Consider the following 144,179-nt stretch of genomic DNA (forward strand, 5'->3'; position numbering starts at 1 on the left):
AGGACTGCTACACCACATGGACAATGGTTTACATTGTAGTTTACACTCTCCCCCAGTCCACCCAGTGGGCCATGGCAGGACATACAATGTCCAGCATCTGTCCCTGCAGTACTGCCCAGGACAACTCCAAGTCCTGAAAATGCGCCCACATCATATCTCTTCTTCCGTCTCCCTACCCTCAGCAGTTACCATGGCCACTTTCTCCACATCAATGCTGCAATTTCTTCCACTACTAATCACAATATTTCCATAGTAGAATATCAGTAAGTCCACTCTAATCCATACTCTATTCCTCCAGCCTGTGGACCCTAGGATGGTTATGTCCACTCTCCCTCTATATCAAGAGGAGGCTTAGATTCCATATCATGCTGGATGCAATTCTCTTGCTTGCAGTTGTAGGCACTCTTGGCTCCCTGGTGTGGTGGTTGCCCTTCTTCACCTCCCTGTTCCTTGGTCAGGGTAAGTACAATAAACTAGATGGTAGGAGTTGCAAGTCTGCTGAGGCTCAGGGCCCGGCTGTCACATAGACAGTCCAGAGATTCAGTTCTCCTGAGTATACACCAATCCCAGTGCCAACCGCCGGTCCAGTAAAATTAACAGAAGAGGCATGTGTAGAAAGATCATATCTGAGTCCAACTCCGTCACACTCAGGAACACAAACTCTAAAGTAGGATCAACTGACATGGCACTGAACTCCAGAGCCATCTGCCATGACCATAGAACCTGTGGGTCTCTGTAGCCCTCAGGAGAACCAGTACCTGGCCTTCTATCTACTTTGGCTGTTTCTGGGACTGCACTGAGGTGTGTGAAAGTATTATTCCTCTGATGACCCCCCGACTCTTTTTTGGAGACTCATAGCCATATAAACTCATTTGTCTTTTCCATTTCCCCCTTTTATCCGAAGTCATCCAGGTTTTAATCCCCTTTTCAATTGAATCTACTAAGTTATTGTGTCAGTTATTGATTTTCACTTTGTTTAATTGTTTTTATAGATTACAGTTCAATTCTGAAAATCTACACATTTTTACTTATGAATTAACATATTAGTCACAATTTTTAAAGCCAACATCTAGTAAGTCCAGTATCTAGGTTATTTCTGGGTCTGTTTCTAGGTTTCTTTTGGTTCTTTGGTCCTGAATCTTGGACATCCTGATAACCTTTTCCTTTTAATAAAATGTTGGTCACTGTTTATGACAAAATATTCTAGTACTAGGTCAGGGGTTCTTAACTTTTTTTGTTCCACAGACCCCTTTGCCAATCAGGTGAAAACCAGGGGCCCCTTACTAAATCCTCACTATACTGTGTATTATTTAATAACTATATCACACCCACACCAACACATCCCCACAAGAATAATGTTTTTTTGAATTTTCAATTCAAGCTCACTGACCCCCTGAAATCTTTCTTTGGACGCCTTGGGGGTCCATGGGCCCCTGGTTAAGAATCCCTGCTCTAGATGCTGTTATATTTCTCTAAAGAGGAAACAGTTTTATTCTAGGTGGCAGAGAAAATATAGACAGATCATTTAGTTCTTGTTGAGTCTATGTTTCAGACTTTGTGAGGACTGATATTTCTGATTTACCCTTACTTGAATTGAGATAAATATTGGGGATTTCGTCTGAAAGCCTGGGGATTTTACCATGGGCTTCTTTTTTAATGAGAAGAAATTAGTATTTTTGTCTCCATAACACTGTGGGACTTCATAAATCTCTGGCTAACATTTTAGTGTGTGTTTGTGTGTGTGTGTGTGTGCTTAAGTAACTGATTCCTCTTAGTTTCTTGTGTCTTATCTCATATATATATAAATATATATACAACTTTCTTCTCAGGATCTTGTCCTATTGTTGCTATCTTCCTTGGTAGCTTAGACATTGATATATTTTTTTTCTCCCAAGTCTAGTGACATTGCATACACTCTACTCTGCTGCTGTTTTTGTTAGAATCTCTTCCTTATACCAGTAATTGGAAAATTATTGTGCAGAAATTATGATGGTGAATATTTTCTCCATTTTTCTCTCTCTTCAGGGTCTTGGCTCTTCAGATACACTTAAGCAATTTTTTTTGTACTTTTCCAATTATCCCATGTGGGAAGTGTATTAGTAAGCCAAAGGGGTGCTGATGCAAAATACCAGAAATTTGTTGGTTTATATAAAGGGTATTTATTTGGGGTAGGAGCTTACAGATACCAGGCCATAAAGCATAAGTTACTTCCCTCATCTAAGTCTATTTTCACATGTTGAAGCAAGATGTCTGCCAATGTCTGTGAGGATTCAGGCTTCCTGGGTTCCTCTCTTCCCAGGGCTTGCTTCTTTCCAGGTTTAAAGTTCCTCTCTTCCCAGGCATCTAGCTTAAGTCTTCAGCATCAAAGTCCAACATCAAAACTACAACATCATTTGATTTAACTTCTGAATCCAATATAATCTCATATGCCCAGAGGGAAAGACCAATCTACAAACATAATCCAATATTTCTTTTTGGAATTCATTGATAATATCAAGTGCTACAGAGGGTTAAAGTCATACAACTTTCCTCCATCACAGTTGAAAGATGTTTTCATACTATAGTCATTTTGCTGTCTTGATTACCTCAGGTACATACCTGAAGCCAATACAATCTGCCTTTTCATTACAGAGAGAACTTTGAATCGACTCTTAACCATGGTTCCTTCTTTTATCCTTGTAGTGAGGGACAGTGCCATCCTCAACAAATGCCCACAGTTCTATCCAAAAGTTCTCCTCATGAAATTATCTCCCTCTTCTGACTCTTGACTTTAAAGTTCTTGTGTTAATTTTCGAGTTAACATATTCTCAACTATGGTGTTCTAACTTACAATTCATTTTGGAATGAAACATCTTTTTCTCCATCTCAATCAAAACTGAGATAAATTGAGTCCCTTGATAATATCCTGTTCATCTCTTTGAAAATATCCATTCAACTTTTAATTTTTTATCATCCAGAAAGGTATTGGTTTATATCTCTATCTTAATCTGCCTTAACCTAAATCTGCATGGATTTTCTTTTAAACATCATTCTTCCTACTATCAAATACAAAAACAAAAGATGAATAAAGAAGTTTTGCTTACTCTGAGTCATGTTCAACAATACTTAATTTGCTATAAGTTACATATCCATATTAAACCTAACATTAAAAATACTTTCACTGACCTTAGCTTTTTTTTAGTAAGCCTTGCTTCATTTTACATTTTGGTTGGCAAGATATTGCCATCTAAGTTTTGAATCACTAACATATGTTTATCTTTTGTTTTTCATCATTTTTCACCTGTTTGTTGTAAGCTCTAATTCAAGTGTTATATAGTAAACCCTGGATTCTTTTAATACATCTGTATTTTCTCCTTTATTGAAGTCTTTATTAAATAGTTAATACCAGAAGTTCTGAAAGCTTTCTTATCTTAGAGAATTTTTTTACCAGAGTCTCATGGTATAGAGTAATAACTCCACCTTCTCTAAAATGTTTGAAACCTAACTTCCTTCATATCATCTAGTATCTAGGAGATAAAGCAAGATATTTTAAATCATCTATTATATTGCATTCATTTATAGTATTCTCTTAATTGCCAAGCTATAGATTATTTAATAAATATTTATTTTTGCTCATTTCAGTTTCATAGTATATTAAGCATATTATTTGATATAGTCTAACAAGATACTGCAAATTATCTCATCATTCATGTAAGATTCAACTTAAAATCACATTAATTCCAATATTATCAAAAGAAAACATATTGATTTATATTTATAAGAGGACCAGGCACAAATGAGGTATTTATTTTTAATGATTTTCCTGTATTATGTTTTATTTGGGGGGCATATTCTTTCTACAACATAATCATTACTATAATTTAATTTAAAGTTATACAGGAAATTAAATGAAAATCTTTCCAAAATTCAATTTATGTGTGTATAACTTTATTTATAAGCTTCAGAAAAAAGGTACTAGTGTAAACGGTTTTGCAATAAATCTTCATTATCCTTACATATAAACATCACTGCTTAGCTTAGTCAGTTCACTTAGGAGATTTATGATAAATAAGCTCTGTATTTCACACAGGACTAACTGATATGTCTTTCTCTGGATCATTATTTGGATGTGGCCATTATATGTCATGTTCTTATAAACTACTTGTTATTAATATCAACACTGTAAGTATAATGGCCTTATCATACATTTTGCAAATCAGAGAAGTTATTTGTAGGGAATGTAAACCATTACAAATCTTTTACATTGATGGATAATTTATTTTTGGTATATACAGAGGTCTCTGCAGCCTTTTATACTGTCATGAAACTGGAACTATTCAAGAAATATGCATCTGTTGGCTCTGTGTGGTTAATTACATTAATTCCAAAAAGGGGAATGAAACAGAAGGTCTGAGCTGAATAAGATGCATTTAAAGTTCTCATCCAATGTGAAATCTCAGTGGGATTTCAAGTAGTGTGCAATATGGAAGGTCAATGACAAAAATTTCCTAAGTCTTTCTATCTAGGAAACAATCTTCTGCATAATCAATTTCCAAAAATGGCACAAAAAATAAAAGTTGCTTATTGGTAAATTCACTAATTCCAATATACCACTGCTTTCTTATTAAATATTCAAATATTTGTTCATGGAAAATAGATGATATGGGTTGAATGCCACAGAAATTTTATGAACTTTAGTGAATCACTTTAGTTGCTTATTTTTAAATCTGAATTGTCCCTAAGGAATCCAAATTGATACGTTAAAGTGGCATTCACTTTCTTTCCTGACCTTAACTTCTGCTTAAGTGCCATAAAACATCTAAAAGGAAAGAAATGGAACAAAAAGACAGACTTGGGAAAATTAAATAACCATTAACTGAAAAAATTTGAATTTATATATACAGGTGGAGCTATTCAACAATCCTGTATTACTACTAAATCACAGTTTATAGGGTTTCCTATTAAAAATAGTGTTAATGTAAACCATGGTAATTCAAATTTCAATTTCATTATTGATCTTAGTACTCCTTTGCCACCTACAAATAGTTAAGCACTAAAAGTGGGATAGAGTAAAAACATAATAGTTGACAATGGGCAATGCAATCCTAGAATGGATTCCTCATAAAGGAATTTACTATGTTTAAATCAATGAAGAAATAGTGATCACTTCTCATGGTCAACACCATTATTGCTTTTATGTGTTCAAAAATGCTTAGTGAGTTTGTATCATGTGACCAGGAGTTATATCAGCTGGAGCAAACACTGAAACCAAAAACAAAGAAACAATAACAAAAACAACTTAAATGGTTATTGATGGTCCTTACATATTTATTTTTTATTTCCAACTTCACCAATTATTTCCTCTCTCCCATTTCTTCTTTGTAGGTGAAAAGTCATTTTTGGATATGGGGTGGTTAGATGTTTTATAAGAGAGAATACTCAAACATGTAGACAAGCTATCAAAACACTTATTTTGATGTGTTTGCATCCAGTAAAATTTATTACCCTTTCTCAAACGTGTTTGCCCTCTTCTAGCTGCAGCCTTGTTAATTGCTTCCTTCTGTTTATCATCTGCTATGAAACATTGTTTTATGGATTAAATCAGATAAGTTTGGTGCATTCCTTTTTAACTCTCCTTACTTCCTCTTCTACCTCCATACAAATAACAGCTTTCATATCTACTCTTCTCTCAATATCTGACCTTTATATAAAAATAAGAGTCAAGAAGGTAAATGTATGCTATGGCAACAATGATAGAATTCTCAGATTGAGTTTATCTTAAAGTGCAATAGAATCTATTCAGAGCTAGCTCTGGATAAAACTGTGAAGGTGTGCTAAAAGATTGCAATTGAAGACTAAGAGTCACTTTAGGTCATTTTGTGAGAGACATTTTGGAGAAGTCATGCCTGTCACTCCTCAATGGTTCTTGATAAATGACTTCCAATTCCAGTTGTTCTTATCAAGTAATGGAAACTCAAAACATAGATTGGGAAATCTATATGTGATAGGAAAACAGCTGTCTACTGTTACCTGAGACACAGGGCAGTTACTTTAAACACTTAATGCTACAGGATAGCAAGAGGAAATCAGCAAGCTGCTCTTTGTTAGAGCAGAGCTGTGTGCTATTCCAGACATCCACTAGCAAATTGTACCAAGGTCTAGAATCAGGGTAAATGTTTGCTTAATTCTCTATATTGTACAGTCAAACATGTACATTTCACTTCTCATTATTTTGAGGATATCAATATCATAGAGGTAAAGAATGTAGTAAAAATAATTTTATTTGTAAAATATATCTCAAAACTTCTCATTTTGCAAATTAACAACAACAAATATTTTACAGAAAATTTCCTAAATGGATTTCTGGAGTCAGGAACATTACTTAAGGTCTAGAATATCCAATGTTCACCAAAATTAAAAATAACAATGACAATATAAATAGGTGACTTTAAAGCTCTAAGCAGAAATGGAACAAAATAAAGTTGGATATTCAAACAATGGCTAAGGCGAGGGTCTTTCCCCAGGCAGCAGATCTCTAAACCAAAGTGGGGCCCCTTAAACACTCTCCAGCAGTTTAATTTTGTAAGATGATTTTTTTCCCTACAGATTTGGACTTGTTCCTGATGCTGTTATCTGTAAGTTTCATAATAGGGTACAAATTAAATAATCTTCCTGACTTTCAACCTCCTTGATAAAAGGAGATGGCAAAATTGGTAAATTAACTGATCTTTAGCAGCTTGTTCTGTACAAACAGTTGAGTACCTTGTATGCCTTTTCTGAATATAAAATAATGCATGTCCACTTTAGAAAATGTAAAAAATATATAGCAAAGATAAACTCACCACTCCTTGCTAGCTCTCTGACATTTATTCCCTAGTATTTTATCTCTGCATCACACTAATACTACAGTCTTAAACCCTGCTTTATTTACTAAGCATTATATCATGGGAATAGGGCCGTGCAGCTGAAAGAGCATGGATTTTGGAACTGTAAATCCCAAAAGTCGGAATCCCAGCTCTTCCATGTAATTGAATAGGTTGCTTAAACTCTATGAGTCTCAGCTTCTTATTTAGATATTAGCTACCACATAAGGTCATTGAATGAATTAAAGACTGTAAAAAGCCTAAGATAAAGTTTGTTGTAAAATTAATCAGTAACGGTGGTTTATTCCCCTGCTTGCTCTAAAGTTAGCAATGTCAAGACAAGGAAAATATCAGGTAAAACCCTCCATCAATCAACTGGGAACCATACTCAGGTCTTTAATGCATCGAAAGATGACCCTGAGGAGTACACATTGAGTATATGTGTGTGCATGCACCTTCATGGGCATTTCCTTAAATTCCCTGCCAGAGTGGGTACTCCCTGGGGCAAAGACAAGAAAACAAAACAAGTGATGGATGCTTTTGGCAGCAACTGCTAAGGAAAGATGAGGCAGGCTGATGATCACTCTGCAGTCCTGCTCTGCATTTCTGCCACAGGTACAAAGGAGCCACTTTCTGCGTTAGCGTCTGCTGGGCCTCTGGTCCCTTCACAGTCTCTAAGCAGCAGGCATCTGTGTCCTGCAACTTGGAGCTGCTGTGCCAAGCTGGCATGCTGAGATTTAGCAATCTCTAAACCCCAATTTTTCAGCTACATGTGGCTCAGGGAATCTAAGGAGTGCAAGGTAATAAAATCAAGACTCTGCCAACAAAATTACCCCCTTATTCCATGCCATTAAGATAGTTCTACTTTACTCTGCGGGATATAAAGAGGATTTAGTTTAATAAATCCTATTATTTATTACAGCTGCCATTTACAACAGAAACTGTTTCCACCCGCCTGCTTAGAAAAATGGGCAAATTACTAGATCATCACTTATGGTTACAGAAATATCAGTCTCCTAGCTGGCAGTGGACTCCAAGAAGCAGATAAGAAGGCATATGCTGATGGAGACTTAGAAGGCCACAGAATAAGGAACGGCAGCTGCTGACTTTCAAGTATTTACCCTGAAAGTCAAAGAAATGTCAGAAACTTCTAGAAACAGCAATGTGGGCTGCAAATCTGGAAGTGCAGGCTTCCAGGTCTACCCATAAGGAAATTTAACCCCCACAAGTAGCAAATATTTGACCATGATTCACTGACAAGTTAAATTTCCAACTTTCAGATAAAGTTGCTGAAAGCAGTAAGAGTAAATGCACTCCTTTCAAATAAACACAACCATCTCTTTCATTCTTATTCATTATTCAAACGAGTTCAAAATGAAACCTAATGTTTGGATATATTTAAGGTCCCTGACAGTTAAATGCATTTGTAACATTGTTGATAAAGGGGAAATTGCATATTTTAATGCAGTAAAGCAAAGAGAGACCTATATCTCCTGCCATTTTGAAAGGTAACATTTATAATTTTCCCCTTCCAAAGTTATGACTGTTTCAACCCATTAAGTTAAGTTCAAAATAAAACAGACTTTTTAAAAATCACACAAACATTTGAGCATTTGTTTTTTTCATGAAGAATAATAGCCATAATGCCGCAATCTTTCCTGTTGCCTGTGGAGTCTCTCCTGAAATTAATCAAGATTCGAACTCTGGGACGAGATAAAAAATGAAAGCATGTTGTTTTCCAGGACACTGTGGGTTTATATTGACGCAAAAGAAGTTGAATTGGAACACTGGTTTTGTTGTTGTTGCTGTTGTTATTTACCTCCTCTTCTTTTGTAACAGCAATTATCTAGTCCCAGGAAGGATCTTTCAGTTACATAAAATTTTGTTTTATGAAATGTCATGGCTCCGTGCATAATTTTGTCTTGTTCTTCCAACTGATATACACAACTTTCAGAGCTCTAGTATTTGGAAGGCTGGAGGGGCCCAGACTTTGATATAGTGTCTTGTTTTCGTTGTTTTTAAAAGCTTGTGAATTAAACAATAAATTCATAAATTTAAAACAACAACAAAAGAGAATAACAGCCTTTAGTTGGTTTCTAACTTGATCATTCTGATGCATGAATCTTAGCAAAGTAGCTTTTATACATGTGACCAAATAATTTAAAAAATAATTATGTAGCTGCTAATTTTGTCTTTTCTACCCTAGCTTAGCTTTCATTGAAGCCTATGATATATCAATAGGTACTTTGGGATAACATCACTTCTAATATAGTTCTTAGTCAACCTGTGAGTCAGAAGGGACACAGACTTTAACAGGGAACCAGGCCAGTTGCCTAAGGGGTGGAGTTGGGCTTCTTTCTAATCTACCACCTCTGATTGGCATTCGACTTTGGACAAGTGATTAATCCATCAGACCCATCTCTTCTGCTGCTTACATTAGATTGTAGGCAAGGAACATGCTACTTTGAAAATAAAAGTATATAAGCGTTGCTATTTTTCCTGCTAAAAATGTTTAAAGTTTTATAAAATTCATACTAAAGAAATAATAATATAGAAAGGGACAGTCACCTTAATATCACATCCTCTTGAGGTAGTTGCCTCCAACAGTTTTAATGCCTCACTACCTATCTTAATATATTGTCATTTTTATTTCAGTTGCTTTATTGTTTTAAACAAAAATCACTGTGCTGTTTTGAAGGACTCCAGAAAAACATGGCCTTTTTTCTGATCCATTCCTGGCGGTGTTAACCCATTGTAAACAGGACAGTTTGTTGAGGCAGCTACTTCAGTTAAGCTGTAACCCAGCCCACTCAGGACGGGTCTTAATCCTATTACTGGAGTCCTTTATAAATGGAATGAATACAGAGAAATCCATCAAAGCAAGATGATATCAGATATCAGGGAAACCCAGGAGAAGGAAGAGACCAGCAGAGGTAAAAAAAAAAAAAAATCCCCACCTAGTATTCCCAGCCTCCTCCGATTGAGAGCTGTTTAAGGGAGCATCCTGCAGCAAGCTAGCTGTGGACGCAGGGCACCAAGGCCTTAGCTACATTGTGAAGTTACGTGACAACTGGGAACCATTGGGTATGGAGTGACATAGTGAGAGACTTGTCCTTGGTGAAGGGGACCTTGGCTTCTGAGAAGGATTCAGTGTCATTCTCACTTCAGGAACTTTCTACCCAATGACTGTTTAACTTAACTATTCACATCTTTTAGTACCTTGGTAGTATGGAACTACTTCATTATGGATAGTACGCCACAGTTTACTTGAGTACTATGTACTTAACCACAGCTCTACTGTTTCTTATTGTTATAAATAATGCTACAATTAAAATTCTTCTATACAAATCTTTACACACAGACAGAGGCGCACACACGCACACACACATTTTTCCTTAGGAGAATCTCCCAGAAATGACAATTCAGGAATAAAGATATAAGCATTTCAGATTTTAGTAAGTTCTGAAAAGAATCCTGCAAAAATTTACCAACTTACACCAACAGTATGTGAAAGTACTCAGCTCTTGAAACTCTTTCTTTCCTCCTTGAATTTCCTACATTTCTAATTATGGTTTTTGGCACACAAACAGCATGCAATATTTGCTTGAATGAGTTCATGAATGGATTGATATTAAATGAAAAACAGTTTGTTTAAACAGTTACCAATGCATATAGGTATATAGATATGTACATGTATTTTTATAAATGTCATATTATGTGCCTCAGATTCAACAAACATCCCAAATAGATCTATTGAGAAGATTTGAGATTTGAAATTCTCCATGCTTTAGTAAATTGTGATTGTTTAGCTAAATGTAATATGTGGCTTCTGAGCAAAGAGCTCTAACTCATGCGATGCTTTTATTTTTTACATTTTCCAGGATACACACTTTTATATTAAAATCTTGAGATCAATGTAGCATCTCTGTAATAACTTTCATTAGGAGCACTCAACTACACCAAAAATAGATTTTATTATGTCCCTACACTTTGAAATGCAAGCTTTCTCTTTAAACTAATGGACTATTTTCCTAACACTGAAAATATTCCCTGAAAGCAAGTTCAGTTAGAAGCTGCTTCACTAACTCTTTGATGGCAAGAGGTTATAAATGTTTTAAGTTATTATTTTGAGGTAACAGTAACTTGAATATTGGAAGAATTGGATTGAACTTGTAATAGTAACTAATACAGGTGTCCTTCACTTTATGCAAGGGAGCTTTTATTAAACTGTCTTTAAGAAATAAAAAAATTGTATCAAATCATATTTGAATTCTGCAGAGAGGACAGCAAATACTAGATAAAAACATGTTTAAACCAAAGCTGAATATACTTAACAGAACTATTGAAAGATTCTTAGTAAATACATTTTTTATTAACTGGTTTTCCTATATCTATAATTCTACTTTAAGATTTCCAAATTGGCACAAATGAATAGCATTAAATAAATAAATTCAGAACTTAAGTCCAATACCTAATGAAAGCAGCACGGTGATAGCAAACCTGTTAGTTCAGTTGAGCTGGCAAGACACAGGAATGATTCAAAACCCAACAGCCAAGGTTACTCTGAAGCAAGACGTCATAGCGAAGAAGTGGTTCAAATGCAAGTAAAGATTCCAGAGGCAGAGGTCCTGAAGAATCACAGTCATGACAGAAAAGTGTGTGAAGACCCCAATCAGAACAATGTTCTTAAATTAGAAAGAGAACTTGCTTCTCCAGTAAGCTTCTCGAGCTTCCCTTATGAGAGCAGGAAATAATAACTGGCTTCCTAATATGGGTTAAGTGTAGTATAGCAGTTTGTCTAAGCATCGTTCTAGGATCACATTTATAAATACTACCTGGAATAAATTTTAAAAATCCAGGTTTCTAAAACCAAATCAGAGCAATTGAATCAGAAGCTCTTGGAGTTGGGATCTTAGGAATCAGAATTTTAGCAAACATCTTAAGTGGTTCTCAAACACACTGATGTTTCAGAAACACTGACTTGAATGTTCAGAGTTCAAAGTAATGGTATAAAACTTGATGTCTAGCATATCCAAACAAAACTGGTATTTACAATTCAGAGGAAAGCCTTATAGTTTTCTAATATCTGAATATGATAGAAAATGATACCAAAAGGAAGAAACAGAATGGATTCCTTTCTTAACTGCATAATTAAGTGGCAGAATAAAAATAAATGCTTATTTCAAATAAATTTTAAGAATTACCAAATAAGAAACAAGAGAATTATTAAACACTAATAACAGAAGTATCAGTTCCTTCAAAACAAACTTATAGGATCTATATGAAAATCTACCTTGAAATCACTTAGGAGTTTTTAGACCTTTGAGGCAAGATGGGATGGAATTTATTGGAAGAGTATTTTCTAAAGCATCTCTTCACCTACTGTTTTCAGACACAGAATACTCAGATATTAAAATTCTTCCTTCAATTTAATTACCAGTGCCTCTCTCTTGATGAACCTGGTATACATTATATATGAAGGCCAAGGAGGACAAAAGCCAATATTACAATAGACTTGAAGGGAGTAGGTGGTTAAGTGCCTGCTTCGTACATAATGTGGTTCTGGGTCAATCCCTGGTACCTCCCCCCCAAAAAAATTACTAAAGACTTGATTGGGGATTTTACATAAATCATCTTTATGGGGGGAAAAGTGATTCTTTTTAAACCAATCACTCTTAGCACCTAGGATTGACCATATTAATTTCAAGCAGGAAAAAATTGTTATTCAGAAAGCAAACTTTCTTTCCCCTCATTCCACAGCCTTTCCAGAAATTCTGTTTTTTGTTTGTTTATTTTCTCATTTAAAATATCATTTTATGTCCACAATAATTTCCTGGCTCATTCACATTGCATACTGTTGTCTTCAATATATCTTCCAGGAATAATACCCAAGTGTAAAGAGGTGTGTTACCCATGAGTGAATGGATAAGTTACAAAGTCATTCAGATAGTTATAGCTAATATTTACTTTGTTTTATCTATGCTCTAAGCACTATTCAAATTATTTACATGAATAATCTAATTTAATCATCACAACAGTTCAATGAGATATAAGTTTTATCAATTCCTCATTTTTAATAAAAAAGACCAAGGACCAGAGATGAAAAAGTGACTAAAATACAGTATCAGTAAATAGTGGAGCCAGGATTGTTCCCAGAAATCTGGCTCAAGAGCCCAAAACTTGACCCCCATTCCATAGTAGCAGCAGCAAACATAAATATACCTGGTGTCCAAATTAGCACAGATGTCTCCTACAGGGGTTCTTAATTTTTGAAACTATTGCTAAGATTTTAAAAAATGTGTATAGCAGATGTATTCAATAAAAGACCATCCAAAGTGAAGCATGGATTGCATACTGATTCTACCTAGCTCAGCTTCCAGCATCTGTGTGACTTTTACAATGAGAATCAAAGTTCGTACTTACAAACCTGAATCTCTAAAAGATTATACAGTCACTGCTTTAAAATTAAAGTGATAAGTAAAATAAAATGGTTACTTGCTCTGGGCATTGCCAGGAGGGACCCCTTTCTGAGAAGGGATTTTGCAGATGATAAAAATAATTGACTTGCAGGGGCTTTTCATGAAAATGGAACAGTGGGACACACTCTACAGAACTGAACCTAAGCAACATCTGGTGATGAAACAGTTTGGGTCCAGGAGATATAGCTTATCAGACTAGACATACCCTGCTAACCAGTATATAGATAGGTGCTCCCCGTTCTGTAAGACCACCCTATGTGAACTGGAAACTTCATGTCAGCCAATCAGAACATTTCCTCATTTGTTTCCACTATTACTCTATATAAAATTTCCCTTCCCACTCCCTCAGTGGACCTTCCTCCTATTTTTTGAATGGGATGCTTCCCAATTCACCAGCTGCTCAATTAAGCTATGAGATCCTAAACTGCATGAAAAGTTTCCTTTTAACAAAAGGAAGGTTGAAATAGTTTCAGTTTAGACCAATTATTATGTATTTTATTAAATTCTTGGAGAATTGATGATTCAAATGTGGTTTTGGAATAAAGTAGTTTGGTTTCAAATCCAAGGTTAGTCATTTAGTTTCAGGGTAATCTTAGACAAACGGCTCCATTAGTCTCAATCTTCTTATTCTAATCCTACAAATGAAGAAAGCAGACTAATAATTACCCAAAATGAATTTCATGGACAGGCCATATCATAATCCCACGGGAGTGTTTGTTAAAACTACATATATTCAACATTTAGCTCAAAATATGCTAAATCACAATCCCTGAATGGGGGAGTCAAAATATGCATTTTAAATAAACCCTCTAGGTGAAATTGTAAACACAAAATTTTTTTTTAAAGATTTATTTTTTATTTATTACTCTCCCCTCCCCCCCACCCCAGTTGTCTGCTCTCTGTGTCCATTCGCTGTGTGTTCTTCTGTGATGCTTCTATCCTTATCAGCAGCACCGGGAATCTGTGTTTCTTTTTTGTTGCATCATCTTGTTGTGTCAGCTCTCCATGTGTGCAGCACCATTCTTGGGCAGGCTGCACTTTTCTTTCGTGCTGGGTGGCTCTCCTTACGGGGCGCACTCCTTGTGCGTGGGGCTCCCCTACGCGGGAGACACCCCTGCGTGACAGGACACTCCTTGCCCATATCACACTGCACGCAGGCCAGCTCCACATGGGTCAAGGAGGCCCGGGGTTTGAACCTGCAGACCTTCCATGTGGCAGGTGGACGTCCTGTCCATTTGGCCAAGTCCGCTTCCCATAACAAAATTTTTAAGACTACTGCAATAGATGACTATTTTGAGATGACTCAAAAGTTTCTAAGACAAAATTTCCCAATTAATGTAGATAAATTAAAACTTCTTTTGTTCCAAGAAAGAATGAAAGAGAGGGAGAAAGGAAGAAAGTTTGATGATAGGCATAGATATCAATATTATAACATAGGAAATTTGTTCTATTTCTTCAGAGAACCCAAATTGATAAGGTGGGAAGGGGAAGGTTTGGGTTATGTCAGCTTCTGGAGTTGAATTTTACCAGACATTTTTAATTAAAGGTGAAAGTACTGCAGTCTATGGGTCAAAGGCCTAGAAAACTGAAATACATGTAAGGATTTTATACAAAGAAATAGTGTTCTTCCCAGATAGTAGACAAAATAAAAGGGACTAGAAATATAAGATAAGATGATTGGACATATGTCCAATAAAGATTTTAAATTGGAATGGAAAACTGATGACAAGTTTGACATTAATTCCTCTGGTGATTTTAATGATTTTAATAATTTTAATCTGAATAGGATGACTTAGAAATGATTGCGCACAAAAAAAAGACAGGGAAAAATAGTTTTTCTGTTGGCCATAACAGTTGCATAAAATATTTTTACCCTACGAAAGAGCAAACTAGTTCAAGTCATAAAACATATTATTTGATGCAAGCAATGTTATGTGGAATAGAGAAATAGGAGGATAAGAAATGAATGTGAAATTCTTATTAGTGAATGTGAATTTCAATAATTAGAATTAGAATTTTAATTATGTATGAATAATTAAATCCATATTTATTCCCAAGAATTGGTTTTTGATTAAACAATAAAATCCATTAAATATAAAAATCCTTGTTTTGTTTTCCTGCTTTATAATGCTATTTAAGACTCTTCTTTAGTGTAGAGACCCATCAGAAATTTAAATATATTTATCTTGTTTATATATAAGAGGGTATCAGAGAGAAAAAGAAAAACATATATTTTCATATTTTAAACACAACCATTCACAGATTAAATAAATGTCAGGAAAAATTTGACACACAGAGTTTTACAGACACAGAGATTCAAGAGATTGCTGCATGTTCTCTTTCTATTCCCCAAAGCAGGAACATGCTCTCTTCTGTTCTGAGAATCCTCATAGAAAACTCACTTGGGTAAGCAATTCTCATAATAGCTGTTGAAGCTGTGAGCTGAAATTTTATCACTTAGAAATCTATATTTTCTTCTGGTCCAAAAAAGGAATTTTCTTGGAGCCTAAAGTTAACTGAACAATTAAAACTCATTCTTTTTCTGTACCTCTAAGACAAATTCAGGTAGCATGAACTTGGTGGCCACCTGCCCTGTGCTTCCACATGTACACACTTCCTGGCTCTACTCTGGACCTGGAAGACTGACTCCTTCCAGGCTGCATTTCTCAGTCTGCCCTGGGTTTGGCCTGCGGCAGGCCCTGACAGGAAAGCAGGACCTGGAGGAAGGAAGAAGACAATATTCCCCTACCCTCTCCGCCACGGGAAAAACAAGTACTTTCTTTTTGCTTACCTGGCTTAATTTCATCACAAATAATTTATTATAATGTGAAATTATATTGTGGGCCACGAATTGTTAATTGGTACTTTATCTTTTGCCTAGGAATTTTCACTAAAACCACAAGGATGAAGACAACAGGTGAGAAAGCAGACATTCTAATGAGAGGAGCTAGAAACATACTTGCAAGTCTAATTAAAAGGCAGCACAACTAATCCAGTGACCACCACTCCATCCAAGTTACTTAATAGAAGCCTAGAAATTTGAAAATGGGTATTTTGGAAGGAAATGATAAGAAAAGGGAGTGATTTTTTTTATCCTCCTTTCCCTACCAGATAGAGTAGAGGTAGAGTACTCTGAAGTTAGGAGAAACACTGGTGGGAGAGACTACAAAGGAGAGGTTAGTATCTTCCTCCCAGGCTAGAGTATCTTGAAGCTACAGAACTCCTTAACCAGGGTGACGACAGAGAGGAAATGTCAGAGTCTTTGGAGGAACATGACTGGTGTTTCCAGAATTCAAGAGGCATGAACACTGAGACCGAGTCTGTTCCTCGCCTGGAGAAGACACAGTGCTGACTAGAATATGGCATTTCCCTTTTTTAGTCCTAAACACTTATTCCTCTGATCTGGCATAGAAGTCAGCCAGGAGTAAGGAGAAGTTAAAGAAAGAGTGAACAAACAAAGCATGCCCCTTATCAAGCATGTTAAATGTCAATGGGTAGTTAAGAAGAATAAAACCCATGATATTTAAACCACCTAATAAACCAGTTAATGCTATATTTTTAAGTTAATGACTTTGTGTCCTCTATGTTATCAGTAGAAGGCAAGAATTTTTTTTTTTTCCTTCTTTATTCCTATCTCTCCAGTTTTAAAACTTAGCCTAATGCAAGGCTGGTGCTCAAGAAATATTTGAATAATAAAGGATTAACTAAGAATTAAGGGAGGATCTAATGAAGTTTCCAGACCCAGAAAAGAAAAAAATTACACATTGGGCTCAGGTACTTCTTTCCTATGTGTGTTGTTATTAAAAAATAATAATAATTGATTGAAAGGTGAAAATTTCTGTCAATCATGAGTTTTGATAAATCAATGAGGAAGTTTGATTCCTCATCCTACATCCTTATCCACGTGTATATAAATAGACCAAATCTACTGACTTTTTTGTCTTGATTGACTTTTTACAGGACTAATGAAGTATTTTTGTTTAACATTATCATAGCCAAGTGTGCAGTATTTAACAAGATGATTTCAAATGGTATTTACATTTAACAGCACGCGCCCACTTTGCCATATGTTTTCTACCCTTGTCAACTTGTTTATGTGGCATGTTATCTGCAGGCAACAGCTTTGCGCCTCATGGCTGGACTCACACACTGTGAAATAAACAGAATGGAAGGTGCAGGGAAAACACTCACTGAACTCACCTGTACTTAAGGCAGCATTTCACAGTGAGATAAATCTAGGAAAACTTCACAAAGAGACACAGTTCAGCACAGGGTACCTCCAGCTCCCCTTACCTGAGCTGTGATCAGAGGGTATCCAAACCCCAGTGACACCTGGCTGAGGGAAACTTTGGCCATTGCCATTGCTCATTTTTTAATATTCCTGGTATCCTGAAACTCTACTTGCCTTCATGCTTTACAATTTGGAAGTAGAAAATCTCATCAAATGAAAGGCATATGGCCTTTGAGGACATAATAAGGTAAAATTGAAGAAACTTTCCTATGAGGGCAGCTTTTGGGTTAGGTAGAATGGATACCTAGGTACTGTCTAGGATGACAAGGAATTAATTTATTGTGATATTGACTTTGATATTCCTGTTTACATAATCAATATCTTGCTAACTTATTTGAGTTACCAACACAAGTATATGTCTTCTATTAAAAAGAAAAAAAAAATACTAACAACCAAAAAAGTTTCTTTCCTTACAATAAATCAGCAATTTTATATTATTTTGAACTTCTCTTAAAATAACTGCAGGTGTAATGTGAAGTACTCTTTTTGTTACAAAATTTTCCCTACAGTCTGATAAAGAATTTTCTTTTTTTTTCCACGAAGAGGAAGAAGAGCTGGTAGAAGTGGCCGGATATAGACTAAGTAGAGAGAACTAAGTTGACCTCTTTGTACAGGCGTCTATCAGCAGTATTAAGGAACTTTGTTATGCCAAATTATCTGAGAGGACTCCTCTGCCCACAGTGCCAAGACAGCTTTCCCAGTTGTCTAAATAATAAGAAGTCTATTAAAAACTTGGCCAGACTTTTAGTCAGTGTTAGAGGTGCCAGGAGGCAAGAAGTCCTCAGGCATATCAAACCACAAAGATTCCAGGCAGCAAATCAGCCCGAATATGAAAGTCTGAGTACCTCTGCCACTTCTTACATCAAGGCGTTCTCCTTAGGCTGATCTGCCAATAGGTGTTTTGGGTTTCTACTTAGAAAAGAAGGAAATGGATTATGGCCTGGCTCAATCTTCTTGAAGTCATTTTCCTAATGGTTTGTCACACAAGCTTTTGGAAAGAAAGGAGGGCTATGAAAATTTATTTCTGAAGTCTACCAACACAAGCAAAAAATAAGCACCCTTGAACTCCAACATTCTCCAAAATGTTGTTTTTCACTCTTCCATGTGTTGGAAATATACAACATTCTTTTGTCTTCTGAGAATTTTCATGAGATTGTTTATTGTGCATAGGTTTTGCTAACATCCTGAATATAGGCATTCTGGTCAGATGAGAAAACACTGTCCCTAACAAAATTAATGAATATCATTTAATGCATAGAGTTAATCCACTTTAAAGCCAGACCACAGGGGGCAGATGTGACTCAAGCAGTTGGGTGCCCATCTCCCACATGGGGGTCCCTATTTCAGTTCCCAGTGCCTCCTAAGAAGAAACAGACAACTAGCAGGCAAGGATCAGAAAAGGAACAGAAAATACCAAGTAAACAGTTGAGGGAGCCATTTTTGGGGGGAGAGGGAGCCACATTGGATAATAAACAATTTTGAAAATTGGATTATAAACCACTTATTTATTATGAGTTTATCCAGAGTTTCAGGTGGATTACATCGATTAGAAAAACAAATAGCTAATAGCAGTTGCCCAGGAGAACTATCATAACATATTACCATTTTTTCTTTTCTAAAGAAGTTTTAGATTACATAAAAGTTACATAAAAAATGTAGGGGATTCCCATAAAATCCACCCCCCCTCACATTTTCCCTTATTAATAACATCTTTCAGTACTATGGTACATTTGTCACAATTGATAAACAAATATTGAAATATTGCTACTAACCATGGTCTATAGTTTACAATAAGGTTTACACTTTGCACCACATAATTTTATAGGTTTTGATAAAATGAATAATGGCCTGTATCCATCATTGTAATATCATGCAGAAAATTCTGATGTCCCAAAAATGCTCCATGTTACACCTATTATTCCCTCTCCGCTGCCTCAGAACTTCTAGTGACCACTGCCTTTGTATCAATGTTAAAAGTTCTTCCTTTACTAGAATAATAATGTCTACTTTAGTCCGCACTTGTATTCCCCTCTTACATTTGTTCTTTCCTCAGTCTTTAGGATTTGGGGATGATGAAGCCCACTCTGCTTCTGATTGAGAGGGGGCTTACATCCCATTGGGTAGGTGGATGAAACTGTTTTGCTTACAGTTGCAGATATTCTGTGTTTTGGGGGATGGGCATCGTCTGTCATCATACTTTTGTTCATTGTCCTGGGCATGTCTGATGAACTGGAGAGTAGATGTTGCCTGCAACTCTGCTGAAATTCAGAGCTCAACTGGCATATGAATAAACTGAAGATTTAAATCTCTGGGACATATATTTAATAGATATAGTGCTAATTACAGGTTTAAATAAAAGAGCCAGAAGAACAATATATAAGAAAATTATAAATGAGTCTAACTCTGTTACATTGGAGAAATAGGTTACCATATATTCTAAGGTAAGGTTCAATGATGGGGTGTCAGTTTCTTGGGATTGTCTCCCCTATAGTTTCCAGATGTCTCTAGAGCCCTCAGGAACACTCCTGCTTGAGGCATTGTTTGTTGTGACAGTCAGTGAGATTTCTCTGATCATGTATAAGTGTAACCTCCGGAACGACCTCCTGACTCACTTGGAAATCTCTTAGTCATAGAAACTCATTTGCATTTAATATTTCTTCCTTTTGGTCAAGGTCTTTTTCCAAACACACCACTAGTTGGCACTTGGTAATAATCCCTCGGTGCCTGGGGTCTCATCCCTTGGAGTCATGTCCCATGCCAGGTAGAAGTAAATCCATTTATTTGCTGAGTTTGGCTTAAAGAGAAGTCACATTTGAGTAACAAGAAGGTTTTCAGGAGGTAACTCTTAGGCAATATATATTACTAGGCTGTGTCTCAATTTTGTAAGAATAAGGTTCATAAGTACAAGCATTAATATCAAAGATCTGGTGTATTGGTCTGTCCTCCTTTGCTAGGCACTGCCTATATAGTCTAGAAATTCTTGCCACTCTGTTAGAGAATGTAGCAGGACTTCCCAGGATGAGAATTTAATATTTTGTTGGTTTTTGTGTGGGATTCCACCCATTGAGATATCACCCCATGACCACGTGACCACATTCACATTCCACAGAGGCACGCCTTGGGTGCATCTTTCTCCACACATTCCTGCACCACTGACATCCTACACCAGTGATCCTCCCTTGCCATAGTTGTAACTTTTCTGCTACCATACATTTTTAAACAATTGTTTGTCTAAATATTTATCCAACAAATAAGAGTGTCTTCAACAAGATGCCACTACGTACACGACTATTCAGAACTACAGAAAGCACGTTCAAATTAAATATATGGACTGTGAAAGAACACTAAATTGACAGTATGGCTTTAACCCTGTAAAGTAGTTGTTCTACTCACAAAATATGAACTAACTAGTCTAATGGAAGTCATTTTAAATCTCACCATCAAATGACCTGGGTGGATAGAATAGGATGGAAACATTATACATTAGTTTTCTATTGCTGCTGAAACACATTTCCACAAAATTCATGGTTTACCACAATTCAAATTTATTATCTTATTCTTCTGGAGGTCAAAAGTCCAACAGGGGTCTCCCAAAAGTAAAATCCAAATGTCACCAGGGCTGTGTTCCTTCTGGAGGATCTAAGAGGGAATCTATTTCTTCACCATTTCCAGCTTTTATGGACTTCCCACAACATAAATAGAAACAAATAAACAATTTCAAACAAAATGCTCTTTTACATAACTTAGAAAAAGATGAAGGGCTTGATTGAAAAAGAAGCAAAAGATATGGACAGGTATTTGATGTTCACAATAAAAATCACTAATTATGTTTTTCATAATTAAACAGAAAACAGTGAGGCACTTTTTAACTTTCAGAGTAAAAATAATAGAAAGTTTGTCTATATTCAGTGTTGGTGGTAAAGCTATGGATATTCTTATTCTCTGTGGGAATATATATTAGTAAAAATTTTAGCAACATTGTTTAAATTTTAGTACTTTTTAATCGAACAATTCAGTGCTAAGTATTGCCTGTACAGCTCTATTTACAATAGTACTCTAAGGTATACATAGAAGGATTGTTTGTCACAGTTGTTATTGTTTTCATGATCTGGAATTAAGCTAAGCATCTGTTTGGTAAAGCCATTGAGTGCAGAACTACCCAACCCTTAAAAGAGAATTGTATAGACATGAATCTGCTGAATAAACTATATTTCCAAGGTATACTATTACATGATAAAACGACAATGTGCAAAATTGCATGCAAGGTACAATACTACTTATGTAAAAATCAATGTGTGCATCTGTGTGCACTTATGTTCACATGAGTTCACACCACACAGGTGTATGCTTCTGTTCCCTAGACTGATCCACAAAAATATCGACAGTAATTATCTTTGTGAAGGGACTCATGATATGGAGAGGGAGATTTTAGTTTTAGCTTTATATCTTTCTGAATTGTTTATATGTTTTTTCCTTTTCAATATTAGAATTACTTCAATAGTAAAATCTTAGAAAGAAATCAGTATACCAGTGTCTTAATTTCCAGGTTGGCAACTAGAGTTTTCAGAATAAGCAGAGGCTTTATATGGAAACACACACTAAAAAACGTGTGTACAATACACATCAAGAATTATTTCTCTCTGTCACCTGTCTTACAGTGAGGAAGAGAGGGGACAATCATTAGTTAAAGAACAAGTTAAGTTTCTCACCACCTCAGTCAGGATTTTGGTGAGGAAGGATGGAAGGATGAGTGCACCCTACAGGGCCCTGTTCCTGTCTAGTCAGGCTTTTCCTTCAGCTGGCCTCAGAGAATGCGATGCGGCAGCATTAACTGAATATATCTCTTGTTGCCTTGTTTGTCCATTCCGTCATTGGAAACTCTCATTTAAAGTACCACTGCTGGCCCAGAAAGCATCACGTGTGCCAGTCAATTAGGATTTGAAAGTTGATGGACAAGTAACTCACCCATCCTTCTGAAGAATCCAGTTAACACTTAAATTTCAAGAATACCACTTAAACGTATCTTGAATTTACAACATACGTTTTTATGTCTAAGGCTTTGAAGCTTCACTTACTATAGGGGAGTTTCTGGTGAACAAAGAGTTTCTTTACCACGTGGAAATTGTTTACAAATCCTTAGAGTTCAAGAAGAATATTGTCTTAGGAATCCATGGATTCAGGACATTTGCAAATGTGTTTTGCGTTGGGTTTACTGGGAAAAGGACTCTAAAATGTGTTTTTTGTTTTTTTTTTTCACATGGGGGGCTTGTTGGAGTTTGCTTTGAGGAATGATGATTTTAATGAAGTGAGGGAAGCAGCAAGACCAATCCTTCTGGCTGAGGGCAAGTCATGGAGAGATACTTACCTGTGTGTCCTCAGGAATCATCCATCCCAGCTCAGGGAATAAGTGCTTCAGTCCTGAAGGATCAGTGTCATGGCACTCTACAGCATCCTCTACACAGACTGCTTCAGCTAGTGGGGAATATAAATCTCTCTTTCCTTGCATGCTTTCACCTCTCAAGTAAAGCTGCATTCAATATATTTTTATTTCTATTTTGTCTTCCACTTTTTTCTGCCTTCTCTGGTTTTAATTGAGCATTTTATACAATTTCATTTTCTCTCTTCTTACCATATACATTATACTTCTTAAAAAAATAGTGGTTGTTTAGAGTATGCTTTAAAATAGCAATAAATGACTTCTTAGATAGAGCAAGCACCGTGCAACAGCCTATTCCCAATTCCTGCCCCCGACCCTTATAGCATTGTGAACATTCATTTTACGTATCCCTAAACTATAATCATCCAAGATATTATTGTATTATTATTGTAAACAGACTGTTACCTGTTAGATCACGTAACACTAAGAAACAAAGGATATTTTTTATCTTCATTTTTTCTGTCTCAAATACTCTTAGTTTCCTTATGTAGATTTGAGTTTCTGAATTATTTTATTTTTCATTCTTTCTGAAAATTTTCTTTTAACATTTCTCACAAGGCAGTTCTACTGATGACAAACTTTCATAATTGTTTGACCTAGAAAGTCTTTATTTCCCTTTAGAAGGTTAATTTTAGAGGATACAGAATTTTAGGTTGGTGTTTTTGTTTCTTTCAACACATTAAGTATTTATACTGACCACTTCTTGCTTGCATGGTTTCTGAAGAGAAGTCCAATGTACTTCTTATCTCTGTTCCTCTATACGTAAGGTGTTTTTTCCTCTGAATTCTTTCAAGAGTTTCTCTTTGTCTGATTTTCTGCACTTTGTATATGATATACCTATGGTACCAATTTTGTTCTTCTTCCTTGATGGCTTTTAGCTTACTGGATCTGTGGTTTGTTGTCTGTCATTAATTTTGGGAAATTCTCTGCCATCATTTCAACAGTTTCTTCTGTTCCTCTATCCCTTCTCCTACTGATATTCCAATTACATGTATGGTACACTTTTGAAATTGTCCCACAGTTTTTAGATACTTCATTCTTTTTTTCATTTTTTCCCTTGTATTTCAGATATTGGCATATCGCCAAGCTAACATTCTTTAGTAGTATCTAGTTTACTATTGAGTCGTCCAAGACATTATTTTATTTCTGTTACAATACTTTTGGTTTCTAGCATCTCCTCTTGATTCTTTCTTAGAATTTCCATCTCTCTTCTTACATTATCCACCTGTTCTTACATGTTGCTCATTTTTCCTCCTAGAGACTTTAGCACATTAATCATAGTTATTTTAATGTCCCAGTCTGCTAATTCCAAAATCTCTGTCATATCTGTTTGATTCTGATATTTGTTCTGTTCCTTCAGATTGTGTTTCTTGCGTTTAGTATGCCTTATAATTTTTGCGAAAAGACAACCACGATGTACCATGTAAAAGGAACCTATATAAATAGGCCTTCAGTGTGAAGATTTATATTTGGTAGGCTACATTTACTGTTTGCTACAGCTTTAGGTGTCAGAAGCTAAAACTTCCTCTGTGTCTCCCTGATTATTTTTGGATTTCCCTAGAGTCTTCTGAAATAATATCTGAGCCTCGCAGTTCTTTCTGTTGTAATCCCCTGTTATTATACAGGAGTCCTATTGATATGGCGGTAAGGTGCTGGGGAGAGAAAGCCTTCTAAAATCCATGATTTGGTCTCTGTTTTTCAGTGAGCCTGTTCCATGGCGTGTTACCTTCACAAGTGTTTCTCGTCCCACCCCAAGCCCCAAATGAGACAGGTAGGCAATAGTGAGCTGAAGCTGGGTATTTCCTTTACCCCATATCAATTAGGTTCTGGTAAAATAGTTTCTTTTGAGGACAGTCAAAATTTTTTAAGAACAGAAAGAAGACTTCAGGTGCTCTAGGCGTATTTCCAAGTAGTTACATATCCCTTCCCCCTCCTCAAAGTTTGAGGGGATTTTCCTCCAATCTTTACAGTAAAAATGTAATGGAGTTTCAGGAGGCAAAACCCTTGAAAGTGTGGGGGTCCTCCTACAGCTGAGCTTCCCAGGATTTTTAACTTTCTTTCTTTTCTTTCTTTCTTTTTATTATTAGAGAAGTTGTGAGTTTACAAAACAACCGTGCATAGCATACAGGATTTCCATATATCACCCCACCACCAGTACCATGCATTATTGTGAAACATTTGTTACAAATGATGAAAGAATATCATCAATCAATATATTGTTGCTAACTATAGTCTACACTTACTCTTGGTGTATTTTCCCCATAAACTACCCTATTGTTAACACCACGAATTAGTAGTGTATATTTGTTACAGTTCATGAAAGGCTACTCTCCTATTTCTACTGTTAACCACATTCCATCATCTACCACAGGGTTCACTGTGTTACAAGGGCCCATGCATCCAGCAATTTGTCAGCTACAGTTTAAGTGTTCATTCCTATTTACAGGAGCCAGTGGAGAGTTTCTGCTCCTGGACTTCTGCTTCCAGTAAGCTGCAATTTTCTATATCCACCTTTCTCTTCAGATTTTGGGACAGCAGCTTGCCCTGTGATCCCAATTCTCTGACAGATTTAAGAAGACTTGCTGCTTTTCACTTTGTTCAACTTTTTGCTGGTTGTTAGATTGTGAATAACAACATCCAAACTTCTTACACATTAGAGTGAAAACTGAGAATATTTATAGTAATTAAATGAATTTGGCCTTTGGGAATATCTAGCCCTAGAAGTTGAAGGCCATATTTCTGAATGATAGACAAACTGAATGCCGCCCCCTCCCCCTGAAATGTCAAGTGGAAATAAAATGTTGATGAGGAAGAATATTTTTCCTCATTGTTCTCAGGGAATTAACTGGTATCAGACGTTTCCATTTAAGTGAATAATGCTGACAGCAATAGCATTATTATTTAGCAGTAATTAACAATACAATGAGGTATACTGTAGAGGTCAGTTGGATAAGCTATTTTGTCAATCACAAAACACTGCTCTCTTGGAATATTGACTGTTCTTAATAATAATGAATGACCCTGGGAATCAGAATCCTGAGGACTACTCTGAAGTCCTTTGTGTCCACATACAACATAAATATGTAGATTGATGACATTCTGAATATTCCATACACATCACAAACAACATTTAGTCATTTATGACTGAGCACATAGTGTATCGGGTAACATGGAGGAATCTAGGGCAGAGATCTTAATCGAGAGAAAACAAATGAGCTCTAATTTGTGTGTACTTAACAGGGACTTTTTTTTTTCTGAGAATATATTTTTATCTGGATCTTTTACATATACGTAGTATATATATGCATGTGTAAGTATAAGTGGACATACACTCTGAGAATGGAGAATAATTATATTCACAATATATGAAAATTATATTATAAAAGGCACAGGGTACAGGAATTGTAGTCTGGTATTTCAGGTTACAAAGTCTGACTTTCTCACATACAGATTGTGTGAACACAGGCAGCTCTTCATTAGTCCTAAGTTTCAGACTCTTCACAGAAAATGGGAATAAGAATATCTGCTTTGTGTGACTATAGGAAAGATTACCCAGATTTATATACGTCCGGGATCTAATACAGGGCTTGGCACATAGTGGACACACTCAAAAATTTAGCTATTATTAGTAATTAGCATTGGACTTATTGTACTTGTCCTGTCTTCATCCCATACTTTAAAGTCTGATGAGTACTCAGGAGTAAGAGCTCAGCAAGAGTAAAAGAATATAGAGGGAAATTGTCCAGTCTCAGAGAAAAAGAGCAAGATACAATGTTTGCACACATACTTAGTATTATTTCTCATCAATAATATATTTTTACTGATGTTAAGTGCACCATGGACTAAAACCAGTACTACGTACTGATAGAAAATGTAATACGTACTACAATTAGAGTCAACTGATCATCCATCAAGGAATTTCAACCTGTGGTACATGTCTAAAAAATAGCTTCTGGAAAGAAGCTCAGAGGAAATCAAGATATTAACACCAGACTAACACTAAAAGCAACCATAAGGTAGCTATTGGACAAAAATGAAAATGTCATGAATTGATCATAATGATGTTCTTTTCTTTGCTCCTAGCCTTCAGAATGAAGACATTATCCCTCTAAATAGGGGGCATTGAAAATTCTCCCTACCCTCTTGTGGAAACACATACTAAATGGATTCTTTCAATATATAAATAAGTATATTACTTCTAAATATTAAATCAGTTAAAATACAAGGATGTTTATTTTTATATGTTAAGGGAATAGAATAGCTCATTTGAAATAGTTCAATTCCAGTTTTTCAAAACCCTATATTCAATTATTCTACCTCCCTTTCCTGTCCTGGGGAATTGGTGAACGAGAGGCATAGAGAATAACTGCTATATAAGGTGAGGATAACGATAGGAGAGTTGATAAAATTCTTAATTTGTTTCATGTTCCTTGGAGAGGCTGATTTCAGTCATTCATAACAGTTTGTCTACTACTGGGCCAGTTAAGACTCTTGCTTGTAAGCAACAGAAACTAAGCCTGATTTAAACAGAAAAAGACTTAATAGAAAAAAATTCTGGTTAACTCACAGACTCACAAAAAGCCTAAGAAAAACAGGAATATCAGGGCCAGGATCACAGTCAAAAGTAGACCACAGGACCAGTGTGACAAGGACACCCTTTTGTTCATGAGCACAGGACACAGACATACACTAGCAACATCAACCGTACAGTGTGCTGCCTGCTCTCGTGCCCCCAAACCTCTGCCTGTGGAAGCTGGAAGTGTTTTCTACACTTCCATAGCTTCCGAAACAAATTCTTTCCTGTCTCTATCTTTTCGTGTAACCAGTTCCAGATTCAGCTTCTGATAGTCAGAACCTACCTCCCAAGCCTAGGAAAGTGAGGATCCCTGTATTTTTAAGATTTTATAGTAGGAAATGGGCCCTGCTTCTCAACCCAACTTTTATATCAGGAACTTTCCAAATCAAAGACTAATTCAGAAGCCTAAAAAATAAAAAAAAAATGACAAATTTCTACAAGTATGGCCCAAGAAAAAGTATCACTTTCCAAAAGCGCTCCTTTCATGGTAATTACTCTTGTGACTTCAAAGTTAATTTTGTTAAATACCCAACCCTCATGTAAATTACTTTAATCATTAGTATGTTTATGAAAATTAACTGGAATTTATAGACGGGTTTGGTTTCATCAAATTTAAAATTGCTTGTCAAAGGCTACACTTCAAAAGGTTTAAGGCACAGACTGAATTTCTTGAATGCAGTACTAAAGACACTGCACACTCTTTGTGTTTTCCAAGAATATCTATTCACTATTTGTTCAAACTGAATTGATCTAAGTGAAGAACATGAAAATTACCTTATGTTAGTTACACAGAGCAAATTGAAAAGCCAAATGGTACTTCTATCAAATATTATAATGGGACAGTTTCCAATAAAGACTTTTCCATTTGATAAGGCTCATTGGTAACTCAATTCAAAAATTACCTAACAGAATTCAGTTGTGATGCAAGGAATTTAAATGAATTATTTGAGTATGAGCAAAAGAACTTGTACCAAAAAAATGATTCATTACTTTTTGGTGTCTCTCTCAGTAATTTTCTTTACCCATTGCTATTATATTTATGTTATCTGATATAAGACCCCCAAAGAACAGATCAGGAACTAACATCTGATAAGTTTACAGAATCATAGCCACAAGATGAGGATGGGTCAGAGGCAAACAGACTAGAGAACTAGCCTCTTGCTTTCTTGGAGGAGGGGGGAGGGGTAGTAGTCCGTTTTGTAATTTTCTTGTATTTTATCCGTGTCTTAGAGGATGATTCACTTAGAAAGTAAGAATTGTCCCTCCCTTGGATGGTCTGACTGGAGTAGGCAGATTAAGTCTTACATTTTACAGAGAAAAAAGTATCTTTCTCTTAAATTTCTAAGCGTAGCTTTGATTTCTTCTTCATAAGAATGTAACTGCAAGTGGCTTGTGGGGAAAGGTAAGAAGGTAAGCTGCCTTCTGTAGGCAAGAGTCCTATATGAGTTCTTGCAGCTCACCAGAGGGTGGCATCAGGATTAGTAACAAAAGATTCCTAAGACTTGTGGGGTAATTTTATCCAAATGGTATATTGGTGTGTGTGTGCGTGTGTATGTGTGTGTGCATCTGTGTACCTTGTGAGCATAGGACATGAAAGCATGAATATATCTAAGGACAAAGTTATTGTGACAAGACGGGATGGAATTAAGGGAATCCAGATTTTGAATCTAGTGACCTCTAAATCTAGTTTCTTACACCATCAAAACTATTAATAGAACAATGATGCAGAAGACAGGATAGTTACCTTCCATTTAATTTTGATCAATGGAAAATTTAGCAAGCTACTAGTTAAGCAGGCCAACATAAGCATTTAAATGTGCAACTCTTGCCCTAAAAAGATTGATTTCATTTATAAATTTTAAAGCTTCCTAATCAGTAAACCCCCCAGAGGCTTTCTAGCAGAGGCTGGATGGCCATGGTTCTGCATCCTACAAAAGGGATCAGGTTCATGAATTAAAAATGGGTAGCAGTCAGTGGTCTGCAAAATGCCGTCTACGCCAAACGCTCTGTAATTCTAAAATCCAGCTGTTCATAGAACTGTGGTCACACCAAATCGCTGCCAGATGAAACAGATAATGAAGATAAACATCTATGACAGAGCAGAGCCTGAAGTACTGACTTTAAGAATCAATATTTTAGTTACTGAGTGACGGGTGGCCATGGTAATTGCCAGGGAGTTGCTAAGCTCTCCCAGGAAGGTCAACCTGACTTTTATGTATATCTGTTTGGAGACCATCCTAATGTAATTATTGCCAGACTTCCTTCGCAACTTTCTATTTCACTTGAACAAAAAATGCATTGTATCAGTATACATTCAAATCTCTTGCTCAGGAAATTTGGTATGGGGCACTATATTCTGAATTAATCTTATAAATATCGGCACCACCTAATGAACCTAATGCAAAACTATAAGTTCTAAAGGATGGCCTAAGAGCAGAAATAAGATCTATTTCTAAAGCCATACCTTCAGAATCATTATTCTAACATATGTGATGATCATCTTTTGAAGTAAAAGAATAAAATTCCTGCCAATTCATTTCATTCTGCCTCTGATTGTTTTGTTTGTTTGTTTATGTGCTTGTGATTTATCCACAGCTTTTCATTTCTTTTTTGATATTTGATTTAGTTGGAAAGAAGGACTAATGGGTGTTTCAGGTTCTTAATTTCATTGTGAATATTTTTACACCAGGCAGCCACTAAAAAACCATTTTCTTTCAATAGCCATTGCTCTCCAAGATAGCAGTAAGAAATGAGAAACTAACTCATAAGGAAAGGTCATCCATTCTGCCCTCAAACTCCTCCAGAACAGCTTTGATTGCTGATCCAAAACCACGGGTTTCCTGGAAGTAGGAGTTACTTTATACTTGCTTTGATATAGCATTCAAAATCTTTCCAAATTTCGTCTTTGAATCTTAATTTTTAATCTCTTGCTGATGCTTCAAATATTTTTTTTCTGCCTTCATTAGGCAATATTTTCAAACTGCATTTCCCTGTAATTTGTACCTCATTTAACATTATCATTTCAAATTTCTCTGGGATGTGTTAGTTCCAAAGATTTCCCAAAAAATAATGTTGCCACTACTCAGTTAGGGACACAAGTGCTCTTAGCAAAGAGGATGAGAATTACAAGCAACATGAGCTGTGAAATTATGCATAGGTAATATATTAATGTATATATTCATCATATGGAAGAATTCTTCTACTATCTAGTGTTCCCCACTGTTGATAGGAATAAAACCTGAATAGATTTTTTTTTTCTCATAAACAGATTACAAACAAAGGTTTCCCTCGAGCTCTTTCTTTGATAGATTGCATTTAGTTATTGGAGATTGCTTGAACAAAAAGAACGTGCAATTAATTGCCTAATACTTTTTCCTGTATAACTATTTCAATTCTGTGTTTGAAATTGAAATTGCTTCACCTGACTTTAAGACAGGAGTCTAGGAAAATTAAGATAGCCTAAGTCACGTCAAGTTGATTTAATATAATTGGAGGTTAGGCATTAGGCGCAAGGTCAGGAAATTGAATTAATTGGAAATAATTCAGAAATTTGGAATACGTGAGAGCGAAGAACTTAGACACAGTGCTATTGAATATGTTTAGCCTTGAATTTGACATTTATGATAATCAGTAGAGAAATAGATTAGAGGTGGGAAAAGGTAGAGTGGAGAAGATGCATTGTTTTGTCTTCATAAAGATGGCCGATGGGAAGTAGCACTCCAGGCTATCTTGACAGTAAGCCCTATTTAACTGAGGTATCCCTTTGCACCTCCTTTAGGAAACCCACAGAGAGGTACCTGTGGAATGATGCACTTATTATCTGCCCTTTTCTTCTGCACATGCTTCTCTGTCAGTTTTGTGCCTGGGCCTTCTCATTGACTGTCATTTCTCTATGGCATCACTGTCACCTTCTTTTTTATTCAGACTTCAAGTTGCCTAATCAATATCCCTTAATTCTTCTCTACCTCAGGTCCACATACATTTATTGTGAAGAGTAAATGAAATGCTATCATTTAGCAGCAGCAGCAACAAAAAAAAAAGAAGCAAAAACAGCAGCTTCTTATTCCTTTTCCCTTTATAATATTCTTCATATTCTATTTTGAAAAAAAACTAGTATCAATTTAATCTATTAATAAACATAAATGCTGATGTCCAATTAGATTTATCTACTACAGAATTATTTGAGACAATGGGGACTTAAGAGAAGTAGTGGAGGTATACAAAAACAACAAACAGGGAAAAGGACTTGGTCCAGAGATTAGGGCATCAGTCTACCACATGGGAGGTCCGCAGTTCAAACCCCGGGCCTCCTTGACCCGTGTGGAACTGGCACATGCACAGTGCTGATGCATGCAAGGAGTGCCCTGCCATGCAGGGGTGTCCCCCCAATGGGGGAGCCCCATGCTCAGGGAGTGCGCCCCATAAGGAGTGTCGCCCAGCGCAAAAGAAAGTGCAGCCTGCCCAGAAATGGCACCGCAAACACGGAGAGCTGACACAACAAGATGACACAACAAAAAGAGACACAGATTCAGAGGACAGACACCGGCGGGGGGGGGGGGAGGAGAAATAAATAAATAAACAAATCTTTAAAACAACAACAACAACAGCATCCTTTGAGAATATAAATCTAAATATTTGCCTTAGAATTAGCTGTAAAATAAGATATATTTTATATAAAGCAGTATCATATTACGATAGTAAGGCACTTCCCTTGTAGAAATACATTCACACTCATTGTATCCTTATATCCTTTGCTCTTAATTTACCTCTTATACTCTCTTTAATAGTCTCAACTAATATTTGACATTTGCAATTCTTGTTTGCATATTATATGGCATGTAATGGAATAATGGACTAATTTTTAAGAAAACAAAGGAAAAAGATGGAATTCTAGACCAATGGACATAGGAATTAAAGTAGAAATTTTACAACAGTGTTATCGAGTGGATATGATCCACTGTCTATGATCATTTGAGCTCAAATCAGTCCTAGAGCAACTCTACATAAAGAAGCAAATATGGCCCACGCGCAATGCTGATGTGCAAGAAGTGCCACGACACACAGGGCGACACACAGGGGTATCCCCCACAGAGGGGTGCCCCACGCGCAAGGAGTATGACCCTCAAGGAGAGCCACCCCTCGTGAAAAAAACATAGCCTGCCCAGGAGTGGTGCCGCACACACGGAGAACTGAGACAGCAAGATGACGCAAAAAAGAGACACAGATTCCCGGTGCCACTGACAAGAATACAAGCAGACACAGAAGAACACACTGCAAATGAATATATAGAGACATAGAGCAGACAACGGGGGGAAGGGGAGGGAAGGAGAGAGAAATAAATTTGAAAAAAAAAGTTAAAAAAAAGATGCAAATATGATGAAGCTAATCTTTGGCACACATACCTTTCAGTTTAAATGCCTCCTTCCTTCTGTGGTGGCTTCTTCCCCCTAGGTCTAGAAATGTAGTTAAACAGTCCCCTTTAGCATTTCTTTTTATAGGAAACCTTTAAACTAACAACCTGTTTTCCTGAATACCTCAAACTTGAGTTCCCCAAGAGAGAGGTTAACACATGTTTTGACAATTTCTATTATTGGTTGTGACTACTATATAAATCTCTAACATCAGGTCACCATATGAGCTAATGGTGAACTCAGTGACAATGTGATAGATGCTCTCTTTGACACAATTAGTCCATATGCTCTCTTTGACACAATTAGCTGTGGCATGGTGGAGTGCAGATATTGGTGACTGCAGGTAAGGAATCACTGTGAAGGAGGACATTTACAAAGGTAAAGGAGAGAAACAGAAATGTGTAAGGAGTGAATAAAGGGAAATACAAAAAACCAATAAAGTTATGGAGAATGTCTCTACATTGCTTCTTTTTGTATAGTTCCAAGTACTGAGCTATGCAAGTAATATAAGTTATGTAGAATAATAATGGTAAAACCAATTACATTTCACAATACTTCTACTGGCAGACAAAAAAATGTGAAAGCAATATCTTGAGAATACTGGCAGCTTTGGATTGAGAATCAAGCAATAACCAGAATTATTGAAACAGTAAAATATGTTTGTTTGTTTTACAGTTCAAAATTAATAAAGAATTTTTTCTCTGTCTGAAAATATACTGGAGTTAAAATTAAGGACAATTTACTAAAGTGAAAATATCTAAACAACATTCGATAATCAAATCTGGGGGAATATAGTATATTACATTTAAAAGTTTGGAGTAAGGCACTACTTCTGAACAGAGGAGGATAAAAGTAAATATATAATTAAAAATTTAAAAGGGTCTGACTAGATAATCGACACTTATACTAAAATGCAGTTGTTTCCCACATCATAGTTCAAGATTCTTTCCATCACATCATGATTGGAAAATAAGACTGGTATATTAGTCAGCCAGAAGTGTTGCTGATGCAAAGTATCAGAACTTTGTTGGCTTTTATAAAGGGAATTACAGTTACACAGCACTAAAGAGTCCAGCTCCAGGTACCATAAGAGGTACTTTTTTACCCAGTCTGTGGCCATGTGTTGATGAAAGATGGCAGATGATATCTATGAGAGTTCAGCCTTCCTCCTTCCTTTTAAGGCTCCATGGTCCCAGCTTCTTCCAATCTCAGCTATAGGCTGGTTTAGGGTTTGTCTCTCTTCCTTTGGGGCTCATTTCTTTGTGGGCTCACCTGCTGTTTTCGTCACAAGGTCAGCTGTAAACTATTGGCTCATCTCTCTTTCTGGGTCCACAGGATTCTCTGTGTATCTTCTTTGTTTATCTACTTCCATGTGAGAGTCTCTTTTATCAGCCCAAAGGGCCGGGACTCAATGGTGAGTTGCACACTAATGACTTGTTTGAATCAAAGCCCTAATCTTAACACAATTTAATCAGACATCTCAGCTGAATGTAATACAATCAAAAGGTATCAAGCCCAGAGAAACAGACCAGTTTAAAACATAATCAATATCTCTTTTTGAAATCCATAAATAATATCAAACTGCCCCAGCTGGAGAGGAGGTATAAGCTTATGAAAAGTAAATGAGAGCAGCTATGTCTTAATTCCATAGAAAACATTTCTGAATAAGGGTTTATAAAGCAAGAAAGGCTGGGATAGGTTGAAATGGAGAAAAATATGTCCATCCTGACAGGTAGCCACTTGACTATAATTTAAAAATTAAAACTTGAAATTAAAGGAAGGGGGTTACGTAACAAAAATTTTCAAGTAGATAACAATGTTTTTAATCCATGAGGTAATCAAAGAGCTCATGAAAGGCAGGAATCACAATTTCTCTGAAATTTCGAAAAACAGTAGTAAAAAGCTTATGCAGGGAAACCTTTCAAAATGAGGTTGAGTCAAGAGAAGTAATAACTTGTAGGAAATGAGATGTACTCAAAAAATATTTTAAGAAACCTATTATAAAAGAACATAAAAGAGTCTTCCTTAGTAGGCAGATAGGAGAAATAATATTTAGAGAACAAGAAAAAACAATAGAGTCATGCCCCACCATTTTCTCACAGAGAGGATTTAATATCATGTAAATCTAATCTAGCCTAGTGACAACTGCAGCTCCAGAAGAATTCTTATGTAGGGGTTGGGGTTGTGAGAATATGCTTTGCATAGCACAATATAAGATTAATAAAATATCAATTGCTCGTGTATAATGGCCCTCCCTTATTTTGTGCAAGTCACTAAAAATGTTCCAAATAAAAAATCAAGTTAACTTCATTTATTACTGACAGACAGACAAAAATTCCACTGAGGAGAAAGAAAAATGGAAAAATACCACTCCCACCCTAACAGGAAGGAAAAAACAGATAATCAACAAAATTAATTTTTCTTGAACCCGTCAGAGACCTGAAGTCACAAAACAATTAAATAGTTTGAAATCCAAGGAAAGACAGGCACCTGCAGTAGAAGACTGGAGCACTAGCTTCCTTGGGGCAGAGCTTGGGAGGAAGATGGGGTTGTCATGTAAGGGTAAGAAGATTTTAGCTAAAATTTTTAGTGAATTGCTAACACTAAGTGTGATTCAGTGGAAGAGTGAAGGACCCTAGCCACCACGAATCAAGTCCCCAGTCACTCGCAAACTCTTCTCCCCAAACTTCACAGAATTCTTGCTCACTAGAAAGGCTGGGGACTGATGGAAGACTTCCTCATGGTATCACCTGAAGAAGAAGAGCAGACACTGCTTCGGAAAAGGCATGAAGCCTGACCTAGAACAGTCCTCCCTTTGGAACAAAAACCTTAAGCAACCGGGGGAAAGACAGCAAAATCTGACAGCATAGGACATATAGGAAGACCCACTGTAATTGAAGAAATGGCACCAAAAAACAACAACAACAACAACAACTCTATCCCTGGGGGAGAAGCTATAAACTGTTATGGACACAGATGCACTGGGGAAGGGAAGACTGAAAAGCCCCACTCCCAAGGCCCCTATACAAAGACTGCCTAAGACTGAGGATGAAGCAGGACAAACTGACGACTACATCCTTCCCTTCAACCAACAGGCTAGCAAGCATGAACTAACAAGTGTCACTGGAAAGGAGCAAAAATTTGGAGAGAGACACTGTATTAGTCAGCCAAAGGGGTGCTGATGCAAAACACCAGAAAACTGCTGGCCATTATAAAGGGTATTTATTTGGGGTAGGAGCTTACAGACACCAGACCATAAAGCATATATTACTTCCCTCACCAAAGTCTGTTTTCACATGTTGGAGCAAGATGGCTGCTGATGTCTGCAAATGTTCAGTCTTCCTGGGTTCCTCCCTTCCAGGTGCTTGCTTCTCTCTAGATTTAGGGTTTCTCTCTTCCCAGGGCTTGCTTCTTCCTGTGCTCAGGGTTCCTCTCTTCCTAGGACTTGCTTTTCTTTCCTCTGTGTGCTTACTTCCTGGGGCACCAGTTTAAGGTTTCAGCATCAAACTCCAAATTGAAAACTCCAACATCAAAACCCCTCAACTCTGTCCTTTGCCATGCCTTTTATCTATGAGTCCCCCCCACCAAGGGGTAGGAACTCAACACCCTAATGATGTGGCCCAATCAAAGCCCTAATCATAACTTAATCATGCCCAGGTACAGATCAGATTACAAACATAATCCAATATCTTTTTTTTTGGAATTCATAACCATATTAAACTGCTACAGACACCATCTGAGGTACAGGCCCACAGGGAAAGTTGGAAGCTTAGAGAGTACTGTGGGTAGTCACAGCAACAAAAATTTCCAAGAAATATGATAGAGTAAGTTTAGCAAAGTTGCCAGATAAACATTTAATATGCAAAAATAACATTTATTCTATGTATTAACAAAGAACAATTAAAAATTGACATTTTATAAAGTGTACTTTTCTATAGCATCAAGATTTTTTAAATACTTTGGTATAAATCTGAGCTTAACCCTGTGAAACAGTGATGAAAGAAATCAGAGAAGACCTAAACAAATAGAGAGTTATATCTTGTTCATGGTTTGGAAGACTCAATATTGTTAAGAACTCAGTTCTCCACAAACTGATCTATAGATTCCAACATAATCCCAATCAAACTCCCAGTGGAAAATTTTTCTATAGACATTGACAAATTAATTCTATAATTTGTTGAAAAAGAAATTTAGAATTTCTAAAACAAGTTTGAAAGAGAAGAGCAACATCAGAGAACCCACATTACTTGATTTCCAGACTTACTATGAAGCAACACCAGTCAAGAAATTGTAGTATTTTTGGAAGCCCAGACACGTAGATCCAATGGAAGAGAGGAGAGATTCTAGAGAAAATATTAGAGAAAATCATGTTAGGCAACATTAGAAACATTAGAGAAAATCGGTTAGGCAACAATTTCTTTTTTTTTTTTTTTTTAATTTATTTTTATTTTTTTAAAATTTTTTTAATTGATTTTGTAAAAATATTACATTAAAAAAAAATATGAGGACCCATTCAACCCCCCCCCCCCCCCCCAGCAACACTCATTCCCATCATCATGACACATCCATTGCATTTGGTAAGTACATCTCTGGGCACCTCTGCACCTCATGGTCAATGGTCCACATCATGGCCCATACTCTCCCCCATTCCATTCAGTGGGCCCTGTGAGGATTTACAATGTCCGGTGATTGCCCCTGAAGCACCATCCAGGGCAGCTCCAAGTCCCTAAGATGCCTCCACATCTCGTCTCTTCCTGCCATTCCCCATACCCATTAGCCACCATGTCCACTTTTCCCACTCCAATGCCACCTTTTCTCTGTGGACATTGGATTGGTTGTGTCCATTGCACCTCTATGTCAAGAGGAGGCTCAGATTCCACATGGATGCTGGATGCAATCCTCCCGCTTTCAGTTGTAGGCACTCTAGGCTCCATGGTGTGGTGGTTGTCCTTCTTCAACTCCATCTTAGCTGAGTGAGGTGAGTCCAATAAATCAGATTGTAGGTGCTGGAGTCAACAATTTCTTTAGAACAGTAATAGCATGAACCACATAAGAAAAAAAAATATTCTTCAAAAGATATGGTAAGGGAACAACAGAACAAACCAAGAACTGGGAGGAAATATTTGCAAAACCCATCTAGTGTGCAAAAACACATCTAGTCAAAGACTTTTGTCTAACTTATCTAAAAACTCTCAAAAATAAATAATAAGAAAACAAAGAGTCCAATTTAAAACATGACCAAAAGATTTGAACAGATACCTCACCAGGAATATAAATCGATGGCAAATGCACATTGGAAAAACATACCCCCAAAATAAGTTCATTAGGCAAATGCAAATTAAAATCACAATGAGAGTCCCCTTTACACTTACTAGAGTTGCTAAAACAACAACAGCAACAACAAGAAAACAGACAGTACTGTATGCTGTTGAAGATGAGGAGCAACTTAAACAATCATACATTGCTGGTGGGACTGAAGAAGTGAAACATTCAATTTGGAAAACAATTTGCTAGTTTCTTTTAAAGTTAAACATGAATCCTGCCATATGACTCAGCAATCCTACCACTAGGTATTTAGGCAAGAAATGAAAGCTTATGTTCATTATGAACTTTGGTGTAAGTGTTTACAGTTTCATTCATAAATACCGTAAACTAGAAACAACACACATGTCCTTCAACTATGGTTTATCCATACAATATAAACCAACTATGGTTTTCCAACTATGGTTTATCCAACTATGGTTTATCCATACAATGAATTCAACTCAGCAATGAAAAGGCATGAACTATTGATACTCTCAACATACATGAATCTCAAATGCATTAAACTAAGTGAAAAAAGCCAGCTTCAAAGACTATCTACAGTAACCTTATATTTATATGACTTTCTGGAAAAATAAAACTATAAGGACTGAAAACAAATCAGTAGTTATCAAGGGCTGTGGTTGGGGAAGGGGCCTACAAAGGAGTTTTTCCAATGATGAAACTGTTCTATGTATTTATTGTGATGATGGTTTGATAAGTTTACGTCTTTGACAAAACTCATAGAACTGTACACTAAGTAGGGTGTACTAGGCAAGCTTTACCACAATTTAAGAAAAAAAGGCTAAACATAAAAATGCAAAAGAATCAAAGAGGCCATTGGAAGATTAGACAGCCTCTGCTTCAGGATTTTTATGCTTGCACATTAAAAACACAGTTATGAATACTGCACTTCACACAATTTTGCATGTAAATTAGTATTCAAAGCCAAGGAGAAATTACTAGTTAGGACCAACAAATATAGAATTTGGCTGAGTGCATAATTTTATGCCAAAGCCAAACAGCTGAACTAGACACTAGATTTTGCTTAATTCCATAAGATACGCATTTTATAGAAATACCTATTCAAATTAGGAGTGGAAAAGAAAAGACTCTGGAATTAAGCATGGTCCTTGGAGCTTGCCATCATATAGACTGATGAGTCAAATTACTTAGAATTTCTCCTTTCCTGGAAGGAGCACAGGGTTTATATCGGTCTTTACAGTATCAAAGAGGCTTGACACAGAGGAGGATCATTTGTGTAGGGGTCAGGAATGGGGGATGTATGGAAGGAGGGTCCCCTGGGCATACATATATGGCATATAAGTATGTTCAATTGTTCATAGGGCTTTGTCATGGTGGGTGGAAATTCACACAGTAACTGAAAGAATATCAAATTCCCATCCTGGTGAGCTCTGTCACATTCTCTAATGGAACAGAAGAACCCCTGGAACAGGGGCAATGACTAGTGAAGGAGGATGGTCCATTGATGGGCCCTTTTTTTTTTTTTTTTGATGAAGTAAGCAGAAATTTTATTTGCAAGCTCTTCAGAGATTACTACAAACACAAATAAAGTATCCTTTTAAAAAGTGTCCCAAATCAAACTGAAGACACATCAAAATAAAACACTGTGACATTAGGTATTCTTTGAGGCTATAATATTTTCACATTGCTTTGTTTTTAACCATTTATTAAAAACATGAAATAATGTAGTATTTTTTAAAGCACAACCATAAAAGAGAGGAATTTAAGACAAAGATCAAATCTGCTTCATACACAGGATGGGGCAACCTCTTACATAATACATTACTCTTTACAAAAAAAGTTTGTCAGAAACAGCTCCCATGTTTAGTGTTTAAAAACAAAACAATCTTCTCATTAGACAAATCAAGACATTATCTGCTTAGTAAAGCCTATTCTTCCCCTCAGTTTCATAGTTGCTTATATCTTCATTTAGAAATTGAATTTATGAGATGAACACATTTTGTTACAGTGTAAAAATCTTGGGAACAACAAATTACAAATAATCAGTCTTTTAAAACCAAAAATGTTTTTCTTCCTAAAATTTAAACATCCAGTAAAAAAAAACATACTTGGTATTCCAGGTATAGAAACATTGGTAATTCACTTATGAAAGAGATGTGTTCTGGTATATTTGGTGGTAGGAGTTTTCTTTAAGTGTAAAGCACTTCACCAGAAGAACCAAGCCATTATTATTTTAAAAATCTACTCTTTCACCCAGTTTCCTTATTTGAGCAGAAATGCATCGATTCTGTAGAATTTTGGCCGTAGAACCAGGATGCACACAAAGAAGATCTCAAATATCTAAAAGTTGTTTGGCTAGTAAAGTGTTTTCTTGAAACTTGGAGACAGTCATTCATCACTTTGTGCTTCAAGGCATTCCTCAATGAACTTCTTCCCTCAAAGCCTTAGAGCAAAGCACAGGACCTGGGCTCCTGGAAGGGGTTGCTCCCGGCTGGCACACCAACCAGCCATTCTGCATGCAGTACTGTTGGAGCTCTGCCACCACTTGCGACACCTTCATCCTCTCCACATCTTCCTCCAACTTGAGCTGCTCCACCAGGCACTGCAGGGCATTCACGCTGGCCCTGGAAGACATGGCGGCAGTGGCTCGGCACTCCAGCCATTGATGGGCCCTTAATATTGATGACTATACTTATGAATACTTATGAATCTTTACTCTTAAAATTGAAACTTAGCCTATTATAGGGTGCCTAAGAGTTACCTTCTGAGATCCTCCTTGCTGATGAAATGTGACCTCTCTCTAATCCAAACTAAGCATATAAATGCATTACCTTCCCCCAAGCATGGAACACGACTCTAGGGTATCAGCTTCCCTGGTGCTGAGGGATTACTCCCAAGCACCAACTAACAATGCAACTGGAAAAAGACCTTGACAAAAAGAGGGAAAAGGTAAAGACAAATGAGTTTACATGGCTAAGAGACTTCAAAGTGAATTGGGAAGTCATTCCAGAGGTTGCACTTTTGCACATCTCAGTACTATCTCATTGACTGCTAAAGTCAATACTACCTCAAATAGTGGCGCTCAAAAGGGCTCTAGGAACATCCAGATGCATAGGCAGGCAGATAGCCTGGGAGTTTGATGCCTTGCCAGGGGGCCTTATTTTGAAATTTATGCTCCCAAGTGTGACAGAGTTGGATTCTATTGTGATTCCAACTGGTTCTTCTGACCCTTCTATTTGAACCTATAATTAATACTAGGGTTGATAAGTATACGTCCAAGAGACTGAAATCTTTGGGCTGTCATATGCCCTGATTCTCAAAGGAATTGCAACACCTTCTCTCCAGTTCATTAGACTCACCCAGGACAAGTAACAAGGAGATGATGATGGACAATGACTATCCCAAGGAACCAAGAGAGTCTATAAATGAAAGTAAGAGAGTCCTATCCATCTGCCGTATGGAATTGAAGTCCCCTTTCAATTATAGGTGGAGTGGGCATCACCATCGCAGAATCCTCAGGATTGGGGAAAGAACTATGGACTGAAATAGAGTTATTATTATCCTACTATTGATTTTTTGTGATTCTAACAATGGAAGAAATTATATCATTGATGTGGAGTAATGGCCACTGGAAGTTCTGAAAGGAGGGAGAGGGAAAAACATGTGAAATATGGGAGCATTTTGCTATAACCTACAAAATTGTGTGGATAGGAATGTAAACTAAAATATAAACTATAATCCATGCTTAGTGACAATGTTCCAAAATGTTTTCATCGATTGTAATGAATGTACACACTAATGAATGAGGTTGCTAATGTGGGAAAATGTGGGAGATATAGGGAGTGGGGCATATGGAAATTCCCTATATTTTTATGTAACATTTATATAATCTAAATATCTTTAAAAAAATAAAATAAAAATATTTTAAAAAGTAGACAAAAAAAAATAAAGTCTCTACTGATAATTTTAAAAAGAAGTTCTTCACAGAAAAACATCCAAAATTTAAAATAAATATATTCAATTTAAAAGAGAGAATGTCTGGGGAGCAGATATAGAGCCCACAGAATGCAGAAGGTCTTGGGATCACTCCCTGCCCACTGTACCTCCTAAAAAACAAACAAACAAACAAAAAAACCTTTTAAAGTATTTACTCAACTCATTAAATAATTAGAGAATATGTAAGATGATTAAGCTGGTTTCAATAGTATTTGTAGAACAGGGGTGTTTAGACCATCAGGATAGTTACTTAAATAATTGTTAGCATTAGATTATTAGGTTAGATACAAAAGTAAATAATGTCTTACAGCACAATAAAACCATGATCTTTCAGGAAATCTTTCCTACCAAACAGCTATATTTAAGTTAATATGTAACTTCATAGCACCTGGGCTCTCACTGATACTAAGTAGAAAATTTCAAGTTAAAATCAGTCACCAGGGCTGTAACTCAGTACCCTCTTCCTCCCAGCCAGGCCTCAATTTAAGGGTGTCTGATTGGGACAGAATGAATCAATAGCCTCGAAAGGAGAGCAAAGCCATTGAGTTATTTGCCTTTTGGGGACTGCTTTTCCACAAACGGTGGCTTTAAGTGGGAGGTCCTAGACCCCCATTTCCACCCTGACTCAGCCAGTTTCTTCAAGAGTCAATTTCTATATTATTTAGACAATTTTAGGGCTATAAATGTTGATGTGAGAAATTTGGAGCATGGATAAGATCAGTGAGGAAGAAAATGATCCTTGTGATTGTGAAGACTGAGTGAGACACAGAGACACACTCTGCAGGGTGAGTGCGGAGTCCCAATCTAGGGTTCATCTGGTCAAGGGTGGTCTGGATAGCCTCCTTGCAAAGGGACCCTATTCCACATTGGGGACTTATATCTACCTACTAAGGCTAAGAGGTGCCATAGGTTCCCACGAGGGACGTGGCTGGAGATGGACGAAACAAAAGGCTGAGTGAGTGTTGTGCAGTGTTGACACAGGGTGGAAACATGGGAAACACACAAAGTAAGACCCCTTTAGTTTGTATGCTGAAAAACTCCCTGAGCATTCCATGGAGATGTATACAGCATAAAGTTCCAGCCAGGAAAGCTTAGAATGCTTTGTGAATTAGAATGGCCAACTTTTGGTGTGGGTTGGCCCCAGGAGGGCACATTTGACCCCTGGATCATCTGTAAAGTCCACAATGTGGTAACGGGAAAACCAGGGCACCCTAACCAGTTCCCTTACATCAATGCCTGGCAGGACACTGTGAGTCAAAGTCTGCCCTGGGTTGGTAAATGTACTACTAAAGAAGCTAGGATTTGCCTGATACAAAAGCCCAAAGGTGCTGTCCCAGGAACAAGTCCAAACAAGCACCATGCCAAGAGTCCAGAGGAAGTGAGCCCTAAATCTAGTGCTGACCCACTCATTCTAGAAAGGCCAGATGAAAATGAATACCCATCACCTTATTCAATATTTCCTACCATGTCAACGCTGAGGAATGGGGATGGATCAATTTTCCCAAGCAACTCAGTCTCACTCTCCCCACAGTCATCTCTGCCACCATCCTCCCTGAGCAGTGTGACCTTGCTGCCCCCACAGCTGTCTCCACCGCCATCCTCCCTAGCAGCACTACCTTGCACCTGTTCCCACAGCTGCTCCCACAGCCGGTTCTGCAGCCACTTTCGCCAAGCAACAAGGCCCAGCTGCTCCCGTGGCCACTCCTGTAACTCCTCCCACAGCCTCTTTCTCCAAACAATGCAGCCTCTTCACCTCCGCAACTGCTGTCTCTGCCAACCTTGGCCCCTGGCAGCATAGTGCTGACCATCAGTCAGGAAGAAGTCCCTGAAAGATGACAACTCAGACCATGGGAACCCTGGGGACAGGTGGAGCAGGGATAAGGGCCGCCGTTCAGCTACCTCTCTGTGAAGCCTGAGCTCTAATTTATTATGCCGATGGCCAGATTCAAGGAAGAAACTGAACATTTGTGTACCAAGACTTCACTACCACCGATCTTTTTAACTGGAAAAGTCACACCCCACCAAACTTGGAAAAGCCTCAGGCCATGACGGATCTCTTCCAGTCCATTGTACAGACCCACAAACCCACCTGGGCTGAGCTGACTGTAAACAACTCCTCATGACCTTACTCAACTTCAAAGAGAGAACATAAATCACACAAGGGTCTCTAACCTGGCTCAAAGAGCACCCACCTGAGGGAACCCTGGACAGTGACCTATAAGCCTGCACAGTTCCCAGGTGAGGACCCCCAATGGGATCCCAATGACACGAGCAGGCTCAACCGACTAGAAACCTCCCATAGGGCCTTAGCTGAAGGGTTCAGAGCTGGGAGCCAAAAGGCAGTAAACATGGCAAAGACCATCCAAGTCCTACAGACTCTCAATGAAAGTGTATACAAAGTATACAAAGTTCATGTATACACGCCTTTTAACCCAGATACTCCTGAAAGCCAAACAATGGTCAATGCAGCATTTGTTGCCCAATCACAGGCTGACATCTGAAGAGAGCTACAGAAGTTAGATGGGTTCGCTTGTATGAATATTTCCCAGCTCATGGAGGTAGTCACCAAGGATTATATCAACCGCAATGTAGAAACCAAGAAAGAGGAAAACCAGAAAAGCAGAGCATCACAAACTAAACCCTAGGTTCGCAAAAATTCAGAAGGAAAACTTGCAAATCAGTGCATTGGACTTGCGGGAATAGCGGGCTCTGATGAGGACTATTAGGACAGACTGGGCTCCTAATCTCTCAGCCCCGTGTAGCCTATGGCCAGAGTCCAAATTGGGGACCACACCATACAAATGATGGTTGACACTGGGGATCAACACTCTGTAATACCATGCCAGTCAGACCATTATCAAAAAGACAAGCCACTATCATAGGAGCAACTGGTAAAAGTACCCAGAGGCCCTTCCTTCAAGCCAGGACCTGAAACATTGCAGGTAAAGATGTCACTCACGAGTTACTGTATCTCCCAGAATGCCCAGTCTCCCTCCTCAGTCAGGATCTGCTATATAAACTAAAAGCTTAGATTATCTTTGATTCCAAGGGGCAATCCACATTAACACTGGGACCACCAAACCCTCCAAAAATAAGGCAAACCCTCCCTCTGCAGGAGAAATGGAGACTGTTCTGTCTCAGTGAAACTGGCCAATCTACAGCTGCACAGCTCCCCTTTGAAGATGTGGCTGAAGTATGGGCAAAGGGCAACCCAACAGGGATGGCACATGACATTCCTCCAATTATTGTTGAAATAAAGCCCACAGCAAGCCCAGTGAGCATAAGGCAATATCCAGTCCACGTTAAAAACAAGTAAAAGTCCAGTTACATATTCAGAGATTGCTGAATGAAGGTATACTAAAGCCATGCCAGTTTCCATGGAATACTCCTCTCTTCCCAGTTAAAAAGGCTGATGGGATTACTGTCCTATCCAGGACTTGTGAGCAGTCAAATCAGCAGTAGTGACACTACACCTTGTGATCCTCAACCCTTACACTCTCCTCAGCTTGATACCCTCATTAGCAGTTTACTTTTCATGCCTGGATCTTAAAGATGTTTTCTGCATTCAGATAGCACCCCAGAGTCAACCATATTTTGCCTTCATGTGGGACAATCTGAGCTCCAGGGAAAAGCAACAGCTAATTTGGACACTGCTGCCTCAGGGATTAAAAAAATGCACCCACTATTTCTGAACAAGCCCTGTCCAGTGATCTCAAATCCTTTAAACCAGAAAGCCATAATTATTTTCTCTTCCAATATGTAGACGACCTCATCATCCTCAGAAGTTCCACCTACCAAGACTATGATAACAGAACTCACACCCTCTTAAAACATCTGCAACAAAAGGGTTATTGGGTGTCTAAAAGGAAAGCCAAAATCTGTCTACCTCAGGTTAAGTATCTAGGTTATAAAATAGAACAGGGGTTCTGTAAATTAGGACCTGAAAGAAAAGAAGCAATCTGTAGCCTCACTGAGCCCAGAACTTGCCAAAAGTTGTGAGAATTCCTCAGAGCAGCTGTATTCTCCTGCATTTGGATCCCCAATTTTGGGGTCCTCATTGCCCTTTGTATGAAGTCACAAAGTGGGGAGATCATGATCCCCTGCTCTGGGAGAGCCCACAGAAAGACGCTTTCACCACTCTCAAGCAGGTTCTGAAGGAAGCACCAAGCCACAGGCTTCCAGATCTCAGTAAACCATTCTATCTCTACCTCCATAATCACCAAGGCATCACAGTAGGAGTACTCACTCAGTACCTGGGTTCCAGGCAAAGACCTGTAATCTATTTATCCAAACAACTGGACACTGTAGCCCAGGGATGGCCTTCCTTCATGCCTGCAAGCTGTAGCAGCTGCAGCAATGTTAACACTAGAAGCCATGAAATTAACCCTTGAGCAACCTATAGTTGTTCAGGTTCTGCATGCAGTAGTAACAATCTTAGAAGCCAAAGGATCACACTGGCTTACTAACAGCCGCCTGGTTAAATATCAAACCCTATTACGTAAAAACCCATCCATCTAACTGGAACTCATAAAAAACCCTGAATTATGCTACCCTGTTACCTGTCAAGCCAGGGGTTCCAACCCATAACTGCCTGGAGACATTGCAAGAAGTGTATTCCAGCAGGACAGACCTCCAAACCAGTCACTACCAAATCCCACATGGAGTTCTTCATGGATAGGAGTAGCTTTGTTCAGGGCAGTGACCGGTGAGCAGGATATGCTGTGGTGACCTCTGAAACCACAGTGGTGGCCCAGCATTTCCCAGATAACACATCAGCACAAAAAGCCAAACTCATTGCCCTCACCCGAGCCCTACAACTTGTGGCTGGGGCCAAGGTTAACATCTACACTGATTCCAAATATGCCTTCCTTACCCTGCACACTCATGGAGCCTTATTCAAACAAAAAGGACACATTAACTTGGGAGGAAAGGATATTAAATATGGCACACAGCTTCTGGAACTACTAGAGGCAGTTTGGGAGCCGATCAAAGTGGCATGATGCACTGCAAGGAACACCAGACAAGCCACAGCCCCATCACTCAAGGAAATCTGAGGGCAGATGCTGAAGCAAAAAGAGCCACATGGGAGGGATCCCTATTAAGGACCTGGCCACTGCCCTTATTCCCCAACCTTTTAATTATCAGAAACTCCAGTATACACTGCCTGCTCTCATCCCGCAGCCTCTGAATCACGGGAAGCTGCAATATACTCAAGCTGAGAGAGAGTGGATACTCTCTGAGAGCAGGACAGAATGTGCAAATGGGTGGTGGACATCGCCAGATGTCAGAATAGCTGTGCCTCAAATATTAGCTGCAACCATAGTTCAGGACTACCATGAAAACACACACTTTGAAAAAACCCATCTTAAAGAAGTGATAGAAAGATTCTTCTATATCCCAAGTCTAGCCACTATTCACCCATGCTATGTCAGTGGTGTGTGACATGTGCAAAGAATAACCTTCGCCAGGGAGCCCAGGAGTCCAATGAATCAACAATATGCCTCTCGAAGATCTAGTAGTTGATTTCATCAAAATGTCACAATTCAGAGGCTACGAATACCTCCTAGCCCTCATTTGCACCTTTTCCACCTGGGTGGAAGCCTTTCCCACTCGGTCTGAAAAGGCTGAAGAAGTGGCCAAAGTTCTCCTCAGGGAAATCATTACTCAATGTGGGTTACCCCTCTCAATTGTCTTTGACAATGGACCCAACTTCATCTCTGAAATTACTCAAAAGATTGCCAAAACACTACAAATCCAATGGAAACTGCACACTGCTTACTGTCCTCAAAGCTCAGGAAAAGTAGAGTGAATGAACCATACAGTAAAGACTTATATTGCCAAAATTTGCCAAGAAACTGGGCTAACATGGGTGCAAGTATTCCCAAGAACCCTCCTCCAAGTTTGAGCTAGCCCAAGTCAAAAGCTAAGCCTAACCCCTTATGAAATCCTCTTTGGGAGGCTTGCCCCCTTAATTGGAGATATAGAAGGGGATCTCAGAGAAAAAGGAAACCTATCAATAGCTCAGCAAATGATCAGCTTAGGAAAAACCCTACAAAATCTGCAACACTGAGTCCAAGAAAGGGCCTTCATTAGCTTAAGCAGCTCCATACACCTGTACAAGCCAGGAGATGCAGTCTGGGTCAAAGATTGGAAATCATCTCCACTAACACCTTGATGGTGAGGGACCTATCTTGTCATTTTATCCACCCCTACTGGAGTTAAAGTAGCTGAAATCATCCTGTGGATATGCCATAGCTGGGTCAAGAGAGCTCCCCCAGAGTCCTGGACCTGTATTCCAGATACCCACAACTCAACCAAACTCATCTTGTGAAAGAACAAAAAGCTGAACGCTGCTCCGGTCACAACCTGGAAGGTGACTAGTCCATGCACAGCCAAAGGTTAAGGATGGAACACTGAGTTCAGCCACAATCACACCCCAGAAGCTGATTGGACTATGCATAGCCAAAGAATAGGAATCTGGTTTAATCCCAGTTACAATACCCCTTTGGTTATTTTCCCTACTCCTAGCCCTTACCCTCCCCTGGTCCCAAGTTGGCACCACAAAGTGTGAGCCATGTATCCAAGAAGTGTGAATGGGGGCCCATGTCAATACCACATTAATATATCATAGCCATTACACCTGCAAGGGCCATATAACCACCTGCCAGTTTCAGGGAATCTCCCATAGTGTCTAACATATCTGGCCAGATAACCTGCTATGACCCCAAGCCCCCAACAGTCTCCCATAAATGGTAAATAAGAGCATTTAATCAATATGGGGAGCTAATTAACTCCACCCCAGTCACTAGCTGGAGCCAAAGAGTGTCCCTCCTATTTGACACATGGCAGGTTATAGACTCTCGGATACCACGGAACACCGACTGTGGAGGCCTCAGCTGGGATCGGGAATATAATCATAGTAATAAGTATTTGCGCGCTCCAGAAATGGAAAGTGCAGCCCAAGGAGGGGGGGCTTCTGGTGCAAATACATAGGTGCATACTACTGCCCCTACTGGTCCTGTGTCACCTGGGCTATCTGGGACACAGACACAACTAGACAAATAGCTGTTCTCACCAAAGGAAAGGCACCAATTAACTGTCCATGCAGTCAATGTAACTCCTTAAACCTCACTATCCTTAACCCTGAATTCTGGCAGACCCAGGGAGTCAAATGGGCCTCCCCATTGATGGTGAAGGAGTAGACCCAGGGGCCTACACAAGGGTTGGTTATTGGGAACACCCATTCACAATTAAAACCTACTCTGTGTTCCACTCCTTCTATGAAGAAATGGAAAGACACTTTTCCATTCTGTAAGTAGCAAAAAACCTCTTTATAAAGCTAGCTGAGGTAGTAGGGGCAGCCTTAAATGTTCCTCGTGCTATGAATGTGGAGGTACTAATATGGGAGACCAATGGCCCTGGGAAACTAGAGAATACAATTATAGTCAACTATATAATGAAACTGGCCTCCCAGCCGTCCCACGAGATGGTATGTGGCCCTTGCAAACTTCTGTCATAGGAGGACATTGTGCTTCAAGGATGTGCCTAAACTCTTCTATATCTGTTGGAAACCTAACATGTACGGGGGGAAGATTCCAAAATCACACCACCAATACCATGGAGCCCTAGGGAACATGGAATGAATCTGACCTCATTCTCATAAACTGTACTTTCCCCAAATTAATTATACTATGGAATTCCACCTCAAGGGCCCCTTTACTGCCCCAAACAGTCTGTACTGGATTTGTGGGAAAGTTGCATTCAGAGAACTCCCCCAAAATTGGTGTGATACTTGCATGCTTGGTACAATAAAACCCTCCTTCTTTCTCATTCCCTTAGCAGAAGGGAAAGAGCTGAGCCAACCAGTATATCAAAACATAAGAGAAAAAGGGCTGTCATTATCTGGGGAGATGAAGAATGATATCCTGAGCATATAATCCAGTACTATGGGCTAGAAACTTGGGCAGAGGGTGGTATGTGGGGTTATCGAACCCCTATCTATATGCTAAGCCGAATCATCAGCTTACAAGCCATGGTAGAAATAGTAACTAATAAAACTGTCCATGCTCTAAACTTACTAGCCCAACAGCAAACCAAATTCAGAAATTCTATCTATCAAAACCATTTCGTTCTAGACTATCTCCTGGCAGCTGAAGGGGGAGTTTGCAGAAAGTTCAATCTCTCTAATTGCTGCCCTGAACTAAACAGCACTGGAAAGGTTATAAATGAAATTATAAACAAAATGGTAAAAATTGCTCATGTTCCAGGGCAAACCTGGAATGGCTGGAATTTAAGTAATCCCTTTGGAAACTGGCAGTCAATAGCAGAAAATTTCAAGCTTCTAGTGGGAATAATTGCCTTCCTTATAGGAGGATGCACCATGCTTCCTTGCCTCTTCCCTTTTGTCATAAGCAGGATATGCACCCTAATAAATGGTATAGTAAGAACACAGCTGCCCATCTCATGGTTCTATATACATACCAGTCATTCCAGAGAGACTCCGACAATAGTGATGCCGTAGCTTAACAACCTTAAGCAAACATCAAAGGGGGGAAGTAATATGGCCTGTGCATGAATTCAAACTTATCTTATTCTATATCCAAGTATGCCTCGTCCCTGGAAAGCCAATTAAGTGATATAGGTTCTATAGCCTTTGGAGATTCAGGGAGGATGCAGACTGAATGTGCATTAGAATTTATATCCAGATGGAATGTGGGGGATATATTAATTCAAGCTTACCTGGAATGTGGGGGATATGTTCATTCAAGCTTACCTGGAATGTGGGGGATATGTTCATTCAAAACCTATCTGGTACTCAAACAAACACTTAAAACTCTAAGAAACTAACAAAGAAAGTCTTGTTTGCATAAAAATACCATTTGACTCCCTGCTCCTACATCCTCTGTATAAAGGGACACAGAAACCCTATTTCAGGTTCCGCTTTTTGGACAGGAGTCCACTGGGCCTGGACAGTCATAATAAATCTTTCTTCTCAGAGATTTCTCACATCCTGGCCTTCAATACCACGATCACCCAATTTACCTCTGCTGCAATAATATGAAGATTTATACTTTAAAAAAATTTCAGAGTGGGTAAGTTTGTTACTGGCAATGAACTTTCCATGAGAGAATGCCTTCTTACCAGATGATCTTCTGTTGGTCAATATGGATTTAGAATTCCTTCTTTGGAAAGTCTTCTGATCCTGTAGCACATTCTTTTGAATATCCATGATCTGGATTCATCATTCAATAATGTTGAAAAGGGATTTAAGTTTTAGAAAAAACTTAGTCATTTGAAGTTAAATATGGCAAATAGTGGGCCCATTATCTTCCATTGCTTAACAAAAAAGAGTAAAATAGTAGAATAAATAAAATAAAAACATAAAATAACAAGATGGGTTTTATTATTTAGTAATAAATTGAAGCTGATTCTGAAAGGAAAGTTCCCAAAGTATGAGCAAAGGGCAGTTTATTTGAATAAGTATACAACTTGCCCAGTTGACTATTTTGAAAGTCAGCTTTTATTTGTAAGTACATGTCCTGCCTTTCTCATTACTGTGTATCTAAATCCCATACATTACAATTAATTGTGGAGACTTGTGAGGAGGACTTTGTTTTTGACAATAGAAATGCCTTTGACCATTTCAGCTGATTATTAGCCATAACTTCCTTTACACTTTATTTCCCTATAGCCAGTTAGTCTCCATTTTGCATTTATGTACAGTCTCTGCTCAATTACCCATACTAATAGAGGAGAGCAGTGGTGCAGATAATCTCAAACAGTAGATGATGCAAAAGCATTTCACTTTTTGATTCAGAAAGCAGTGTATGGTTTCTTTTGCAGAGTATGTACCTTCATATTTAAAGCATGACTAAAAGTGATGTGTACATTCTCACCAGCATTGCCTGAGTAGTAGGAAGAATTATCCAGGAGCAAGCAGGGGAGTATGGAGCAGCTGGCTCCATGGCTAGTTGTTGATCAGTATCAAAACTGTAAGAATAGTTAAAAATTAGAATTACCTTATGTTGTTTCTTATATTTTGCTTCTGTTTGCCTGGTATCACTACACAGACTACTTTACGTTGTCATTTATGTACATCATATGCTTCATTCTTCTTGGAGTATGCTTTTATTCATTCATTCACCTGTTTATTAATTTATGTGTTCATTCATTCATTTGTTTAATAGTTTTTTTTTATTGTGTATGATCTGGCAATTGTGCCAGGCACTATATATAGAATAATAAGTAAAAATATTCTGATCTCCCCTTGTTACATTCCTCTTCTAAAATAACTCCTCTACCTGAAATTCTTTCACCTTCTGCTTTGGACATTTTGAGGCATCTCTTACTCCTTTTCAGACACTGCTGATTTCCATTTGGTATCCATGTAGTTCTGGAAACCTGGGTCCTCCCTGAGGTCTAGGAATCAGGCATGTGACTCAGACAGGACCATCCATAGTGAATCCCAAGATATCATAATGCAAGTTCAATACTTAAATAGATGTTATAGTAAAACTCTCAGTAAATTACACTTCAGAGTTCAGCCACCTAAATATTCCATTTTCCTTGAAACCTCCTACAAGTAAATCAAAGTGAGAACAATGATTATGACTCTTTATTTTCCTGAAATCAGGAAATTTAGTGTGGTATGTTGGCTTAGATACACCAGAAAAAACAACAACAACACAAGTGTTCTTCATCTTAATCTGCATTCCTGTGGGTGTGAAGCCATGGTATATAAGAGCTTTTAAAGCTGGTATTTTTAGTTGAGGCATGGTCCAACTGAATGAAGATTGTATTACTGAAGGGCCTGATAACAAGAACTCAGGAGTTACAAAAGCCAGAAAGGAGAGAACATCACCATATGAAAGGAAGCTAAGGAAAGCCAAGGAATTAATTCTTAAATCTCTATCCATTCCTGTGGTTGTGAATAGGACCTTATGATGAGGTTACTTCGGTTAAGACGTATTCCAAAAGAATTAGGATGGGTCTTAATCTTATTACTGAAGGCCTTATAGAGAAAGCCACATAGAGAAAAACCATGAGAGAAGAAAGAAGATGGAAGTCAACAGAATCCAGAAAAGAAAGAAGATGCCATCATGCATACTGCCATGTAAAGGAAAAAGCTGAGGACCACAGATTACTGCAGCCTGACCCAGAATGCTAGTCTTCAGGGAGAAAGCTTTGATTTGCTAAGGTCTTAATTTTATATTTCTCCTAGCATCAAAACCATGAGCCAATAAATTTCCATTGTTTAAACTAACCCATTATATGGTATTTCTTTTAACAGCTAGGAAACTAAAGGAAATCCCTAGGATTACCAGAAACCACCACTAAAAATCTATAGACTTTGGGGAGCAAGCATCACTGTGCTAGCATCTTGATTTGGGGTGACTTCTAGCTTCAAAACTGTAAGCCAAATGTATTCCTGTTGTTTTATGCTAAACAATCATTTGGTATTTCTCATAACAGTATGGAAAGTTAATATACCTGGATTCCAAGGCCAAATCCATAACTTAATAGTTCCATGGGTTTTAGCAAGTCACTTAACTTCTCTGAGTCTCATGTTACCCATTAAATAAATAGGGATAATGATGTTGAGCATCTTTTCATGTGTTTTTTAGCCATTTATATTTCTTCTTTGGAAAAGCATTTGCTCAAATCTCTTGCCCAGTTTTTTAAATGGGTTGTTTGTCTTTTTATTTTTGAGGTAGGATTTCTTTATATATGCTAGATATTAGGTTCCTACCAGATATATGGTTACCAAAATTTTTGTCCCATTGAGTAGGCAATCTTTTCACTTTCTTGATAAACTCCTTCAAGGTGCAAAAACTTTTAGTTTTGAGGAGGTCCCATCCATCTATTTTTTTCTTTTGCTGCTCATGTTTTGGGTGTGAAGTTCATGAAGCCATTTCCTATTACAAGTTCCTATAGGTGCTTTTCTATCTTGTCTTCTGAGCTCTTTATGGTCTTGGCTCTTATATTTAGATCTTTAATCCCTCTTGACTTGATTTTTGTATAAGGTGTGGCATGGTATTCCTCTCTCATTCTTTTGCATATGGATATCCAGTTCTCCAAGCACCATTTGTGAAGAGGCCATTGTCTCCCAGTTGAGTGGGCTTGATAGCCTTGTCAAATATTAGATGTCTGTATATGAAAGGATCTATATCAGAACTCTCAATTCAGTTCCATTGATCAGTATGTCTATCCTTGTGCCACACCATGCAGTTTTGAACACTATAGTTTCGTAGTGTGATTTAAAGTCAGGTAGTATGATTCCTCTGATTTCATTTTTCTTTTTCAATATGTCTTTGGCAATTTGAGGCCTCTTTCCCTTCCAAATAAATATCATAATTAGTTTTTCCAGTTCATTAAAAATGCTGTGCTGATTTTTATTGTGATTGCATTAAATCTGTACATCAGTTTGGGTAGGATATACTTCTTAATGTTATTTAGTCTTCCTATCCATGAATAGGGAAATTCTTCCATTTATTTGAGTCTTCTTTGATTTCCTTTGGCAGTGTTGTATAATTTTCTGTATATAAGTCTTTTACATATTGAGCTTAATTTATTCCTCAGTATTTGATTTTTAAATTTACTTTAGTAAATGGCATTTTTTTCTTGATTTCCTCCTTAGATTGCTCATTATTGGTGTACAGAACTGCTACTGATTTTTGCACATTGGTCTTAAAACCTACAATTTTAGTGAACTCATTTATAAGTTCTAGAAGCTTTGCTGTAGATTTCTCAGGGCTTTCTGTGTATAGGATCATGTCATCTGTAAAAATAAAAAGTAAAAAAACCCATTTGAAAAATGGGCAAGAGATTTGAACAGATGCTTCTCAAAAGAAAAAATACAAATGGCTGAAAAAGTACATGAAAAGATGCTCAACAGCACTAGCTATTAGGGAAATGCAAATCAAAACTACAATGAGATACCATCTTACACCCATTAGACTGGTGGCTATTGAATAAATAGAGGACTACAAGTGTTGGAGAGGATGTGGTGGAATGAGAACCCTCATCCACTGCTGGTGGGAATGGAGAAGGATTCAGCCATTGTGGAGGACAGTTTGGCAATTCCTCAAAAAACTCAGCATATAAATGTATTACCTTCACCCCAGTATGGGACATGACTCCTGGGGATGAGTCTTCTTGTGCTGAGGGATTACTACCAAGCTCTGGCTGGTAATGCAACTAGAAAAAGACCTGGAATAAGAGGGGGAAATGGTAAAGACAAATGACTTTATATGGCTAAGAGACTTCAAAATTGAGTTGGGAGGTCATCAGAGGGGTCACGCTTACGCATGTCTCAACAGGCTCTCAGAGACAGTAAAAGTAGATACAACCCCAGGTAATGGTGCTCATGAGGCCTACAGATACACCCAGGTGCTGTGGTCATCACAGATGGCTCTGGAGTTCAGTGCCTTGTCAGTGGGACCTACCTTGGAATTTGTGCTCCTGAGTGTGATGGAGTTGGACTCAGATGTGACTTCTCTACACATGCTTCTGTCACTTTTACTGAACCTGTGATTGGCATTGTGGTTGGTGTATACCCAGGAGACTTGAATCTCAGGACTATCCATGTGCCAGCTGTGCCCTGAGCCTCAGCAGAGTTGCAATACCTACTCTCTGGTTTGTTGGACTTACCCAGGTCAGCTAATAAGGACATGAGGATGGTCAACTACTGCACCAAGGAACTGAGAGAGTCTACAACTGCAAGCAGGAGAATCACATCCATCAGCCATGTGGAATCTAAGTCCCGTCACAATTTAGAGGTGGAGTGGACACAGTCATCACAGGGTCCTCAGGATGGAGTAATAAAATATGGATTAGAGTGGACTTACTGGTATTCTTCTATAGAACTATTGTTTCTTTAGCAATGGAAGAAATTATGTCATTGATGTGGAGACAGTGGCCATGGGAGTTGCTGAAGACAGAGAGAGGGAAAAAGAGGTATGATATGGGGGCATTTTGGAGACTTGGAGTTTAATTTACTATATCATTTCTAAGGGTCAACAATAAGGGGGTTTTAAAGGGGTAAGTGATTTTTCTTTCTAGAGTAATGAAAATGTTCTAAAATTTAATGAAGTGATGACAACACAAGTCTGTGATGAACCTGAGAGCCCCTGAGTGTACACTTTGGAAGGATTGCACAAGGCATGGGACTATAAAACATAGCGAGCCCTGTAGTGGTTGATGGATTGTGATTAACAGTACAAATATGAGAACATTTTTACATAAACTCTAACAAATGTGCAATACTATCTCATGGTCTTAATAATAAGGTGGTTTATGAGAAAATACACATAAAGTAAGGTATAAACTAGAGTTAGTGGTAATATTTGCTATATTCTTTATCAGTTATAACGAAGACTCCACAACAATGCAAAGTGTTTGTGGTAGGATGGTGTATGGGAATCCTGTATGTAATGCATGATTGTTTCATAAACTCACAACATCTTTAATAAAGAAAACATTTATAAAGGAAAAAAAATAGGGATAATACCTAAACTATACCCTTTATTTTGTAAACTGCAAACATCTTAAAATCTTAATTTTTTCTTTCATTCAATAATATTTATTGAACATCTACATACCCCATCAATAAGCAAATCATCAGGTATATACAAATAGATGGTATCAATAAATCCATTAGTAGGGAAACAACAACTAAAGGAAAATTAAAATTCAGAGAGAGATGGCTTTAAAACTTTCTTCACTTGGCATGGTACAGACTGCTAGATAGTGATAAATTTTAAAAATGTTTCTTTTTTTTATGGCGCACACAGCTAGAATACAGTTCCCAAGCTTCACTTGCAGATAGTTGTGATCACATGAATGAACAGTAAGATATGGAAGTATAAGTGTTATGTATTATTCCCAGTCCAAATAAATAATCGGATATGTCTTCTCCAAAAATCTTTCTCCTTTGAACTGTTAAATGAAAATAATAATGAGACTGTAGGAGATGGTGGACTCACAAGTTAGAAGGTACTTGAGCACTTGAATCACTGCTTTAAAGACAGAGTTCACTGTCCTGGTACATCTGCCTCAAATTGTTATGCAAGCAAGGAAAAAGTGATTGTGTTTAAACTATTAAATATTTCTTGTGATGTATTACTTAAGCCAAACCTATCTTAACCAATATACCAGGATGCCATGATCTTTTGATTTTCTTTCTACTCAACTGGCAGTTTCTTCTTTGTCCCTTTTCTGGTTCTTCCTTAAGTTCCTAACCCTTAAATTTCAGAATACCTCTGAGTTCAGTCTTTGAATATGTTGTGTTTTCTATTTATATATTCTTCTTTGGTGATTATAGGACTTTCGATTTTACTCTGAGTGAAAAGCCATCCAATCTCATGGATTGAAATACCATCTCCATGCTGATAATTCTTAAATTTATATCTCTGGCACAGGTCTTTCCCATTGTTATCAGAGCTGATGTCCATGTTCTTGGCTATGTCACATAAAGGAATTTAAGGACACACCATAGGGTAGGCAAGGGAGTAAAGCATTTAAGAAATTAGAAAAGAGATATTATGCAACCTGAGATAAGGGTGCGAGGAAATGCTCCAGGGTGAGATGTGTGCCCCCTCTCTGGGGGCTTCTGGTTTTATTGGTCATCATTGGAGGTTAATGTCTTGCTGATCAGAGTATTTAGGACAAAGAAGGGGAACTTCATTGGGTAGTTTGACTTTCAAGGATTGGTGTCCAGTTGTGACTGGTTTCTGGCTATTACTCTTGAGCACTGCTGGAGTTTGCTGTATGAGGGGCTTTTGAAAATAGGTGGGAAGTGTGTGAATTTCCTGTTTTTCTCCTTTTTTGGGAGGATGGAGTGGATGCTTAAAGCTGCATTACCATAACTTGTTTGCATAAGTCCAGCAGGATACTACTTCAGTTTTTTTCTACTGGGTGGTATTTGTGTGGAGATTTATTAAGTTTTCCTCCTCCAGTCCCTATTCTATCCTGGCTCCCCATGAAGTCCAGACTCAAGTATCTCACATACTTAACATCCGTACTTAAATAATTCTTAGGTATCTCAAAATTGGCATGCTCCAAACTGAGCTTCTTAAACTCTTCTCCAAACCACTTCCTCTCTTGGTCTTTTCATCTCAATTGCTCTTGTCAAAATCTCTTACCATACATGTCAACTCTCAATTATATCCTCAAAGTATAGGCCAAGTTTAACCATATTTATCATTTCCATTACTACTATCTTGGACAAGCCACAATCATCTCATACTGGGTTATTACAGTAGCATACTTAGTAATCTCATAGCTTCAGCCTTTTCTCTCCTACTAACTACAATCAACACAAGAATCAGAAAAGCCATCATCTGCTTTCCATTTAAAATCCACCAATTATTTCTTTTCTTACTCAAAGTAGAAGTCAAAGTCCCATAACAATCTCCACAATTCTATATAACCTGGATCCTTGCAACTTCTTTGACCTTATTCTCTCCTGTTTGTTCCTTACTAACTACAACAGCTTTCCTGGTGTCCTTGTATTTCCTCAAGCATTCCACTCTTGTAACTCAGAGCCTTTGCATTTATTTTTACTTGACCCTGATCTTATTTTACCCAAAATATCCTCATGGCATACTCCCTTACCTTTTTATAAAAAAGCCACCTCCCTAGTAAGACCTTCCCAGACCATCCTGTTTAAAATTGCAACCCTCAAAACATTTTTATTATTCTTCCCTGCATTTCTCTTTGACAATTCTCACTAGCTAGCATTTTATATATTTTATTTACTTTGTCTGTCTCCTCCATTAGAATGTAATTTCTAGGAAGTTTGTATCTGCTTTGTTATGATTGTAACTTCAGAATATAGAATGGTCTCTGATACATAGGAGTAACTCAATAAATATTTGTTGAATACATAAATGACCAAATGACTATATTTTTTATTGGTTTTTGCAAGTAGAGCCTAGCTAGATAAAGAGCAGGAGATGGATATCCACATGACATAAAATATATGAAAGAGAAAGGTAGCATGGATATTTCAGTAATCTGGCAATAGATGATGATAATCTGATCATAAGGTAAAAGTCTAGTCATTAAAAGTGATGAAACAAGAGGCTGAAGATGTAAGCAGGGTAAGATCCTGGGAACTTTTCACCCCATGATAAGGAATCAGATTTTACTTTAGAGTCAGTGGGATAGCCACTGAAGGAGAAGTGAAATTTTTGGTTAGAGAAGTGAAATGGCAAGATTTACACAGCAGAAAAATTATGCTAACAGCTTTATAGTGGCTGCAGTAGAGGGAAGCAAGGTCAAGTTACAGAGAATAACTACGAGGTTACTGCAGTGGTCTAGAGGGAAAAATTCTAAGAACCTGAAACAGAGTAGAAGACAGAAGGGGACAGGTTTGAGATATATTTATGAGTTAAAATTATAAACTGAGATTAATCCAGTGTAGGATTGGGGTTTATGAATGTGTTCAGGATAATGGATGGAACTGACTGTGAACTTTCTCAGATTTCCTTAATTCGCTTTTTCTCTCTCCCTGGATTAGTACTTTATCTGGGCTGAAGCATCCTGATTCTTTGTTTGACCATCAAGTGCCTGGATGATGCAACGTGAACTTCACACCAAAAGCAGGAGCAGCAAAAGAACAAATAGATAAATGGGATCTCCTCAAAATTAAAGCCTTCTGCACCTCAAAGGAGTTTGTCAAGAAAGTGAAAAGAGAACCTACACAATGGGAGAAAATATTTGGTAACCATATATCGGATGGGAGACTTATAACCTGCATTTATAAAGAACTCCTATATCGTGAAAATAAAAAGAAAAACAACCCATTTAAAAAATGGGGAAAAGATTGAAACAGACACTTCTCCAAAGAAGAAATACAAATGGCTAAAAAGCACGTGAAAAAATGCTCCAAATCTCTAGCTATCAGGGAAATGCAAATCAAAACTACAATGAGATACCATCTTACTCCCACAAGATTGGCAGCTATGAAAAAAAACAGAAGACTACAAGTGCTGGAGAGGATGTGGAGGAATGGGAACACTCATCCACTGCTGGTGGGAATGCAGAAGGATCAGCCATTCTGGAGGACAGTTTGGTGGTTTCTCAAAAAACTAACCATAGATTTGCCATATGACCCAGCAATTCCACTGCTGGGTATATACCCAGTAGAACTGAAAACAAGGACACAAACCGATATATGCACACCAATGTTCATAGCAGCATTGTTCACTGTTGCCAAAAGTTGGAATCAACCCAAATGCCCATCAACAGATGAATGGATAAATAAAATGTGGTATATACATACAATGGAATACTACTCGGCTTTAAGAACAAATACACTACAAACACACGTGACAACACGGATGAATCTTGAGAATCTTATGTTGAGTGAAGCAACCCAGGCATTGTAGGACAAATACTACATGACCTCAATGATATGAAATAAGTAAACCAAGCTGCTTCAGAGAACTAGAGACTGGATGATAGGCTTACAGGAAATTGCGGGGTAGAGGAAGGATGTAAGCTGACACCTACATGGGTGAAATCTATGATAAGTTGGAGGTAAGTATTTGTACAAGGAAGGGATAAAATGGGGGCATAGGGTTACCTTTGGGTGGGGATTTACAGGCTTGTGAGGGGCTAGGGATGGGAGGATGGGTAATATTGCCCAAGAAATTGGGGGGAGGGTGGGGCAACATACAAATGTAGGAGATTGTCAGGTATTTGGTTGAGAGCATAATGCTGAGAAAACCTTTTCAAAAATATAATAAGGAAAGTTACCTGTTTAAGATGCTTAAAGGGGATAATCTGACGCAGGACAGGCTCCTAGGGAATATGTGGATGCTCATTTTGCCATAGTGGGTTATATCATTGGATAGAGACCCATATAATGAGAGTGAAGGTATACCCACATCCTGGGGAGAACTTAGGTTCTCAAATAGAGGGAACTGTATCTCTCAAGAGAAATGGTGGCTCCCAATGCATTAGGGCAGTTGAGCATGTCAAGCCCTTAACACTGTTGCAAGTATCTCTAAACATGGCCTTTCAAGCAATGAAGATTGACTGTCACTGTGGAAACTATCTCCTTTATGGAGTAAAGTTTAAGCAGTGAAAAATATAAGCTTGCACTTCTCAAGTGATGTGCTAGCACTTTAGTATTTGTCTCAGGTACTGCTCTCTACAGCTCCCAGACTAGGACTCATGCAATCCAGTTTTTAACCTAGATATTGGGTGAATGGTGGTTCTAATCAAATGTAGGTGGGCAATTAAAAGATTCCATATTCCATATTGATAATGTTGATCAGGGAGTGCTAGACACTAGTGTAATCTGCTTTGGAGTTCAAGGGTAAGTATGAATGAGAAGTATGGATTTGGAAATCATTAGCATATAGATTTTTTGGAGTCTTGAATACAGAATAAGATGACAAAATGTCTATGGAACATAAATTTGTAGGAGCTGAATAGAAAATGGGAAAGAATTATTTGAAAAATAGAAGGAAAATAAGAGAATTGTACAATTTAAATTATAGAGGGGAAGCAGACTTGGCCCAGTGGTTAGGGCATCCGTCTACCACATGGCAGGTCCCCAGTTCAAACCCAGGACCTCCTTGACCCGTGTGCAGCTGGCCCATGTGCAGTGCTAATGCACGCAAGGAGTGCCCTGCCATGCAGGGGTGTCCCCTGCATAGGGGAGCCCCACGCGCAAGGAGTGAGCCCCATAAGGAGAGCCGCCCAGTGTCAAAGAAAGTGCAGCCTGCCCAGGAATGGCACTGCACTCACGGAGAGCTGACGCAGCAAGATAACGCAACAAAAAGAGATACAGATTCCCACGCTGTGGACAACAACAGAAGTGAACAAAGAACACGTAGCAAATAGACACGGAGAACAGACAACTGGGGCGGAAGGGGGGAAGGGGAGAGAAATAAATAAAATAAATAAATCTTTAAAAAGAATAAAAAATAAAAAAATAAATTATAGGGGAGAAAGTTGCAAATGGGACAAGGTAGACAACAGTATCAGATGTGGAGATGACAAACATGGTGAGGACTATAAATACACAAAGAGATTTTACAATTAGTCTGTTATAACTGGTGGTGTTAGAGCACTTTCAGTGGCATGGAGGTGTCAGAAAGCACACTGCAGGAAGTTAAGCAGTTCCAGGAAGGTTTTAAAGTAGAAAAGATTATAAATCCTTTTTCTGAGAGACCTTGATTGGAAGGGAATAAGGTTACTGGCATTTTCACTTTGGAGAGAAATTTTACTGCTAGCATTCCTTTCTGAATGACACAAAACGGCAGTGGCATTTAAAGATTATGTAAAGTCTATCAGAGATAGCATCTCTATAGCCATTACAGGTATTAAAACCAGTGATTTTGTTAGCTAAAAGACATTGTGATCTACACAAAAGCATTAAATTGGAGTTATTGGACATGTTGATACTGTTGCAAGAAAGTACTAAGGAATAATGCATTTCATGAATCTCTTTTTTTCTACCACAAGACATTAGAAGACATTCTCCTTATTATACAAAACAAAACAAAACAAAACAAAAGTTGTAGAAGGCCTTCCATGGTCACAGAGCAGAAATAGGTCACTTTTGACTGAGCTTTAACATGTATTTATACATAATGATAAAGAAGAAGGAATCTTCTTAAATTTGAACACTATACAGATCTGTGCAATAACAAATGTAGGTTCAGCAGTAGCTATAATCATAAACATATGGTTTATAAAGACTGCTCTTAAAGCCTGATCTATGAATAATTATATTTAGAGAGAAGACATTTCTACTATGTGGAGGGAGTAATTCTGACTCAGATTATTAAGAGAAGTAAAACAATTTAAGATACAGCAAATTAGCTAATGACCTTGAAAAAAGTGATGAGCAATAAAGAGTATCTGGTTATATCTGAGAGAAATGTTTTTCCTGTAGTCACATTTGGCTATGGTTTCACCAATAGATTAACAAGGGAGAAATATAGAATTCATATTTCAAACATATTACCTATAATTTGGTAGGTCTGAAAACAGAGATGCATGGCCACTAGGGTTCCAGGTATTTCCTGTTAATATCTAAATAAAAATAAGCTTAGCCACAGGAAAACCAACTTTACTGGATTTACCACTTCACATATTTCTAGGAATCCTCAAGGAATTTTTGAACATTCCATAAACACAATTGGGCTGTCACCTTTCGGTTTGTCCCCCTATCTCACTACAGACATTTACTCAGTTTCTCTGACAATCACACCTTAACGTCCCACACCGGTCAGCACCTGGCTGCCACCATTCCCTCTGTTCTACTTTACCCAAATGTAAACCCAGGTTTCTCTCTAAACTTCAAGCTCTCCAAATGTCCAAATAAGACTGGATTGTGGTATTTAACTAAACTTTCCTGAAGCCTCAAGATAACAGGAAGGAATTGAAACTCAGGAAACAAACAAAAAGCAAACTATTGTTTTAGTTTCCTAGGATGCTTAAATCAAATACCATGAAACGGGTTGGTTTACTCAAGGGGAATTTATTTGATCACACTTTTGAGGGAGGGAAATTTCAAAATCAAGGCATCATGAAGATGTTTACTTCCCAAAAGTCAGTTTCCTACCGTTCTTGACTACTCTGTCACATGACAAGGCACATGGCAGCATCTGCTAGTCTCGCCCTTCACTTCCGGGTTTTGTTCCTGTAGTTTCTTGCTTCCTGTACTTTCTCTCTCTTTGTCTGAATTTCATCCTTTTATAAAGGACTTCAGTAAGAGGATTAAGACCCATCCTGATCAAAGTGGGTCACACCTTAACTGAAGTAGCATCATCAAGATGCTTTTACTTCCAATGGTTTTAAACCCAGAAGAATGGATTAACTTACAGAACATTTAAAAACCATGTTTTTCTAAGGATACATACAGTTCCAAACCACAACTACACATATAAAGTTGGAGCTAGTTTGATGAGAATTCACAAATTAAGATACTTCCTAATATCCTCTCTGAACACTTTACTTCTGAACCTCCAGTTTGTTAAACTTCCAGAGGTCACATGTATCCTTAACCTGGGAATATGACTCAGTATGCCACCCCACCCTGAATTCCAGACCCTCAAGCACTCGGGGGCCCTCATGAAGGGAAGACACTTATTGTATAAAATTAAATTATTTAGAAATAGAAAACAAACAAATTTTAACATTTTCATTTTCTTGAAATTACTAATTTCCTTGCTTTAACTTGAAAAATGAAAATATCTACTACACTCAAACTTTCCTGAAACAAAGAAAGTTTGCCCTCAGTGGCAAACTCAACTATATCACAAGCATTATCATTACAGTTTTTTTTCCAGTAGGTTCAAGGAAGTTCAATTTCAGCTAGAACAGACACTATGACACTTATAAAAATTATTATTTTTTTATTTTACCAAACCACAGAACTAACTCAATATATTGGACATTGGGCAATAAAGGTTAATAATCCCCGAGAGATGGAGAAAAATGAGGTGATGACTAAGATTGCCTGTTTGAAACCGGGAAATAGTTCATCAGACGAAATTGCTGTGAAGTTCACACAGGCCTATTCCCAGAGCCAGTGTGGAAATTCTCATGATATACAGGGCATTGACTAGAACACTAAGAAGGTTTTTGCCTTAGTAGTGGGGAAAAAATAAACCATTGACTAAACACAGTTTTGGCCTGACCTAATAAAGCTTAGAAGCAAGACTTCCCAAAAGATCAAACTGTTTCAGCAAATTAACCAAGTCCCTGAACAAACCACAAGAATATTTATAGGAATGTCAACATATCCAGCAAGGAGAAAATCTGCAATGTCTGGAATCCAACTAAAATTACCACATTTTTTTTTTACCACTATAGAAATTGGAAAATATCACCCAAAATGAGGAAAAAATACCAATTAATCAAAACTGACCAAGGCATTTAAAAATTACTATAACTCTATTCCATATGTTCAAGAAGCTAAAGGAAAGACTGAACATCTTAGTAGGCATGGATAAGGGGGAAAAAGTTCAAATTAAACTTCTAAAGGTTAAAACTACAATGTCTGAGCTGTAAAAACAAAAAAATAATTGAATTAATGATTGATAACATATTTCAAAAGAAAAGAATAGTAACTTGAAGATATTGCAAAAGAAAATATCCAAAATAAAACACAGCAAGGTAAAAGAATGAAAAAAAATGAATAGATCAGTGAACTGTGTGACAATTTCAAGCAAGAAAATATATACACAGTTGAAGTCCTTGAATAAAAGAGAGATGAGATGGAAAAAACATCTGAAGAAATTGTATTAGTCAGCCAAGGGGTGCTGATGCAAAATACCAGAAACCTGATGGCTTTTACAAAGGGCATTTATTTGCGGTAGAAGCTTACAGTTACCAGGCCATAAAGCATAAGTTACTTCCCTCACCAAAGTCTGTTGCCAAGTATGGGAGCAAGATAGCTGCCAATGTTCAGCCTTCCTCTTAAGGCTCTGTGATCCCAGCTTCTTCCAATATCAACTATAGTTTGAGAGAAGTCTCACCTGTCTCCCAAGAGACCTCATCTTTCTGTGGGCTCAGCTGCTCTGCTCTTGCCTGTGTGTTTACTTCCCAGATGTCAGGTCAAAAACTCCAACCTCCCTTCCTGTGGTTGCGGTTTCTCTGTGGGTCCTTCCCCACCAGGGAAGTGGGAACTCAATGTCCTCCTGGTGTGGCCCAATCAAAGCCCTAATCATAATTTAATCACACCCCGAGGAAAACACCAGTTTACAAACATAATCCAATATCTATTTTTTGAATTCATAAACAATAGCAAACTGCCACAGAAATCATGGCTGAAAGTTTTCCAAACCATTACAAAAACTGTAAGTGTACAGACCCCAATAAGTTCAACTTTATCAATGTGCTTTATGAACAAAGCTTCAAGCTGAATGGCATGATCCCAACTTTAAAAACTCACAGTATGTGTGCAGCTAGATGTAAGTACAACTCGAGCAATACTATTTCTGTGCACAAATTGCGTTTCGGACCATATCAAAAGATTACTAAACAAGTAAACTTTTAGGCACTACTTAAAAAGTACTAGTTTTCTTTCTTGTCTTGAGTAATTCTACTTCTGCCTTCAATTACTTTGTCGTTAAAACTGTTGGAATTTTTCCATCCACCTCTGTCATCCTGATATAAACTGTCATGTCACTTATAATTCACTTTTACAAATGTATTCATGTGGTCATTGCTGACTCCCTTTGCACCATGCAGTTTGCTAGAAATTTGGAAACTACTTTCCTGAGGAAATGATATCAAACATAGGCAAAAAATGTTTAGTCCTAAGAGTAAGTCCATAGACTGTGGTCTAACCTAGCATTACTACCAATACCCTCCCAAACACAATTCAATAACAAGGACTAATAGATGGGAAGGTCATTGATCTTTTGAGTAGCTTATTTTTCATAGATAAATGTTATTTTTTCATCAAGGGGGGAAATAGAGGCAGATACTTCCTCTCTCCAAGGCAAGAAGTAAGGCTCCAAGAAAATAACTCATGAAAAATTGAGAGATGAAAAAGCAGAGTCTGCATTTTCATCTTTTTGGATGTCTGCATTGGATATTTTTTTGAGCAGGGAGAAGCTTGGAGAGAAATGTCAGGTGGAGGACTGCAGGTTGAGGGTAATTGAGCAAGAACACCTCCTTTCCCAAGTTCCTTGTTCCCCTAGTATAGAAGATGGATTGGACATGTGTCTCCACTGGCTTAAGGACTGGCCACCAAGCTTTATAAATTTAGGTTTGTGTCTGGTTCCACCTCAGTGTGGTTTTGTAAAGTGTGAACATATCAAAGGAATGTGGCTTGAGGACCACATGATGAGGGTCAGCTGGAACATGGGATGAAATATTCCTCATGGTTTTCAGTGCTTATGGATGTTTTACTAGGGTGAGCTCTCTCTCACGTAAACATGAGTTGTTGGCACCACCACTTCCCCACACGGACCCTGTTGACAATGAGCTAGAACTGCATATTACAGTCAACCAAGAAGAGACATACAATGCTTGCCCTATTCATCAAGTAATATTTTCCTATTTAGTTCCTGGCATAGGAACTAAGAACTAAACAAGAGGATTGATAATGCATAAAAAGGAAAGCTTACCCTCTCCTCCCTCTACTCAAGTCATTAAAACCTCAGGAAGGTGGAAATGAAGAAATGAACTTTGAATGAAGTTCAAGATAGAATTTTCATATTAACAAATTTGTATTGTGTGGTAGATTGAAAGCAAAAATGTTCCCAATTCATCACACATTCTTGTTTCCATGAACTTTGCACTTTGATTTTTCATCTCTTCCAAACAAGAAATAGAATCAAATTCTTCACATCTTGAATTGGACCTGGCCCTGTAGCTTGCTTTGGCTAATAGAATGCAGAGGTAGTGACTGTTTTCAGCTCCAAAACTGGGCTTCAAGAGGCCTTATGCTGTATTGCTTATTATCTTTACATTCCTGCCAACTGCCAAGAAAAGCAACTACCAAATGAGCTAGGATTTTGAAAGATAAGAGAGACACAATGCCCTGTCACAACTGCCATCCCAGCCAACAGCTGCTAACTGCCTAACATGTGAGTGAGGTCTGCTTAGACTAGCTAACCCCAGCTGATCTGCCAGTTGACTGCAGACAAATGGGCAAGGCCAGCCAGATGCAGCTAAGCCTGACCCAGATCAGTGCATCCTTGTAATAATAAAATTTGTATTATAAGCCACTAAGCTTTGAGGTCATTTATTGCACAGCAACAACTAATTGATACTGAAATGAGATCTTGAATTGAGACTGTTCTAATACTTGAAAGAAAAATAATTAAAAATGTGTGAGATTTAGAAAGGTTAAAATAAAATGAGTTTAGCATAGTATAGTTGGGGCTGAACTACTGGAAAATATAAAACTGTATATGTTTATACTCCAAGTAGAGGCTCCTTCATAAACTGATTGTATCTATGTAATGCAAATCTGATGTTATATTTTTCTACATCATAATTGGAATTTTCTTTGTGGTCAATATTAATCTCAATCTTCTAATTTGGTATATAAGGCTCTGTGTGATTTGACTCAATCTTCTATCTCCAATTGTACCCCTTTGAGTGTCTCCATTTAAAAGTTTTCTTTAGGCAAGTCAAACTATTCTCAGTTCTCTGAATCTGCCATTGTCTCTGCCTTCCACTGTGAAAATTTCTCACTGCATCCCTCTGGAATACCCTGGTGTTCCTTTGGAGAATATTTAGTGATCAAATCTTAGTTCAAATACTAACACTTAAAGCCTTTCATGATGTACTGCCTCCATTCCATTTAGAACCAAAAAATATCCCTTCCACTAAGTCCCCAAAATAGCTGTGATAGGTTGAATAATGGCCCCTCAAAAATGTCCATGCTTTAATTCCAAGAATCTTACCTTATATGGTAAAAGGGCAGATAAAATTAAATTAAGGATCTTGAGATAGGAGAATATCTTTGACTATTTAAGGGTCTTTATAAGAGGGAGGGAGGAGGGTCAGCATCAGGCAATATAACAAGGGAAGCAGAGAAAGACTGGAAGACACTGTGTTGCTGGTTTTGAAGATGGAGTATGGGACCATAAGCCAAGGAATACAGGCAGCATCTAGAAAATAGAAAGGATAGAACATGTGAAGAGACAAATTCTCCCTGAGAGCCTCTAGAAGGAATGCAGCACTGTTGTCAATTTGAGTTTAGGACTTCTGCTCTCCAGAACAGTAAGAGAATAAATTTGTATTGTTATAAGTCACTACATTTGGGTAATTTTTTCCAGAAGAAATAGGAAACCTATAAAATAGACTATGGTTATTTCTTTCATAATATCTGTAACATACTAGTATAGTTCTTTGTTTATATGTCTTACTTGTTAGTAGAGTATAAACTTTTTGAAGAGCCAAGAGCAGGACATATTAATGTTAAAATCCTTATTACTTAGAATAATACCTGATATATAGTAGGTACCCCGTAAACATTTTTTGAATAATGAGTGAAGAAATAACAGAATGCTTATCAGTGTCTCTAATAACCAGCCCATTTCCTTCAATCCTGGGCTCCCTCTCCAGTTCCAGTCACTAAATACATTGAAGAACCAATGATTACTCATTTTATTGTAACTTGGAAATGAAGTTTAACCTTCACATATTTATCACTAATGGGTATATGGATTATTGCTCCAGGAGAAATCTAAATGAGAAGGAATTGAAGAACCACAGAAGCATTTTTTTTCTTCTGTAGAATACCTCAGTGACACTGGTTTTGTTTTAGGAAGCAGAAGACAGGGGTGGGAGTCAGCTGGAAAGTTATGGTGATGCCAGCTTGAAAATATAGCCATTGCCTGAGAAAGGAAATCGGAGTTGAGGTGGATGGGAGCTATACACTTAGCCTGATAAATTTTCTTTCCTTAGTTATAAACTTCTGCATATCCCCACTACCAAATCCCAGCCATCAATCCCTGTGTGCACCCACAGATCTTGCCCTAGTGTGTGGAAGCCATCACCAGTGAATTCCACATCAAGGGCCTTAACAGGGGGTGATCCTTTCATGCCAACCCAATTGGAATCTTTGAGTACATTTTTATGTGAAAATAGTATGATTTTTAAAACAAACAATTTTATTGATACGTTAATAAAGTATACAATTCATCCAAACAGTACATTCAATGGTATTTGGTATAATCACATAGTTGAGCATTCTTCACTCCAGTCACTATTAGAGCATTTTTATTATTTCAATAATAATAATAAACAAAAACCAGACAAAGAAATAAGGAAAAAATTCTTTACCTCTCAAACCCTCTGTGCTTCCCCTGCCATACATAGCTGCTATTTCTAGCTATTCGATGCACATTTATTTATTAATTTTTAAGCAGTTTTGTTGAGTTATAGTCACACGCCATAAGATCTATCCAAAGTGTTTAATCAATGGCTTTTAGTACAATCACAATGTTGTATATTCATCACCACAAAAAACTTTAGAGCAATTTCATTACTCCTAAAAGAAAAACTCTTTACATACCTTAGAATTAGTTTAGTTCATAGTAGCATAATCATAATACAGTATTTGTCATTTTGTTTCTAGCTTGCTTCACTCAACATAATGTCCTCCAGGTTCATCCATGTTGTCATATGTTTCATGACTTCATTTTTTCTTACAGCTGCAGATATTCCACTGTATGTATACACCTCAATGTATCCGTTCATCGGTTGAAGGACACCTGGGTTGTTTCCATCTTTTGGCAACCATGAAAACACCACTATGAACATCAATCAGTGTGCAGATGTCTGTTCATGCCACTGCTCTCTGTTCTTCTGAATATAATTATAAAACATAATCAATCCTTAATCTATGTTACAAGTTGAATACATTTTAATAGGTTGGCCTGGGAACTTCAGCATTACTTAAAACAGTTTGATGGGCAATGACTTTGAGTTCCAAACAGACTACCTAAATATTAATATCTCTTATAGCTACAATAGCTTTAAATCATAAGTAAATAAACAAAATTATCATGCCAAGTAAAAGATTTGACAGAAAGCATATGTTATCAATTCATCAGAGGCTCAATATTTGAACTCAATATTTAAATCTGGCTCATATCCACAACTTATAATTTTTTCTGTTGATTTTGAAGTTGAACACCAAAGAGCCACTCTAACCCCAAAGTGTTCCCTGAAAGGAGAACAAAATCTTATTTGTCGATAGCAGTAATGGAAAAGCTTCAATAATTTTTCTCCTCTAGCATCTCTTGTCTAACATCAGCTTTTTTTCTCCTCTATAATGCTAGACAAATTAAATGATCAGGGCCACTGCTTGTTATTGAACAGTCAAAGGAATTACATTTCAAACATTTAGCAATAGATTGATGCTGCTGTAAGAAAAACTGGAAGCCATTTAACTACTAGATTTAGTTTATGGCTCCATATGTAACATCATCTAAAATAGTATGCAAAGATTTGCAAAACAAGCAAACTCTAGGCAGCATAAATACTTGGTTCAAGCATTTAAACAAGAATAACACACCTAGGCTCTTGCATCTGCAGCGCATCTAACTCCACAGTGGCTTTGTCACCCTTGGGGTTTTTCTCCCGTTGTGTTCCAACTAGCAAACTCAGAATGAAGCCACCCCACTGGGAAGTAAACTTATCTAGCAACTCTTGGCTCAAGAAAACCCAAAACTAAATTGCATGACATTTGGAGTAAACATTATAGATTTGCTTAAACAAAATAAATCAGTCTTATATTTCAAAACTCTCAGTGGTTCTATTTCAGTAGGGAAAGGAAAACAGGAGTTAGCAGTCCCTGTCTTTCATCAGATTTATATAGGTAGCTAACAGGAGTCAAGCTCATTTCCTTCTTTAAGTAACTGTTTTTCATCAAAAAAAGAAAGATGATACACTTTTAAGGACTTTTCCACAGCCATTAGCTTGTTCATTGTAGTTTTAGAAGCCAGTTTTTTTTCTTTTGAACCAACAATTGTAACTTTTTCCTAACTCTAAAAGAGGTATTCACAGTGAAAAATATTTCCTATAGTTTGCATTGTTTTTTTCACTTACGCTACGTATACAGACCAACAAGCAATTTCCAGTATTTCCTCTTTTTCAGCTCTATTAGGCATGCTATACCATCTCCTCTCAGTATATTAACTAATCTGCTTAAATCATAGATAACACATGCTTATTTTGTGTACATTATTCATAAAGAGGATTAAGAAAACAAAACTGTTATGTGTCATCTTTCTGCAAGGACTCTCTGCCCCCATTTAGACTTTTTCTTTTTCCCTTTCCCCTTCTTTCTTTCCTCCCTTCCTTCCTTCTTACTTTTTACAAGCATACTTTGAAGGTATTTTTACACTTATACTTCCTACTTCTAAACTTTAAATTCTCATGTTTTTGGGCTAAGTCAAATTAGAAGTAGTTTATAAATGTTTTGAAAATTGAAGGGCTACTAATATATGTCAGAAAATCTTATGACAAGGAAGGCATCATAGTGTTTTAGGGGCTTTAATTATAAAATAAAGATATTTAGGTATATATTTAGATATTTTTCTTGACAATTTCAATTTATATGCTCTATGAAAAAGTCAAACAAAGACTGAATTAAATTAAACAATTCTTACTAAGTAGAAGCTACTCACAGAATAGGGAGTTTAACAACAGGAAGACTTCTATTTAATATATTTGTTTATAGCAAGGCTTTGTATTTATCTTAATGTCTCCTAATGTCATATCATTCTCATTAATTTTTAGCCCTTATTGTATTCCAGTGTATAAGCAAATTTTAACTCAATTATTTTTGTTAGATATCCATATTCTTGGGAAAAAAATTTTTCACTTTGTTTTCTCCTACAATGTGAACATAAATTCACATTGTACCTACAGCAGCAAGTCCTAAACATTTTCTCAGGTAACAGGAGAAAATTCTGAGATCTTTATTTTAACGAGGTTTTCGTATTCATGTGAACCAAAAAATCGTTTTTAAAATATTTACAAGCTGGATAAGGTTTCTAATTCTGCTTTCAATTTTACCAAAATCTTGATTAATGAATGTAAAATTTGGATTTTAAAGAAACAACCTAATGACGTCACCTGGATTTTCTCCAAAGCAAGGAAAAAATGCCTGGAGCATTCAGTTTTCTTGCCCCATCTGCCTCTGACCACCTAGATAACATTAGGCAAGTCATTTACCATTGCAAAGCCTGAGTTTCTGGATATGTTAAGAGGATTTAAAAAGTTCTTGTCTAAATCCACTTTCCCTCTCACAGATAAGCCTTTTCTCAGTTTCTTTGCTTGCTTTGGTTTTCTTTTAAAATCAATGTTATTAATGAACACTTCACAGATAACAAAATGTACCAGTTTTGAGCATACAGTTCAATGGATATTAACATGTATAACTGACAACCCATTTAGCCAGCACTCCAAAAATATATATTTAAACATTTCCAACATTTCAGAAAGGGCCTTCAGGACCTTTGTCTGTTCATCTTCACACTCACCCCCAGCCCCAGACAACCACTGATTTGCTTTTGCCCATTCTAGAATAGCATATATAGTTATATATTATTATCTCTTTTTTGTCTGGTTTCTCATACTAAGCATAATGTTTTAAGATATATACATATTTTTGCCAGAATCAGCTGCTTATTTCTTTTTATTGATGAGTTGTAATCACTTTCATGGATACCACATTTTGTTTCTCAGTTTCCAATTGATGAACATTTTGGGTTATTTCCAATTTGGGGCTATTGCAAATAAAGCTACTCTGAACATTTCTGCATAAATCATTTTGTAGACATATGCTTTAATTTCTCTTGCATAAATACCCAGGAGTGGAATTCTTGTATCATATAATTATTAGTATATGCTTAATATTAAAAAGAAACTGCTTGTTTTTTTAAAAAAAGGATTTCAGTATTTTACACTCCTAACTGCAATATTTACAAATTCCAGTTTTTCCTTATCTCTACCAACACAGGGTCTTGACAATCTTTTTAATTTTGTTTCAGAAGATGTATACTAGTATGTCATTGTGATCACAAGTGATATTGAGCATCTATTCTTGTGCTTATTGATCATTAGTATACCTTTTATAAAACTTGTCCAATTTTGTGGCACATTTTTAAATATATATATTTATATATTTTATACATAATATAAATATATAACAATTATTTTTATATATTTATTTTATCAAATATATATTCAGTCTGTGGTTTGCCTTTTTATTGTTTTTTTATTTTCTTAGCTATTTCTTTTAAAGAACAGAAGGTTTCAATTTGATGAATTCCATTTTATCATTTTTATATTTAGTGTTTTTATGTTATGTCTAGATATTCCGCTTTCCCCAAGTTTGAGGTAATTGTCTTTTGTTTTCTTCTGGGAGTTATGTAATTTCAGACATCGTGTTTAAGTATATTGATCACTTTTTATTTGTTTTTGGTATGGGGAGGTAAATTTCAAAGTCCGTCTTTTTCCATACCTTTATCCATTTGTTCTATCACCATTCACTGAAAAGATTATTCCTTCCCACATTGAATTGCCTTGGGGCAATTTGTGAAAATCATTAGACCATATATTTAATGGTCTATTTCTGACCTTCTTTTCTGCTCCACTGATCTATATGTCAATCCTTAGACCAATATCACACTGTCATGATCATTGTAGCTTTATATTAATTCCTTTAATCAGTAATATAAGTCCTCCAATTTATTTCCTTTTCAAAAGTGTTTTCACCATTGAAGGTCCTTTTCATTTCCATATAGACTTTAGAATAAGTTTGTCAATTTCTACAAAAACAAAGTGCAGTTTTCAATTGAGTGGAATCTAAAAATCAATTTGGGGAGATCTGACATCTCAATAAGATTGAATCTTCCAGTAAATAAATATGACATATCCTTCTGTTTTTAAGGTCTTTTTAAACTTCTTTCAGTGATATTTTGTAGTTCCCCATGTAAAGTTTTATATATATATATATATATATATATTTTTTTAAACATCTATCCATAAGTATTTCAAGGTTTTGATACTATTGTAAATGACATATATTTTTCCATTTGTCTGTTGATAGTAGAAATAATATTTAGCTTCTGTCTCTATAAAATTGCTTTTTTTGGACATTTCATATAAATGGAATCATACAACATGTGACTGGCTTTTTTACATAGCATAACGTTTTCTACTTTCATTGATGTGAAAGACTGTAGAACTTCATTTCTTTTCATTGTCATATATTGTTACCTTGAATGGATATACCACATTTTATTACTTTATTCATCATTTTTGTATATTTGGATTGTTTCCACCTTTTTGGCTATCATCGATAATGCTGCAATGTACAAATTTCTCTGTACAGATATCTTTTCATTTTTGCTGGGTCTATAGCTAAGAGTAGAAGAGCTGATTCATATTGTAAGTATATGATTACACTTTGAAGAAGTACCAGACTGTTTTCCAGGTCAGATGCTGGACTTTATATACCCTGCCATAACCCACTGAATGTACTGGGAGAGAATGTGAACAACAGGATAAACTATTATCTGTGTAGTGCAGCAGTGCCCCAAAATGTGTTCACCGAGTGTGATGAGTGTGCCACAATGATGGGGGAGGTTGTTGGGGGGGGCAGTATACAGGAACCTCTTATATTTTGTAATGCAACATTTTTTTTGTGATGTATATGTCTTCAGAAAAGTGCAATTTACAAAAGTGATGTGGTGGGGGTTGAGGAGTGGATTATATGGGAACCTCTTAAGTTTTTTGTTTTTTTTATGTTTTTTAGTGTAACATTCCTTGTGATCTATTAACTTTAATTTTTTTTAAAAAAGCACTATTTTATATCCCACCAGCAGTGTATAAGAGTTTCAATTCCTCCATCTCCTTGTTTAACACTTGCTATTATCTCTCTTTGATTACAGCTATTCTAATGGATGTGAAATCATATCACATTGTGGTTTTGGTTTGCATTCCCCTGATGGTTAGTGACATTGAACATTTTTTCATGTGCCTATTGTTATTTATATATTTTCTTGGAAAACATATCTATTCAAATACTTTTTCCATTTTTTAATAGGATCACTTTTCTTTTTATTATTGAGTTTTAAGGATTCTTTATATATTCTGTATATACTAGACACTTATCAGATATTATATTTGTAAAACCTATATACCCTTGCATTTGTACTTTATTGATTTGATATAGACCATCTTATCTCTAAGATGTAAACTGATATTGAAACCAAACTTGTTGGAGAAGCCATATGCACCATGAAACCAAGAGGAAAAATAATGGTCTTCACACTAAAAAAAAAATGCTGAAGGAGCTGGCACTGCACATGTGGCTTCCTTGTGAGGTGTTTTTCTCTCACACATTTTTTTGTTTTATTTATATTTCAGTTTCCAGCAACTATAAAACTGTATTCAAAATACCCAAAGTGTTAAATCTTCTACAAAGACCAGCTGTCTTTCCAACTGCAATTTTTCAAATTAAGCTGCCTGAATTGGAGGTTAACAAAATAAAATAAAAAGGAGAGTGGAGGATGTTGAATGAGTACATATGCAGGTGAAAATATTTTTCTATTATAAGAAAACTGCTAAATAGATCAAAATACTGCAGAATACAAGTCTAATAATGCTTCCACATATTAATTGCCTAATAAGTCTGCAGAACAAAATAATGTCAAAAGTTATGTATATTAATTTGACTATGCTTTTCCAGATGAACCCTGAGATTTGTGCTAGCAGATGTCTTTCATCCCTAAATAACAAACTACTTTTTTCATAAAAATGTCATTAAGACTAGAGAAAAAAATTTTATATAGGGATAATCTGAAGCAATCCTAAAGGACTTGGGACTTGGGATGCGATTCTCATGCCTTATAGCTGGGATAAAATCTCAGTGGTTTCCTAATAGAAATCTCATTTCAACTTATTAATAATTATATCCTCTCTCTTGGTACCATGATTATAAAAATTCAAGGGAAAAATATTTCAGAATAAGTTGTCATTCATGGAACGATTTTGCGCCCTTTGATATGTTCCATGGTTCGATGTGACTAGCAAGGTGATTTCTAGTCATCACTTTGCTAAGTGAAATACCTGAGGCCTTGCTCCATCTCATCTCAAATTTTATTTAGAAAAACCTGGAGCTATGTATTTTCTTTCTTCCTACTTTTTTGAGGGTAACTAATTATAATGATAAACTAAAACATAGTCTCTAAGTTTCTGACAAACACTTCTTTTAGAACACAGTGAATTTTTAGGACACACATGTTAACAAGGGTAGATTTTGTTCAAAATTAAAGAAATACAAATTAGTTATTCACATTACAGACATGTATATGAGTGTTGCATGTACAATAGGTACTTCAGTGTTTATACACACGTATTATTGGCACACAACTATATTCTCCATAGTCATTTCCAAACAATAAGTTCAAATGTGTGAGGTAACAAAAGGTATTTGGCAAAAAAAAAAGTAACTGGCTATCACACACACACACACACACACAAAGTAATAAGGCTCTGTGAGGAAGGTTTCATTCAGACTCCTGTAGAGAAGAAAGTGACTACCTACCTGTGACCCTGTCATGCTTACTCACATCTGCTAAAGCACACTGACTCAATCGATCATGTGAAAAGAGCCAAACTTGTATATAATCAATCTGGAGCAATCTAGCAGTCCTTTGACAGTGGGAAGTAAAGTTTATGCATGGCCTGTGTCACAGGGATGCCTAGCAACCTCTCTCATTCACCATCTCCCCTGTTGTTTCCACCCAGCCTCCCACCCAGAGGGCTCCTGCTTTCTTGTTACACAGTCTCACATAATCAGATCCACAAGTCCTGCTTATGCTACCGACCCAAGTAGTTGAGCTAGCAGCTGTCATTTATTCTGGGTCCTCTCACTCTTCAGAATGAGACACTCAAAAGACAAGCAAGATATGTGGACCTCATTTTTTTTTTTTTAATGTAACACTTAAAAGAAGATTAAGAAGGAAAAAAAAATAAGAAAAAAAAAGGCAAGAAAGAATCACCTTTGAATGAAAAACTCTGTTGAGATTAGCAGAAATGTCTCCTTTCCCAACAGGATCGCAATTGACTAAAAGAGTGAAAGTGAGCAAATTCCCTCCTGTCACATTGGTGAAGATGAGGAGGACAGAGGTAGTAAAAGCTATTCAGAGGCAGAGAGCCTCCATCTTGACATACAAACAATCAGAACCTAAGTCACTCACTATTGGTCATTGGAAACAGAGCAACCAGAACTTAGAGCAACTCCAGAACTTTTTCTAGTTTCTTCTTATTTCAGTGAAGTGTAAGTTCCAATCTCTGTGCCATAATTGCCTTTTTAGTTTGGCATTTATAAATTAGTATTCCATGTGTTCTAAAAGGTCAGAAGACCCAAAGTAATCCCCAAAATAAATAAGAAACAAATTGTTATATGTTGTGATTAATCATGCACTTTTCATCAGAATAAAAAATAGTTTTTAAAAGAAATCATGCATATAGTATATCACATTTATAAAAATACACAATTTGCACATAATTACAAATGTGATTGCATAGATAAAAATGATCACTTCTTCAATGTTCTTACTGCTTATCTCAATCTCATGCATTATAATAGTAATACTCATTACAGCACTACAATCTCTCATTTTCCTATATTCCAGGAAAATATTTTTATGACTAATTCCATAATCTAACATTTCCCCCCTTGACTTTGTGAATTAGACACATCATATGATTAATCAATGTTTTCAGGCATGGTAGCTGTACCAAAACCCTCCCAAGCTTCAGGACAACCTTATGAAAATCCTCAAAGCAGCTTCCATTTATAAATTTCCTTGAGATTACTTATGCAGTGTTTGTTCCCTTCCACTTACACAACTCATGGAAGGCCCTGTTTGCCTTTCGTAATTTCATTTCTCCCAGGTATCTTGTTTCACTTGATGACCAAGAAAAACAATTTTTAAACAGAGACAATGTTATTTCTCCATTGTCAGACCTCTTAAATAATTCGTAATTAATTTCAATCTCTTCTGTATCAATTGAGGATAAAGATGTTCTAAAGAAACTATCTGTTGCTTGCCAGGGTTAAATGCACATTTTGAAAAGAAGATTCTTATGTTTTTTAACTTCCAAGACAATGTTGATGCAAAAAAATATTATCTGGTTTTTTGAAAAAACTTGTTTGATGACAGACTCAATGATAGAACCACAATGAAAAGTTCAGATGGAAAAAAAGAGAATGAAATTGGTAGAAAGAAAAACCCTTAGAAGATGCAAATAGGCTAAAGAATAATATAAAAGGATTAGCAATCAGTGAGTCAGTTTTTAATTAAAAATAAAAATTCATGAGATCCTGTGCAAGCATTAAAGTACAGAAAGCTAATATTTGTTCATAAAACCATCTCAATGAAAATTGAATGCAGAATATTAAACTATTAGACTACTTATGAGATAGAGTAAAGGAGTTCATTTAACTCAATACTAACTGGAAATGGGAAAATATACTCAGAAGAGAAAAATATGCAGTAAATGCCATATCAAAGATATATTGGGCACTAAGATGCAAGATTAACAAGCACACTTTGTAGGGTGATTTTCATTAGTATAATAGGCTTTTTATTTGTGGCTTTAACATTTTTAAGGCTATGATTTATCTTCCTCTTCTTCATTCCCTACATTCCCCCAGTCACCAAACCCAGTTGTTGCTTTTTCTCAATACTTTTTATATATGTCATTTCCTTTAATTCTGCTGGCACCGTCCCAATGCTAGCCCTGTCACCTCCTACCTGAATTCTGATTATGGCCTTCTAAGTGACCTGCTTTTAGTTTTTTTCCCATTTAACTCTTTTTACTTACCACTTCCAAAGTAAAACTTTTTGTTAATTCACCTCCCCTTTCTGAAACTCTTTAATGTTCTCTGAATCCCACTAAATAAGGCATGAAAATGTACCTTCATGCTAAAGGCCATCAGTGAACTCATCACAGCCACCCTGTCCTCTTCCTTCATCTACTTCTCCATGCTATGGCAGAGGAGCAGCTTGTCAGCAGGGCCTGCACACAGTTTGTGATCCCAGCTTTCCTGATTGGACCCTTGTAATTCCCTCAGCATGGGATGCTCTATTTTTCTCTTTTACCTGTATCTGATCCTACTCATTTTACAACCTTCTCAGCTCAAATATCATCTCTTCCATAGACTAGTTTTTCATATTTCTGCAATTGAAAATTATTTCTGTCTTTTAAACTGCAAGCCTCACTTTGACATAAGTCAAAATCTTAAGTTATAATTGACTGAGGACCTAGGATTTGCCCAGCTCTAGCACTCCATGGGCTTTAGTTCATCTACTGCTTCTAGACATCCAGAGCATTAAGACCAGGGCTGTCACATAGCAGTAATGCCCTGAATTTTCGTTCAGTGAATGAGTTACAAGAAAAACGAGGGGGAGGGGGAGATTCAGTAACTGAAATTGTTAAATTGATAGCCTGTGCTTTGCACCCGTATAACTGCAGTTGTTGAACAATGTACAAAATATTTACCAAACAACTATTATTCTGTCCTTCCATGTGTTACTTATGGGGAAATTTAACAAATTTATCTATTCAAGTGCTTAGCATAAAGCCTGGTATGTAGTAAGTGCTCCAACATGTTAGCTGTACTTTTTCTTATTAGCAATAATAATAAGTAAGTATAGCATTCACAATACTAGTGTTGTGTGCCAAAAACTTGTCTCTTTCTTCATTTGCTTTACATACGCTCCCACTCAGTGGGTTTAAATTGCATCTGTATTTTTTAAAAATAAAGCAAAAATATGGAGGAAGTTAATATAATGACTTAAAGTTAAGACTCTAATAAAAAACAGAAATCAAAAGTCCAACTTTCTGGTATAAAAGTGGGTTCATTTTCCAGCATCTTTCTTAAAGTAGGGGTGTTCATGACTAGAAACCTGTGAAACAACATTGACTTCAACTGAAAACTCATCAATGCCCTGTTTCTCTCCACTGCACTCATCATTACTTTTCCTCTTATGTCCTTCTAATTGTCAAGGCCCTTGTCTCTTAAATCACAGCCTTGCATTTCCTGATCTAGTACCATGAAATACAGTTGAGGAATTGCGTCTCTGCAAGATAGAGGTGAGTTCTTTGGCAGGCCTTTCTTCTTATTCATATTGTCCAAACAAAGATTTTCCTTATGTCATTGGAGTTTTACTCTGGTGGACAAGCTGATCACACCCTGAGCTTAGAGGTGCCATGACTGGGAATTTTATAACTTTGGAGAGGAAAACATTTTCCCCTGAAGACTAAATTCTATGAAGCAGCTGGGGAGATCCAGATGTCAGCACTCCAGGAATAGAATCTAATCAGAAGAAAGCAGGATAGTAGACAATGAGAAGTCAGATGCAAAAAAAATAATGATTTTGAATTCTATTTTTCTTTTTATTCATTTTTAAACCTAGAAGGATATTTATACATCCATACACATACCTACCAACAACAAAAGAATACGTTTTGGACAGAGGCATTAAACCATTATCAAATACAATGATATTCAGGCAGAAAATAAACAACTAGCCAGGGATTTTGACTTCATTTGGTCTGGATTCTACATAGCAACATTTCTTTCCACGATAAGAAGCATACTAAAAAAGAAAGATGTGATCAAGATCCACCTTTGCATGAGTGTTAGCCTTAGTCAACATGTCATGTAACCTTAAAAATTCACCTGACTGGACACTATAGAAATAAGGTGCCAAACTGGGAGGAAAAGGCCAACTAAGAAAATTCAAAAAGTATTGTTAAGCACCCATATAGGAAGACTTGATTAGGTGCTGGTGAGAGGTACTTAGCATTAAACATTTTTCCTTCTTTCAAGGATTTTATAGTCTAATGAGAGGGAAAACATGTTAAAATGAATTTTAATACAGAAGAAAGTAAACAAGTATATAATATAGATATAAAATCATTATCAATATAAGAATATTGTGGAGTTTTAATCATCCGATTGGAATATTTTTAAATTTTATTATATCAAGTGTTGGGGAAGATAAGAGAAAAGTTATATTTATCCAGCGATAATTAGAGAAATTCTAGGGGAAATTGATAATATCTATGATTTTTTAAAAAAAGAACATATCTTATGATCCAGAAATTTCACTTATCTTCTAGAACAAGAATTGATGGTTTTAGGATAGTAGCATGAGCACAAATGTTATTGCAATATTCTTTGTGATCAAAATAAAAAATTAAAACAAACTTTATACTGGATATATTTTCTATCATTCAAGAATAAAATACAAAAGAAAAAAATTTTTTTGCCAATTTTGCTAACACCACCATTATTTTATTTTGGAGAAATCACTCCCTACATAAGTCCAGATAACAGTTGCCATACCCCGGACAACGGGTGGACCCATGTCAACTTTGGTTATTCACACTGTCTCTTTTGACCTTTCATTTTGAGCAGATTGACAAGAATTCAAGCAAAACAAAAGGGGAATCATTCTCTCCAAAAGTAGCTCTTTGGAAAGACTGGTAAATTCTTTCTGCTGCCTCAACATTCGTGGTGTCCAGTTTCTGTTTTGTTGAGTCTGTTTTAAAGATTTCTAACTAATTATTTTTCCTCTAATTCTAGCCAAATATCACTGCAATTTTAGATGGAGTATGTATTATAAGCCCAAATCCAAACCCAGACATGAATCCCAGATATAAACCTGGGAAATCAGAAATATTGGTGATATTGATGAGTCAAAATACCAGAACTTGGTTTGTTTTTCTAATAATTTAAAAAATCACATTTCAAAGCAACATACAAATAAATATAATATTAATACTTACCCTATTAGGCAGCAGGCAGTTAACATTATTTGGAGTCTACAGATAAGGAAACTAAAACATAAGGTTTTGTTTTTACCATATTTTACCATTTCACTGAAATTCAGTTATTAATATAAAAGTAAATATAAAATATTAAATGTCATTTCTGAATGTAAACTAAAATAACAATCATGATGAAAGTGGTTTATCTCCACAAACATAAGGGTTTTCATCATCAAGGATTCAGTCAATGGAAAACATCACCTTCCTTTGGCAATTAAGAAAATGTCAAATGATTATCTCAAGAGATGCTGAAATATCTTTTTTCAAGCAGTTTTATTGAGATATATTCATGTACCATATAAGCTATGCAAAGTGTACAATCAGTGGCTTTTAGCATAATCGCAGTGTTGTTCAATCATCACCACAAAAAATTTTAGAACAATTTCATTACTCAAAGTAAAATTCCTCACCCCTTAGCAGACAACTCTCAATCCCTCTATCCCTCACCAGACCTACATAACCACTAATTTAATTCCATCTTTATAAATTGATTTCTATTTTATATAAATGGAATCATACAATATATAGTGCTTTGTGTCCATTTTCTTTCACTTAACATAAAGTGTGGGTTTTTTTCTTTTACCTGATATTAGTATCTTGTAATATTTACAAGATTGAACACTTTTTGTTCAATTTCAAAGAAAAACATGCTTATCTAAGAAATATTACCCATATTCATATTACACATGAGGTTTTACTATCCTATACAGTCCCATTTTACATTTTTTAGCTGTCTTTCTAGTAATATACATGGCCTTAGATGATCCCTTTTGACCACTGTCATACCCATGTAATAGTACTGCTAGTTATAAGCACTAGGTTGTGCTTTCACCTTTTCTAATCATTTCCAAAGATTAACAAAAACCATTTTACCAATGCTGCACAGGTTAACCCTTAGCTTTCCATTCTCTAACCTCAATCTATTTTCTGTTGATCCATATTCTAGTTATTAACTCCATGAGATTACACAATATATTTAGTTAGTAATACTCCTTTTGTGTCTGGCTTGCTTCACTCAACATAATAACCTCCAGGTTCATCCATGTTTCATATGCTTCATGACTTCATTTCTTTTTACTGCTGCATAATATTCCATCATGTGTATACACCACATTTTGTTTACCCACTCATTGGTTGATGGACACCTGGGTTGTTTCTGTCTTTTGGCAATCATGAATATTGCTGCTATGAACATTGGTGTGCAGATGTCTGTTTGTGTCACTGCTATCAGCAGTTCTTCTTTAGATATATCTAGTAATGGTATTTGTATGTCCCATGGAAAATCAATATTCAGATTCTTTAGGAACTTCCAAACAGTCCCCCACAGTGGCTATATCGTTCTGCACTCGCACCAACAGTAAGTGTTCCTATCTCTCCACATCCTCTCCAACACTTGTAGTTCCCTGTATTTTCAATAGTGGCCATTCTAATAAGTGTGAAATGATATCTCATTGTAGCTTTCGTTTGCATTTCCCCAATTGCTAGTGATGTTGAACATTTTTTCATGCGTTTCTTTGTCATTTGTATTTCTTCTTTGGACAAATGTCTATTCAAGTCTTTTGCCCAATTTTTAATCAGGTCATTTGTCTTTTTATTGTTGAGTTGTAGCTTCTCTTTATATATCATTAATATTAAACCCTTATCAGATATGTAATTTTCAAATATTTTCTCTCATTGACTCGGCTACCTTTCCATCCTTTTGACAAAGTCATTGAGGTGCAAAAGTGTTTAATTTGAAGAGGTCCCATTTATCTCTCTTTTCTTTTGCTGTTCATGCTTTGGTGTAAGACCAAGAAACCATCACCAACCACAAGATCTTGAAAAGGTTTTGTACATTTTCTTCTGGTAGTTGTATGGTCCTGGCTTTTATATTTAGGTCTCTTCCATTTTGAGTTGATTTTTTTAATGGGGAGTGAGGTAGGGGTCCTTTTCTGTTCTTTTGGCTATGGATATCTAGTTTTCCCAGCACCATTAGTTGAAATGACTGTTTCGTTCTGGTAGCATTGACATGATAGGTTTGCCAAAAGACACTTGACAATAGAGGTGAGGGTTTGTTTCTGAATTCTCAATTCTATTCCACTGATAAATGTGTCTGTCTTTATGCCAATACTATGCTGTTTTGACACTGTAGCTTTGTAAAATGTTTTAAGGTCAGGCAATGAAAGTCTTCCCACATTCTTCTTCTTCTTCTTCTTTTTTTTTTGACTATTTGGGTGCACTTTCCCTTACAAATGAATTTGATAATTGCCTTTTCTATTTCTGTAAAGTAGGCTGCTGGAATTTTGATTGGTATTGCACTGAATCTATTAATCATTTTGGGTAAGATTGACCTCATCATGATATTTAGCCTTCCAATCCATGAACATGGAATGTCTTTCCATTTGTTTAGGTCTTCTTTGATTTCTCTTAGCATTATTTTGTAAGTTTTTTGAATATAGATTCCATACTTCTTTGGTTAAATTGATTCCTAGGTATTTGAGTCTTGTTGTTGCTATTGTTAGTGGAATTTTTTCCCTGATTTCCACCTCAGATTGTTCAATACTAGTGTACAGAAACATTACTGATATGTGCAAGTTGATCTTGTATTCTGCCACTTTGCTGAATTTGTTTATTAGTTCAAGTTGCTTTGTCACAGATATTTCAGAATTCTCTAAATAATAGGATCACATCACTTGTGAATAGTGAGAGTTTTACTTCCTCTTTTCCTATATGGATGCCTTTTTCTTTCTTGTCTAATTACTCTAGCCAGAACTTCTAGCTCAATATTGAATAACAGTTGTGATAGGGTATCCCTGTCTCATTCCTGATATTAAAAGAAAAGGTTTCAACCTTTCCCCATTGAGTGCAATGTTAGCTGTGGGTTTTTCTTATAAGACCTTTATCATATTGAAGAAATTTCTTTCTATTCCTATCCTTTGAATTGTTTCTATCAAGAAAGCATGCTGGATTTTGTTGAATAACTTTTCAGCATTGATCAAGGTTTTTTCCTTTTAATTTGTTAATGTAATGTATTCTGGTAATTGATTTTCATATGACCTTGCATACCAGGAAAAAATCCCACTTGGTCATGGTGTATAATTCTTTTATTATGCTGTTGGGTTCTATTTGTAGGTATTTTATTAAGAATGCTTGCATCTATGTTCATTAGAAAGATTGATCTGTAATTTTCTTGTAGTATCTTTATCTGTCTTTGTTATTAGAGTGATGTTCACTTCATAAAATGTGTTAGGTAATTTTCTCTCTTCTTCAATTTTTTGGAAGGCTTTAAGCAGTATTGATGTTAATTCTTCTTGGAATGCTTGGTAGAAATCACCTGTGAAGGCACCAGGTCCTGGGCTTTTCTTTGTTGGGAGATTTTTGATGACTGATTCAATCTCCTTTAATGTGATTCATTTGTTGAGTTCTTGCATTTCTTGTAGAGTAAACATAGGTTGTTTGTGTGTTTCTAGGAGTTTGTCCATTTCATCTATGTAATGGCATTTCATTCTGCAATGTTCTATATATGTCCATTAGGTCTAGCTCATTTATCCTATTGTTCAATTTCCCCATTTCCTTATTGATCTTCTGTCTACTTTTTCTATCTAATGAAATGAGTGCTGTATTCAAGTTTCCAACTACTATTGTAGGGACATTTATTTCTCCATTTAATTTTACCAGAGTTTTTGCCTCATATTTTAGGGCACCCTGGTTAGGTACATAGATATTTATGACTGTTATTTCTTTCTGGTGGATTGTCCTTTATTAATTGATTAAGGTCATCTGGATCTCTTATTATTTTTTTCAATTAAAGTCTGCTTCATTCAATACTAGTATACCTACCTCTGCCCTTTTGTGCTTACTGTTTGTGTGTAATATCTTGAATCTTCCACTTTCAGACAGTTTGTATCCCTGGGTCTAAGGTGGGTCTCTTGTAGGCAGCTGTGATGGTTAGTCTATTGTGTCAACTCATCTAGGTAATTGTGCCCAGTTGTTTGGTCAAGCAAGCACTGGGCTAACTGTAATACAAGGGCATTTATGGACTTTAGTCACCATTGACTTTACTACAGTGGTAAATTATAGCTAGCTGGTTATAATTACATAAATCAGGGAGATTGCCATCAGCAATGAATGATGCTTAACCCAATCAGTTGAATGCTTTAAAAGGGGAAGTGATTCCTGCATTGAGAGAGAATTTCCCAGCTTGTCTTTGGACAGCCAACATCTCCCAGAACTCATCAAGAACCTTCACTGGACTTTCATTGCATCCCCTGGTTGCAGCCTGCCTGTGGAACCTCGACTTGTACATTCCCACAGCTGCATGAGAGACTCTTATAGAATTGCATTCTATTGACAGATATCTCGTTTATTTTGTTTCCCTAGAGAACACTGACTAATAAAGCAGCATATTATGGCTCATGTTTTTTATCCATTCTTTCAACCTATATCCTTTGATTGGGATGTTTAACCTATTCACTTTCAGTGATAATCTGTAAATGTATTATTTATTCCCACCATTTTATTCTTTAGTTTTCATATGTCATATTTTCTGCCTGTCTTTTTTTTATATATACTTTTAATTACCCTTTCTGTTATTCTTGCCTTCTACGCTCCCCTCTTAGCCTCTCTCTTTTGTTTTCTTTGAGCTAAAAGGTTTCCTTTAAAACTTTCCACAAAGGCAGAATCTTTTTTTATACTTTCTCTTAGTTTCTGGGGGTTTTTTTGGTAAATATTTTAAACTCGCTTTCATATTTAAAGAACAATTTTGCCAGATAAAGAATTCTTGGCTGGCAGAATTTCTCGTTCAGTTCCTAATTATATCATACCATTATCTTTTCAGTTTCATGGTTTCTGATGAGAAATCTGCCTGTCTTACTGGGTGTCCCTTGTATGTGATGGTTTGCTTCTCCCATGCTGCCCTCAGAATTCTCTGTATCTTTTATGTTTGACATTGCAAGTATTATGTGTCTTAGAGTAGGTCTATTTGGATTTATTCTGATTGGGTTATGCTGCACTTCCTGGATATGTAAATTCATTTCTTTAATGAGAGTTGGGAAATTTTCAGTCATTATTTCTTCAAATACTCTCTCTGCCCGTTTTCCTTTCTCTTCCCTGGAACTGCCACAATATATATTTTGTTGTATTTCCTGTTATCATTCAACTTCCTGGGCCCCTGGTCATCTTTTTTTCTCATTTGTTTCCCTCTTTGTTCTTCTATCTCTTCAATTTCAGCTCTTTGGTCTTCTGTATCATTTATTCTTTCTTCTATCATTTCAAGTCTGCTGTTTTATTCCTTTAATGTGTTTTTTATTTTTTTATTATTTTATTTTATTTTCTCTCTTTTCCTCTCCCCTTCCCCACCCCCTGCTGTTTTTGCTGTCTATGTCTATTCACTGTGTGATCTTCTGTATCTATTCTCTTTTTGTCTTCTCTCCTCATCTTTCTCCTCTAAGATTCACTGGGATTTCATTCTAGGGAACTCTGATGTGGAGAGAGCTTCCCTGCCAATTGTGCCACCTTCATTTCTGGTCTCTGATGTGCTTCACTTTGATTCTTCCCTTTGTCTCTCTTTTGTTGCATCATCATTTTGCTGCATGACTCACTTGTGTGGGCACTGGCACACCACATAGACACTGACTCACCATGCGGGCACTCACATGGGCACTCGGCTTGCCATGTGGGCACCCACATGGGCATTCAACTAACGAAGCATGCACTCGGTTCACTGCGAGGGCAGTTGGCCCACCATGTGGGTACTGGCTCACTGTGCAGACACTGGCTCACCACACAGGCACTCATGTGGGCACTTGGCTTACTACATGGGTACTTGTGCATGCACTCAACTCACATGCAGGCACTCAGCTTGCCATGTGGGCACTCGGCTCACCATGTGGGCACTAGCTCACAATGCTGGCATGCTTTCTCTTCTTCTTTTCACCAGGAGGCCCCAGGGATTGAAACTGGGTCCCCCTGTATGATAGACAGAGGCCTTATCACTTGAACTATATCTACTTCCCTCTAATGTGTTTTCCATCTCACCTATTGTGCTTTACATTTCCATGAGCTCTGTTATTTTTTTATTCATGTTTTAAATCTTGTTTGTGCTCATTCACTATCTTGGTGTCCATTGTCTCTTTAGTCATATTGTCTTTCAACTGATTAATTTGATTTTGGAAATTTGTACAAATCTCATTGATTAGTTGTCTCAAATCCTGTTTCTCATCTGAGGCTTGGACCATTTTTTTCCATTTTCTTAGTATGCTTGTAATTTTTTGCTGATGATAGGTATCTGATTATGATGATGAGTTTACTCTCTCTCCTTTGTAGGGATTTAGTGACAGGAAGCTGTGTTACTGCCATTCTTTTATTCTTGGCTCAATTTATTCCAGGTCTTTTAGATTGTTTCTGTTAGTTGTTCAAATCTGGACCCTGGACCCAGTAATGGATTGCAGATACACATCCAAGGGCCTTGAGGAGGGCAGCTGGAAAGGCTGGAAAAAGTCTCTTTTACTTATTTAATTTTAATTTCCTCACACATGCACTCACTTGGTCCACCAGCATGAAATATCTTTTAATAATATTCAAACCCCCACTAAACAAAACAAATCCAAATAATAAACCTCTTAGAAAACTAAGAATGTAAGAAATATTCTTAATTGATAAAGTAATTCAACAAGAAATATATCACATATCAGCAAGATGTAATATGTTCATTTTTTAAATCAAAATATTCATAATAAATATCCTAGGATAAAATTAACACAGTATATGTGAAAAATAGAAGAGACAATTTATAAAACTTTACCAAAGGACATAAACCAAGAATTATTCATAGTGACATAATGCATTTCTGCATGGTAAGAAAAAGTATGCTAAAAAGTCTGTTCTCTACCATAGTCTGAATTAAATTTCAACAACAAATTTTTAATTGTTTAAGCTTATTTAAAGATGGTATGAAAAAATATGTGTGTAAAAGGAGCCTAAGTATTTTTAAAAGGACAATTACAGGGTACTTGAAATGCAAGCTATCAATATATATAAACTTTGATGAGTTTTAAGAGGGATTTTGGTGTAAAATATATAAATAGATTAATAAAAAAACAACAGAAACTTAAGAAGTAGACTAATATATTCCTGAAATTAGTTTCATGATACATATGCAATTTCAAATTAGTAAAGTAAAAAAATTCAATAGTTTTAGAAAAAAATTAGATAGACATTATAAGTCTATCTAAAAAAAAAAAAAGCCAAAATAAATCCCAGGTATATTTTTTTAATTTTTAAATTTTTAAAAAATTTTTATTGAAGTATATCATTCATACATGAACACACATAAACAGTGTAGTAAAGACTGTGAACTTACAAAATAAACATACATAACGTCACACAGGGATCTCATACATCAGCCCTCCACCAACTCTGCATTGGTGTGAAACATTTGTTACAAACTATGCAAGAGCATTGTCAAAATATTACTACCAACTATATTACTTATTTTACATTTGGTGTATTTTTCCCCCAACTCACGCTATTTTTTTAAATATATTTTTGTTACAGATATTGTGAACTTGCAAAACAATCATACAGATGTGTAGATTTCCCATACAACTCCATACCCTGGTCGAATATTTGTTACAGATTATGAGATAATATCATCAGACTATTACCATTAATCATGGTCTATAGCATACATTTGGCACACTTTAAAAACTATCATTAAGCAAGTATTAAATATTAAGAGGGCATTTTTCTGATCTTGGTTAGAAAGCACCTACATATATAAAATAAAAAATCAAACAAATCAACCACAACAAAATCAATCCCAGAATCCCTATAAGGAAGAGTTATAGTTTATAAATATATGAAAATAATATATACATTCCAAGCAAAGTAAATAAGACAAATTTTGAAATACAGGTGGGGTGGTTTGGGGCCATGTGCCTCAGAAAAACATGTTCTTAAACTTCACCCATTCCTGTGGGTATGAACCCCTTGTAAGTAAGAACGCCTGTTGAGGTTACTTGAGTGAAAGTGTGGCCCACCTTATTCAGAATGGGCCTTAGGACTATCACTAGAGTACTTTAAAAGCAGAATGAAATTCTGGCAGAAAGAAAGCCATGGGAAGCAAGGAGCTAAATGTCAATGAAACCAGGAAGAGAAGGGAAAGACTAGGAGAGTTTGCCATGTGCATTGCCATGTGACAGAAGAGTCAAGCACCAATGATTACCCACACTTAGCTCCAGAATGCTAATCTTCAAAAAGAAAGCAATGCCTTGATGATGCCTTAAATTTGAACTTCTCCCAGCCTCAGAATGGTGAGCCAATAAATTCTCATTGCTGATGCCAACCCATTGCATGCTATTTGCTTCAGCAATGAGGAAAACAACAAATTAGATAAAGTTTCAGGAGGGAACTAAATGCTGGGTAAGGGCTGTGAATTTTCATTTGTGAACATGTGGGAACAATAAAAGTTTTTTAATAAGGAGAATAGAATAGCCAAAGATGCCTTTTAACAAAGAAATTTGATCAGCTATATAAAGAATGGACTAGAGTCGCAGTGCCAAGCCAGATGGTGAGGGTCTATTATGCCCACAACTATTCAGTTTGGAGCCAAGACTACCAATTATGAAGTAGCAATATTCTGGGTAAGAGAGGGCAAGGTCCGCTCTGGTAGCTACAGGAAGAGATAGACTGGTGAGTCAAGGATGAGTGAGAATGGTCAGAAATTAGAAGGAGAGGACTAATATGAAGTGAATACCTATATTTATGAAAAGGTTGGGGCACACAAAAATATACTGCTAAGTCTGTCCTTCCTGATGCTAACCCCATGTTTTTATCATTTCTATCTTCTGATTTCTGGTATGCCCAGGGAAGGAAATTAAGGAGCTTGAGAAAGAAGGAAGAAAGGGTAAGATAACATTGTTTTGGAAAAAAGAGAAGATAAATGGAAAGAAAAAAATAGAGAGAGAGAGAAGGTAGAGGAGGGAGAGGGAAGAAAGGAGGAAGAGAAGAAGGGAAGAAAGGAGAGAGGGATTACACTATATTCAAGACAGGGAATTCAAGATGAATAAGGAATAAAATGAGTTGCTTGCACATGAATATTTAAAAATCATCAATAACTGTGAAAAAATAGTTCCAGTAGAATAGGGAAAACATACTGTAATTGGGTTTAATAGTTAGCAAATGCTGGGGAAAATGCCTCAATATATACTATACACACAATTTAGGGAGTCCAAAGAAAAGAGGCCAGAGTTTGAGTCAATCATATGTGTGAGTTTATTTTGTTTTTAATAGGTTGTTAATAGGAAGTGTGACTTTGATCACATGCTTTGGGCTCAATTTCTGCTCTGTTACTGCCTATATAACTAACATTTGTCTTTCAGTTTTTCTGTTCCTGAGAGAACATATCTGTAATAATAGGTTCTGTTGCTGTTAATGTTTGCTATCCCATCCTATTAAAGATCAAATATGTTGTTTGTGAAAATGTTTCCAAAATCTAAAGGAGTAAATGCTTATGATATATTTATTTTTTTATCTCCATTTTATGTGTAAACAGGAAATATAATCAGGCAAATGTTAAAAAGAGAAATACTTTGATCAGTTACAAGCTATCTGAAAACTGCTTCTGCAATGGCTGATTGACAAATGTTACACATGTATATAAGCAAAACCAACTTGGATGCCTGCTCTGACATCTTCTCAGGCCCAAAGAGTGGCACAGAATTAAACACAAAATAAACTGGTCAGAATATGAGTTGACTCTGGTTTTTAGAAAATAGGTATTTAGTGAGTATATGATAGTAATATACATAGACTGTTTCACTTATACCAATGAGGTGATATACCATTTTTCTGTAAAGAAATCTGTTGAACTAGCTTATGAATGTTTTAATTTTCCCCCAAAGGTTCTTTCCTTAGCTGTATGATAGATGTCATCCTTGAAATGTTCTGACCCAATAGACTTGAACTCTTATCTCGCCCTGATCTCTGCAGGAGATGCTAGAGTCAATTGAACAGAGATTATCAGAATTAGGCACTGCCATGTGAACTAAGGAAAAAAGATCCTTAAGATTCAAGAGTTAGTTATTCAGAAGCAATTTTATAAAACAAATTGGCCAATTTAAAACTGGCCTCATTTAAGCAGAACTTCTATTTATTTAGCTTGTCGTATAACTATGAAAAAGCTGTATGACTGAAATATCTTCAATTTGCCATGTTGTTTCTAATAAGGAAAATGTTGAGAGTGAATCTGAGAAGAGGTACATAGAGAAAAACTTAATAAACAAGGTTATGTGCAGACCACACCACAATTAAACACTGTATTGTAAATAATAGTAGTATGCACATTTTGATATAGTCTTAAAGGAAAAGTGTTAAAGAGACATATTCATAATAACATAAAATAGACTGCCAATATCTGTGATTTCAAGAACCACTTACAGTCAATAGTAAATACAAGGTCAAAATACATTCCTTTTGATTGGCTCTCATAAGCAGCAGCAAATGTTTTCTCTGAGAGAAAATAATTATTGAACACACTTAACATTTCTTCCCAGATCTTAAAAGATGAAGTGTGCAAATACATCTGAATAGAACACCAATCCTTTAAAAATGTACAGACAGTTGCATATTTAACACTAACTACTGATTATTCACAAACCAGTACATAGACTAAATTTTGCAAGTGCTAAAGTGTTTACTTCATAGATTGTACAGTAAGACTCATACAATAGGTCATTCTAGAAATTGTTTTATTCTTAAGAAAAATACAAAAAAATGGTCTGGCAGTCAATTTTATATTCATGGTTTCTTTGCAAAGAAACCCAGTTACTCAATTCATATTGATTGAGCATCAGCCCAATTCCCCTAAAAGAGAGAGGAGTCTCAAAGAAGCAGAGTTTTAAATCATTTTGGAATTCTGGCACAAACCAATTGCAGACTGTAAATTAAATGCATAGCATTTGCCTATACTCTGGTGCTTTCAGAGAATTGCTAGAATGTTGAAAAGCAATTATTAAATTGGTAAGTATTTTCTTACTATTTTAAAACCATGCATTGTCTAATTTGAAACACTCTCTTCCTCCCTTTCATTTTTTTCCTTTCTTCCTTCCCCCCCCACCCCCACCACCCCTTCTTTTCTTCTAAATAGAAAGGTGGAAATGAATTGACTGACAACATTTGATGTTAGATAGGACAGATTGACATTAAAATCGCTGATTGATACTTGGTAATGACACATGTGTGGCTAAATAACTATTAAGAATTGTTTGTTCAAGTATAAGAGTAGTCCAAACAGATTTGTAGGGCTTGTCAATTAAATACTTATTTAGAATATGTTTTAAGGGCATGACTTTATTTAAACTTTATTTATAAATAGCCCCCATAATTCCAGTAAACTCATGAAGATTGGTACGTTACCTTACCCTTGTTTACAAAAATTTAGGACACTTATTATTTCTTATAAGATGCTCACTAAATCTCTAAATATTACCTCTCAGTTTATGAATATCACTGTGTACCTGTCAAAACAAAATCTAAATTACTGTGTGTATAAAGAGGAGAATAGCAACAAGAGTACACAGAGATTATTGGATTTTTAAATCTGTAATTATTTTCTTCCTTCTCCCCCTCCCCATCAGAACCAATATGCTGAAAAGCATATTGGGTGTTTTTTTTTTTATTTTGCCAAGTAAGTCAGAGTAACTTTCTCCTTCCCAGAACCACTGATTTCTGATAGATAGGAGAATTGGTACTCCGCCATCTTTTCCCTGCACTGGGAAAAGCATTACTAAGAGATATCTGGGGATAGAGGCTAACCACCAGAGTACTTGAACAAAGCTGCACCAAGGTGCCACTGGTTCCAGAAAGTTCTTGCTGTTGTTTCATTTTACTGCATTGCTATTAACGACTGAAGGAGTAAATGATAAAATTCATTCCCTCATAATTGACATAATGAACTGTTTCAAGAAATACAGAGGATTGCTACTTATCCTCCAAAATCTGTTCTGACCTTCCATAGTAATAGAGTTGTTGCTAGGAAGCCACTGCCCAGTCAGGTTCTATAGTTCTCAGATGCCCTTGAAGCTAGGTATGGTCACATGACCAGTTCTCACCACGAATGGGAGCACAAAGGTTTTGTACCACTTCCAGGCTGAAGCCTTGAAAAAAAGTGGCTGTATTGCCTCAGTTTGCTTCCCCACCTTTTGTTGCCTGGAATGCTGAAGAGCAGGTTGACAGTGGAAGAAAATCTGCTGACGATGGCAGAGTCACTCTTCTCTTGGGTCCCTGAGTGACTGAGGAGAGCAGTGCCACCTGACAAACCCAGAAAACCATACTGGATGACTACATGAGAGAGAAATAAACTTTGTTTTACATCACTGAAGGTTCCATGTCTTTTTGTTACTATAACTGGCATTGTACTCACTAAAACAGCAGAATATTAATTGCCAAAAAAAACCTGTTTCCTTTCATTATCAATACACTTATAATTACATACTTTATAGACATATAAACATAGGAATGGCTGAGGAGATGGGGCGGGCAAAACTATGGAATTTAAATTGACAGAAAGAAAATGATGAAAATGGAACATGGGGAATACAGAAAGTGGGGATCGAAGCATCAGTGAAAGGGCAGTGGGGTTATTCCATACCTTTAGGTTTACATAGAAAAGATTTACAAATAGATGCTCATAACTGGATGTTCAATGTGACTATAGTTTTCTGTTCATTTGTGAGGGTAGGAACTCATTGGTGGTACTAAAATACCCAGGATCACTATATTTCCTTGACCTTTTCAACTGTAATTACCAAAGTTCTATACCTGCAGTCTAAACCATGTGCTAGAGCAATTCTTTCCAAAGCAATATTTAAATAATGGCACTTACAAAGATTTAAATATTTATGTTACAGGCACTTTAATGTGATTACATAATTTAATAATTTTTATTTTAAAGATAAGAAGCTGTGACTCAAGTTTTAAATAACTTGCCTAAACTTATCCCATGAGTCATGGAACGTGAATTCGAACCCTAATGACCTGACTGCAGAATCCTCATTTTTATCCAATACGAAAGATTGCTTCCTGAACACTGGGTACCCACGTGTTGCCAAAAATGTGAATGAACTTCTAGAAAGTCTCTATGGAGTTTGTATAATGGCCCCTAGAAGTCCTGAGTTTGATTTTACCAACCCCTCTGGCATCAGGGCACTCTTTCTCCTTCACCAGGCTAATCACCTTGGTCCTATCTCAAAAAGATGGATTATCTAGAATCCCAACATTGATGCCTCTCTACTTCTTGTATTTGAACAACAGAAACATCAAGTAAGAAGAGCTTCTGAGTTATAAATACTGGCTTAAATAGACCTTTAATTTACAGCTTAAAACAGTCCCCCCTGGAGAGAATTTCAACACATTCTCCCTTCTCTCTCTGCCTTTCTATTAGCCCTACATCGGATTTTCCAGAATATGTTACAGTCTTCAGCAGGCTGGTTATTGTATCTTAAACTGGATACTTTGGAATCCATTATAAGATATGCTTGTTAAAAATCAAGAAGGAAGTGGAAACATCATCCTCAAAACCCATAGCTTTCAATGAAGGTCAACCTGGGTAATAATAGTTGTCTAAGCAACATGGAAAAGTTTTTAATGATAGCCCAAAATAATGCCAAAGTACTTATGAAAGACAAATGAGGAGTGTTTACTTCCTGGAACTAATGTGCCTAACAAAAAATCAGACTTCGTTAGTTCTTGATGTAATTTGCTTGTCCCATGAGTTACTTGCTCAAAGACCTGGGATTGGTTCTGGATGTTTGCTTTATGTTTTGAAATTGGTAGATTTCAGACTAGTTAGTTTTTGAACTTTGTAAATAGATTTCTGTTATTTTTTGTTAGTTCTGTCATTTTTTTAAGAGAGAAGAGTGCATGGAGCTAATAGGTTGTTTTTTCTCATTCAGATTAGCAAAAAGAAAAAAAAAAAAAACCTGAGAAGAAATCAAGATATAGATAGATAGATAGGTGATAGATAGACAGACAGATAGATAGATAGATAGATAGATAGATAGATAGATAGATAGTTTTCATCAAAAGGACTCAGAAGAAATCAAAGATCCTTTGAATTCTAAAATTCATAAATAGGGAAATGGATTTGGCCCAATGGATAGGATATCTACCTACCACATGGGAGGTCCAAGGTTCAAACCCAAGGCCTCCTGATCCATGTGCTGAGTTGGCCCACACACAGTGCTGATGCACGAGGAGTGCCCTGCCATGCAGGGGTGTCCCCTGCATAGGGGAGCACCATGTGCAAGGAGTGTGTCCCGTAAGGAGAGCCACTAAGCACACACAAAAAATGCAACTTTCCCAGGAAGCGGTGCTGTGCACACGGAAAGCTAGAACAGTAAGATGATGCAACAAAAATAGACACAGATTCTGGGTGCCACTGACAAGAACATAAGTGGACACAGAAGAACACATGGCAAATGGACACAGAAAGCAGACAATTGGGAGCAGGGAAGGGGAGAGAAATAAAATTTTTTAAAAATTCATAAATAGCTACAGTTTTACAGTTGCAGCCTTACTGTGGCAAAGAAATCCAATAAAATTTAAAGAGTAATGTAAAGAAAAGAGAAATGTAAAATAAATATATGTTTTTTAAAAGTTATGTGTGGAGGTTTGAGATTGTTTTATGAATCCCCCTAAGAGAAAGATTATGTTGTAAACTAAACTATTCCTCTGGGTATACCTTTTGATTGCATTAAATTCACCTGAGGGACTTTGATTAGATTACCTGTTAATTTGCTTTAGGGCTTTGGATTTGACTATGTCAGTAAAGTGTGATTCAGGTTGAGTCTCTATGCCCTGCTGTGTCTGATATAAACAGACCCAACAGACAGACACAGGAAGAAAGAGTTCTGTCATTTTTTTTTTTTGGAAGTACCAGGGATTGAACCTGGGTGCTTGTATGTGGGAAGCAGGTGCTCAACCACTGAGCTACAGCCACTCCTTTCTGTTGTTTTTGGTCCTGCCATGTGACAGAAAGGAGACGGCCCTAAAAGCTGAGTCCACAGGGAGAGATGAGCCATTTGTCTGATAGTTTATACAGCTGAAATTGTGAAGAGACTGGAACAGCCAAGACTGATATCAGAGGCTCTGAAAGAGACAAGCCCTATGCCAGCTTGCAGCTGAAATTGGGAAGAAAATGGAGTGTCTGAAGCTGCGAAAGGAAGTCAGAGGTCGCCTGCCATCTTGCTTTAATACCTGGCAGCTAAATTTGGTGAGAAAGCATCTCTTCTGATGCCTTGAGTTGGACTTATCACAGCCTTAGAACTGTAAAATTTTACCTCAAATAAATGCCCTTTATAAAAGCAAACATATTTCTGGTACTTTGCACCAGCAGCCCTTTGGCAAACCAGTACACTATGTAAAAGTGCCAACCATAAAGGGAGCTCAATAAATGGCACCTGTTTTTAAGTCAGGGACCTAAAACCTGGAGTTTAAGTTGTTTTCATTGACTCCCATCACAAAATCAGCTTCATAATATTGGATACTCATAGGAGTAAGAGCTATTGTTTCCAAATTGCAGTGATATCCATTGATGACATTAATCTAGCCACCATTACTGGGCCCTGAGGCACTAACGTACTGCCACTATGCAGGAGCTGCTCACTGACCAGCAGATCTTGAGCTTGTGAGCCCGAAGAGAACATAGGCACTAAAGGATGGCCAATACACTGGTGTCTTTGTGAAACCAGAAGTGTAATCCTGATTTAATGGGGAAGCAACATTCACCAGAATGAACAGAGTCTGATATTTCAACAAATAAGTTAATGCAGAATTCTCTCCAGAATGAATAAACAAGTCTAACCAATTTTTGTGCCACTCTGCAAAACAAGCATGAAAGGATGAATTTAAGCTAACTTTTAAAAACCACTATATGGCCAATGGGGTGTGTGTGAGTTAACCACCACCATTACCCAGCTGAGTGAATTCTCTACTTTAGATGCTTTTAGATTCATTAGTCCCTTGTTTCTCACCACCAACGGCTAGATGAATTTTAATTATAGATTTGACAAGTTGCTATTTTTGTTTTGTTTTGTGAGGTTGTAGGTATTGTAGGATTTCGTCAATGCATATATGAACAGCATTTGTATAGCTACAAATTCTGAGTTGATTTCCAAAATAATAAATGCTGCCATGTGATTTTTACCCAGAATTTTTAAAAGAATACATTTCATACCTGTATTTGTACACACATGCAAATATTGGGTATAACGTATAAAAATGACTCTTTAGTATTTTCTGGTTTTCTGGTTCTGCTTATTAATAATAGTGGTTTCCACTCATAATTTTAAATAGCAACAACTTAAGAATCAAAAAGGGGCATAATTTCTATTCCAGTGCACAGATAGTCGAAGAAAGTGTACTCGACATACATAATTTCTGTATAAATTTTAGGAAATGTGCTTCTACAGCATTGCAGAAATGGCAAAGACCCAGGTTACTGATTTCTTGCTTCAGTGCCTTTAATACAAGCCATCTACCAAAGTAATGAGATAGATGACAAAAAATTTCATATTAATTTTGTGTGTCCCATTCAAACCTTTTACTCACAGAAATGTTTTTGTGATTTTACTTAAACTAATACTATCTCATCAGAGGTATCATTCCCTGGTTTTATTTACATAAAATTAGACTGCTGCAGCAGGAAAAAAAATACTGTACACTATCCAATATTAACCTGAGCCTAAAGCAAAATAATAAAGTCTCTATGTGGTAACACCAAACTACTCTATGAAATGAAGCAGTTGATTTCCTTTTCAACAATTGATTTTTATTATATTCCATAGTCAAGGACTCTTAGTGAATTTAAAGATTAACTGTAATATATATTCTAAGATAACTGATTCGCTTATAAAGCTACTTTTGAAACTATTTCTGTAACTATGCTCAAAGTTTAATATCTTCAGGGAAAAGAAGTTCTTGTGCATTTTCAATGCTGATCATAGCAAAAACAAATGATAATGACAAAAATTATTTATATAGCAACATAAATACACTGATTGCAATACAAAATATAGATATGGAATTAATTGTGAAGTGAGAAAATAGGTATTTTTTTCCTTTTGTAGCTGTATTTATGCCCTTGATTCTTTCTTAGTTTCCCAACTGCCTAACGTTATGTCACACTTAATTTTTCCTCTTTTTCTCATGCAGAAATTTTGTATGAATGAAGACAGTAGTTGCTATGACACTCTTTAAAAATCCCATTTCTCACTCTTAATTTACCCATTTTAAATCCTGTCTGCTATAGCTTAAGACTGGGCAGTACAATTCGTGAAGGGTTTCTTCTCCAGAAGGCAATATCTGCTATGCTAATGCTTCAGAAAACAGCCTCTGGTTCATTAGTATGTATTTAACTCTAAATTTACAAAGAATTTTAATCTGAAAATGACCTACTCACCTGGGGATTTGTGATCGATTAGAAGAAACTAAGCAGGTCTCTAGGGTTATGCTTGAACCTAGCAACTATTGTTGTGCCTTCTCTCACCTTCCACCCATTATTTTCTAGAAAAATATGATTGAGAATAAGATTAGTTTTTAAAAATCCCAGCTGTTAATTTAATAATGTAAAACGTTATTATTCCTGCCTTCTAATACCATTCAACAGAGTGCCATTTCCCAAGTTACTGTAGTTCATTATTAGCTGAATAAAAGCATCTCTGATGGTGTAATTTTTTTTTTTTAGATAAGTTCACCTTTCTCAAGGAGCACATGAAAAGGGCAAAGCATGACAATTTCTCATTTTATAATGAGAAATTTATTCAGGACGTTCTCTCCCATTTATCAGTGAAGACACATTACAATTAAATGCCTGTATTTGCACATCAGTAGTCCACAAATACTTTTTACTTAATTCCCCAGGTATTTAAGGCATGTTTCACTCTAGTTCTTTCATATTTCATTTTTACTCCCTTCACCTACCAAGAAGTCTGACTCAAACCTGCATTAAGAGCATTGGTAGTGACAACAAAGCAGGTGAAGAATGATTTTCATTAAGTCCTGCACAGGTAAGCAAAATCAAAATTCTTCTTAGAGAAGAATCTAAGTCATCAAAAGAAATTTGTTTATGTCTACCCTCTGGTAATCAATACGCTGATTAATTGAATGATCTTTTTTTATGACAATGTAAACAGAAAATCAGAAACTAAAAATTATGGGAAAGAGCTCTATTTCTAAGTGATCTATTATGTGATCTCTGGTAGAAAATGGCATGTTCATTTCCCTTAGAACTGAAAAACTCCTATCACCCAAATAGTTTGGAAGCTTGTATATTTATAAACATAACCCATTACATTAGATTCCTCCTTTTTCGTTTTTGTATATAGGGTTGTTTTCATGATATCTCCTATTATGTTAAAAACTATTATATTTGTAGTTGTCCCTTAGAGACCTAGAGGAACAATCCATTTCTTTTTAGATATATTTCACTTTGTGGCACAAACATTTCAATTTTAACATTTAGTTTCCCAGACTGAATTATGTGTACCAATAAAAGAACCCTGGGCTTGGAACTGGGAAATATGAGTTCTCACCCAGCTCTCTTTAAACTTGAGCAAAACTAATAAGTTCTCAGGTCTCCCATATTCTGAAAAATTCTGCACAAATATGGGTACACTTACTATTATAAATTTATCAATAAAGTGAAAGAGTTGAACTAAATGATTTATAAGGTTATTCCCATTTCAAAGGCTATTATTATTTATTCAAGTATAATTAGTGCTATTTACTATTATTTTAATTAATTTCAATCATGAACATGCACAAGAACAATTTACATTATAGAAATACTAAATAGCCAATATATTCCATATCACCAAGAATATTTTGAATATTAATACTCAACATGAGGATTGAAAATGATTTGAATTTCTTGATTATAAGATGAAGGTTATTCCCATAAGTCATTGGAAAGACAATTTTCACTAGATTTTCAATAAGGGCATGAATCTATCAAGGGTTTGTAATTCAGGTCAACTCACTAAAGGTAATGAGTAGAAAATTCTATTTTCACAAAGAAAATCTTTAAATTCTTAATTTTATGAAGTTAAGTTTTTTTTGCTGGGTTTTCTCTATGTCTCAGTTAACCCTGGCACCCTCTTATCATGGTTTTCAAACTTTTGAAATCTATAAAAGTCTTTCTTTAAACAAAGCCAAGCTCTATAAAAGGATGTTAGAATGGTAATGCGATACAAAATTAGTATGAAACAAACCATCCTGTTATAGACAAAATGTCAATCAAATAGCCCCAGAATCTTTTCCAAAGTCCACGGATATATATATCCCTATAGAGGATGTAAGGAAGATGACCCACCCTCCTTACTTCAAGCTGAGTTCTGAAGGCATCAGGGGTACTAGTTAGAGATTTTGGCCTGTGTTGTCTGAAATTTTGGGCTACAAAAACTAATATCTAACTTTCATTTGAAAAAAAAAAATTATAGTAGCTGAGAATTTTCATATGACTCTCATCAAGAAAATCTAGAGAGCAATACAAATTGTGCCAGAGCCAGCAATGTATGGGCTGAATTGGGATCAATTTGCTGCTGTATTGGGATGAGCTCTGGTGGGTCTGAGCAAGGGAAGCTAGTGAGTTTCCTGTGGGACAGGCTAGAGCTATAGCAAAAGTAAGGCAGAAAAGGATCTCAGGAGAAACAGTCTAGGTGTCTACCATCAGCTACCAAGAGCTAAGATAATAACCAACCCCTCCCCACCCCACCCCCCAAAAAAAAAACACCAGAAATTGAATGAAATAGATTCACAGCTGCCTGGTCAAAGGCCCTGCAAGGAAAGTATGAAGAGCCTATGAAGATACCCTAAGAGAGAAATTCCAGTTCAATTTTTAATCAGGATTAACCACGAACTTAAACTTTTAACCATCTTTGAAAAAAAATTCAGTGATTTTGTTAATATCCTGAATTTCACATTCTAAAAAATGAGCTGAATTTTGCAACTTAAAGTAACAATACGATTGCCTTATTTTCTAAGAGGAAGCAGGAAAGTCATGAAATCAGCTAGTCTTGCCATCTCAAAGAAAAGGAAAGAGCTTATCCCACTGAACAAAGTATAAAGACAGTGAAAGATGAAACTAAAATTATGTTTTGATGTTTCATCAGTCATACTTATCCAAGGCCCTGCCTACTAGCCCAATTCTTGATTCCTGCTCCTCTCAAAATACTTCCAAAGAAGTGCCATCTCCTGCCACAGAAAATTTGAAAACCACATTGCATATCATCAACAGGAAAATACATCATACAAAATTAATCATATCCATTTTTATATGATGATCCAATATGCAAAATGTCATTGACATATATCAACTCTTTAAATCAAGGTATAAACTCAATATATAAATAAAATATTCATGTTCAGAGGGTTAAACAAGATTTCTAGATTTTTTGAGTATTTGAAGCCAGAAAAATTTCCTAGACTTACAGTATGGCACAAGAAAATACCCTGCAAATCAATCTACTTTCACACAACAAAATCGGGTAAAAGAAAAAGCATCATGGCTGGCAAGGTCTCTGATACTTAGATGGCGTAGAAGATAGAAATATGGATTTGGGATGGTGAGAAGGTGTAAAAAAAAAAGTAAAAGTGAAGAATTCAGGCCAGAATCAAAATCAAACCAAGAAAATTTCACAATTTGGTTAAGATGAAGAATGATTTTGAGGCTTCTACTTGGGAATTCTCTTTGCAATAACAACTATGATATATTTAATTCCATTTCCATAAGTTAGGCAGTCATCAGAATCAATAGCTAAGGATATTTTAAGGAACAAAAAATAATCTATACAGAGGAAAGCACAATCTAAAATTTTAATTTATCTTTGGTCTCCCCAATACTTTTTAAGAACATATTTAGGAAGTATGTGATGGAAATGAATGAGAAACTAGGTTTCATTACAGTGTTTAATGGTGCATGTGAAAACCCCCAGAAAGTATTGGTTGTAGATAGATTGTTGCAATTGTATTTGAAACTAGAGAAATTACACAAATGACACAACAAATGGTGTCTGTCCCTGACTTTAAATTCAAAAAGAGGTAATCATAGAGTTTGACAATGAACAATTTAAAGGTTTGAGGTTTTTTTGGTAACAAATGATTTGTTTTATTTTAAGCCAAATTATCCACTCATTACTTGTTTTTAATTCAATCCTTATCTGATTTCTGTAATGTGTTTCAAAACCAATTGTAAAGAGAAAGAAAATGAGGAGACAGAAGTAAAATAAATGAATCAAGAAAAAGAAACAAAAAGCCATCTCAACCAGATGGTTTTGTGATTGATTTGAAAAGAAATTCATTGAAGGTATGATTAGCCATTCAGGACTTTGATTAAACATGATGCAGTTAAAACGACATTAGGGGTTCAAAGCCCACTAGGATAGAATTGGAGGTCAAAACTACACTTAAGACTCTATTAAGTGTTTTATTTTGTAAAATCAATGGGAATAATGAAGATCAGTATCTGCTGAATTTTTTTAAATTTTTAAACATTTTTTATTTTTATTTTATTTGTTTAGCCCACCCTCCCCCGCAGCTTGCTTGCTGTCTGCACTCTGTGTCCATTCGCCAGGCGTTTTTCTGCGTTTTCTCTTGTCTCCCTTTTTGTTGCACCACCTTGCTGAGTCAGCTCTCTGCGGAGCTTGCTGGCCTGCTGTTCTCCTCAATGTGCGGGTGAGCCTGCCTTCCCAAGGAGGCCCTGGGAAGCAAGCCTGGGGCCTCCCATGTGGTAGAAGGGAGCCCAACTGATTGAGCCACAGCCACTTCCCTCTGCTGAATTTTTTAACATCTTACATGTTACCAAAAACCGATATAAAAATTGATTCAGTCCCAATTACTAGCTAAAATGCTGCATGATATATAAACGCACACACACAGAGGTGTGTATGCACACATACACACATAGAAACATACACTAGAAAGGAGAATTCTCCAGGGACTATATCGATACCTACTTAGGGAGGGGGCCTCTCTAGCATCAGATATTTCAGGTTCAGGAATAATCCTATTTCTTTATTTTATGATGCCCTGCTTTCATTTTAATTCCATATTTATTTGAAGGAAATATTATATGTGTTATTTCAATTCATTTACACTTTAATCAAAATCTTGCTTTAAATATTCAGCTATATCTATGAGAACTTTCTCCAAGCCTTTATCATTATTATTGTTATAGTAGAAAATTATGCTTTGGTATAAGTAAGAAAACTTGAATCTCAGAAGTTTTTCGCCCAAATCTAAACTAAGCAAGAAGGTAGTTCAAATAGAACATATATTTTCTAAGGCATTATTGCAGTTAAGAAATTTATCCTCTATTAGGTTAACCAAGAATAATGTACACTTCAAAAATGTTGGAAGAGATATTGAGACCATAGATTTAATGGCCTACCAAAGATGTTACAATCTATTTGGTAAATAGCATGCATTTTAAATTGATGAAATATTTGGATATGATGCACACTGATGAGCCAGCAACCCCTGTGGAGACACTGCAATCTGTTGTGCACCACTGAGTTGGTATTTACAAAGCAGTTTTTTCCTCCCTTTTAAAAAATGTTAATTTTACAAATCCAAGGAGCCCTGAAACCAAACACTAAGTACATAAAAATAATGATTGTGGTTACAACTTTTAACCATGAATTTCTAAATAAAATTCCAATGCATCTGCTTTCTAAAGGACTGAAAGGTGTTTCCACCGTTTTATGCTTATTAAGTTGCAATAGTAAGCACCAAATGCTGCAGAAGAGGCATAGCTAATTATGCTAAGCCGTTAAGTCATTTTTTTTCTGGCATAAAATGTGTTTAAAACAAATTATCCTGCCATAAACTTACTCTGCCTTTCAGAATGTTTGAAATCCAAAGTCATAGACTGATATCCTGTATGCTACATTCATTCAAGGCATAATTTCTGAGGCCTCCATGGTATGCTAAAATAGTGGATTGTTTGCTAACATCTGAAAATTGGGAGATTTTTAAAAAATTGTATTTCCAAACCTTTTGGAAAGTTGGGAGATCTGTCAATACACGCATTACTTTAGGACAATAAGCAACAGGTGCTGAGCAATGGCTCCCCTATTTAAAAGGGCGTTTCATCTACAGGACAGTGTAGCCGTGACCATTCCTTATTTTCCTGGAGTTGTAAAGGTAAACACTGGCTTCTATTTATTACAAGGTTTGGGCTTTATCAGTTTTGTCTGAGAACGTTCTCACTTCTCTCTTTATATTACTTTCTGGCTCCTGGGAGGGGTATTTAAGACCTCTGTTTTGTCCATTCAAAATCTTTACATGAGCTCCATTCTTCTCTGAACTTCTGTGATTTCCCTAGCTCTTAATAATCATTCTTTACCTTATAATCATATAAAACATAAACTCATCACTATTCACTTATAAATAGTTAACCTGGGTTGTCCTGCATTATTATATATCTTATAATATGGATTATTCTCTCTCCCCCAATAGAAAGTAAGCACTTAGGGGAAGAGGAATTGTGCTTTATTATGTGCATGTATCTCCACTTCTCAAAATGTGTCCAAAATATACTTGATTCTTAATCGATGCTTTGATTATAGTATTATTGGTGGTACTGTTAGTGGTGAAACTCAAATTTGTATGTAGTCATTGTCTCTACCAACTTTCCCAAAGGCATTGGGATGATACAAATATCGATAATACCTACAAATATGAGTTCAGAAAAGAGACAAGTAAAGCAGTGTAATGCTCATTTGAGAGGAAAGAATATACTTAAATTACACAAAGCATTTCAATCTTTAAAATAGTGAGAATATATCAAATACCTAAAATAATACTGATGTTGTATTGATAGGCCTTAAACATTGACATAAATAAACCTGATCAATTAGATTTCTACATGTTGCCAAGACAGAATTTCTGGCACTGCACATACCATCCCTTTCTAAACAGCTATAAAAATGGACAAAATATATGAGATAATACAGGAGAGTGATCCTTGAGTTAAAAAAAGAAAGTGGACCAACATAATTGGAATAAAAAAAAAAAGAAAGTGGATCCCCACAACCATACTGGTTTTCTGCCTGGGCCCTTTCCTGCCATGTAACAGGGAAACAATGCCCCAAAAAGCATCAGATTCCCTGAGATGATGAAGCAATTATCAGAGTAAATTATGATCTTGGTTGGGGCAGGTGTTCAAATAAGCAGAATTTTGTGGGGGAGCTCATGAAATGGAGAGCAACAGAAATGCTGAGATGTTAAACTTTCCCATATCCTTGGCTGTCTGGAAGAGACTGCATGTATGTGGGAGAATCAAGTGAGGCCAATAAATTAAAAACCAAGGGACTTGAGAATTTGCTGACACTTTTGGTGTGTTTCTCAACTCATGTATGTCTTGGAGATGATGCAGAAAGAAGGGAATTATGGACTTACGGTGTCTGAGCATGCATAACCTCTGCCCAAATCAGTAGCTGGCCACTAAGTCATACAGATGCTAGGGAAATCTCTAGGGAGACAGAGGAAAAAAACCTGAAAAGAGATACCAGTAATTCTGCACCACTATGGGGAGATATATTCTGCATTTTAAGTCAAGAGAAGTTACTAAAACAAAGCAAGACCAAAAGAAAACTCTCAGAAAAATAAAAACAGGAGCCAGAGTTGTAACAACATGCTGTATATAATATCCAGTCTTCAGCCAAAAAGCACTAAATATGAACCATACTCACACTCAGGAAAGAAAAGAGTCAATAGATATTGGTCTGATCTTTGCTCCCTCAGCTCACTGAAACCACTTTAAGTAGATCCAGATGCTGCATTTAGCAAACAGAATTCAGACCAGCTACTATAAAAATCTTCAAAGAACATGCTAACAGTGAGTCAACAAACAGGGAATCTCAACAGAAAAATTGAAATTATTAACACAACTAAATGAAAATTCTAGTGCTGAAAAGTAAAATAATTGAAAATTTTACTAGGTAGACTAAATTGGAGAGATGGCAGAAAGAAGAAAATGTAAACTTGAAGAGAAAACAATAGAATTATCCAACAGACACAAAGATTCAAACAATTGAATCATGAAAGCCGGAAGAGAAAAGTACTACACATCACATATAGAGGGATCAAATGATTAATAGTCAACTTCTCATTAGATCCATTATAGGCCAGAAGGCAGCAGAATAATATATTCAATGTTCTGAAAAAAAGAAAATTATCAATTACATGTCCAGAAAAACTATATTTCAATATTAAAAATGAGGTAAAAATATTCCAAAAATATCTATGTACATATATCTATATGTATATATTTCTTTTTCTTTTCTTTTCTCTTTATTATTTATATGACTGTTTAAAGGAACTCTATAACATTGCATAACAGGTTTGTAACATATATATGAAGGAGGAAATGAATTAAATTTGTGTGAAATTGACATATCCTACTGGAATTAAGTATTAATTTGTGATAGATACTAGTAATTTAGAGATGTATATTCTAGTCTCTAGAGCTACCACTAAAATGAACTCAAAGTATTGTTAAAAGTTGACAGAGGAATTAACATTGTATGCTAATAATTTTTTTAAAAGTATTTTTTAAAATGTATACATTACCTGTATACTGAAAACTGCAAAACATGGTTGAGGTAAATTCAAGAAGACCTAAATAAATAGAAATATATACCATTTTAATGGATTGGAAAATTCAATATTATTAATATGGCAATTTTCCCTAAATTGGTTTTTATATCCAATGCCATCCCAAATACAGTTCCAGAAGAATTTTTGTAGAAATTGAAAGGCTGATCCTAAAATATATACAGAAAGCCAAAGGATAAAAGATAGTCAAAATAATTTTGAAGAAGAAGAACAAAGCTGGAGGACTTCCAATACCTGATATCTAGAACATTATGAACCTACAGTAATCAAGACAGTACGGATGGCCTTAAGGGTAGATATATAAATCAATGGAAAGGAACAGAGAATCCAGAAATAGACCCACACATATATGGTTGGTTGTATTTCAAAATAGGGATGAGGGTAATTCAATAGGAAGCAATAGTCTTTTTAGTTAATGGGTCTGGAACATTTGGATACTCGTGTGCCACAAAAAACTCATTTTAATTTCACTTTAGGATGCCCAAAATTTTCTTTAAAAAGGATCATAAAACTATATATAAAAGACTAAAACCTTAAAAGTAAACAGAGTAAAAATTGCTTTGACCTTAATTAGGTAAAAATTTCTCAGATTATAATAAAAGCATAGGAATCATTAAAATAATTGATAAATTGAACTTCATCCAAATATAAAATGTTTGCTCTTGGAAAGATACAACTAAGAAAATGAAAAAGTGAGCCAAAGACTGGGAGTGCATACTTTACAAACATATTTGATAAAGGAATTTTATCCAGAGAATAAATAGAACACTTAAAGCTAAATAATAAAAATAATCAGTCCCATTCAAAAATAGGCAAGTGATTTGAATAAACTCCACCGAAGAATATATATAAATAGCAAATAAGCACATGAAAATATGCTCGATCTCATTACTTATTAGGGAAATGCCAAGTAAAATTGCAATAAGATAGCATTACAACCCACCGGGATGACTACAATGAAAAAGATTAACATTATAAAGAGTTGGCAAAAATGTTAGAAATCTGTAACCCTCATGTAATGATGTGGGGGATATAAAATGGTGAAACCACTTTGGAAAACATTTTGTAATTTATTTTTAAAGTTAAACATACATTTACTGCAGAACCAACAATTCCACTTCAAAGGTGTCTACACAAGAGAATGTGAACATATGTTCACACAAACTCTTCTATGTGTGCATCCATAGCAGAAATATTCATAATAGCTAAAACTTGTAAACTATCCCATTGTCCATTCAGCAGGTGAATGGAAAGGCAAACTGTGGTACATCATAACAATGGAATACTACTCAAAATAAAACTATGAACTGTTGATCCATATAACAACATTGATTACACAAATACATACAAAATATTATAAAATATTATGATTCTATTTGTGTGATAATTTGAAAAAGGACAAAATTTTAGTGACTGAAAACAAATCAGGAGTTGCCTGAGTTCAGGAGTGAAAGCAGGGATTGATTACAAAAGGACCTGTGATGGGTATGTTCATGTGTCAACTTGGCCAGGTGATGGTGTCCAGTTGTTTGGTTAGGCAAGCACTGCCTTCTGGCTTCTGTTGGGACATTTCATGGAATATTATCATCAGTAAATTGATTGCATCCATGACTGATTATGTCTAGAATCAATTGAGGAGATTGCCTTCAAAAATGAGAGAAGTCTCATCCAATCAGTTACAGATTTTAAATGATGTGATGATTTCAGCAGTCAGAATAGAGAAATTCTATTTTATTTCAGCCAGCCAGTTTCTTCTAGAGATTCCTCAAGGGCCATCACTGGAGTTCCCCACTGGAGCCTGCCTTACAGAATTTGGACTTGTGCATTCCCACTGTCATGTGAGACAATTCTTATAAAAATCTCATAATATTTATAGAAATCTCCTGTCAGTTCTGTTTCCCTGGAGAATCGTGACTAATATAGTCTTGGTACCAGGAGTGGCACTTGAGAAATAGATTACAGATGAAATTTCTGAATTGATTTGGTGTGTGTGAAATTGCTTCTTTAATCTGATTAGATTCAAAAGCACTAATGACTCTGTATTCAATGTCAAAATGGCACTGATAGTTCATAGTGTGAGTTAACAATAGAGATATATGAAATATCACCACTGGATATGGCTACCCAAATGCTTATAAGAGGCAAGGCTCTGGAACAGATTGTTTTTGACATCTTAACAGAGGTGTTTTGTTTTGATTTTTTGGTGTTAAAAGGTATAATGATGTTGGCTGGTTGTTCCTAAATACGCTGGATGCAATTATAAAAGAAAGGAAGGAACTAAAGGCTTTAAATTTGCAAGTTAGGTGTCACATGAAAAAGGTGAAAGTTTCCGTGTATACCATGAAAGAAAATTTTATTTTGTGTAATTGCATACTTGAGATTTCTGAAAACCAGACCCAGAATCTCATTGTGAGAATGGCTGAATTACAATGTAAACTAAATTCCTAACCATGCAGAGTGTCCGCTGCTAAAATGAAGGCATTGAATGGAAAGGAATGGGAGTCTGAAAATTGAAATGGGGACATATGTGTGGATAATGATGTGGCAGGGATATCAAACCCTAGATTCTTCTGTGTCTTTGCCAAATAAACCTGCAATCATCTTCTCTGAGGAACCAGCCACTGCACCTCCTCCAGTCTGCCCGAGGAAACAGCCATCCAAACTTTGCCTAAAGAGATTAACCCTACTGTACCTAATAAGCCTATAACCACCTCCCATGAGCAAACAGCCCTCACTCCACTGTCAGAAAAGATTAATCCTGTTTGACCAGGTGAAACTATGGAAGAATTCCTTGAGGTAATTGATTTACAAGACACTTCCAATTCTTCTCTTGACCCACTCCTAAGATGCTTCTTTTCTTTGAGGCCTATAATTAGACTGAAGTCCCAACAGGTCCCAAAAGAAGTACAATGTGTGACCCAAGAGGAGGTATGCTATATTCCAAAAAAACTGTACTAGTTTTCTAATCTATGTAGACAGCAATCAGAAGAATATGTGTGGAAATGGTTATTAGAGTGTGGGAAAATGGTGGAAGGAATATAAAATTGGATCAGGCTGAATTTGTTGATATGAGTTCACTAAGCAGAGTTTCAGGATTCAGTACTGTAGCTCAAGGGATTATAACAATTAGTTCGGGTGGCCAGCTGAAACATTAACTAAAAAGTGGCTGATATTACCTGAGGCCGAACTGCCAGATCTGCCCTGGCATAGTGTAAATAAGGGAATCCAAAGTCTTAGAGAAACTGGAATATTACAATGGATTTATTATGTGAGAACTATTCACCCATCTCAGGAATGTCCAGAGGACAAATCTTTCAGCAAGACTGTGAGCAATGGGTTTGTGAGACTAACTCCATCATCTCTGAAGAGCTCTGTGATCACTCTTTCTCTCTACATCAAATATTACTGTGGGAACTGCTGTCACTGAACTGGGATCCTTAAACACAATGTGGATGATCAGATCCAGGTTGGCAGAAGCCAAGTGGCAGCACTTAATCACCAAAGACAAGGTGGACTTGGTTACCATAATTCACAGGAGATTCAAAGCTGTAATTCAAATAGTCTGAGTCACAGAGACCTATGGCATTAACTAGTAGATCTCAGGACATCTAAAAAATGGGCAGTTTGCTAAATTCTTACTTGATCTGTTTAAGCAGAAAAGTTCTAGGTCAAGTAAACAAAAGACTAACTTGAATTACAAAAATAGAGAGTCACAGCTCTTTAATCAATTGTAATACTTGAGAGAGTTTATAGACCACAAGCGCGTTGAATGGGAGGAAGGCTGGGTCCACTTGGGGAAGAATGCTGTTATATTACAAAAGGTTTATATGGTTAATCTCTCTCCCAGCCATCCCCAAAGAGACCTATGGCCCTTTACTAGAGTAATTGTGCATTGGGGAAAAGGAAATGATCAGCTAGTTCAGGGGTTATTAGACACTGGCTCAGAAGTGACTTTAATTTCAGGAGGCCCACAATGTCACTGAGGTCCACCAGTCAGAGTAGGGGTTTATGGAAGTCAGGTGATTCATGGAATTTTAGCTCAGGTCCCAGACCCATTCAGTGGTTATTTCCCCAGTTCCAGAACACATAGTTGGAATAGACATACTCAGTAATCGACAGAATCCAAAATTGGTTCCATGATTTGTGGAATGAGGGCAATTATGTAGGAAAGGCCAAGTGGAAGCCATTAGAACTGCCTTTATCTATCAAAATAGTAAATCAAAAGCAATACTGGAGGGAGCAGATGAGGCTCAAGCAGTTGAGAGCCAGCCTACCACAAGGGAGGTCCCTGGTTTGGTTCTGGTAACTCCTAAAGAAAAAAAAAAGACAATGAGCAGACAATGAACAAAAACAAGTGCAAATAATGAGCAAACGAACAATGAGCAAACAGACCAGGAAGATATCTCAGGTTGGGCAGGGGAGCAATACTGGATTCCTAGAAAGATTGCAGGGATTAGTGCCCCCATCAAGAACTTGAAGGATACAGAGGTGGTAATTCCCATCACATCTCTATTCAAAACTCATATAACTGTACATTGTAAATGTGTGAATTTTAGGGTAGGTAAATTTGCTTGAGAAAATTGTTTAAAAAATTCATATGGAGGGAGGAGATGTAGCTCTAGGGGTTGAGTGCCTACTTTCTCCATACGAGGTCCCAGGTTCTTTCCCCAGTACCTCCTAAAAACAAAACAAACAATAAACAAATGAAAAACAAAACTCAGGAGAACCGGTGCAGCTTAGTGGTTGAGCACCAGCTTCCCACATGCAAGGTACTGGGTTCAATCTCTTGTCCTGGTACCTCAAAAAAGAAAAATTCATATCAAAAACATAAAAAAATTCTCTTTTTATCGGGTACCTGATAAGAGAGTTTTAAATAATAAAGCATACAATGACAGACATAAGGGGACAAATTGGCAAACCACATTCATAATTAGAGATAATACTCCTCTACATATAGATAGAACTAGTAGATTTGATCGAAGTATTGATTACATAGTCTATACATTTTTTAAACTCAAACTGTACACTGAAAATCTGTGCTTTTCACTCCAAGATTTATAATAACCACAAAAACATGAACCAGTAAATGATGCAACAGAAAGAGGACCAAAATATTAAAAACTGGACAAAAATTATCAGTAAATGTGGAAGCCCTGAGAGGGAGTAATTTCGTTTCAAGGTGGAAAAAGAAAGGCAAATCAAACCAAAGTAAGTTCTCTAAACTTTCTGTGGTACTTTTCTTAGTCAAGCTCCCTAGTTAGATATGAAACGTCCACTTAGTATAAAGCATTCAGTGGCATTAACAAAATTCCTATGACTGAATATGCTTATTTTGAAAATATTATTGGAAAAGATGGTAGATTTGACTCCAAAAACGACCAAAACCTTTGGTACTTCAAAATACCAGAAATTATTTTACCAATAAAGTAAATGATAAACTGGAAAAACACATCTGAAACATATATAACAAAATATTAATGTCATTAATATATGCAAACTTTTCGAGAATCAATGAGAAAAAAATTGACAACTCCAATAAAAACTGGAAAAAATATTTTACACAATCTACAATAAAAAATACAACTGCCTAATAAATATGTAAAAAAGATATTTATTTCAACAATAATAAAAAATCAAAATAAAAACATATATCACTGAGTTAGTTAATACTATATATATATAGTTTTCTGCAATTTTTTTTAAAAAGTACATTTAAATGGGACTGTGTCTGTCAGAGTTCTGGCATGAAATAGAATACTCAAGCTGAGTAATTGAACAAAGTTTAATAAAGAGATCATTTATAACAGTTATAGTCAGAGCTTAGTAATGGGAACAATACAGCAGGAATTACTATACCCACCACACTTTCTTCTATCACTCTGATCTCCATTGGGTGCCTTCCTTGGCTGAACTGAGCCAGAATCCAAAGGGGAAGGAAGATCCACACATCAGGCTTCCAGAGGACAAAGTGGTGAGGAACAAGGCGGAGAACAGATGTACAGGGGCAAAGAGTTGATAACCTACATAGGCACACTCTTCGGGGATGGGAGTCTGGGATTTGATGTAATTTGCCAAACCTTTCATGAGGTAACTTAGCAATGAATATTTGTATTAGTCAGCCAAAAGGGGTGTTGATGCTAAGCACCAGAAATCTGTTGGCTTTTATGAAGGGTATTTATTTAGGGTAAAAGCTGACAGTTACAAGGCCTTAAAGAGTCCAACTCAAGGTACCATAAGAGGTACTTCCTCACCCAAAGTCTGTGCCATATGTTGGAAAGCAAGACGGTGGGCAACGTCTATGAGGGTTCAGCCTTCTTTTTTCCTTTTAAATCCCCATGGTCCCAGCTTCTTCCAATCTCAGCTATAGGCTGGCTTGGGCTCATCTCTCTTCCTCTGGGACTCATTTCTTTCCAGGCTCAGCCGCTCTGTTCTGCTCACAAAGTCAACTGTAAACTATCAGGCTCATCTCTCTTCTAGGGCCACAGGATCCACTGTATATCTTCTCTGCACATCTAATTTGTGTTCTTGATTGGTATCCATATATACAACCCACCAACAGGGCAGAGACTCAAACTGAGTTACTCTAATTACATGGTCAAATCAAAGCCCAAATTTTAACTGAATCAAGTAAACTTAAAGCCTTTGAGTTTAAATCAATCAAAGAGTATCACACCCAGAGAAACAAACCAGGTTATAAACATAATCAATATCTCTTTTTGGAATTTATAAATAATATCAAACTGCTACAAGTATCGAGAGCCTTGAAAATGTTATTCTCTTTGACTTAGTATTTCTATTTCTAGGAATTTATCCTAAGGAAATAAACAGAATGTTCGCAACAGTTTCTAAACTTTGATGTTTACTGCATATTTATTTATTATAAACTATTTGAAATAATATTTCAACATAAGGTAAAAAACATACAAATATGCATGCTAAGTAAAAAATATCTAATGACATGGGAAAATGCTTGCAAAAAACTTAAATTTAAGAAGCAGGAAACACAATTACCTATACAATATATTAGCACACATTTGGGAGGAAATTTGTATTTTCAGCTTCTAGAACAGTAATGAACAATATCAGATGTTATATGAAAATATACATAAGTATAAGAAAAAATTAAAGGACATATATTAAAATGTTAACTGTTTACATCTAGATGGTAGAATTCAGGATATTTGTTACCTTATATGCTTATTTTTTAAATTCTCTTTTTTATGATTATAAAAATATCATTAAAAATAAATATATTTCTTAATTTTTGAAGCATTATTATAGAAACCCTATAAAATCCTATAGGAATCATCTAAGTTTGTTCTGTTTCATCTCATTGAGGTCAATTCACTATCAGTGGGAAATCCCCTAGAGAAGCCCAAAGATATAACAAATTAAAATATCAGAAAAGATAAAAAATTCACTTCATCCTTCCACCAGCACTGAAAGCTGCTGCAGGATTTTCACTATTTTTGAGAATTATAATTTTGGATGTTTCCTGGACTCTACCGAGTCATCTTATATGAAGGTAAGAGTCATAGTCTTGAGTCTCTTTCTTTTAAAAAGCAAAAAAATAGTTCACAATGATGTGATTGAATTACTTTTTAGAGCAGTTAAGGATTGCTAATGGAATGATTATAAACACTTTCAAGGATGAAGGTTAGAACTCAAAGGGCTCCTAAAAACAATTACAAAGTCCTCATTTTACAAATTTGAAAAATAAAGCTCAGAAGCGTTCAGCAATTTGCTATTCCACTGGTACATACCAGTCAGTCCAGGGAAACTCTGATGGTGGTGATGCCGAAGCCTAAGGGAACTTGGACTTGGCCTGGAATGGGAAATAATATAGCCTGTGCATAAATTCAAAATCATCTAATTCTGTATGCAAGTGTGCCTGTCTCTAGGAATCCAGTTAAGTGATATAGGCTTTGAATGTTCAGAAAGGATGTAAGACTGAATGTGTATTCGAAGTTGCATCCAGATGGAATGTGGGCAAGATGCTAATTCAAGCTCACCTGAGGTGTGGGCGATATGTTAATTCAAAACTTATCTGGTACTCAGGCAAACACTTAACTAACAAAGAAAGTAGTTTTCTTTGATAAAAGCACCATTTGACTCCCCACCCTGTATAAAATCTTGTTGGAGTCCCAGGGTTGAAACAGAAACCTCCAGAGTCCAGCCGTCCATCAATAAATCATTTTCCTTCTCAAAATCATTCCTGAGTCCTGGCCTTTCTATATGCAAATAATTGAACCTCTGTCGACTTCTACAACAAAACCAGACAGAAAATTTACTACAAAATAGAGAAAAGAAGGGTTGTATTGAATTAGATAGCACTGGAAAGGTTATTGATGAAATTACAAGCAAAATAGTAAAAATTGCTCATGTCCCAGTGCAAACCTGGAATGGCTGGAATTTAAATAATCCCTTTGGAAGCTGGCAGTCAATGGTAAACAATTTCAAGCTTCTACTGGGAATAATTGCCTTCCTCATAGGAGCATGCACCATCCTTCCTTGCCTCCTCCCTTTCATCATAAATAGAATGCACACCCTAATAGTGAAAAGGCAAACAGCTGCCCATCTCATGGCTCTATATACATACCAGTCAGTCCAGAGGAACTCAGACTGTAGTGATGCCGAAGCTTAATAATTTAAGCTTGGCTTCAAAGGGGGGAATATAATGTAGCCTGTGCATAAATTCAAAATTGTTTCTAAGTGTACCTAGTCTCTAGAAATCCAAATAAGTAATATAGGCCCTACAGTCTTTGAATGTTCAGAAAGGATGTAAGACTGAATGTGAATTCAAGGTTGCATCCAGACAGAATGTGGAGGATAAGCTAAATTCAAGCTGGCTTGGAATTTGGAGAATTTGTGTTAAATCAAACTTACCTGGAGGAAATAGCCTATCTAATACTCAGATAAAACACTTGAAGAAACTAACAAAAAGTCTTTTTGCATACAAACACCTGTTTATTTCCCTACTCTTATTTCCTCTATATAAAAGGGACTGAAAAATTCTTTTTGGGGTTTTTATTAGGACAGAAGTCCGCCAAGTCTGCCTGGTCGAAATAAATCAACTTCCTTCTCAGAGTTCTTGTGTCCTGGCCTTTGATACCGCGTACACCCAACTTCTCTACAACAGTATAACCATTTGTATTTTACAATGTATGTATGTATGTTAATATGTAAGCAAACACCAAACACCAAAAGACAAAGGTAAAGGGCTGAAAACACTTTTGGGGAGTAAAACAAGAGGTAAAGAAGGCTGAGTAAGGTAAAGTGCTTCTTTTCGTTATAAATATTTGGATTAATCTGATTTTTAAATTCACATTTAATTTTATAATAACAGACCCAAATCTTTAGACATAGCATGATTGCTGTAATGCAAAATTATATAGAGAGCATGGAAGAAAAAAATATATTAATAGTAATTTCTCCTGGGTGGCATAAATTCTACATGACTCTTAACTATTTCTACAGTATTTTATTCTTCTAAAATTTTCTAAATTGATCATCTTCAGAAAAAAATGTATATTGGACAAAGCAAGCAAGAAATTAAATAAATCCATTAGATTTCTGAATAGGACAGTGTGAAAGATAAACTAAGATAAAATTAGTGTTGAAGTATCATGCCATCAGGAAAGCAATATTTATTAAATGACAATTACATGTCCAGCACTGGAGGTAAACAAAAGATGAATAAAACATTGCCCCATCCCTTGAAGCATTTAAAATTAAATGGAGAAAAATATAAATGGAGAAAATAAATATTAGATATTAGACTTTACTGAATAATGCATTTTAAAAAATAATAAAATGACAATTAAAAACCTCAGTTGACAAGTTTAAAGATTCAATACTCAAATGAAGTGAAAAAAAATTAAAGTATAATACATTCTCTTTTCCCTGTTCCTATTATTTAAAAAGTTCTACATAGCTCTCATCTAAAATTCTGAAGATTACTGTAAACTCCCTACAGGTATTATTCAATTTGAAAAATTTAATATTACCCAGAAGTTTCCTTTAAAAGGTTAACCTTGTGGATTCTCAAGACATCTGATTATTCTAATACCAGTAGTAATAATTATCTTTCTTTCTTCTATAGCATTTACAACTTACTAAAATTAGATATCAAATACCAAGTCAAAGAAAAACACTTCTCTGTCTTTTCTGCCTCTAATTCAGAGGTGAATTAACTGACATTCAAAATAAGCTTAAACTTTAGAGTCACATCCTTGCTTGGGTCCCATCTAACAGCATACTTCACATACCTTTGTATGTTTTGCAAAAGTAGGACCTTGAACCAAAATTGGTAAAACAACTGTCTCCACAGCAGTTTACCCCCCAAATTATGTTGAGTTATACTTGGAGCAGCTACAAAGTAGCTGAGCTGGAAACAATCAGATTTCACTTAGTTAGGTCTATGCATATGGATTGTCACATCTTTGTATATCTGAATTGTTGCCAGCTCCCTGGGTTTAGGAATGGCTTCCAGGAATATTCAACTTCCACAGCCCACAGCATTACTTTCGCAGAATTTAGGCACAAACACGTAGCACTAAAATTCTGCAGGAGCTATGAATGTATCCTACTGAGAGGAATGAGAGCAATGAAGGAAAAATCGATTGGAATGTACAGAGTGAGAATCTTATCTGTGGAAAAGTCCTCCAAGCCTCACCTCTCACAAAGAAAATAAACTTTTGATATATTTTTACTTCCCTATTTGACTACAATATTGAGTTTACCTGTGTTGGAGAAAACACAGCTCTTACTGGGACACAGAGACTGACTAATCATAAGCAAAGAATTTATTTATTGAGAAGCTCTCCCAATGGAGGGGGTCTGAAGAACAGACTTCAATGCCCCCACCAGCATGGTGGGGCTCTGGAGACTTTAGTCCCCTCCAGAAAGGGGGGAATTTGAATTTATACAGAACTTTCCTAGGTGGGGAAATGATAGTGGGAGGGTGGTTGAGGGTCCAGTGAGGTAGTGGGAGGGGGTTGAGGGAGTCTATTGCTTCTTGGAATGCTTCAGGAGCAAATGTTTCTTTTGATCTGTAGGGTTTTAAAGGGTTTGTAAATAGTGAAGGTTTCCATCTTCAGTTTCCCTCTGATATGCGAGTAGAGGTAGTAAAGATCTCCATCTCCCTCTGCTATGCAGATGGTGAAGATCTCTATCTCCCTTTACTCCTGTCTCTAAGGGGTTCCTTTATTTAACCTGTGGGAAAGTGCCCCACCCTCAGACATGGGGGAGGGGGTTTATCTTTTTCCCAACGCATATCGGGGGAAACTGAGATACAGCTTGTTAATTATTGCAAACCTCTAACAACCCGATATTACAATAGTGAACTATGAAGAGGAAAGTAGATTTTTAAATGATGTAAAAACTAGTTTCTTGTCTCTTTGTAGAAAATATTATTAAATCATTGTTCCTTGAAGAGGCAATCAAATTTGAACTCACAAATATATAGGAAAGGGTGTAGAGTTATGATTAATTAAAATATAATTTTCCTTGATTTGTTACTATTGTCAGTTTTTTAAAATTTGTAATTTGTTGTGATTTCTCATAAAAATTAAATGTTCACTTTCATAATTAATTTGGAATTTGTAGGTTTCTTTCCTTTTTCTTAAAGATGCTTTCCCCAGGTTGCATAAGATTGAGAGCACACTAAACTTGGGACCTACCTAGTTTTTCATGTTTCTTTTTAACTTTTATAAACACTCTTCCCCTTTTTTTCCTTTCCCCATCTCCCTGGTAACATCTATTCTGCTTTCTGTCCCTGCAAATTTGCTATTCCTAGTCATCTTTTATAAGGGATATTCATTTTTTGTCCTTATGTACCTTGTTTATATTACTGGGTATAATCTTTTCAAGGTTCTTCCATGTTGTAACATATCTCATAACTTCAGTCTTCCTTAAAGCCAAACAATATTCCACCATGTGTATATATCACATTTTGTTTATCCATTCATCTTCTGACTGACACATGGGTTGTTTCCACCTTCTGGCTATTGTGAATAATGCTGTTATAAACAATGGTATACAAGTAAGTGTTTAAGAAGCTGTTTTCTCTCTTTTTGTGCTGGAAAAGTCAGAGACACATACCTAGTGGCCATCTCCCAGTCCTTGCCTACTTCCTCCCACTCATTTTCTATTAAGTGCACATTTCAGTGTTTCCATTCCCTAGTCTGGGGAAGACATTAAGTCTAATGAAAAGGCCAGACTATTATTTAAATGGAGAAACTGGAAACAGGCTGGAGTGGGGGAGTGGGAATAGCCACAGAGGCTTATCAGGACAGGCACTTTCCATGGCAGGGCCTCCTTCCCCTGTGGTTGTAAAAATAGCCTGCCCTCAGGCAGCAAAGATTTGTCTCTCCTCACCTACCATCCATGACCCAGACCCCAGCATTTAACTCCCTGTGACACTGGCCATGATGGGATAGCTTCTCCTGATCTTTTGGACTCTCAGTGCTATGTACATAATAAAGTGGTTATTGGCTAAAATTTCTCTTGTGTCTGAACCTGTGTTCCCATAATGTACCATGTAGCAACTTACTCCACACTTTAGGTATATACCTATAAGTGGAATTACTTGGTCATACGTTAATTCTATATTTAACTTTTTGAGGACCTGCCATATTGCTTTCCACAGTAGTTGCACCATTTTACATTCCCACCAACAATGTGCTAGATTTCTAATTTCTCCACATTCCTTTACCTGGCTTTTTAAAGTTACTATTTCAAAATACTTATCATATTAGTTTTTAATTCTTAAAAAACAAACTTTATATAGCTGGTCTCAGGTATAAATAACCTTATAACTAAAATTAGTTGGCCTACTTTTTCTCCTTCACTCTTTGTGCAATGAATTCAGATTCTTAGACAATACAAAGAATCAAACAGATACTCAATAAATTAACAAAACTCAGGTAAGAAGTACAAAGGAAATAAAAGAATTGGTGAGAAAATATCTTATACTCAAAGCCTGGATGGAAACTACCTACTGTTCTAAACTGTTCCCCTACTTCCACCCACCTTAAACTTCAAGAGGTAGCTGACCCATTCAAAGATGAAAAAGCACAAAAATCCTATATAAAAATTACTAAGCCAATGAACATAAAACAAAATAAAATCTGAAATAAAAAGGAAAGGAAAAAGAACTTATATAAAAGTAGGTGAATAATCTACTATATAAAAATTAATATCTTAGAAAACAAGGGAAAAATTCAAAGAACTAGATTTCTATAATCTCAACTGAAATTATAGGCACCTGATTTCTTTGAAATGGAGATAAGTGTCAAAAGAGGAGACTTCAAATCACAGGAAAAATTAAAACAGACTGGCAAAATTCAGGAAATAAATGGAAAAGAAAAATACATAGGAAAATCATGTATTACATGTATTGACCAATAAAATAAACATGATTGAAATTACAGGGACATTGTGAAAAGTCTTGAGGGAATTAGAAATAGAAAGGAAGAGCACAGACAAAAAGAAAGAGAAATGAGAGGATGATACACATGAAAGCAAAGATTATCCAGCAAACACATATTTCTTGTCCTTAAAGCACATAAAAGAAAGAGTTGAGATGGTATGTCATGTCATAAGAAAAATTAACATAGAACAAATAAGAAAGTATATATTCAACTATGTGCTAAAATTCGATAATGAATATCAAACTATAATAGTTATGAAAATATATATCTACCTAATTTTTATACCTTCTATTGAAAAAAGAATATGAATGGAATATACTAATATTGGAACGTAATCATCTACACCAAATTTTATGATTATCAATGTTTTAATGTCATAATATTTTTGAACTCATTTTTCAAGGCAATAATATATTTCTTATTTGTGTACATTACTAAAGAGTAGCTAAACATCAGAGAACGTTTTACAATATATTTAGGGTATAAATTATATATGCATTAAAAGCAAAGTCAGAAACCTTACCACACATGGCAGTGTTTCATGTGCTTTTTTTGCCTTTGCTAATACTAATACATAAAACACTCATTACATTTGCTCACCTTATTAATATTTTATCCTGCAAATCTCATCTCAGGCACTATCTCTTTAAAAAAACATTTTTGAAACCCCTGCATTTGTCCAAGTGGCTATGCTCTTATGCCACTCTGTCCATATATCCCTGAAACATAACTTATTCCCATTCTAACCAAGTGTTAAGAACTAACAAATGATTATGATTACTGAATCATTATATAGATGCCTTTATACTTTTGAGTATATTGTAGACTAGTCAAGAGTAAATACCTGAAATTACTGAAACTTGCTGAACTAGAATCCAGATACCTAGATCTATGCTAATGATTGTATAACCTGTACAACCTAGGTCTTAGGATTTTAAAAGCCTCGTTTTGGTCCCACCTTGTACCTCCCTCCCCTTTTCCTGTTTTACAACTTTGAAATCTTATGATCACTCCATAGCCACTAATGTTTATTAATGAAGGAACACTAGTAAGCCCAGAACTAAACCTTGTCCATTCCTAAACTATTTTAATAGGTGAAACTTCGTCTAACAAAATTGGCCGACCCGACATGCAGTAGCTTCTGTGACTAAGCATGTAATCAATCCACCTATGCTAAATAATTAGAGCATCTCTAACTTTCTCATCTCAAGCCACTGTACTCATTAGCATAAACCTGCCTGTCTTTGTATATTATAAAACTATTAGAATTACTGCAGTTAAGGGAGATAGAGGTTAGGCTGTTAAGTCATCTGATCTTGCTTTGCCACTTAGCAATAAATTCTTTCTCTTTTTTAAACTCAGTACCTCCAGAAGTAGTTATTAGAGCATATCAGGCAGAGAAATCCACATTTGTTGGGTAACATCACTATATTTAAAATTATCTGTAGGGTTCTCGGGTGGTCTGTGGGGTTCCCAGACCAGCAACATCAACATCACCTGAGAGCTTGTTACAAATACCAATTCTTCAGTGCCACCCCAGATTAACTGAATCAGAAACTCTGTGGGAAGGGCCAAGAAATGTGTTTTGAATAGCCCTGCAGGGAGTCTCATACAGGCTGATTTGAGAACCATGGGTCCACTACTGCTTTCCCAATAGAAGATAAGCTTTGTAAGGATAGAACTTTGTCTTAGTCATTATTATATCCATGAACCCAGCATAATGTCTGGCACATGATAAATGTTTCTTGAAGACTCATTTGAATAAAGATAGAGCCTACAAATAATGAAAATAATACTGTGACAGTTTGAAGTTTCTTTGTGAATCCCAGAAGAGATCATGTTCTTTAATCCATTCCTGGGAATGTGGGGCCTTTTGATTGCATTAAGGAATCTTTTGATTAGATCACTTGACTAGATCACTTTAGAGCCTTTGATTGGACTATATCAGTGAGCTGTGACCCAAGGTGAGCATCCACCCTCTTGCTTGGGGTCTTACATAAACTGAGAATTGGATGCTGAAACACACAGAGAATGATAGCTGCCATTTTGACCCTGCCATGTGAAAGAAAGAATAGCCTTCAGTAGTAGAAAGACAAAAAAGTCTTAGGAGCCTGAGTGAGGTCCTGGAGACCAGAGACTATATATGCTTCAAATCAGCAGAGTACTGAGACATTGAAAGACACTCCCCAAGAGGCTAAGCCCATGCTGCAGCTTAGAGCTGAAGAATCTTGTCAAATGCTTAATAACCCATAGCTGAACTCCAAGAGAAAGCAGCCTGGAAGAGAAGGCAGAGAACCAGACACATAGCAAAAGCTCAGGAATTGATTAGCAGCTGACCTTTGGTGTGAAAGCATCTCTGATGATGCCTTGATTTGGACATTTTCACAGCTGCAGAACAGTAAGCATTTATTCCTAAAAAATTTCCCATGAAAAAGGGCAACCATTTCTTGTATTTGCTGCAGCAGCCTTAGCAAACTAAAACAAGTGCTAACCCTCATTGAACCCTCAATATGTTTCAGGCATTGTACTAAGCACCTCACTTATACTTATTCACTTAATTTTAACAATAATCTCTTGGTACAGATACTATTAATGTTCTATTATTAAACTTTAAGAAATGAGGCACAGAAAGATTAGGAAACTTGCCAAGAATACATAATTAGGGAAATAGTACAACCAAGATAGTATCTCACATAGTTTATATTCAGAGGCCTGGCTCCTAACCATGAAATTATACAGACTCATTTTTGTGGAAAGTCTCATAATATATTAGATAATTTTTCCTCTTCAAATATTTATTTGCACCCCTTGCCTTATAGATTAGTAAATTTAGGACATTTTTCTCTGCAAAGTATATTTTACATGCAGACTTCATTGAGAACAGATGAACCTTTTAAAATCATATACCTTTGAACTACCTTAAACAATTAGGTGGGTATAGATTTCCTCATAGTTGTATTAACGATCTCAATGAACAATTTCATAATAAAGACTCAGCTTTACTTTCTGACTTATGACACAACTCCTTTTGAGATTTGGACTCAGATGAAAAGTCTACAGATGCTGAGAAGTTGAAAGATTTTGAGTTGGGTGTTTATTACTTTGGAAAGAATTAGAACTCAAATTGGTGGTATAACAAACCAAAGAAGGGTCTTGTCAGATCCCTTAACAATTATTATTCAGATAAAATAAATATGGGTATATTTTATAAATTGCACTAATTGAAATTTAAGGTGTTATAGTTTTTAAAAAATATTTAAGAAAATAATTCCATAAATTATCAAAGTTTAAGATGGCTATTTTCATCATAGTTCAGTTTTAATGTGCACATGAATGTAACAGGTAATTTTGCTTCAGTTAAATTAGGACAAGAAGTGCTCAGGTTACTTAAGAGCTATAGTTTGACCAATTCTCCTGAATTTTACTTGGGGCTGTGCTTAATGATTGAGTTCTACTAAGGCTGCAATTTCTATGTCTAAGATTGTCAATTTATTTTAATTTTTTAAAATTGCCTTAGCCCCCTATTCTTTAAAATGACAAAATTCCAACAGATTAAACTATTCAAAATCTATTGCAAAAACATCTCAGAACACAACAGAGATTTAGTTGAATAATTCAAATCGCCACTAGACTAACTAATGTTTTTATTTTCATTTTGTGATGACTATAGCACTTTTTAATAATATCACTCCTTTTGGTGTTCTGGCAAAACAGCCAGCCTGCAGGTGCTGACTGTGATTCCTGGAAGTCTGCCTGATCCCCATCTTTGCATGATGACATGTAGCCAGGAAACAGATTAGATTATGCTGATGCCTAGCTGTGGAAACATTGAGGAGTTCAGTAATCTTGTAACAATAAAAAAAAGTCTGTCAACAGCAGATTGCCAACATTATAATTAAGGGTCAGTTAGAAGCAAGTTTATTCCATCACATCAGAAGGTATTGCCATGTATAGAAAATATTCAAGTGAAGGAGTTGGAGAAAAGGATTAAAAGAGATGCAAATTGTCCACAATATAAGGAAGATGAAAAAAATGTTGTCAAACTGATGTAAAGATTGTTATTCTTCCTTTAAGTAGTATATCTTTATCTGAATACTTAAAGGGGATAAAGTCCTCTAAAGACCTGCTACTGTGTTTATCAATTGCCAAAGGAAGGATTGTGAAAAAAATGAAAAGAAAAATGAATCTCCAATTGATTTTTATGGCAACATATGGCAATATTCTATGCATGAAAGAAAGTCATTCTGTTCCAGTTTCTTGACAGGTTTACTCTGTGGTTCATGGATCATCTGTCAGAGAGTATGGAGACAGAAACACAAGATGTGCACCAAATCACTCAAAGAATGAGTATATTAGTGAGTATAAGCTAATTAAATGCTTGCGTTTCCTTTCCTACTGGGCTTCTCATTAATCTGAGGGAAACTAGTCCTAAAGAAAGCTTTTTGGATATTATCTGTGGTCCATAGAGAAATAATAGGATAACTAGATGAGACAGATAGCTGAAATTGAATATGAATTAATCACATTTTGAGTTGTCTGCTTTGGGTGGAGATAGTCAAGGCATTATACCAATAAAAGTGGGAAAGTTTGAAGTTTGAAATAATTTATCACATATTTTATCTAGCAACTTGTGTAGAAGTTTTTCTCTTAAAAGATATGTTTCAGATTATGTTCTAAGCAGAATTCTAAGACCTCCATCCCCTAGTACAGGCCAGCTGTCTCATACCATTCCTTAAGTATGAACAGGAGTTGGGAATGTGATGTGCTATCTCAATGAATAAGCTACCAATCAGTTGACTTGAGATAATCAAAATAGAGACTATGCTGGGTGTGATTGGCACAATTAGGTGAACCCTTTAAAATAATATGAAGTGCCAGTTCCTGCTGGCCTTGAAGACACAATCTCCATGAGTTCTACATCTGCTAGGAAATGAGTTCTGCCAACAACCATATGAAATTGGAAGAGGATCCCCAGCCTCAGATGAGCCCCCAACCCTGGCCAACACCTTGATTGCAAGTTGTGAAACATTGAACAGTACAAAGAGCTAATCCACACCTGAACTACTTATCTACAGAAATTGAGATAATTTATGTGTTGTTTTAAGCTGCTAAATTTGTGATAATTTGTTACATAGTTAAGCTATAGAAAATGAATAGGGATTTGATGTTCAAAATTACAATTTCTAAATAGTATTTCTTTATTTTCCTTCTTTTTCCTTTTTTTTCTTTCCTTTTTCTCTCTCTCTCTTTTTTTTTTTAAATAAGATATTATAGACTGTCATTATCAAACAGCAACTTTAAAAACAGTGCCTCAGGGAAGTGGACTTGGCCCAGTGGTTAGGGCATCCATCTACCACATGGGAGGTCCACGGTTCAAACCCCGGGCCTCCTTGACCCGTGTGGAGCTGGCCCATGTGCAGTGCTGATGCGCTCAAGGAGTGCCCTGCCGTGCAGGGATGTCCCTGCATACGGGAGCCCCACAGCAAGGAGTGCACCCCCTAAGGAGAGCTGTCCAGCGCTAAAGAAATTTCAGCCTCTCAGGCGTGGCACACACGGAGAGCTGACACAACAAGATGACGCAACAAAAAGAAACACAGATTCCTGTGCCACTGACAACAACAGAAGCAGGCAAAAGAAGAATACGCAGCAAAATAGACACAGAGAACAGACAACTGGGGGGGGAGGGGAAAGAAATAAAAATAAATAAAAACAATGCCTTAGTACTCTGAGGTAATATATTCCCCCATGTTTTACTTCACTCCTTTCTTACACATTTCTGTCCTTTGCATCCGGTGTGTAATGAAAAATAAAGGGGGAATTAACTTAGATATACTTATAAACAACATTTGAGGGCAAAGTGCAGATCCATAAGATACTTGCAGAATGGAACAATAGAGTAGCCCATGAGAAAGTAAAACTTGTGGGCAGGGAGGAGCCTTCACACCAGGGCACTAATCTCCACCTGGTTAGCCTGGTTCATTAAGATCGACTGATCAGCCAGGCACCCCGGGAAGGTTACCAGTATGAACTTGAGAAGGAAGACATTCTCCACCATTGCATTACAGCAAGGCCTTCCCCACCCAAGCTCCTCTCCGCAGGGAAAAAAATCCAACCTTTGTGTTGAGCAATGTCATGCGGCACATGTGGCCCCTGGTAGGTCCCTGGTTTTCCCCTGTTGTCCACATGGGTTCAGACCACTTGGTTCTTGGCTCTGGTGATGGAGGTACAGGGGCTCTAGGCACTCTAGGCTTCTAGCCAGGACCAGGGCCCTGGGGCCCACCTGCGCAGCCTGCCTGGGCCAAGCAGAGAGGACAAGCAAGAGTATTGTTTGTTTCTGTGTAGTATGTCCTCCCTTGGTTAACAGAATTTTTCAGTCATGTTTCTGGAGACTTAACTGAACTGAACCTCATTCCTAATTCTCACTCAATCCATCTGTTGAAACCCAAATATCACTAATAAATTCAGACATTTCAGACAAATTCTGAAACTTCAAATATTTACATTATTCTGATTCAACTTTCATTTTCTCCATCTTTAAGTAAAATTCTTCCTACAGCCAAAAGGAAAACTAGAAAATTTCCCAGTTGATTTTTTTTATTTGAAAAGTTGTGAATTAACAAGACAATCATGCATACCATACAGGATTCCCATATATCACCCCACCACCAATATCTTACCATGTTGTGTGACATGTTTGTTACAAATGATGAAAGAACATCGTCATAATATTACTGTGATCTAGAGTCCTTATATTTGTTGTATTTTCCCCACAAACCACCATATTAACACCATGTGTTAGTAATGTTCATGTAATAGTATTGCTCATGTATTAGCATATTTCATGAGAGAACATTCTCATATTTGCATTGTTAACTACAGTCCACCTTTCACCTCAGGATTCACTGTGTTATGCTGTACCATGCCTTGTTAAATCCATCCAAAAGGTACACTCAGTGACTCTCAGTTTCACCAGAGTTGTGCTTCCTCAGCTCAGTCCATTTCAGAACCTTTTCATTAATCCAAAAGGAAAAATCCCATACACCCTTATACCACTCCCAGTTATTGACCCTTAGCATTGACATAGTACCTTCTTTGTTATTGCTGTATAATATTATTGTTACTGACAGTCTATAGGTTACGTTAGTTGTATTTTTTCCATGTATCTCCATACTCTTAATATAAGGAACATTAACAGAGGGACATTCTTGTCTTTGTACTATTACCACAATTGTCACCCACCATGGAAATCATTGTTATACAGTCTCTAGATTATCCTCTAGCTTTCTTTCAACTGACATTAAACTCCCAAGACTATCACTTTCAGCCACAATCACATTTATAAATCAGCAGTATTGATTATACTGATTATAACATGTTGCCATCAACTCTGGCCATTTCCAAATATTTACAACCCCCCTTATTTAAACATTTTACATACATTCAGAATCAGTTTCCCCCTTCTCAATCCACATTCTATCTCCTAGTAACCTATACTCTAGAATTTAACTCCCTGAGTTTACTCATCATATTTAGCTCATATTAGTGAGACCATACTATATTTATTTTGTCCTTTTGTGTCTGGTTTATTTCAGTCAACATAATGTCCTCAAGGTTCATCCTGGTTGTCATATACATCCCAAGTTCATTTCTTCTTACAGTTGAGTAGTACTCCATTATATATATATATGCCACATTTTGTTTATCCATTCATTGTTTGATGGGCACTTGGATTGTTTCCATCTTTTAACAATCATTAATAATGCCACTATGAATATCAGTATACAAATGTCTACTTGTGTCCTTGCTTTCAGGTCTTCTAAACATATTCCTAGCAGTGGGATTGCTGGATTGTATGGCAATTTTATATTTAGCTTCCTGAGGAACTGCCAAACTGTCTTCCACAGAGGCTATACCATTTTACACTCCCACCAACTGTAAAGGAGTACTCCTATTTCTCTACATCCTCTCCAGCACTTGTAGTTTCCTGTTATTTTAATAATGGCCATTCTGTAAGGCATGAAATGAAATCTCATAGTAGTGTTGATCTGCATTTCCCTAATAGCTAGTGATTTTGAGCATCTTTTCATTGCTTTTTGGCCATTTGTATTTCTTCTTTTGGAAAATATCTGTTCAAATCTTTTACCAATTTTAAACAGGTTTGATTGTCTTTTTAGCCTGGAGTTGTATGATCTCTTTATATAACATGGAAATCAAATGTTATCAGATATGTGGTTTCCAAAAATTTTCTCCAAATAAGTAGGCAGCCTTTTCACCTTCTTAATAAAGTCATTTGAAGTGCTGAAGTATTTGATTTTTAAAGGTCCCAATAATCTATTTTTTTCTTTCATTTGCCCATGCTTTGGTTGTAAGATTTAAGAAACCACCACTACAACAAGATCTTGTAGATGTTTCCCTACATTTTCTTCGAAGAATTTTATAGTTTACGCATTTATATTTAGGTCCTCGATCCATTTTAGTTCATTTTTTGTGTTCCGTGTGAGATAGTGGTCTTCTTTCTTTTTTTAGATAAGGATAAACAGTTCTCTCAGCACCATTTGTTGAATAGACTCTTCTGACTTAGCTGGGTGGATTTGAGAGCCTTACCAAAAATCACTCGGCCATAGATGTAAGGGTCTAGTCTGAATTCTCAATTCCATTCCATTGGTCAATATGTTTATCTCTGTCAGTACTATGCTGTTTTTAACTCTGTAGCTAAGTAATATGCTTTAAAGTCAGAAAGTGAGAATTCTCCAACTTTGTTCTTCTTTTTAAAGACATTTTTGGCTATTCAGGACCCCTTATCATTTCTGTTTCTGTAAAAAAGTTAATTAGAATTTTGATTGGAATTGCATTGAATCTGTAAATCAGTTTAGATAGCATAGACAACTTAACAATGTCTTCCAATCCTTGAACACACAATGTCCTTCCATTTATTTCAGTCTTCTTCGGTTTCTTTTACCAATAAACTTTGGTTAAGCTTATTCCTAAATATTTCATTATTTTAGTTGTGATTGGAAATGGAATTTTTTTTCTGACCTACTCCTCACATTACTCATTAATAGTGTATAGAAATGCTACTGATTTTTACATATTAATCATGTATCCTGCCACTGTGCTGAACTTGTCTATTAGTTCTAGTAGCTTTGTTGCATTTTTTTTTCCCTAGGTATAGGATCATATCATTAGTGAATACTGAAAGATTTACTTCTTCCTTTCCTATTTGGGTGACTTTTATTTCTTTTTCTCACCTAATTGTTCTAACTAGAGCTTATAGCACAATGTTGAATAACAGTGGTGACAATGGATATCCTTGTCTTGTTCCTGATCTCAGTTCATATAGACTCACCAAGGGGATGGAAACTCAACCTGATTCATGCCTTACTGACATGGTCAAATCAAAATCCTAATCTAACAGGTAATTTAATAAAGGGCCAGAATAGATTAGTTTACAAACATAATCTTTCCCTTTCTGGGATTCATAAATAATCTCAAACTGCCACAACTGCCCAGCTCAAGTTATCACAACAAGGCCAAGGATCCACTATTGGGGCACAGACCTGATCCAACAGTACCTGGATATGAGAGACTCCAAAAGCTTTTTACTTCTGGCATTTTCCCAGCCTGCCAGAAGATGGTGCTCTTCATAAAACTTTTCACAAAGGTATCTCCACTCACTGGTGATTCTGGTCTGGCCAGAGCTGAGATTCAAAATGAGCTCCAATGACTGAACTCACAAAAGAGAACCCACTCTCTGCTCTCTACCTTACTTACCTCCTCCCAGGAAGTAAGATGCCCATTACCCTCACAGTTGGCCACAGTGAGCCCTGGGTATTTCCCAGGCTGTTCACCTTGAGGATGGTAGACAGGTGTCCTTTCCTGCTGTGGGGATTAGTAACTCATGGTTTTTTCTTAGGCTCTTTGACTTCTGTCCCTCCCCCTCCAAGATGATGCACAGCATTTCTGATCTACAGTCTCCCAAAACAGCTTCCTCAGATAGCTTTTTGCCCTTCCTCCTTGGTTTCTGTAAGAGTTGAACCCTGATGTCTTATTCCAATGCCACCTTCCCAGAAGCCCATCTTCAATAGATTTTAATCAAACTAATTCTTCCTAAGTACTAAAGAAAAAAATAAAAAAAGAGAACCAACTAACATCTGTGTTATTATTTACAGTTTATACCATTTTTTAATGTCATAAAACTAATTTGAAAATGTATATTTGCTCTTTAAAGAGATTTAAAAGTAATATTCAGGACTTTTAAATGTAAGACTTCAGAAGAAAATTGACTTAGACATAGAAAAGTGGATTTAATGACTTAAGAGCCACATTCTCTATCATACCATATAAATGCAACAAGGAGGGGGTCAATCGGGTCCAAATCAGGAAAGGAAAGACTGGTTGGAAGAATGTATATGATTATAGCATTTAATCTTAGAGTACCGATATATTTATCACATTAAATATTTCTTATTGTCAAAGAACTGTTAACTTGTACTCATCTGAGTCTCTCTAAAAATATTAATAGTAAAAATAACACCTTTTGAACACTCAGAATATGACAAGCACTATACTGCTTATGAGAATATATTATTGCATTTAATCTTCACACTTTAGGAGAACAGTATGATTATCTCTTTACCCTTCATACATGAAGTGATGATGATGACGATGATAATAACAATCAGTAAAGTTGCACTCCATCTCATTCCCAACCTTTGATATTGATATTTCTGGACAATGCTATGCTTCATGGTCATGTCTTGGTGGAGATAAAGTTAGGCCAGATAGGTGAATACCAGAATGCACAAAGTTGTAGCTGGGGAAAGTAAAGGCAAGTTATGTGTTCTGCGGGATTCTCCAAGTCTTTTCTTTCCTATTTTGGCAAGTATTCTTTCATAACATGCTTCAAACAGTGGTATAGGATAGGAGTTACTTATATTTAATTCCATTTCCCTATTTTCCAGTATGCTTTGTAATCAAAGTCGAATACACACACCTCAGCAGGACCCCAGAAAGAACCAAAATAGATAAAAACCTAGGTGCTGGTTCTCCTGAAGCCTACAGAGATCCACAGGGTATATGGTCATGGCAGATGGATTTGGAGTTCTGTGGAGTTCTGTGCCATGTCAGAGGGTCCTACTTTGGAATTTGTACTCCTGAGTGTAATGGAGCTGGACTCAGATGTGACCTTCCTACACATGCCTCTTCTGTCACTTTTACTGAACCTGTGTTGGCACTAGGGATGGTACATACTCAAGGGATTTGAATCTCTGGACTGCCCATGTGCCAGCTGGGCCCTGAGCCTCAGCAGAGTTGCAACTCCTACTCTCTGGTTCATTGGACTTACCCAGGTCAGATAACAGGGAGGTGAAAATGGTCAAGCACCGTACCAGGGAATCAAGAGTCCCTACAACTGCAAGTGGAGAAATTGCATCCATCATCCATGTGGAATCTAAACCCCCTCTTGATCTAGAGGTGGAGTGGACATCACCATCCTAGGGTCCACAGAATGGAGAAATAAAATATGGATTAGAGTGGACTTACTGATATTCAACTATAAAACTCTTGTGACTAGTAATAGAAGAAATTGTAGCATTGAGGTGGAGAAAGTGGTCATAGTAGTGACTGAGGGCAGGGTGAGGGAAAAAGAGATGTGATTTCGGGGCATTTTTGGAACCTTGAGTTGTCCTAAATGATATTGCAGTGTCAAATGCTGGACTTTATATGTCCACTCATAACCCACTGAATGTACTGGGGGAGAATGTGAACTAAAGGGTAAACTATTATCTCTGTGGTGCAGCGGTGCTCCAAAATGTGTTTACTGAGTGCAATGAGTATGCAAAAATGATGGAGAAGTTTGCTGGTGTGGGAAGAGTGGGGTGGGGGGTATATGGAATCTCTTATATTTTTTAATGACCATTTTTTATGATATATATATCTTCAAAAAATACAATTTACAAAAATGATGGAGTTGGGGGGTGGGGAGTGGGGTATATGGGAACCTCTTTGTTTTTTATGCTTTTTTATGTTTTTAAATGTAATGTTCTTTGTGATCTATTAACTTCAATTTTAAAAAGTGTTAAAATAGTCAAATACTAGATATTACCTTTTCATAGACTGTTACTAACCTATGATGGCACAAATATAAGGGCACACATACAAAAATTATAAACCCAGATCTACATGAGCTACAATTCTTTTTCACTTCTCTGTTTTCTTGTGATAATGTACAATCACAATGAAGCAGACTATAGTATTTCTCCCTGAAGATGCCTTGTTGCCTGAAGCTTACATTCTGGACCAAATCTAGTTCATTGGTGATACTGCTCCATTATGTCTAGCCCATATTAATTCCCACTCACTCTTTTCTCTTAGTGCCATTTTCTTGAGGTCCCCAAATGACTACCATGTTTATATGATTTTACTACTATAATGACAAAACAAACTATTCCAAATAGGTAGGCACCTAAATCACAATGGTTGTTTTCAAATATTTTAAAGACTATTTTGAATAAAGGGATTTGGGGTGTGTCTGTGTCCTTCCAAGTAACAGAATTAAGGCAATATGTGAAATTAGATGGTAACAACACTAACAAAGCTGTCTGATGTGGTACTTAATTTGGTAGAATTCCCCAAATTATCAATCCACAGCTATCCACAGCTAGATAGCCATGTTCAAAAGAAATCTAGAAAGCCATTTGGCAATTGGGCTATGATATATTACAGGCTTTGAATCTAAACACCTTTTTTTCCCCCAACATCTCACATAATGTCTCAGATATAGTAGGTACTAAATAAACATTTACTGACTGAATGAATATAAATACAAAACTTTAGTGTGTATTAAATGTCAGTTGCTTTTATATGTTCAGTGTAAGTAGATGATATACTTTTATACTAAAGGATTTCACAATTCAGTACTGAGAAACAGCACATAAGGAAAATTCACATAATATTGTTCTGCAGATAGGTAGAATATACATATCTTTATCAAATGTAAGCACAGAGTCATTCTTTATATTTCTAGATGCTACACGCTCTCCAGAATATATCTTTGTAATCATTTTAGCGAGAAAGGGAGAAATTCTAATTTTGTTAGAAAATCCTTATTTGAGAGCCTCAGCAAAATATTGAAACATAATTTACCATATACTGGATAAGTTTTCCCTCTTAATGTTTCTACAAAACTCTCTATTTTCACTCTATAGAATCTGTAGCAGGCTACAAAGTGAAGGAGAAAAGAAAGAGGCAGGCCTAATCTCATGAGAAAATGAAAACTTCCAGAATATTTTCAAGAGCTGTTTTATGAAGCACCATAAAACTTGAAATACCTCCTTTGACACTTGAGGGTTATGGGCTATGAACAACCATCACTATAGAGATAGCATTAGGTGAATTGTAAAATTCATTAACGATGTGTGTAGTTACAAGCAAAATCTATACTTGTCCATACTGTTTAGAATCATTTGCTCCATCATCCCACTTCTCTAAACTTGCCACATCTTCAGACATCCAATTTAACAGACATCAAACTCTAACAGAGTTAGATTCTCTCGCAGACTCCTCCTTCCCTTGCCTTGCTCATCCGGCTTAGTAAATTGAGAATAAAGCATCTACATATAAGCTGTCATATACATATAGCACACCCTACAAAGAACTTCTGAAAAGCTACAGGGAAACTTCCTCTCCTGCTGCTTCTCTGTTAAGAGACTTAGAAATATCTTGGCATTCATGCTGCAGGATTGTGGAAGGTCTTTCTAAGATTACTCTCTTCTCATATGGCTGGCATTCATAAGAACATTTGAGAGCAGAAGGAGGCCATCACCAACTCTGCTTGGTACTGACCTATAAACACAGAACTGATAGCAGCAATTAGATGATTTTCAAAATGTTTAGAAGTATGTCTCATGCATTATGTAATCTGTACTTTCTTTTTAAACAATTACACAACATTTTATGTACTACATTATAACATACAAGGAACTGCGCTTTTATGTGTAATGTTAATGGTAAATGTAATCACATTGGAAGTAATAACATTTCCTGATGAAGGAATAAATTAAAAAACAAAAATAAAAATCTCATTGCACCTTGATCAACAGTCAGCAGATAAAGTGTAATCAAAGAGAACAGTTATAAGCATTAAAAGTTCTGAATTTCAAGTGCCATTGGCCTCCTCTGAAAGCAAGGATTTTGGTCATAAACATACTTTACATTACTATATTCATTAAAGGCCAAATGTAGTCTCATAGGACAAATACTGAATCATCTTGGGACTTCTGAAAAAGCAAGTTCTTAGACCTCATCCAAGTTATGCCTGGATTTAGGATAACTCTAAAGGAATAACAGCTGTAGAGCCTTTACTGGGATTGGATCCATGTCTCACTCCCTCACAGGTGTTGTTCCTAGGAGCACTCAATAAAGTTCCTGCAAGCAACTCTCCATCCTAGAATCTGTTTCTTAAGGAAACCCAACCAAAGAGAGCTGGTGCTGGAGTGGTTCTTGAATGCAGACTCTAAAATAACCAGTGACTTAGTGGTAGATTGGAAGGAGTGAGAAATGTCCCTATGCCAGTTCTTGGGCAGGGGGGTAGGCTTTCAAGTGGAGGGTGGCACAAGGAGGTGAGTCAGAGTTCCAGGGGAGTAAAAAGGACATTAGAGAGGAGGGTGACCTACACAGAGAAACCTGGAAAGAAGAAGAGAGATTTTTTTCTGTGAGTGAGGGGGTTGGCCCTGCATGGGTTATTAGAGCTAGGACAGGATGAGGTGGAAATCCACTCAGAGCCACAGATGCAGTGCAAGTCTAGCACTGATTTTGAAACCCTCATGGAGTGAGGAGGATGTCTGCACAAGAGGCAGTGCAGCAGCAACTCAGAGTAGTAGGAAAGTTTTATCATAAAGAGGATGTTTGCTTAACTGTAAATATCTTTTCCAAAATACTTACTAATTACAAAGGAAAAGAGAGCAACTGTAATAGAGAAGTTTTTGGATAATAAATTAATCAGCCAACAGTGGAACAAATGAAAAATGGGTGTCCCCTGATAACATGCAGAGAAATTAGCACAGCATCACTTCTTTGACATTCCTGACAAAGACGCACACTGCATAACCTAAGTCTAACTATGAAGAAACATCAGACAAACCCAAGTTCAGCTACATTCTAAAAAATAATTTCCCCATAATCTTCAAAATATCTATACCATAAAATCAGGGGAAGATTGAGGAAATATTCAGATTGAAGAAAAAAACTAAAGAGACCTCACACCTAAATGCATCTTATGATTCTGTGTTGAATTTTTTCCTACAACGGTCATTGTTTGGACAATTGTTAAAAACTTTGAATGAAGTCTGAGGATTAGATGGTAATATGTTTCAATGTCAGTTTCCTGATTTTGATGGTGGTTATGTAGGACAATGCTCTAGTTTGTTCAAAGCAAGAAAGAAGAAAGAAAGAAAGGAAAGAAAGAAAGAAAGAAAAAAAGAAAGAAAGAAAGAAAGAAAGAAAGAAAGAAAGAAAGAAAGAAAGAAAGAAAGAAAGAAAGAAAGAAAGAAAGAAAGAAAGAAAGAGAGAGAGAAAGAAAGAAAGGAAGAGAGAGAGAAAGAAAGAAAGAAAGAAAGAAAGAAAGAAAGAAAGAAAGAAAGAAAGAAAGAAAGAAAGAAAGAAAGAAAGAAAGAAAGAAAGAAAGAGAGAGAGAAGAGACATCATGTTGGTAATTTGCTCTCAAATGGTCCATGAAACAGAGTGTTCTTTTTATTATTCTTGAGCCTTTTCTTTTGAAATAAAAAGTACAAGAAATTAAATGAAATGACAATTTGGAATTGTGTTACTCTTAGTCTTGTTCACAATGAGGACCCAATTTCTGGTGGTGAGAGAAATACTGATAGATCCTGGTCTGCTGCAGTTATAAAATTAGCAAACTTTCACTAAAATTGAACTAGGATGGGATATTGGTGGAATGGAATGCACCAGCAGATGCAGTATCTCTGACATTCAAGAGGTTCAGGAGAAATAAAAATTATAAGGACGTTGGAATTGGATGCCTATTCATAAGGACTATGATTGTAAAGGATAAAGGCAAGCATTAAGGGTGATAAATCACCAATTTAAGGCAAATTTTTCAAGCCAGAGGGCAGATATTGGTAAAATATTATGAACTTGTTCCAAGGCAATGCTAACTTTCCTACTCTTACTAACAACACAGTACAATGAGACATGAACTATCAAAATATCTCTTAGAACAGCACATTAGTCTTCTACATAAAAATAATTGTTCATATGACCTGATGAGCAACAAGGATTTCCCTTAAGACACATGCAGTTAATAATACGTAAAATAAAGCCTAAGAAGGTTCAGAGGACAAACTTGATATTGATACAGCCTTAAATTGCCCAGAGATCCAAGACATGCTAGGATATCCACTCCAAAGTAAAGGATATATTATTGCATCTCCCTCATTCTACAATTAGGAAAGAAGCAAAATATTTGATTGGTCTCTTTGGTTTCTGGTGACACAAAAGGTGTCCCAGATGGCACAAAAGTTGTCCAGGTTTCAGTGGGCTCAGAACAAGAAAGAGCTCTATAGATTCAAGCTATGTTTCAAGCAGACCTACCAAGTGGACTGTATAACCCAGCAGACCTCATGATATTAGAGGTCAGTAGTGGGAAAAGATGCTGTATATTACTTACAGCAAGACCCAGTAGTAGATCCCTGGTTCAAGACCGTGGCACAGACAATGGAAAACTTATATAACATTTGAAAAACAGCCCCCTGCCCTGATACTGGGCCCTGATAGAGACTAACGACTGAGAGTACAATAAGGAGATGTATTCTATTAGACCCACCAAATAAGTTATATGGGCCCACCAGCTTGGGGGAAGGATAAGCTTATGGGAAATTGGTGGTGGAAGACAAGACAAACCAGGGGATGGATAGGTTATCACAGTGTTTGGGTACAAGCCCCAGAAGAACTGCTACTTACCTGATGCCCAACTCGGGGGACCACTCAAAGACAATCATGAGGGGAAATCCTCCAATGGAATATGATAAAAATATTAATGGCCTTGGACTACTGAGCAATGGTTAAAGGCTAAACTTCTTGGTCAGGATCCTGGGAAGAGAATATTGGAATACTAGAGACAAAGTTTTCTGGAAAAGAAGGTGTGGCTAGACCAATGAGAAAGAGGATGTGGATGAAGGGTGAAGATTACTGTGTTACATGTTAATGCTCACCAGAGAGCACCCACCACAAAAGACTGACTCAATCAGTTGTCAACCATTCTGTCACTGGCCAACCCATTGCCTGCACAATGGGCTCCTGAATGTAGTGTCCTTGGAGGCAGGGAAGGAAGCTATGCATAGACTAATGCTGAGTCCAAGATACAACACCACTCTTTGAAGAGACTAAACAAGCACTTGGTGCAAGTTGACTAATTAAACCCCTTCCACCCAGAAGGGGCAACAATTCATTTTGTTGGATGAATATAATGGATATAAGTTTACTTTCGTCAACAACATTACCCAAAGGCTTACAGAGTTCTTGATCTACTAAGATGAAATTTATTATAATATCTTCTTATCTTAAATACAGGGATCTACTTTGTAGCAAAGTTGGTGGAGCCGTCATCACATGACCAAGGTGTCCATTTGTCTCATTAAATATCATAACATACGGAAGCTGCCAGCCTGAATGTGCAATGGAGCAGACAGTTTAACACATACCTGATGCACTGGCATACAGAAAGCAAAATTCAAAGAGGAGGCAACAACCTCCATGATGCAATAAATTCTGTTATTCAACGATCATTATACAGTGCTGTGTCTCCAACAAGAAGAATACTAATTAGTACAGGAAACAATGTGATCCATTAGGATTCTTTGTGCTTCTAATCCTTTTAACTCTATGCTCTATGAACGTAAAGACTTTGATTCTAAGAGGGAATGCTTCAAAGAGGGGATATAGTAAGTGTTTCATCAAACTTTAAGCTGTGATTGTCACCATAATTCTTCTTGCTAAGGTATCAGGAGATAAGGAAAAGATTGACTACTTTGGCAGAGAGTTGACCTAATTTATGAGGAAGACATAGGGCTACTACTTTACGATGGGGATGGGTAATCTCTTGGGACATCTCTAGGAATTCTACTGACTGATTTTGATTATGTTCAATGGACAAGCACAACAACCACAGCCTGCACAAACCGTGGTGACGATGGTCTCAGATCCCTGACACTTCAGTATCTGGGTGAAGAAGAGGGATAACTGTTTTCAGAAATATTGAGTCCCATTCACTATTTTCCCTTAGAATATTGGAGGTAAACCTCAGGCAATAACAATGAGAAGTAAGGAAAAGCCAAAAGGAAAGTGAATGAAGGAACAGGAGCAACAGTTATTTATTAATATGTTAGGTATTTAATACGTGCTGCAGAGATTTTAAATAAGTAATCATATTTCATTCTCAACCATCACACAAGTAATTTTTTCCCAATTTCACAATGGAAAAACTAAAAAATTAGAGAACTTTAGTACTGTACACAACTAGTGGTATCCCCATTGTTTGTAAATAAAAATTAATTTAAAAAAACTGACTGACTTAATTCTGCTTAGAATTTCTTATCCCTCTTGTAAGAATGGGGGTTAAAGAGACAGAGTTGGGAAGAGTGGAGAAGCCATTTTAGGGTCTAGGCAGTGAATTATAAGTGATTCAAGGGTCATAGTAAAACAGCTAATAAAATAGCCAAATTTTATTGAGCAATTACTTTATGCAAAGCACTGTATTGAACTACTTACACGGATTTTCTTATTTAATTCTTAGGACAGCAGTCTAAGGAGGAGTGATATTATTAATCCTATTTTTCAATGAGAATAAAGATGCTCAAAGAAATTACATATCCTATTCTGGCTCACACAGATACAGTAGTTTAGTGGTTCTCAAACATTAATGTGCATCAGAATCATGTGGAGAACTTGTTAAAATACAAATTACTGGATAACCCAGAGGTTTCACTTTAGAGGGTATGTAGTGGAGCCCTAGGATTTGCATTTCTAAGTTCCCACGTGATTCTGATGCCGCTGGTCCAAAGACCACCTTTGAGAATCCCTAATAGAGTCAATGATAAAGTTCAGAATCAAACTCAGGTACCCCAACTCCAAAGCCTACATCTTTCTGCTAAATATACCTTTTTAGCAGAACTAACTCTGGGTAAGGAATGGCAGCCATTGTTAGTACCAAACTGGCTTACTTCATGTGACACTAAGCCTGTCATTTCATGTTTAAATTTCTCTACAAAATAATAACTAACCTTCTGCCAAACTCATGAAATGCTCTGAGGCCTAATGTGAATACAAATTTCCTTAAAAGGAGTAACCAAATAAATTAAAATAGCAACTGATTTCAAAGGAAGACCATTCCATAAGAGGTACAGAGGTTTAAGTGCTCTCCAGAGAAAGCTAATGGTACACACTAAAGGTCCTTAAAAATGAAGATGTGACAGGAAGCTGGTGTGTGTCAGGTAGGGAGAAGAGATGTATCAGGAGTATCAGGAGGTGGAGAGATGTGGAAAGGGGATGTGGTCAGTAACCATCTCATTCACTGCCCAGTTTTCCCCTAAATTTGGCCATAAATGAGAAGTGAGTGGGTTTTGCTCCCTTTTATGGCATTAGAAGAGAGATAAGTAGGGCACCTGGCTTAGAAGGAAGTTTAGATTCTACTGCCTAGCTCTGTGGAAAAGAAATGAAATACTGTATTCCCAAGGAACATATAATGTTTTTCAGAAAGACATGATTTGCTATTATGTAACAATTAGAAGACAGAACCAAACAGATATGATGGAGGACCCAAATTGGTGGCACATGAGTGTTAGAAAAATCCACATAATATCAAATAGGAGGAGATCAAGGGGATGCCTTGTCCTCTGAAACAAGAGAAGTAATTCAAATATAAGGAAATGATTGAATTCATCTCCTGATAAGAATCCCTAAAGAAAAGAAGTTCAATTATTTCTTGTACCTTAGATAGAACTTACTCCAATGGCATGGAAGCTTTATTATCAACTATTATTAATGAACCAGGCAAGTATGTATAAATAGATATATAATAACTGAATTTATTTACTTTGAAGGAGGAAAAACAATAAATGTTTTACAATATTATTCTGAGATGCTGAAAATACTTTCCAATGGTGGTTTTACCTATCTTTGTTTCTTTTGGAGGAGTGTGGCAAGTATAATTAAAAGAGAATTATTTTCATTGTTTGTAACTGGAATGATTTATGATCCCTTTTCCAAAATACTTATGTACTTTATCATCTTCATTTTTCCCAAGTCACTTTCTTTCCCTATCATAGTGCAATTTCCTATCATAGCATTTAGGGATTAGTTACCTAGAGAGTTTTCAAAGAAAAAAAGGAAGAAAGAAACTTGGAAAGGACAAAAAGAAGAGTTTTTGATTTTTAAAAAAATGTTATGCTAACGTGTTTTTCTAACAAGGGTCATCTGATTATCTCCAGGAGTATAACTTTGATTTGCTATTCACAGTTCATTAGTGATTACCCATCTTAAAACTCTTTAAGGTTAGAGGTTAATTTGTTGAAAACAAACCACACATGACATTTTTTCTTTGCTAGAGAAGAGAACTTCAAAAGGTTATTACTATGTAGAATATTAATGAGTTTTTTTTAAATGAAACTAAACAATCTTATTCTAATATTTCTTTATCCAGTGACCTTAGAAGTAAATACGGGGAAGAGGCGGGGCAAGATGGCATCTGAGTAAGTACACCATCGTCATCTCTCTTACAAAAGACCGGCTGTGTGGTGATGGAGTCCTACCAGAGCAGGCTGTTTCAGAAACCTGCAGGGCAGGAGGTGTCTGGTCATCGATCTGGAGAGAGTGCAGCAGAATTGGTGTTTGCTCAAGGTAGAACCATGGGTTGCTAATACTGAACGCGGAAGACTTGGCAAGGTAAATCCCTTCCCCCCTAGGGCTAAGAGCTGCAGTGTTCACTGAGCACTGCCAGTCATGGGGCAGAATTCCAAGCTCTGTGTCCCCCAAATGTGTGAACCCCAAGCCTGTGCCCCTGATTCCCCGTGGCCCACGCTAAATACCCCAAGTCCACATTCTCCCAGGCTTCTGTTAACCGAGCCCAGCACTCCTGGAAATCCAGCATTGCCCTACCCCTCCCCACGCAGACTAACTCCAGAAGTGGGAGAGTTTAGGTGGGAGGTGCAGAGGGGCCAAGGAGTGCAGGTTCAATTTTCTGGTTTCCCCCCCTTTCTACTGAGTTTGGAGGAGATATTAGCTGACTTGGGGAGAGCCTAGGAATAGAGAAGAGGCAAATCTGGTGAGAGCCCAATTTACCTAAACGCCCTGGGATAGGAAACTTGGTCTGGGAGAAGGTGGAGTCAGAAAATTAACTAGCCCCCTTGTAGCACACCTAAGGGGGAGTTACAGTAGGACGTGCTTTACAGGCTTCCAATAGCATATTTAGGGTTCCTGGCAAGGGTTGGGTGCTCTCTTGGGAAATTAAGAGTCATTATTTTCTCAGGTGAGTTGGTTCACCAGGGACCCATTTAAATTTCCTACAGGAGCCCTCAAACAGCCTTCCTGCTGCATTGGGAGAGAAGGAAGTGAGGATGGGAGAAAAAGGGAAGGTCAGACTCCTAAGCAGTTTATTCAACTGCAAAGAGGATTCATTGCCTAAGGCCTGGTCTGGTCTTTTTTGTTGGTCTGTTTCTTGTTTTTTCTTCCTCTTTATCGCCCCACTGCCCTTTATTTGATTTTTCTTTTTTCTCCTCTCTCTGCTTTTTTTCCTTCTTCAATCTTTCTTTCTCCTTTTTTCCCCTTTTTTCTTTTTTTATATTAGTGCTGCAGGCAACATTTCTTATTCGCTGTGCTTTCTCATCCTCAATTTTCTCTTTTCTGTGTGTACTGATTTTGGCTACCAACACTATCCCCTCTCCTTTACATCATTCTCTCCTCCATCATTTATTGTTTCTCTTACATTCCACCTCTTTCTGTTTAGCCCCAATATTTCTGACTTTTTATCTCTAATACATATTATCTATTTTCTATCATTTATTCACTCTTTATGTTATTGTCCTCTCTTTTCTTTTTCCCTCTATCCTGATCACATGGATCTTTTAATTCATAGTGTATTATTCCCCATATTCAGTTTAATATCTCATTATAGGTACTCCACTTTTCTACACTTGTAACTATACACAGCTTCCATGAGTTCTATATCGATTCTCCTAGATCTCATCTGGTTCTTCTGCTAACAATCACTATCAATACTATTATTATATTTTCCTTTTCTTACCCCTTTTGTTTTCTCTGGACCTAATATTTTCCTTCAAGGTAACTTAGCCAACAACAAGGAAATAGAATAAGAAGAAAAAAGTGACATAGAGAAGACTTAACATG

Source organism: Dasypus novemcinctus, chromosome 2 (assembly GCF_030445035.2).
Source record: "Dasypus novemcinctus isolate mDasNov1 chromosome 2, mDasNov1.1.hap2, whole genome shotgun sequence".
NCBI lineage: Eukaryota > Metazoa > Chordata > Mammalia > Cingulata > Dasypodidae > Dasypus > Dasypus novemcinctus.